The sequence below is a fragment of the Rhinopithecus roxellana genome, chromosome 10, assembly GCF_007565055.1.
Source record: "Rhinopithecus roxellana isolate Shanxi Qingling chromosome 10, ASM756505v1, whole genome shotgun sequence".
In the NCBI taxonomy this organism is placed as follows: domain Eukaryota; kingdom Metazoa; phylum Chordata; class Mammalia; order Primates; family Cercopithecidae; genus Rhinopithecus; species Rhinopithecus roxellana.
In genome coordinates this window covers 103,403,217-103,546,061 of record NC_044558.1, presented here as the reverse complement: position 1 = coordinate 103,546,061, position 142,845 = coordinate 103,403,217, and the positions used below count along the sequence as shown (strand labels likewise).

Below are 142,845 nucleotides of genomic sequence, written 5' to 3'. Positions count from 1 at the left end.
TCCTCTCCTGCGCTCCTGGGGAACAAGGCGGTAGCGGACCCTGCTCTTTTCCTGCCTGGGCCACCTTCTTCACCAGGTGAATGCATCTCTTTAAAGCCTGTGATGGAGGATGGAGGCTGGGGAATGGGAATGGGAAGAGGACTCCAGGGAAGGAGAAGGAGGAGGAGAAGGCCCTGGCCTTTGGAGCCCAGTGAGGTCCCATCCCCTGTGAAGGCTGCACTCACCCTGAAGTGTGCCTGTGCCCGAGAGATTTGTTTCCACGTCGGGGTCTCACCTGGCCGACTTCAGGAGCCTCCAGGTGAGCCAGGAAAAGGAACCTGTCATGTAGGGGATTCCCCATCCCAGTTAAATACTTCCCTCCCCCATATCCCGAGCTGGCACTGGGGCCTCCTGTCTACGTGGTGGGTGTTCTCAAGAGGGGAACCTCCTCCACTTCCTGCCAATCATATACTTTTTAAAAACAAATCCACAAATTAAAACATTTTGACAAGCTGAGGAGCGGTGCGTGTAATGCCCGATGAATGAGAAAAGAAACGTGAAAAATTCATGCCTTATTTCACTCTGTGTCACAAAAAAGAATGTGTTGCTCAGGCTCATAAATTTTAGAAAGGAGTTTTTGCTAAAAAACAAAAATTGCAACCTTCAGAAATGTTGTCTGCTCCCACGGCTCTGAAACAAAAGCACGCTCTCCTCCAAGCAGGAGAGAGCCCAGCTCTGCTCCCGGGATCACCCAGGGCTTTCACCCCAAGTAGTGGATCCTGTGGGACCCTTAGCACTGGGGCCCTGGGGCACTGGGTGCTGGGCCTGCGTGGATTTCCCAGACTTGCTAGAATTCCGTGCTTTGGAGCAAACTCCCTCATGCAGGGGAAGCCGGAGGAGAAGGCCCAGGGAGAATGGGGTGTAGAGAAACGACAGGTGCCCCGTCCTGGGGGAATCAGGAAGGGGTACTGCAGCCCCTGGTGTGACCTTCCCCCATGCACAGTCCAGGCCCCCCACGGCTTCTGCAGGGCCCACCTCAGCTCCGGGTCCGGGCTGAGCCAGCGCTCTCAGTTTCTTCAGCTGTGAAATGGGTTGCTCAACCCACTTGCAGGGTTGTTGAAGCTCAGGCCATATCCTCCGGGACAGTCAGTTCTGGAAGCCACAGTCTGTTGCCTGCAAATGTGCCCCTCAGATCGCCTTCCCGCCCACAGCCCCTCAGCCCACTGTGGTACCAAGTGGCCAAAGTCTAAGGCCATACCACCCTGAACACCTACAATCTGTCTGATTTCGGAAGCTAAGCAGGGTGGGACCTGGTTACAACTTCCATGGGAGACCAAATGGCGAAGGCGCTGGGCTTTCTTCCTCAAACCCCACGACCACAGCGCGATCCACAGGGACACTGTTGGAGGCCACGGGGCTCAAGGCCTGTCCCGGACCCAGCACTTTGGCGAAGGCAGTGGGGATCCCGGTTGGCCGCCCAGGGCCACAGTCCCTCCCAGAGCCGGACGCGGACGGGGAGGGAGCTCTCCCAGGAGCCTCACGCGGGACACTGCGCACAGCCCCTCCCCGCACACGCGGCTACTGATAAATGGAGACTTGACACATTCGTGGGTTCTGTTTTCCCGGGAGGGTCGCTGGGACCGGTGTGAATTCTCCCGTCTCACCCCACAAATCCTACTAACAGGCGTCCGCGAGCTTTCCCGTCTCGACTTCGGACAAGTCAATTGTGCTTTCTCTTTAAAATGACAAACAGCGCGAGCTTCTGGCGCCCGTGTCAGACTGGAGTAGAGACGCTGTCCCGCGGGGAGAGACGCTGACGGTTGCGAATTCTCTGGAACCCCCAGCGGCGCTGACAGCCCAGCGCGAGCCCGCCCTGCGCCTCCCTCCCCGGCTTCAGGTCCCGCCTCGGCCCTGCCCACCCGGGGCTGCGCTCCTCGCGAGTCTGCGGCCCCCACGCGGCCCTGGGACCCAGCGCGGGTCCTCTGCGGGCGCCTCCAGCCAGCGCCGGGTCCCCGCCCGGAGGACGCGAATTCGTGTCCTTAAGCAGGTGAAGCAGGTGCAGACAGAGATGCTTCCTGCCCTCCCCACCCGCTGCCCGCGCAGCAGCCACCGAGCCTGGACCTGCGGCTCCCGAATGCACGAAGTCCACGCTCCTGCCCGGGACCCTGAGTCAGGGCCTGTCCCACCCGCCGCCCCCTCTACGGCCCTGACCCCTCCTGGGCACACCGGGCCCTCCCCGGAGGCGCCTCAGGCTCTGCCCAGCGGTTCCCCATCCCGCGCTGCTTCCTGCCCTCCGTGGGGGCCGCTCCTCACCCCGCAGGCCCCGCTCAGAGGAGCCCCGCGGCTGCAGAGGCCCCCGCGGCTGGAGAGGCCCTCGCTGGTGCCCCCCAGATGCCCACGAGGTGCTGCCCGGTTCTTCCCTTCCCACCCTCCACGCCTCTGGCTTCATCTCATCCCTTCTTTAACGGATATACTTATTTCAGGAGAGCTCCAGGAGGGCAGGGATTTTCTTTCGCCTTTGGATCTGCAGAGCCCAGAACAGCACCTGGCACCTAGTAGGTGCCGCAAGAAACACCTGTTAAAGGAAGGAAGGAACGAACCAACGAGCATTGCAGAAGGATTAAATGAAAGATCAATTCATCCCATGTCATGGTAATAGGCACCCTGTTTCCTCCCAGCCCCGAGACTGGAGAGTTTGTTTTCATCCTCCTGTTGTCTGACACAGCACAGAGCAATCCTGAGACACAAAGCAGTCAGCCTTTCAAATTTTTTAATAAACATGGAGTCTTGCTATTCTGGCCAGGCTGGTCTTGAACTCCTAGCCTCAAGCGATCCTCCCTCCTTGGCCTCTCAAAATGTTGGGATCATAGGCATGAACCACTGTAACCCGCCTCAAGGCAGGCTTTCTAAGACACAAGATTCCATGTGTCAACTGTAACCATGGAAACCATTCCTTAGTTTATTGTCACCGCCATTCCTAACTCTGATGTGAAAATCCCTGCTTTCCTCAACATAACCCAGTTAGGGTCGCACTCATCACGGGGCCCCCATTGCCTCTGGCGCACCCCACGACTGACATCTGCGGGGCCCTTCCTGATGGGCTTCGAGTTTCAGCTTCTGCGCCAGGCCTGCCTTTCTGCAGGGGCCGAGGTGAGGGTCCTGTGTGGATTGGACTTTCTGACCCCCCGCTGCTGCAGAGGGGCTGTTTCTTCCGTTAAATCCCTTGTGCCCGAATCCACCCTGTGTGTTCCCTTTTCTCAGCAGGACGTTTTAAAAGCCCAGACCCCCTCCCTGCAGAGCAAATGTCCAGGCTTCAGTGGTCACTGTCACATCCCAAGATCCCGCTTCATCAGGGGCCACTCTTGAGACTGGGCTGAAGCCCCCTGTAGAGATGAGCTTGGTGGGCTCAGGTTTAGGGAACTTTGAGGTTCACTACCCTTAGGAGGGGAGCCCTCTCCAGTTCTCCGCAGTCCCTACCACTCCCTATCGTCACCCCCGGGAACCTGCACTCCCACGTTCTGCCTGGGCCCTGGGGGCATTTGAGCCCTGGGCCCGTCCTGAGTCGGTTTTGAGGCTGGGCTGTGTGGAGCCATGGAAGGCTGTGGGCATGGGGCCAGCTCACTGCTGGGGGCCTGGTTTTCTCACTGTACAGCTGTGTGACTCAGGACCCCCTCCCCCCGTCTCTGTGTCTCAGTGATGACAACGCTGGCCGTGTGGGTCCTGGTGGGCCTTGAGTTAGTTCCTCTGCTCAGACCTGAGTGCTTAGACCTTGCCCCAGCTCTGCCCTGTGACCTTGGCAGGTCACCCGGGGCCAGCTTTCCCATTGGAGTGTGGGGACTGGAACCAGCCACTCCCAGGTCCCTCCTCTGAGGTCTCTCTTGGCACTGGTCCTGGGGATAGGGCTGCAAGGGACTCTGGCCTCTCTCTCCCCTCTCGGTCCCACTTGCCGTTGTCCTGCCCCCTGAGATGAGGGCATGGACGGCCGGGTACAAGACGGGGCAGGCAACCTTGCAGTGGTGGTAACCCTGTGCATTAAAGCTGGGCCTGGCACGTGGACCTCCTGTGACCTTCCCCACAGGCCCGTGAAGCCGAGCTCAGCACTGCCCAAGACCACACTGTCCACGTGCAGTGGAGCTGGGGTCCAGGCTGCCCACCAGGGCAGTGACTGCAATGGTGGCAGCAGGGGACAGTCAGTTGTAAGCTCAAGCCAGGCGCTGCACTGATGTTGAGGGAAGGCTCCATGCTTCCCCTTCCCACAGCTGCAGCGAGGCCTAGGAGAGCGGGGTTGAGTCCTGGGGTGCCCCTGGGCTGACAGGCCCTGCCTAACCTGCTCCCCCAGTTCCCCAGTCCTGCTCCAGCTACCTCCCCTCCTCTCACTGCCCCCTGGCCCACTCCACTGCAGTCTCAGTGCCTTCCCAGCCTGGGCATCATCTAGTGGGTGGAAAGTGAGGGCCCCAGACTCTGTGTCATCCTGGGAGGACCCCACCCCTCCCATGGCTTTGAGCCCATGAGATGGCCTTGGACAAAGTGCAATGGGCCCTTCCTCAGACACAGTGTGGCCATCTGCTAGAAACTGCCCAGTGTGACTCTGATGACTGTGATGTGAATCCTACAGTGGGAGTACAGCAGTGCACAACCTGGGCTCCTGCACCTGGCAGCCGTGGCTCCTCCTCCTCTGCCTCTTCCTGCTCCTTCATTCTTCCTCAGAGCTCTAATTGTCACTGAGATTTTATGTTTCATTTAACAAATGTCTGTCTCCCTGCTTGAACAGAACCTCCATGAAGGGGGAAGGGAAGAGTGTCTGTTGTATAAAAAGTTGTATTTCAGTGCATAAAACAGTGCCTGCCTCAAAGGGAGGGCTCAATAAATATCTGTTGAATGAATAATTGCCTGGGTCAGCAAATGAATGACTGAATGAATGATTTCCCCTTCCCCTTGGCACTATCTGGAGTCCCCAGGACAGGCGTGGGCAGCAGTCCCTGGTCTGTGGCCTGTCCCACTAGACTCGGGGTCTGATGCTTGGTCTGGGTGGAGATCACCCACCAGGCTCCCAGATTGATCCTCTGCTCACAGGAAGCTGCGTCCAGCCCAGCTGCCAGGAGCTCACTGCAGGGTGGAGAGAAGAGCAGGGACGATCTGTGAGTGCCTGAACAGTACACAGGAGCCGAGAAGCTGCTGCTTAAAATGCAGGTGTTGAGGCCAGGCACGGTGGCTCACGCCTGTAATCCCAGCACTTTGGGAGGCCGAGATGGGCGGATCACGAGGTCAGGAGATCGAGACCATCCTGGCCAATATGGTGAAACCCCCATATCTACTAAAAATCGAAAAACAAATTAGCCGGGCGTAGTGGCGGGCACCTATAGTCCCAGCTACTCGGGAGGCTGAGGCAGGAGAATGGTGTGAACCCAGGAGGTGGAGATTGCAGTGAGCTGAGATCACGCCTCTGCACTCCAGCCTGGGCAACTGAGTGAGACTCCGTCTCAAAAAAAAAAAAAAAAATGCAGGCATTGAGAGGAGTTTCACCTCCTTTTTTGAGTTGAATATGAGATTTCCGAGCAGCTGTGACAACTTGGGGCAGTGGAGACGGGGAGTCCACTCCTCAGTCAGATGGAGGAGGGGGTCCCCCTGGATCTCCTCTCGGGGCTCGAATCCTGATACTTCATCTCTTCCCACCTGCCCTGGGTGTATCTGGAAAGCTCCTGGGAACAGGGTGGGTCCTTGTTTTAAAGGTTATAAGTCGAGAGCACTCACATAACTGCCCCGGGACGGCTCTGACGGGCCTCAGTCTGCTTGTGATGTCACACAGGAAGCCCCTGGGGACCAGATCACTGGGCGCCACAGGCTCCTTTGTGAGTCCAGCGTCGTTTCCTGCGCAGTGACCCAGGCCGGGTCCCGGTGGGTTCTGACTAGGGGACAGTGGGACTCGGGGTTGGGGGGCCTGTGTGAGTCATGGCTTCACTGTCCACTGTGACTGGGACCCCCAGGGGGATTTCTGGGGCACGTATTCACCTACTGCACTGGGGTTTCTCTTTCAGAATCACAACACCCTGGAAGGCAAGAAATGGGGAGCTGCATCCACATCCACAGGGTCCCGCCAGCCCGGAACATCCCCGCTGGCCTGGAATTCCACCCCACGCGCCCCGCTGATCCTGGGCCCGTCCCTATGACCAGGAGATGGAGTCCGGGGACTCCCCAGGCCTGGGTCACGCGACTGCCCTAGGAACCTGGTATCAGGGAGCAGTGCTGTATGCACCCCCAGGTCCACTGAGAGTAGGGAGGGGGCTTCCCCACAGGTAGGTGTGGATGGAGGGTGGTCCGAAGATCAGGAGACGGAGCCCCACCCCTCTTCTCAGGTGAGCAAAAAAAGCTCTGAACAGTCAACTGAACTACTTAGGGCGGTTGGCGGGAATCTAACCAGGTCTGCCTGACTGTGTGTCTGCCTGTGTGTCTCTGCTGTCTCTCCATCTATCTGTCTGTCTGTCTGTCTGCCTGTCCATGTGTGCCTGTCTGTCATCTGTCCACTCATCTGCCTGTCTGTGTGTCTGTCAGCCTGTCCATCTATCTGTCTGTTGTCCATCTCTCCATCTGTCTGTCTGCCTGTCTGTTCTGTCTGCATAGCCCCTGACCTCACACTCAGGCTGCGTTTGCAGCAGCCATTTCCCATCTGAGTATCTGTGTCCTCGCTGAGTTGGAGGTAGGAAGTCACATTGACGTTCTGTGTGTGTGTGAAAGTAAATAAAATTACAGACACAGGAGGAGCAGACCGTCTGCTTCTTAGAGATAATGAAATGACTTCTGGCCATGAGCAAAGTGGACACACTGTCTCCGGGGTCAGCAACCCCCTGCTGGGCCCCAGTCCCTTCTGTGTCCTGGGGTGTGAGGTTCCCAGGAGGCCGTGGTCAGTAGAAAAGGGTCCTGTGAGTGAGCCGGGGCAGACAGGAAGCCAGAGCTACCCAGGGAGTCCCAGGGGGGCCACTTAATCATGGAACTCATCACAGAGGGGCTGGAGGAGCTGCAGAAGAAACGGGGTGGGGCAGTGACCCCGAGTTAGGCATCAGCAGGAAGCCACTGCCATCCAGGGCTGCAGGGGCCGGGAAGGGGTGAGCACAGCCAGGGGCTGGGCGGCCAAGTCCAGGGCACCAGGCACAAACGTCCCTGTCCTCTCCCTGTGGAGCCATACCGGGTGTGCTTAGTTCCTCCAGCAACGTGACATGATGGCACAGTGAGACGTCGCCCACCAGGGAAGCCCACGGAGACTCAGCGCCCAGAGACTATGGGACTGGTCACGGGGGCACGTCTGCTTGGCGCGCACAGACATTCCAGATCCCCAGAAGGCAACGGGCTCAGGATAGACCACATGGTTTCCATAGGAGTTTAGACACAGGAGCTCCTCACTATTGAGGGAGGCTGTGTGTCGGCGCAGGGAACTGCTGCAGTCAGATTCCCAGACACCAGCCAAGGGCACCCTCACCAGCAGGCCTGTCCCAGGACCATAGGCTCAGGCCTGCCAGGTCGCTCTTTCTGGGCACTTTCTCAGGAGGTTGCTCCAGGGCAGGATGGAAGCACAGAGCATCCGGGGCTGTCACATGATCCTGGCTGAGCATTTAGACCTCCAGAGAGGAGAGCACAAAGGTGGAACAGGAAACCCGGAACTCCCTCCCAACAGACACACTGACTCCCAACAGCAAGGCCCAGAAGCGTTTCTGAGGCAGCTACAAAGCCCTGTGAATTGATACCAAGTGTAAGAAGGTGTCATCTGTGACACCAATGACATAAAGCTGGGGGTTGTATAAAGGAGTAGAGGTGTTGCATGCAGTTAGAGTTGTTACCAGCTTAAGATAGATTGTTACGAGATGTTTATGCAGTCCCGATAGTAACCACAAAGAAAATACCAACAGAAGAGCTGCTTCAAGATGAAGCTGAACATATATCTCCAGCCGCTGGATGCCAGAAGCTTATTGACGTGGTCGATGAACACAAACTTCACACTTTGTATGAGATGCCTGCGCCACAGAAGTTGCTGCTGATGCTCTCGTGAAGCATGGAAGGGCTCTGAGGTCCGGATCAGTGGTGGAAATGACAAACAAGGGCTTCCCATGAAGCAGGTGACTCTACCCATGGCCATGTCCACCTGCTACTGAGTAAGCAGCATTCCTGCCATAGACCAAGGAGAACGGGAGACAGACAATGAAAATTTGTTCACCGTTGCATTGTGGATGCCAATCTCAGCATTCTCAACTTGGTTATTGTTAAAAAAAAAAAAAAAAAAAAAAAAAAGGAGAGAAGGACATTCCTGGACTGACTGATACTGTGGTGCCTCACTGCCTGGGGCCCAAAAGAGCTAGCAGAATCCACAGATTTTTCAATATCTCTAAAGAAGACGATGTCCAGGAATATGTTGAAAGCCCTTAAATGAAGAATGTAAGAAACCTAGGACCAAAGCACCCGAGATTCAGTGTCTTGTTACTCCATGTGTCCTGCAACACGAATGCTGGCATCTTGCTCTGAAGAAAACAATGTACTACGAAAAACAAGACAGAAGCTGCAGAGTAGGCTACACGCTGGCCATGAGAATGAAGAGGCCAAAGAAAAATATCAGGAACAGACTGCCAGGAAATGCAGACCCTCCAGTGGTGAGCTTCTATTTCTAAGTCTGCATCCAGACAAAAATAAGATTTTTTGAGTGGCAAGTAAGATCATACCCTTCCAAAAGAAAATACTTACAGAAGAAGCACAAAAGAAAATGAGAAAGAAATCAAAGCAGCTCAGTACAAAAAAAAAAGAAAAGAAAAGAAAAAAGAAACACCAAGAAAGGCAGCAAGAGAGGAAAACAGGAAAAAATAACTATAAGACAAACAAAACAACCAAATAGCAACAGTAAGTCCTTCCCATCTGTCATTAATGTAGACATAAATGGGTCAAACTCCCCAATCAAAAGACATAGAGTGACTGAATGGATAATAAGATGCAGCTACATCCTGTCTACAAGACACTTTATTTTTTTTTATTTGTACAAATTCATGGGGCACATGTGAAATTTTATTTCACGTATATAATGCATAGTGGTCAAGTCAGGGTATAGGGTGTCCATCACCTAAGTGCAATATACTTTTGTTAACTATATTCACTCTACTCTGCTATCAAACCTTGAATTTATTTTTTGTCTTACTGTTTTCTATACCCTTCAACCAACTTTTCTTCATCTTCCTCCTCTCCCTACTCACCCTTCCCAGTCACTGTTATCTGTCTTTCCACTCTCTACCTCCATACCACTTTAGATATAAGGACATACACAGGCTCAAAGTGAGAGGATGGGAAAAGATACTCCATGCAAATGGTAAACAAAAGAGAGCAGAGGTGGCCACACTCACGGCAGACAAAATAGACATCAAGTCAAAAACTGTCACAAGAGACAAAAAGGACTTTATACAATGATGAAAAGGTAAATTTACTGGGAAGATATAGCAATTATAAATACATATGGACCTATTAACAAAGCACACTAACATGTAAAACAAACTGACAGAACTGAAGGGAGAAATACACATCAATGCAGCAGAAGGCTCAATACCCCATTTCCAACAATGGATAGATCAGCCAGACAGAAGAACAGGGAAGGAGAAGACCTGAGCAACAGTATAGACCAATTAGGTCTGACAGACACACACAGAACACTCTCCAGCAACAGCAGAACACACATTCTTCCCAAGCACACATCGAACATTCCCTAGGAAAGATCATATGTTAGGCCACAAAACAAATCATAATAAATTTAAGAAGACTGAAATTAGGCTGAGTATCTTTTCCAACAACAGGATGAAACTAGAAGTCAACAACAAAAGGAAAATTGGAAAATCCTACAAATATGTGGAAAATAAACAGCACACTCTTAAATAATCAATGAGTAAAAGAAGAAACACAAGGGAACTAGAAAATATCTTGAGGTAAATGAAAATAAAAACACAACATACCAAAGTTATACATTAGGTACAAATATACAGTACTGAGCAAAAGCAGTACTAAGAGGCATGCTTACCATGGTGAATGCCAACCTTAAAAAGAGAAAAAGGCCGGGCGCGGTGGCTCAAGCCTGTAATCCCAGCACTTTGGGAGGCCAAGACGGGCGGATCACGAGGTCAGGAGATCGAAAACCATCCTGGCTAACACGGTGAAACCCCGTCTCTACTAAAAATACAAAAAAATTAGCTGGGCGAGGTGGCGGGCGCCTGTAGTCCCAGCTACTGGGAGGCTGAGGCAGGAGAATGGCGTGAACCCGGGAGGCGGAGCTTGCAGTGAGCTGAGATCCGGCCACTGCACTCCAGCCTGGGGGCAGAGCGATACTCTGTCTCAAAAAAAAAAAAAAAAAGAGAAAAAAATACCTCAAATCAACAACCTAACTTTACACCTCACAGAACTAGACAAAGAACAAATTGAATCCAAAGTTAACATAAAAAAGAGATAATAGAGATTAATGCCAAAATAAAATAGAGAATAGAAAAACAATAGAAAAAATCAGTAAGACTACGAGCTGTTTTTTGAAAAGATCAATAAAGTCAAAAACACTTTATTACACTAAAAAAAAGGAAAACTATTCAAATAACAAAAGTCAAGAATAAAAGAGGAGACATTACAACTGATGCCACAGAAATAAAAAGGATCATAAGAAACTAGCATGAACAATTATATGCCAACAAATTGGATAACCTGGAAAAATAAATAAATTTCCAGAAACATCCAACCTACCAAGACAGAACCATGAAGAAATAAAAAATCTGAACCAACCTGTAACTAGTAAGGAAATTGAATTAATAATCAAAAACATCACAAAGAAGAAAAGCCCAGGACCGGATGACTTCATGGAGAATTCCACCAAACATTTAAAGAAGAACCAACGCCAATCCTTCTCAAACCCTTCCAAAAATTGAAGAAGAGGGAACACTTCCAAACTCATTCTATGAGGCCAGTATTACCCTGATACAAAAATCAAAGATACTACAAAAAGAGAAAATTACAACACCAAATATCTGATGAATATTCATGCAAAAATCCTAAACAAAATGCTAACAAACAAAATTTAATAACAGATTAAAAGGATTACACATCAGCCAGGCATGGTGGCTCACACCTGTAATCCCAGCACTTTGGGAGGCCGAGGCGGACGGATCACAAGGTCAGGAGATGGAGACCATCCTGGCTACCACGGTGAAACCCTGTCTCTACCGAAAATACAAAACTTAGCCGAGTGTGGTGGCGGGCACCTGCAGTCCCAGCTACTCGGGAGGCTGAGGCAGGATAATCGCTTGAACTCAGAAGGCAGAAGTTGCAGTGAGCTGGGATCATGGGGCCACTGCACTCCAGCCTGGATAGCAGAGCGAGACACCACCTCGAAAAAAAAGAACTAATAAACCAATTCAACAAAGTTGCAAGATACAAAATCAACATGTAAAACTCAGTGTCATCTCAATACGCTAACAATGAACAATCTCCAAAGGAAATTAAGAAAACAATCCCATTACAACTCCATCAAAAGAAAAAAATTCTCAGGAACAAACTTAACCAGAGGCAAAATACTTGTACCCTGAAAACTACAAAACGCTGTTGAAAAAAGTTAAAGAAAACACAAATCAATGGAAAGATATGCTGTGTTCATGGATTGGAAGACTTAGCAGCGTTAAAATGTCCATACTACCCAACGCGATCCACAGATTCGATGCAATCCCTATAAACGTCCTAACGGGACCTCTTGCAGAAATAGAAAAACTAGAAAGCATCCTAAAATTCATATGGAATCTTGAAGAACCCTGAATAGCTAAAACAATCTGGTAAAAGAAAACCAAAGATGTGTTACGAAGCTACAGTAATCAAAACAGTATGACATAGGCATAAAGACAGACATACAGACCAAGGGAACAGAATAGAGAACCCAGAAATAAGCCCTCACAGGTGTGGGCAAATGAACAGTGTGGTGTTCTTCAAAAAATCCCTATGATCCAGCAATCCCACTTCTGGTTATTTATCCAAAAGAACTGATCACAGGATCTCAGAGAGATATCTGCATACCCTCGTTCACTGCAACCTTGCTCACCATAACTAAGAGGTGGAAGCGGCCTAAACATCCTTTGAAGAGTGAGTGGACAGAGAAAGTTTGGGATTATACACAGCAGAATCCTCTTCAGTCTTCAGAAGGAAGAAAATCCTGCCATGCGCTACAACATGGATGAATCCTGAGGATATGATGCTAAGTCAATAAGCCAGTCACAAAAAGATGAACACAACATGATTCCACTCACGTGAGATTCCTAAAGCAGTCAAACTCTTAGAGACAGAAAGAATGGCTGTTGCCAGGGACAGAGGGGTAGGGGGAGGGGGGGATTGCATCAGAAATGGCGAGAATGGCAGTGGAAACCCTGCCCCGACTCTGCCTGGACCCACGGGTGCTGGGCGTGACGTGGAAAGTGGGGGGCGGGAGGGTGAGCGTCCCAAACGCCTTGTTCCTTCCCTGCTCAAAGCCTCCGAGGTTTCCCTACATATTCAGAACAAAACCTGGGTCTGAGCCTGGGACACAGAGGTATACACAGGCCCTGCAAGTTCAGCTGCTCTGACATCCTGAATTGATGTTCCATGCCCTCCTCCAGCAGGTGCCCCTGCTGTGCCTGGAACACATCAAGTTCCCCTGACCTCAGGGCCTTTGTACCCCGTTCCCACTGCTGGGAAGGCCGTGTTCCGAGTGCTCACACAGCTCCCCGTCTTCATCGGGCATCTGTCCAAATGTCACATCCACGTCCCTACTCTGAGCGAGAGGTCACTTTACAGAGGGGCCACGGAGCGTGGAGGGTGGGCACCTAGCTCCTCGCCTCGGCCTCTCCTCCTCGCTGGCTTCAGGCCACAGCCCGGTCTGAGCTGTCAGCATCCCCGCACCACATGCCGGCCCTCGGATCCTGGGCCTCAGTGAGTCACAGATGCTGTCCTTGCTTTAGATGTAGGGGTCACTTGTGGGGAAAGACTGATTTTAATTATGAGGATCGTGTGGGGAGAGGCTCACAGCGTGCAGCGTGTGGACACCAGGATGGAGGAGGAGGAGGGGCAGACCCAGGGCCTGTCTCAAGTTCACTCCTGTCAGGGGCTCCCAGGCCAGAGAGGGGGCAGTGGGTGCTGGGGCTGACCAGTCATGAAACACAGCTGTTGTCATAAATTAAATCCTGTAAACTTACAATGGAATAAATTGTGTGAAAACGAATGGAATAAACTCTCACAGTGTCCCTGTGATGACTTCACTACATTCCACCGTGGTCTCCGCCCTCAGGGTTCCTGGCGTCTGTGGTGTCTGCATGGTGGAAACGGTGGTGCTGGGCTGCACGCCTCTCCCCAGCTCTGTTCAGAGACCTCCGGTGACAGCTTGAACCAGTCATGGCGAGAATACTTAAACAGTGGCAGTCATCAAATGGTGCAAATGAGGGCCTAATTTATTCTTTTGTTGAATTTCTAGATTTAAGAAAGTACAGAAGAAACATGTTAATCGTGCAGATTCAGATTAAACATGTGTTGTGTCAGTAGCCAACACACTGTGAGTGGCACAAAAAAATGAGGAAATGTTCTTCCAGTACAGGAAAACCATGAACCATTTCCTTTTTTTTCTTTTCTTTTCTTTTTTTTTTTTTTTTTTTTTTTTTTTGGAAACAGGGTCTCACTCTGTTGCCCAGGCTCAAGTGTGCAGTGGTGCAATCTTAGCTCACTGTAGCCTCAACCTCCAGGGCTCAAGCAGTCGTCTCACCTCGGCCTCCTGAGTAGCTGGGACTACAGGCACACGCCACCACATCCAGCTAAATTTTAAAAAATTTTTTTGTGGAGACAGATGGGATTTTCCCTCTGTCTGAGGCCTCAAACTCCTGGAATCAAGCGATTCTCCCACTACAGCCTCCTGAAGTGCTGGGAATACTGGCGTGAGCCACACACCTGGCCTAAAAGTGATTTTCTGACTAAGTGAGGAAGCTGCTCACTTCATTGATGACAAGTGGGGCTCCAGCGTCAACTTCCGTCTGACCTGAGCTGATGCATGTGACATCATCTCACTTAGGTCAGTGTAATGAAATTACAGCCCACACGCATGTCAGAACTGCACCCATTTGCCAGTTCTGCGAGTCTCTTGCTGAATCTGACAGTGAAAACATTTACTCATTGTCTATCTTGGCCAAATCTTGCTTGATTTGCAGCCACAGTGTGTCAGCCTGGGTTCCATCAGGAGAGAGAAACCCCACAGTGATTTGAACCAGGCAGGTATTATTTAATGGTTTGTTCAATTTAACAGAGGACTGCAGAAAGGAGGAGTTGAGGATTAAGGAGTACAGAGAACTCCAAAGAACATGAGAAAGCTCACACAGGTGCGGGCACTGAAGAAGCCCCAGCCCAGCACCACCCTGCAAGGGAGCCCAGCCCGGACCTGCCAGTCCAGCCACTGGAGCTGGTTTAGGGACCGGAGAGCAGCACCTTTCCTCCTGCCAGGCCTCCTCGGCGCCCTCTGCTGACTGTGCTCAACACTGCACCGGCTGACACAGGAGAGATGCTGCGGGGCCCAGACGCATTTCCACCCAGCAGACAACACAGGACAACTTTGGAACCCAGAGGCAATAAATCAATAGCCAGCACCCAGAAGTCAACTAGGAATAGAATAGTTCAGTAAGAATCAGTGAGAACATCCTGCAACAACCACTTGCAATTTGGAATTCACAATAAGGGCGTGGTGTATTTCACTATTCAAAATCTGGGTGCTGCAGAGCCTTTGTGTCAGTAAAAATGAAAATCTGTGCACACGTGTGTGAGCATCCACACATGCCAAGAGATCCCGTTGTTCAGCCTCTGCCAGCACACCACTGGTCATGGGGGGAGGTATCCACACATTTCTGCCATCTTCCTTCTCCCCTCTCCTCCAGCCCCTTCTTTTCTCCCTATGATTTATTTGCAGAAGGACAGGGCTGTGCCATTTGTCCTGTGAGTCCCCTGTCCAGATGGTGCTGATCACATCCCCAGGCATCCTTGGTGATGCTCCTCCCTTCCCTGCATTTCATGTAAGTTCCGGGGTTAGAACCAGCAGCTTGATTTGATGGCATTTCCCTGTAGTTTGCTAGGAAGGAAGGTGAGTCATTCCTCAGGGACACACAGCACCCGGAACCCTCACTCCCAGGGTCGATGAAGCAGTCTGGTTCTGTGTGAAGAGCCCGTTGTTGGTCCTCGTCCCCAGGCCTGGGCACGTCCCACAGAGGAGAGAGGACGGGGCCTCCCCTGGGCTCAGACGTCAGAGGAGAGAGGACGGGGCCTCCCCTGGGCTCAGACGTCCAGGACGGGCTCCCACCCCCAGCTGCCTCTGATCCCTTCCGGAGGGAGAGGTGAGTAGATGCGGAATAACAGGGCCTGGGCTCTGTTTCCCCTTTGAGTTCCTGACGAAGGGTCCCTGCATCCCCTAAGCTCTAACTTACCTGGTGCCTCCTAACTTTCCCTCAGGGTGGCCCAAGTAAGTCAGAGGCCCAAGCACATTCTGTTTCCAGTGCTGAATGGAGGGTCCTGTGAGGTGCTGATCAGTCCCTCAGCAAGGCAGGCATGGGCTGGCTTTGCAGGGCGAGAGCTTTTCCCTCACAGTCCACGGAGGCTGAGTCCACAGTGGCCATCCAGCCCCTTCCCCCTGCAGGGAGCCGGGGCCCTAGGCTGATTCCTGCTGACCCCTGACTTGGAGACTCCCAGCCTGTGGTCTCCATCTGATCCTTCTGGGGGAGACCCTGGAGCTCTGGTTTCCAGCTCCAGCACCTCGTCCTCACCCCACATGCATCGTTTCCCACAGCCATCCCACAGGGGATTTCGATGCCTCTCCTCTCTAATGCTACCGGCCTCAGTGACCAATTGTCCAACCCCATGGGTGCAGGGGACACTGGATCCCAGGGTGTCAGGGGAGCTTCTCATCATCCCCCACTGCCTTCCTTTCCCGCAGCAGATTCGGGCTCTGCATGGCCCTGCAGAGGGGTTGAGTGTAGTCATGGATTTGGGAACCCTGAAGGGGGAATGTCATTGTCCTAAGGCTGGGAGACAGGCTGGGTATGCAGGTGTGCATGTGGCATGTGTGTGTACAGGTGTGCATGTGGCATGTGTGTGTAGAGGTGTTCACATAGATGTGATGTGAGCATATGTATGCAGGTGTGTGTGCAGGTGTGTGTGTGCGGGTGCATACATGCATGTGTGTGGAGTAGTGTGGATGTTAGTGTGCATGTGTATCTGTGTATCCATGTGGGTGTGTGGATGTGTGCATCTAGTACACATGAATGTGCAGACGTGTTTTCATGTGCATGCGTGTGTATGTGTGTGCATGGATTGATTTTGGTTGTGTGGATCTGAGAGGGTGTATGTGTGTGTACATGGGTTATGTGCAGGTGTGTATTTGAGCATGTGTGTACACACAGGTATATGGGATGTATGGATGTGAGTGTACATGTGTGCATATGTGTGTACATGTATGTGTTATGAGTATTTGAGCATGCATGTGCACACAGGTACCTGGGATGTAGAGATATGAGTGTGTATATGTGTACACATGTGCTATGTGCAGGTGTATACTTAAGCATGGAAGTGCACACGTACATGGGGTGTGTGAATATGAGTGTATGCATATGAGCAAACGTGTTCTGTGCAGGTGTGTACTTGAGCATGCGTGCATAAGTGTGCACACGTGTTTGTTGTGTGTGAGTATGAATGCACATGTGTGTTTATGTGTGTGCATGGCATGTGTGTGCTGTGCATCCATGTGGGTGTGTAGCTGTGTGCAGGTGTGTGCAGATGTGTGTTTTAGTGTGTGCGTGTGTGCACATGTGCATTTTGTTTAAACTCAGGGGGAACCTGTGGTGAGAGGCGTCCCCACACAGGCTGCTCCCTGCTGAGCTTACTCCAGACGCCCTAGGCCTCTCGCTGGGGGAGGGGGGCTCAGGGCCTCAGGGGCAAAGGCCCAGGTCACATCAGGGTCACAGCACCAATGCCCAGGGCTGGGTGGACGTGACTGCCAGTCCAGCTGAGCTGGTGGGAGCTGGGTCACTGGGGAGCGGCCCCCAGCCTTGACTCTGACAGCCAACTGTGGCCGGGTGCGCCTGGGGCTGCCCGGACTTCTGGTTCTCCAGGAGGAGGTGGAAATCCAGGTTTTACCTGGAACATCCCGACTTTGATCTACTGGCAACAGACTCAGAATTTCACAGGACGACATATGGACCACATGGAATGTCCCAGGCTGGGTGGAGCCCCCGCCCCACTGGCTTTCTCAGGACTAATGGTGGCAGCAGCTCACAGCCCTGAGGCAGGAGCCATCCATGCTCAGAGTTTTAAGCACTTTTTCTCATTTTGTGCTCCCTGGGAAGTGCAATTTAGAGGTGTTGGAACCCAACAGAAGGACTGACTTGGGGGATTGGCCCAAGGTCACCTGGGCTCAGGGGCGGGGCCGGGATGGACTCTCCTGGACTCTGTGCTGCAGCTCCCCCAGCCCCTGCACTTCACTGGCTCCCTGCCTATTGATTCATAATGCTAATAATTATTAGCGTAGTCATCATCGTTATCAGACGCCAGTCCAGCGCTGCTTCTGGCTGGAAGGTCTGAGGCTGTGCAGGGAGGAGGGAGAGGCCTCTGTCTTCCTCCCTTCCCCACCCGCCTCCCCTGGAGAGCAGGGAATGGAACAAAGTGTCCCTGGAACTGACTTGCACCTGCTCAGAAGCTGGGGATGAGCTTAAAACTTTCCTTGAGGAGCTTGAACACGAACTTGTCCTGCCACGGTCAGCATGGGGACCCTGCTGTCCACACCTCTGGGGACCCGTCCACACAGGCATCTTTCTCTCTGTTCCAGGGGGACCGACACCCTGGGCCTCTCCTCTGGGGTCTCTCGCCACTTGGAGGAGAGGTGGGCTCGCCGCGAGCTCCCATCAGCTGCTGCTTTTGTTGGGCTGCCTGTGCCTTCCCTTTTAAGTTACAATTCACATTCATGGTGTCTGTGCACATTCCTGGTTCCAATGTCTTCTGCAGAAACTCCTTACCCTGTAGTCTCCCTGCCTTGCTATGCTGTGTTAGTGATCACCCACAATGACGGTGACAGGTTACATTAAAGTCATGGAGAGCAGAGCTCCTTGTGAGTGAGTCCAGGATGCTCCACTTGGCCGGTGGATGGAGCAGCCACAGTGTAGGACTTCTGGGGACAGCTGTCTCTTCTCTCAAGGTCCTGGCTCAGTCTGGCTGCTGGATGCCCCATTTTCCCGTGTGTGTCCCCAAGGGGCCTCTTCCAGGACTGTCCCAGATGAGAAGGCCTCCTGGGCCCCTCCTCCCTGCTCCCCAGGGCGACTGCGAGCTCTATGGGGCCCAGGACGGCCCCACAGGTTTCCCCGCAGAGAACTGGGCAGAGACTGACCTCCACAGGCACCCTGGGCCCCTGACCATTTGACGCTGCTCACTCTTCTCCAGACACTCATCCGACCTGAAGTCACTGGGTGCTGGTGCCATGGCGACTGGTGCATAGCAACCCACACATTCTCCATGCCAGGGCAGGTGGCTTTATTGCTCTTAGGCTGGGTTAGTGACGGCAGCACCCGGGACAGTCACTGTCGAAGCCGCCTGGAACACAGGGTCTGACCGTCCAGGAGCAGCCATGAGAGGACAGCCCCGAGCTCTGCACAGAGGACATGAGGTCACACATTGAGACACGATGGCACCAGTGTCCCAGCTCTGCACAGAGGACATGAGGTCACACATGGAGACAAGATGGCACCAGTGTCCCAGCTCTGCACAGAGGACATGAGGTCACACGTGGAGACACGATGGCACCAGTGTCCCAGCTCTGCACAGAGGACATGAGGCCACACGTGGAGACACGATGGCACCAGTGTCCCAGCTCTGCACAGAGGACATGAGGTCACACGTGGAGACACGATGGCACCAGTGTCCCAGCTCTGCACAGAGGACATGAGGTCACACGTGGAGACACGATGGCACCAGTGTCCCAGCTCTGCACAGAGGACATGAGGTCACACGTGGAGACACGATGGCACCAGTGTCCCAGCTCTGCACAGAGGACATGAGGTCACACGTGGAGACACGATGGCACCAGTGTCCCAGCTCTGCACAGAGGACATGAGGTCACACGTGGAGACACGATGGCACCAGTGTCCCAGCTCTGCACAGAGGACATGAGGTCACACGTGGAGACACGATGGCACCAGTGTCCCAGCTCTGCACAGAGGACATGAGGTCACGCGTGGAGACACGATGGCACCAGTGTCCCAGCTCTGCACAGAGGACATGAGGTCACACGTGGGGACATGATGGCACCAGTGTCCCAGCTCTGCACAGAGGACATACAGTTACATGAGGGGACACGATGGCACCCACACCCCGAACTCTGTACAGAGGACACACGCGTCACACATGGGAATACAATGCCACACATGCCCCATCTGTGATCACTGTCACCTCCCAGGCATGGCCTCCCTGAGGACAACAGAGTGGCCTGGGAGGAACATGCAGTCACGTCTGCACAGCCCGTGTGGCTGGTGGCCGGCACGTGGGGTGGGTCAGGTGAGAGTCACCCTGGGACCCAAACCCCCACAGGCCCCCCAGACCCAATCCCCAATCACATAGAACAAGCCAGTAAGCATGTGTCCCGGATGAGCCAACCGTGCTCTCCCCACTCGAGATGTGGCTGCCCCGCAGGGGTGGGTCCCAGGGGCTGACTTGAGTTGACCAGATGGACTCTGGAGCAGGGCAGCAGCTCCGCGCTGGATGGAGTTCAGGGTTTGGTTGGAAGAAGCTGGAGCCAAGAGATGACACTGGGAAGGGGGCTCCCGGGAGGGCCTATGAGAAGGAGAGAAGCGGGAGGACACGTATTGCTGGGGTCCAGGAGCAGGGTCCTCACGGGATGTAGGTGGCCAGCTGGGTCAGGAGCAGGAGGTGGGGCGGCAGCTGAGGGGCGTCTGCTGTGGATGACGGGGGCCAAGGGAAGAAGAAGGGAAACGTGGAGGGAAGCAGAGGTCAGTGTTGAACCCTGAGCAGGGGGTGGAGGCCAGGGAGGGGCAGGAGAGGTGGGTCTCATGGGAGGAAAAGGAAAGGGGAGGGGAGGTGCGGGGTCTGGACTGTGGGACGTGGGCTGAGGGGCGGGAGCGTAGGGAGGGGACGCAGGGGTGCCTGACCTGGAGCTCCGTCCCTCCAGCTGGCCGGGCAACGGGGCTCCAGAACCCACCTCCTGCGTGTGTCTCAGGGAGGCTTTGCAGCAGCGGGAGAGATTTAGGATCGGGAAAAAGGGAAGATTCACAGCGGAGCTTCAACGCAATCAACAGAAGCGTCCTGGGTGGGGTGAACAGCAGCTCCCAACCCCGCGTGGCTGAATCACAGTAGCACTGCCCATCATGACCGAGAGCTGTGATGCGTCCACGCCGCCTTCACAGGACTGCGTCGTCCCCCTCACGAGGCAATCATGTCAATACGACAGTCATCTGCATTTTACAGGTGGGTAAACTGAGGCCAGAGCCGCACGGCTGTGGGGTGGCCTCCAGGCGCAGGCCCGCCTGACCTGGAGCTGAGCTCTTGCCTCTGAGGCTCACCTGGGCTCAGTCCCCGAGACACGGGTCGCGCGGCACCTGCCAGGGCTTCGGGGTTGAGACGGCTGCAGTGGACACCAGGTCGGGGAGTCCTGCCCGCCTCTCCCAGGAAGCGCCGGCCCCTTTCCCGAATCCCAGCCTGCAGGGCTCGTCTTCCAGACGCAGGCGCCCCGTCCGCGAGGCTGGGAGCGGAGCCGCCCTGGCCCCGTCCGTCTTGGTCCCCGCAGGCTGCCAATCACACGCAGGAAAACGGCCTCAGCCTCAACCCGGCAACGCGCTGCGGTGCGCGCACTGCAGGAGACAGCGGGGCTGCCCCGCCTCAGCGCTGGGGCTGGGTCCTGAGTGCCGGGGCGGACGGAAGCCCCTCGGGAGTCCAGCGGCCTGGGTCGTTGCGACTGAAGTCCTCACGGTGAAAAGACTGAATTTTTCACTCAGGTGTGAAACAGACCAGGGCTTTCAGCCCTTCGTCGGCTGCGTGTGCCTGACGCACGCGGCCAAGGGCGCAGCACACACGCTCCTGGGCGCGGACGCGGACTCTGACCGGCCCAGAAAGGGTCCCTGGGGAGTGAACAGAGACGGCAGCCCCTGAACGCCGGGACGGAGGCTCTGCTGGGAAGGACCCGCCCCGCGGACACGAGGCCCCGCCCCAGCCCCCCTCCCTCCCACGACGCTCTTGGCTCTCCCTGCGGGGCTGCCCCCCCCACATCCAGTCCCTGTGGGCCGGGTGGGGCCCTCGCCTTGCCATACACGTGAATCACGCGATCGGGGCCGCATAGTAAGGGCACAGCCTCCCTAGGACAGCACCCTGTGGGGCAGGGGCCACATGACCCCATCAGGGCCAAGCAGAGCAAGATCAGGACCACTGCAGAAGCTATTGGGGAAGGCGTGTGCTGCTTCCTAAGCACAGGTGAGCTGGGAGGTGCTGCAGCATTGATGGGGTCACAGTCAGAGGGGATTCTGGAGCTCCCAGGGGACAGCATGTGGGGCCTGAGATGGAAACAACACAGGAGGGAAGAGCTAAGGGCCAGAGAGAGTGCAGAAGAGAGCAGGGGGGAGAGAAAGAGAGCGAGAGCAAGAGAGAGAGCAGGAGAGAGGAGAGAGCAGGAGAGAAAGAGAAAAAAAGAGGCCGGGCGCGGTGGCTCATGCCTGTAATCCCAGCACTTTGGGAGGCCGAGGTGGGAGGATCACGAGGTCAGGAGATCGAGACCATCCTGGCTAACACGGTGAAACCCCGTCTCTACTAAAAATACAAAAAAAAAAAAAAAAAAAAAAAAAAAAAATTAGCTGGGCGCGGTGGCAGGCGCCTATAGTCCCAGCTACTTGAGAGGCTGAGGCAGGAGAATGGTGTGAACCCAGGAGGCGGAGCTTGCAGTGAGCAGAGAACGCACCACTGCACTCCAGCCTGGGAGAGAGAGCAAGACTGTCTCAAAAAAAAAAAAAAAAAAAAAAGAGAGAGAGAGAGCAGAGAGCAGGGAAGAGAGAGAGAAAGAGTGAGACCAGGAGAGAGAGAGAGAGAGAGAGCAAGGAAGAGCAGGGGAGAGACAGAGACAGAAACAGAGATGGAGCGATAGAGAAAGAGATGTCTCTAGAGGCCAGAATGCAGCCAAACCTGAAACCAGCTAGAATAACCTAGATTTCCTCACTATGTAAGCCAACACATTCCCAGGCATCTGCTGATTGGCATCAGGGTTTCTGATGCTTCGCAGAGAACTGCCCCCAGCTATTCACCCTCTCCTGACTGTGGACGGCCAAGCCAGGCATTTGTCCTGCCAGCTGTGACCCCGGCCCTCCTCTCTGGTGACACAGCGAGTTTGAATGCAGCAAAGGTGAAGTCATCCACCATCAATTACTCTAATGACCTTTCATTTATTAAAAAGTAAAACATTCCCAATCTGTGGCACTTGGGTATTTAGAAAAACATTACTTGTCACACCAAGAAAACCGCGGTGACACAATGGTGTGCTTCAGCGCTGTGGTGAAGAGCGGAGTGAACCCAGCTCTAGTGCTGGGCTCTGGTGCTGCCTGAGTGTGTTCTCACCACACGTCCTTGTCTTATTCTCCGGGGAGAGCCCTGACTTCTCCAAGGGAGCCACGTGCCCCTCTATCCTGCTAGTTAGGACATAAATGTCCCTGCTGCACCCGGGGCTGCCTCCATGGTAATGCTGACGCCGGAACCTCGGGTGAGGGAGGGAGGCTCGGAAGGGCCTGTGTCCCGAAGCCTGGACCTCGCGGCGCCCTGCCTGTGGGTTAGTTTCTGCATCAGTTGCTGATGTCCGTCTCTGGCACTTCCCACCAAGGGCCTGAACCTGCACACCTGGGCTCAGTCCCCAAGACACGGGTCACCCGGCACCTGCCAGGGCTTCTGGGTTGAGATGGTTGCAGTGGACACCAGGAGAGTCACGGGTGATGGTCGAGAACTGCCCAAGAACAATCTTAATCACACACCAAGAGCCTTGTCATTGAAAGAGGGTGACATCAGGTGGGGGTTCCCCTTCCCTCCCTGGGAAGGGCACGCAGAGCTCACTTGTGGGTGCTGGATCCTCGTGGCCTCCTCTGCTTCTAAAGGACGGGGGAGGCAGGAGAACAGGTGGGGCCTAGGCTGGGGCAGAAGGAAGGTGGAACAGACCCCATGACCTCCAGTGGGGATGGGGCAAGGGAAGAGGTGGGGCCCAGACTGGAGGAGGAGGAAGGTGGAGCAGACCCCATGGCTACCAGGGGATGGGGCAGGTGGCTCTGGGATTCCCCACTCCCCCAGGCAGCCCCTGGACTAACACAGTCGAGGGGGTAGGGAGGGAAGGTGAGAAGGGGAAGGGGAGGGGAGAAGGGGGAGGGGAGGGGAGAAGGGGGAGGGGAGAGAGGAGAGGAGAGCAGAGGAGAGGAGAGGAGAGGAGAGGAGAGGAGAGGAGAGGAGAGGAGAGGAGGCCAGGCTCTGCAATCACTCACCCTCTTGTTTTCCACCCTTCCACCACAGGATGACCACACCAGAGGCCAGTGCCATGTGCATGGAGCCTCCAGAAACGTAAGCAGAAGAAATGTCTCGTCTTTATAAATTACCATTTGTGATATTCTGTTACAGCAGCAGAGAACAGCCTAAGACACTCCATTTCTACTAACGGGCATTTGATGCAACAGTCATCCTGAAAATTCATGGAGAAAGTCTGCTCCAAAACCAAATTTCTGCTCCATAACATCTGCCTTTGGAGAATCTCATATAAATAAGGAATGAGGTGCAGATGTCGAAAGACAGTGGGTTCTGACAGTGTCATTCCAAATGGAGAGGGGTGATAAACGCCCATTAGAATTCAAATAAAATATGAACTTCAGAGAAAGGGAAAATGTGATGTGACCCTGCACGCTCAGCTGAACATGGTAGAAACTGTCCTGTAGAGAAATGGAACAGGGATTAAAAAAAGTCACTTTCATTCGTTTGCATGTATATATACTATAATTCATTTCCAGACATGAAAGTAAGACTGAGATTTCAGCTGCTGAATGATACATCTTGATTCTTGCATACAGAGGACTCAGAAACTTTCCCCCAAAGGCCTAAATAATGATGTCCAGCCTTATTTTACCTTCGACATACCTCACACACAAACGAGGATGGGCCATCCTTTCTGGAACTCTGTCCCCAGGACATGCGGTGAAAGCCACAGATAAAGAACCAGGCTGAATAACCAAGGGTGTGCAAAAGTGTAGGCTTGTGATTCAATCGTGCAGCCATGGAGAAGAGCCAGGGCAGCCGACAGCACCGTTCCCTCTGGGCAGCACCACCAGCAGGGACCACTCTCACCATCTTTACTAGAGACAGGGATCGAGGCTCTGCATGGCGACTTCAAGGAGCACAGAATGGAAAAAGGAGCAGTCACTTTAGAGTGGAGAAACCCGGCAACCAGGCTCAGCCAGGAATCAAGGTCAATGTCAGCCATGATGTCCGATCCATGACAGGGGCCCTCAATACACCGTGAGAGACAGCCACCTTAGCTCTGTACACCCCAGGCGAATCAGGAGCAAAGCACTGGACAAATCCCAACGGAGCGACCATGCACGGAACACCTGGCCAGTCCTCCTCACAACTGTCAAGGTCATCAAAGCAAGGAAAGTCTGAGAAACGGTCACAGCCAAGAGCAGCCCAAGGAGACACAATGACTGAATGTCACATGGGATCCTGGGTGGGAGCCTGGGATAGTAAAAGGACATTGGGGAAACTAATAAAGTGTGACTGAAGTGTGGGCATGGGTTAAGAGTGATGTATCCATGCAAACTCATTAACTGTGACGAATGTACCGTGGTAATGAAAGAGGTTAGTGACGGGGAAACGGGACAGGAGCTGCAAGGACTCGGTACAGTCTTCACACCTTCTCAGAAAACCTAAAGAAAGCCATGCTAAACTAGGAAAAGTTTCTTTTAAAACATAGGAAACAGTGGGTGCTGAGGCTGCAGAATCAGAGATGAAGAGCTGTAACCCTAAAACCTTACTCCCCAGCTGAAATCGAACGTTTTACAAAAGAGGACGCTGAGGCTGGTAGGGCTGACATTTTCCCACGACGGCCAAAGTGCTTTCACCAGAGGACAATGTCTGCGTGCACTGGGCTCTAGGGCCTTTTCAGTTTTTTTAGTTTTTTGCTTTTATGTCCCCAAAATAAGACATGCCTGTAGTTTAAAAGCGTAGAGTATAAAATACACAGTGGGGAGGAAAAGAAGTTTCTTCTTTGTCATTTTGGCCACAGTGTCTCCATGTTAGCCCTCAAAGGCTGCCACAGTCACCTGCTCTAAAAGGTCTTTCCAAAGATAGTTTCCGCCGGGCATGGTGGTGTGTGCCTGTAACCCCTGCGTCTTGGAAGGCCAAGGTAGGAGGATCGCTTGAGCCCGGGAGGTCAAGGCTGCAGTGAGCCATGATCATACCACTGCACTCCAGCCTGGGAGACAGAGCTAGACTGTCCCCCCCAAAAAAAAAAAAATTCAAAGATAGTCTATACAGGAACAAGTGCACGGGACCTTACAGAACCCTCATTATTTTTAATGGCTTCAGCCATTAAAAATGTGCTACTGTATAGGGGCCTCATAATTTGTTTAAGCAATTCGCTATCAACAGACATTTATCTTAGTCTTTTATTACAAATCACGCCATAATGATATCTTCGTTCAAACATCCTTGCACACATTACAGCATTATCTTTAATGCCTGCTTGATATGCAATGAGAATGATGTACAATAACTTACATAAGGCATCCTCTATTTTAAACGTCTAGATTGTCTCCAATGTTTTCCACCATTACAAACAATGCTGTTACAATATAAATCTTCACACACACCTCTGATTGCTTTTCTTGGATGAATTTCTAGAAGGAAGTGCTGAGTGAAAACATTTTCACTTTAAGGTTGCTTCCAGTCCTTTTAAGAGGGCTGAGTTTGGGCTGTTCGCATGGTGGGGTGGGCAGGCGCCCAAGAAAGGGCAGGAGAAGAGTCTTGCAAAAGAAGAGAACACCAAGCCGCTCTCCAGGGTCGGGGAGGGGAGGGTGGGTGCCCAGGACCCTGCTGGTTGTCCTCTCACAGTCCAGCTGAGCCCCATTTGGGGTCTTTTCCCTCACTTTTCAGGGTGGTGCCAGACACCAGAATTCCTAGAGCTTTGGCTGTTGTCAAGGAAGAAATGTCCGCAGAGGCTTCTTCTTTTTTTTTTTTTTTTTAGACGGAGTCTCGCTCTGTCGCCCAGGCTGGAGTGTAGTGGCCGGATCTCCGCTCACTGCAAGCTCCGCCTCCCGGGTTCCTGCCATTCTCCTGCCTCAGCTTCCCGAGTAGCTGGGACTACAGGCGCCCGCCACCTTGCCGGGCTAGTTTTTTGTATTTTTAGTAGAGACGGGGTTTCACCATGTTAGCCAGGATGGTCTCGATCTCCTGACCTCGGGATCCGCCCGCCTCGGCCTCCCAAAGTGCTGGGTGCAGAGGCTTCTTTAAAGTGAACCCCCATATACTTGGGAGGTGCAGTGACGCATCTGACCCCGCCGAGGAGGGGGAACCAACCTGCATCACTGAAGGTCGGCCTGAGGTGAGTTGGACCCAACACCTGCAGCTCAGGCCCTTGGGAGTGTCCTCCAGCTCTGGTGTGTGCGAAGCAGCACTGGCTGCACGATCCCACCAATGGCTTTCATCTCCACCTGCCCCCGTGGCACACACTGGATCTCAGCTCCCCCAGGCACGGCAGCTGAATCCCAGGGTCTATGATGTGCTGCAGAGGCGGGGAGGCGGACAGGAGGCCAGCAGATCCCTGACGTCACCTGCCCATCCAGGACAGGAAAGGACATCATCGTGCAGGGGGCCTCCGTGGGGTGTGCTGGAGTTGCCCTGTGAGCTTGCAGAGCCAGTCATTAGAGCTCTGGGAGTGCACGAGCCGGGCGTTCAATGCTGCCTTTATCAGAATTGCATCAGATAAACTTACCATGAAGTAAACTCTATTAAAGCAAGGGTAATAGTTACAAGCCCTCAGCTCCCAGTTATTTTACTACTGTTGCAGTTAGCTGTTGAGTCTGTGGTGGCAGCGCCATGCAGTAGAGACCACCAGCATCTCCCCCAGCTCCACCCTCAGGGGCATTAGAGTGCAGTGGGAGGTCAGCCCTGAGCAGTGTTTACACCACAGAAATTGGCAGATGCCACATATCCAGGCTGCTTTCTTTACCTGAAGAGCTGGCTGTTACACACCTGCCCACGTCCACAGAGCCTCCGTCATCCGTTGGGGTGGGGGCTCTGTGGGGTCACTTCTGCCCATCTCCCCGGGGCTCCTTCCCTCCAGAGAATCACTTGGCCTCCCTCTGCCACTCTTGGGGCATAGAATGACTTGCACTTGAGCCTGGGGGGCTCAGCCAGACCCTCTCTGCCTGCACACTCAGCCTTCAGCTCCTTCCGGGTCTCGCTCCCTCCCTGGCCTTCCCCAGGGCTGACTCCAGGTCCTCGCTGCTCTGATGCCCCTTGAGCCTCGCGGGGTATCCCCTTCCTCCTGCCTCCTGCAGGGCTCACACCAGGCAGCCAAGGCAGCCTCCGTCATGTGTCTTCCAGGGGCCCCTCACTCTGCAATACCGCACTCCCCACCACGCACACCTCCACACTTGGAGAATCTCCTGGGTCCCAGCTGGGGCTGATTTCCCAGGAGCTGGAAGAGGGACCCCATGGGGCTAAGACCCAGACTCTGAGGGCCCCACACAGGAGGATGATGCAGTGAGGCTGGCCAGGGGTGGGCTGGGCTGAGCAGGCAGGAGTCCGGAGCTGCCTGCACTGTTGGTAGAAGTGTGCTCTGTCATTCCACCGTAGGCAGGTGTGTGCAAGTCTACCCCAAAGTCTGAGGAAGCTGGCTGAAGAAAGAGGCAGACATGTTCAGTTTCTTTAAAAGAAACATCTAATAGTGACTTACGAACAGAAGCCAGGTCTGTGTCTCAGACGACAGCGAGACGAGATGGTGGATCCCTGCCCCATTACTCCCAGACCCAGGGCTCATAGACCATAGAGAGGGGTGACTCAGAAGAGACAACTGAAGGATGGTAACCTTAAGACTGTTTGATCCAGTGGCAGGATTTAGAGTAAGTACCTGCTCCTATACAAGGAACAATCAATAAACTGGAAATGTTAGAGGCCTTCCCAGAACAGGGGTTAATCAGAAGCCAACATGGCAGATTCATGTCCAACATGGAGCTGCTTTGACCTCCACAGCCCTCCAGTCTCACTGCCTCCCCCTACGGCCCCTAAGGCAGGGTCCAAGAGGGGTTTGCAGAGACCATGCCCCATGGTCACAGGCCAGCAGAGGACAGTCCCCAGCTGAGACACCACAGCCCAAAAACACACATGCCTACCTTATGGTCCTACATCCAGGGGAGAGACCAGGGGCCCACCGACCTGCCCGCCCTGCAGCAGACACACCCCCTTGAGGTTTCTGATCCCAGGACTGGGAAGTGAGGAGGGGGCACCTGCTGAAACCCTTTGACAATGACAGTAGGTGAGGCAGAACAGGACAGAGCAGGGCAGAAAGGATGCTGTAAAAAGGCCGTGCAGAGAGTCCACGGCCTGCACAAGGGAGCCCGTGCACAGAGGCTGCACACGGGCTGCAAACACGGGCTGCATACAGGCTGCAAACAGAGGCTGCACAATGGAAGCTGCACAGAGAGGCTGCACACAAAAGCTGCACACAAAGACTTCTCACAGAAGCCGCACAGAAGCTGCACATAGAGGCTGCATACACAGGCTTTACACGGAAGCTGCACACAGCTGCCCGTGCCTGGGGAGAGCCAGTGAAGCCTCCACTGTGAGGGTGAGTGAAATAGCCCCTTCCCCGTGGAAGTCGTTCCTACAAAGAGTGCCCGCTCCCTGCACGCAGACGGGACCATCGGAAGGGGCTGTGGGGCTTTTCCCAGTCTAAGTGCTGAGCTCTCCGTGGTCTCCTTGCCAGAGCTGGTTGCTTTAAACACAATTCTGTTGGTTCAAATCACGTTTTAAAATAATTGGAACAGAGATTGCGAAGTAGTGGCCTAGCAGGAAGGTGTGTTTTCTTTGGGCTGCTATTCCAACCTTTTTCTTAATGGGGGATTTCACATAAAAATCCATACTCTGAGCTTCTCCTCAGGCATCCCCAGCTGGTGCTCCTGCAGGGTGCAACTGGTGCACCCACCCTGACTCTCACCACCTCCACCTCTGCAGCAGCCTCACCTACAGGCCTGGCCCCTGGCGGCACTTGAGCTTAACACTTCTGGTGTACGGAATACACTGCGCTGGGACTCTTGAAGAATCAGGCTGTCTTCAGAAAGATGCAAACATTTTGAGGTTCAGAAAAGTGGAGGTTGAATGCAGAGCAGGCTGAATCGGGAACTCGGTTGCCAAGACCACCTGTTCCTCGTGGAAGGAAATCATGACGGAGTCGGGCTTGATGTCTTAGGGAAAGAAAACCCTTTCCCCCTTCGCTTCTGCCTCTGACATGGAAAAACATCTTGGGTGTGGGAAAGGATGTCCCTGAGTAACAAGGGCAGTTAGATGCCACCTTCCCAACATGGTCCTTTCACTCTGTTCAACCCACCACAAAGATATAACTTGGCAACAGCAGTAAATACTGCACAGCCTCACACCAATTCCACAAGTCACCAGGGTGCCCGCATACACGTGATTACACGTGTGCCTAAGTTAAATCCCCCCCAATAGAGACTCCGAATGCTTTTGCAATGGTGTCGGCCACAGAGCTAGCACTAAACACCTTGGCTCACTTGTCCTGTGGTCACTACTCCCTACCCCTGGTGTCCCTCCCTGGCCCTTGCCCCTTCCCTGGTCCTGGTTTCCAATCTTGACACTCACCTCTTCCTCCATCCTTTCTCGTTTCACTAGCCTAAAGACGACAACGTTGGCCACACTGATTAGCAACAGGGTCCCTCGGTGTGGCCCCCACGTGTGAAAATGCCCATGGTGCAGGTGCCTGTAATCCCAGCTACTTAGGAGGCAGAGACAGAAAAATCACTTGAACCCAGGAGATGGAGGCTGAAGTGAGCCAAGATCGCACCACTGCTCTCCAGCCTGGACCAAAAGCAAATCTCCGTCTTAAAAAAAAAAAAAAAAAAAAAAAAGACATGTGCACACAAGCTCACAGCAGCGCTATTTACAATTGCCCTAAAGTAAAATTACTCAAATGCCCACAGACTACTAAATAAACGATGGTACTATCATAATGGGCCATTATTCAGCAATGAGAATGAATAAACTAGAAATAACTGTTAACCCAACAGGAAGAAACTGAGGCAAAATTAATACAAGTAGAGAGTTTATTTGGGCCAGACTTGAGGATTGTGGCCCAGGAGCACACATTCAAGTTGCCCTGAATATACACTCTGATTAGCAACCATTACAAGTGGATTTTTAAAGGCAAAAGGGAACAAGGAGTGGGCTGATAAAAAGTTATATCAAGAATTATCTGGCCAGGCGCAGTGGCTCATACCTGTAATCCCAACACTTTGGGAGGCCGAGGCAGGTGGATCACCTGAGCTCAGGAGTTCAAGACAAGCCTGGGCAACATGGCGAAATCCTGCCTCTACAAAAAACTAGCTGGGCGTGGTGGCCCATGCCTATAATCCCAGCTACTCGGGAGGCTGAGGAAGGAGAATCGCTTGAACCTAGTAGGTGGAGGTTGCAGTAAGCCGAGATCGCACCACTGCACTCCAGCCTGGTGACAGCGAGACTCTGTCTCAAAAAAAAGGAAAAAAGAATTCTCATTAGTCTACAGAAATAACATTGATTAGTGATTGGCTGTACCATGTCACAAGGTAGGGTGTGGGTCACAGTGTCCAGTGTGACGTTACTAGGTTAATTTACAGCTACTTGTGGCAACAGCCCACAGTTTGAAGAGTCGAGTACACAGTTCAAAGCAGGGAGGAGCATGTGGCTGCCACTCATTCTACGGTCTCTCTGGGCCTGATCATTAGAGGGACTTGCATTCCTCAGCCTAAAGTTCTTTACTTTTCTCATAACATACCATGATTTGGGAAAATCTCACAAATGTAAGTAAAAGACAACAGATTTAGAAGCATGCATACTATGTAATTCCATTTACATAAAATATAAAAACAGGCAAAATCAACTGACCATGGTAAAAGTCAGGGTAATAGTTACCTTTAAGAAAAAAAGTAATCAGCATATCAGGTAATCAGCATATCAGGTAATCAGCATATCAGGTAATCAGCATATCAGGATATATGAAAAGTCCATAACTTTGTTGTTGTTGTTTGTTTGTTTTGGAGACAGGGTCTTGCTCTGTCACCCAGGCTGGAGTGCAGTGGTGTGATCTTGGCTCACTGCAACCTCCAACTCCCAGGTTCAAGCAATTCTCCTGCCTCAGCCTCTCGAGTAGCCAGGATTATAGGCATGCGCCATTCGGATAATTTTTTGTATTTTTAGCAGAGACGGGGTTTTGCCATGTTGCCCAGGCTGGTCTCGAACTTCTGATCTCAGGTGATCTGCCCGCCTCAGCCTCCCAAAGTGCTGCGATTACAGGTGTCAGCCATCTCTCCCACAAGTCCATAGCTTTTAAATGGGTAAAAGATTTTAATAGACACTGCTGCAGAATATATCTGGATATCCGGCTAATGACCACAGGACAAGATGCTCAACATCATCAGTCATTAGAGAAACGCAAACTAACACCACAGAGAGACACATAGCCACCAGAATGGCTACAGACCAAAGGACTGCCCACACCAAGTGGTGGTGGAGATGGAACGTGTTACAGACAGCTGGAAAACAGTTTGGCAGTGCCTCAGAAGCTTCAGCATGGAGCTGCCGTACACATGGATTTCCCATCGCTGCTGTAACAACTGAAAATGATACAGCTTTGCTTTCTTCCCATTCGGAAGGTCAGAAGTTCACAATGAAGACTCAGGTGCTGGCAGGGCTGGTTCCATCCAGAAGCTCTAGGGCAGGGGTCCCCGACCCCCGGGCCACAGACCGGTACCAGGCCTTTTAGGAACCAGGCTGCACAGAAGGAGGTGAGTGGTGGGCAAGCAAAGCTTCGTCTGTATTTACAGCCGCTCCCTGTCAATCACATTACCGTCTGAGCTCTGCCTCCTGTCGGATCAGCGGCATTAGATTGTCACAGGAGGCCGGGCACGGTGTCTCACGCCTCTAATCCCAGCACTTAGAGAGGCTGAGGCAGGCGGATCACCTGAGGTCAGGAGTTCAAGACCAGCCTGGCCAACATGGTGAAACCCCGTCTCTACTAAAAATACAAAAATTAGGCAGGTGTGGTGGCCCATGCCTGTAATCCCAGCTACTCAGGAGGCTGAGGCAGGAGAATCGCTGGAACCCGGAAGGCGGAGGGTGCAGTGAGCCGAGATCGCGCCATTGCACTACAGCCTGTGCAACAGCGTGAGACTCTGTCTCAAAAAAATTAAAAAAAAAAAAAAAAGACGATCACAGGAGCATGAACCCTACTGCGAACTGCACACACAAGGGATCTGGGTTGTGAGCTCCCTATGGGACTCTAATGTCTGGCGATCCGTCACTGCTGCCATCACTCCCAGATAGGACCATCCACCTGCAGGGAAACAAGCTCAGCCCCCACTGATTCTACATTGTGGTGAGTTGTATCATTATTCCATTACACATGACCATATAATCATAGAAATAAAGTACACAATAAATGTAACGCACTTGAATCATCCCGAAACCATCCCTACCCCCATCCGTGGAAGAAAAGTCTTCCACAAAACCAGTTCCTGGTCCCAGAAAGGTTGGGACCACTGGTCTAGGGGAGAGTGCATTTCTGGCCTCTTCCAGCTCCCAGAGGTCACCCCGCAGCACTCCAACCTCCACTTCTGTATTCGCATCATTTTCTCCCGACACAGACACTCCTGCCTCCCTCTCATTAGCACCCATGTGATGATATTGGACACATACGAAGAATCCAGAATCATCTCCCATCTCAAGACCCTCAGCCACATCCGCAAGGTCCCTTCTGAGTGAATTCAGAGTGAATGTGTGTATTCTGGTTCACTAACGAGGCTAACAAGGAAAAGATGAAATGAGAATTCAAGACAGTAGAAGACGAAAGACAGTCCGTGATCAACTGCCGATGGATTGTACAAATAGAACCGCATTCCTTCTTCTTAGTCCCACAGAGCACATCAGGCTCGAATGTTTCCAACCCCAAATGTATCATCATGACTCAACTGAGATTAAATAGTTCATGAATGGTGCTGCAGAGTTAAACTGGAATATAATGCCAATTAGTGAGAGAAATGATGACTGGGGACAATGTGGTGAGGAGTGAAATAGACACAGCTGCATTTTTAAAGGGCAAACTTGTGTAGTCAGTAAGGGAAGGGAGTGAGAACAGAGCCTCTGGTACAACTGGCTTGAGTTAAACATCAAGGCCAATCGATTGATCTAGCCAGGGTACTGTTATCAGGAGTAAAAATTGCCAGTTATACATCTGAGTCAAGCCTTGGCCCAAGTGGGAAAGAAATATAAAGCTGTTTTCAAAAAGGCTTCATCATAACTGTTTACAAGCTTTCACTCTGAACACTGGATTTCAAAGAAACCTAGAAGAAAGGCTATAGGTGAAGAAACACGCTAGCTGTGAAACAGCCCAGGAAAACGGGAAAACTGGAGATGGTGCTACTCATTTTGTCATCACGAAAGCAATAATCCCAAGAAACTTAAATACATAGGTTTTGGGGTTTACTATGGGGCTTGACATCCATGGGGGGATGGACCCTGCAGGCCACTTTGCTATGCAGCTGTGACATGATTCCAAGCACATCGTGTGCTACATGAGTGGAACATGCTTTGCTGTGATGAGAAAATGGAGAATAAGCCCCAGCCCCATGAAGGTCTTACATCACACCTTGTCAGACCACGTATGTGACTACTGGACCCAAAAACACATACACATCCATAATTTCAACAGACACATTGACAGCTCAGGCTGTGGCCGGGCTACTCTGTCAGCCTCTGATCTGTGCTTTGAAGCCTCGTCCACAAGCAACACCACTCACTAGTGTCAAGGGACCTGGAGAGTCACCCCAGATCTCTGCTGTGCTGGTCAAACCATCTCTTCCAAGAACTTCTCATAGAAAGGTACACCTCAGTTAGACTCTACATCCCCAGCAGCCTGCTTCCACCCTAAGCAACTGGACTTTAATAACTGAACCCTAACAAAATGTACCTCATCTGTTGAGTGTATTCCCTGAGAGATTTGTTCTCACCATCCTCCCCATCTTTGAGCATTGTGAAAAAAGGAGTCTCTTTGTATAGCAATCACACCACGTGATTTGTGAAATCACACTTTGATCATGGCCTTCTTTTAACCACACAAAACACATACACATGGGTCAGAAGATGGTTGACTAGAAGCCCCTCGTGCTTGGCCCCTCGTGGAGAGAGCCAGAACAATGAACACACAACGGCATCGGAATGAAAGTAACTGAGAGAGAGCAAGCGGTAGAGTGCACCAGAAGAGTCCCAGAAACGCTGGTGAGCACAGAAACTCAGGATGGCCACATCAGGAAGGAAATGCTGGGCCTCCGCCACCCTACCCCCAACTGGGACCAGCTGGGACCCACGAGGAGCTCCTCCCTGGGGTGGGGAGGAAAGCAAGAGGACCCCAGCAGCCCCCACCACCACCATGGACACCCACAGCCCTCACCACTGGGGTCGCTATAGTCCCCACAGGCACCAAGCTCAGCAGAGGGAGCTGCCTGGAGTCTACGTGGCTGTGATCCCCCAGAGAAGGAAGCAACACAGTGCCCACCCCCATGGCCCACATGGCTACGGTGCTCCACCTTCTTGGAACTGGAAGCATGGCTGGAGTGTGTCATGGTCTGGAACAATAAGGGTGGCTCCTGTGGAACCACCCCAGCCCAATGGCCCAACATCCCCAAGCAGAACTGGAGCAGCTGTTATAGCCTTCCCGTGGGGCCACGCAGATGTGAAGCCACTCTGCCTACCCCTCCCTCTACCCCTTTGGGCCGGAGCTGAGAAGTGCCCTACATCCCAGGAAACAGGGCCTGGGCTGCCCAGAGCAGCCACACTCCCCAGGCCTGAGGCGAAACAGCACAATGCTTCCTGAGGAGTCAGTGCCCTGGCCAAGCTGAACAGCTTCACATCCCAGAGCAGAGCTGAGATGGTGTTCCACAATCCAAGGAAACAGCAGTGGCTGAGCTGGAGACACCCACCCTACAGACCAAACAACTTTAGTACCTGCTTCCCTGGAGCTAGACTAGCACTCTAGAGTCTCAGCAGCTGAGACAGCCCTCTACCTGGGAAGTGGAGGCATTGCTGTGTTATTCCCTACCCCTCAAGGGCCCAAATGACAACCTTATACCACCATTCTGGGGTCCTTGCCACCTCTGCACCTGGCCTCCCAGAGTCTGGGGTACTGCCAAGCCTCACCATCCCAGAGTCTAGAGTCACTACCACCTGGTGCCTCATCCCCTGGGACCCAAGTTGCCACTGAGCCCTATTGGCTGAGGTTATCGAATTGCAGTCATGCCCTGATCCTGAGGCCCAAACCCCAGGACAACCCTTCTTCCCTAGAGTTGGGCTAGTGCTGTGTCCTGTCCCCCAGGGGTAGAATCACAGCTACAACCCAGGCCCCAGGCCGGAGCTGCTAGGGAGTGTCTCAGAGTCACAGATCTATGGGCAACCAACATCGAACCCTGCCACAAAGAATGAACCTAGACACCAAAACCCAGGTGCCATAATAGGCTTATGAGACCCTGAGCCTAGGACCCTGGATTCATAGCTGCTGCAAGCATCTGCACCTGGAACCCAGCACCACTGGAGCTGCTTATAGGCCATGTCAGACTGACATCAAGAGAGATGCCCTGACCTGAGTCCCCTACTGTGGGGAAAACAGGAATAGGAGGACTCCAAAAGCCTTTGATACCAAGCACATTAACAACCTATGCTGGCACCACTGCTACCACAAACTTCTACAGCCTAGACAACTGAGGCACCTACAGTTACTGCTGACATTCAACACACCTGAAGAAGCTGAGTGGGGACTATATCACTGCACTTATCTGGAAACAGAGTCACCACATCCTTTTTAACCAGCACGTTAAAACCAACCCAACTACATGTGAAAGTCTTTCTCTATGCGAGGCACTCTCAAAATCTGGAGGAGGTGGTTTTTCCACCAGATGCACAGACATCAATGCAGGGGCATGAGAAACACGAAAAAGCAAGGAAATACGACACAACCAAAGGGATCTAACAACTCTCCAGCAGCAGACCGAAATGAAAAGAAGATCAACAAATTGCTAAAAAAGGAATTCAAAATAATGATCTGAAGGAAACTCAACAATATACAAGAAAATACAGATAGACAATCCACCAAAATCAGGAAAACAATTCAGGATATGAACAAGAAATTCCAGAAAGTGATAGAAATCATAGAAAAAAAACCCAACTGAACAGAAATCCAGCAGCTGATGAATCCAATGAATAAAATAAAAACACAATAGAAAGCTTCAACAGCAGACCTGATCAAGCAGAAGAAAGAATTTCTGACTATGAAGATAGGTCATTTGAAATTACCTAGCAGAGGGAAAAAAAGAAGAATGAAAAATATTTAAAAACCTGTAAGACATGGGATACTATTACACAGTGCCTCACGCCTGTAATCCTATCACTTTGGGAGGACAAGGCAGGTGGATCACATGAGCCCAGAAGTTCAAGACCAGCCTGGGCAACATGGTGAATCCTCATCTCTACCAAATAATAATAATAATAATAATAATAATAATAATAATACACATACACACACACACACACACACACACACACACACACACAGAATTAGCGGGGCACTGTGGCATGTGCCTGCAATCCCAGCTACTCAGGAAGCTGAGGTCAGAGGATCACCTGAGCCTGGGAGGTCGAGGCTGCAGTAAGCTGAGATCGCCTCCAGCCTGGGTGACAGAGTAAAACCCTGTCTCAAAAGAATAAATAAAATAAAATGAATAAATAAAAATAAAAACATCAAGAGAAAAGCATCAAGTCACATATAAGGGAATCCCCACTAGACTAACAGCAGATTTCTCTGCAGAAATCTTACAGGCCAGATCCAGAGAACAGGATGATATATTTAAAGTGCTGAAAGAAAAAAAAAAAACTTGTCAACCAATAATACTATATCCAGCAAAGCTATCCTTCAGGAATGAGAGAGAAATAAAGTATTTTGCAGACAAGCAAAAACTGAGGAAATGCATGACCACTAGAACAGCTTTATAAGAAATGATTGAGGGAGTCCTACATCTGGAAGTGAAAAGATAATCGTCACTATTGTGAAAACATGCAAAAGTATAAAACTCGCTGGTAGACCAGATACACAAAGGAGAAATACAAAAGAAGAAAAACTTGGTTGGGCAGGGTGGTTCACACCTGTAGTCCCAGCACTTTGGGAGGCCGAGGAAGGCAAATTGCTTGAGCCCAGTAGTTTGAGAGCATCCTGGGCAACATGGTGAAATCCCATCTCTACAAAAAAATACAAAATTAACCGGGTGTGGTGGTGCATGCCTGTGGTCCCAGCTACCCAGGAGGCTGAGACAGGAGATTCGCTTGAGCCTGAGAAGTTGAGGCTGCAGTGAGCCATGGGCATGACACTGTACTCAGCCTGGGCAACAGAGTGAGACCCTGTCTCAAAAAAAAAGAAAGAATAAAAACTTGCTACTATAGAAATACACCAAACCAAAATAATAAAAAATAAGCAAGGAAGACAGGCACAAAGGATATATAAAACAACCAGAAAACAGTCAAAAAATGATAGAAATAAGTCCTTGCATATTAATAATAACCTTGAATTAAAACAGGTTAAATTCTCCCACTAAAAAGGCATAGACTGGCTGAAAGGATTATTTTTTTTAAATGACAAAACTATACGCTACGAACGAGAAATTCACTACACCCATAAAGACACATATAGACTGAAAGTGAAGGGATAGAAGATATTCCATGCAAACGAAAATCAAAAGCAAGCAGGATTAGCTGTATTGATATCAGATAAAACAGACTCTAAAGCAAAAATTGTAAAAAGAGAAAAGGTCATTATGTTACAATAAAAGGATCAATTCAGCAAGAGGATATAATAAATATATATGCACGCAACACTAAAGCATCCAGATACATAAATACCAAGTATTATCAGATCTAAAGGGAGAGATGGACTACAATACAGTAACAGTTGGGGACTTTAACACCCCACTCATAGCACTGGACAAGTCATTTAGACAGAAAATAACAAAGAAACATTAGATTTAAACTGTGCTTTATGCCAAATGGACCTAACAGACATTTATAGAATCTTTTATCTAACAGCTGAGGATTACATTTTCTTTTCATCAGTACATGGAACATTCTCCAGGATAAAATTCTCCATCAACAAGTGAATGGATAAAGAACGTGTGGTGTATATATACACAACGGAATTCCATTTAGCCACAAAAAAGGAATAAAGTTCTGGGCTGGGTACGGTGGCTCACACCTGTAATCCCAGCACTTTGGGAGGCTGAGGCAGGTGGATCACCTGAGGTCGGGAGTTCAAGACCAGCCTGACCAACCTGGAGAAACCCCGTCTCTACTAAAAATACAAAATTAGCCAGGTGTGGTGGCTTATGCCTATAATCTCAGCTCCTCGGGAGGCTGAGGCAGGAGAATCACTTGAACCCGGGAAGCGGAGGTTGCCGGGAGGCAGAGGTTGCCGTGAGCCGATATCATGTCACTGCACTCCAGCCTGGGCAACAAGAGTAAAACTCTATGTAAAAAAAAAAGAAGAAAGAAAGAAAGTTCTGTCATACCAGCAACATGGATGACCTTGGAGGTTATCAAGAGAAATAAGTCAGGCACAGAAAGATAAATTTTGTATGTTCTCACTCATATGTGGAGGCTAAAAAAGTTGATCTTATAAAAGTAGAGAGTAAAATAGTGGTTACTAGTGGCTGGGAAGTGTCAGGAGTAGGGGGCATAGCCAAAGGTTGATTAACAAATACAACAGTAGTCAGCCAGGCGTGGTGGCTCACACCTGTAATCTCAGCACTTTGGGAGGCTGAGGCAGGCAGATCACAAGGTCAAGAGAACAAGACCATCCTGGCCAACATGGTGAAACCCCACCTCTACTAAAAATACAATAATTAGCTGGGCATGGTGGCATGCGCCTGTAGCCCCAGCTACTCGGGAGGTTGAGGCGGAAGAATCGCTTGAAGCCGGGAGGCAGAGGTTGCAGTGAGACAAGATGGTGCCACTGCACGCCAGCCTGGGCGACAGAGCGAGACTCTGTCTCAAGTAAATAAATAAATAAATAAATAAAAACAAATAAAAAACAAATACAAAAGTACATCTAGTTAGGAGGGATGATCTAGTGTTCCATAGCATTGCAGGGTGACTATAATTAACAATTTATAGTATATTTCAAATAGCTAAACGAGCAGATTTTGAATATTCTCAGCACAAAGAAATGATAAATGTTTGAGGCAACAGATAAGCTAACTATCCTGATTTGATCATTACACATTGTATACACACAATGGAAATATCACACTGTATTCATAAATATGTACAATTATTATGTGGCAACTTAAAATAATTTTACAAAACACACATTTGCATGTTGATTCTTAGGTTTTTACAGTTCTTTAATCTTACTTATTTACCTGGTTTTTTTTGAGACAAGGTCTTCACAGGGTCTTGCTTTGTCGCCCAGGCTAGAGTGCAGTGGCACAATCACAGCTCACTGCAGCCTCGACCTTCCAGGCTGAAACAATCCTAAATTTCACCTTTTGACGTACACAGCCTAATTTTATTAGATTTTAATGTAAAGTCTCCACCCCGAAGTGAACGTGGGACCATGTAACATAAATGCTCGTTTGCCACACATCCTCACAAGCCCCTTTCATGAATATTCATACTTCCTCCTATAACCTGTGAAATATGTATGTTCAGCCAACCTGTTTATCATAAAAGTTCCGTCCCACCCTTCTTCCTTCAAAGTGCCTCTTTTCTGTCTCAGCCAGAGGTTCCCAGGCTGTGGGTTGCAACCCTTCTCAAAAATAAAGTTCTCCTTTCCAAATTTAAGATATTGTGATCTCTTTACTTTGACATAGGAGATTTCCCTAGCCATTTTTTAGTCCATCCCTGAAAGACTGAACGGTTAGATCTTTGATATCTTTTTCAAGTACCTCCCATTTGGCCTCAGCCATCCATTTACAAGTATCACCAGTCCCGGTATCACATGAATAAATTGGGAAAGACCAAGGGATCATGGATCATATACTCCATGAGAATTTTTTACCTCTGAGAAAATTTCTGGGGGCTTTCCTTTGAAACCTTTCACTATTGCTCTGAACTCAAAAGATTTTTGAACAAGGCATAACAGTAATTAAAGAAGCAGACTTACTGATCTGAGAGCCTAACTATATAAGGCATTTGTTTAGCTTTCTTTTTGTCTTTGGGGTAGGAAGGTAACTGAGGTAAGAAGTTAGGAGATTCTGAGTAGGCAGGGAAGGATAGAAAGACAAAATGTACAGTGAGTTCAATCCACCAAAATACAAGTTTTTTCTCATAAACTAGCTGCTTAAGTTTTTCATTTGCTTTTTGTAAGAAGTCATTTAGAAAGGCAATTTTTGGTTCATTTAACCTTTTAGAAGTCTCTGCATGTCAATCAAAATACATCCTGTTGTTTCTGAGCTGTTTTTTATCCTTTCTTAATATTTTATTTTATTCCTTTCAGACTTAGTCCTGCAAAGATCCTTCCTTTTCTAATGCCTTGCAAGTGAACAATTTTATCTAGGTTAAAACTTCCTCCCTTTGACCACGGCTAACTCTTAGATAACCTTTGGTAGGGTCACCCACTTCTCTGCAAAAGTGCAGACTCTGGGTTGATAGGTTCTTACATATGAAATTGGCTGGAGTTCCAGGTGGAGGAGTTTCAGACTCCTTGGATCCAAATGAAGGCATCATTCCGTGTATTCTCATACCCTTTCCAACCATAAGCCTCCTACTGGACTCAGTCCTGTTCCCATAGGCCTTGTACTGGATCCAGTCCCAGTTTCTGTCATAACTTCTGGACCCAGCTCAGATAAAAAATGCTCAAATAAACTTTAAGAATTTGACACAAGTTGTAGAGTTTGTATCCAAGCAGGGCCTACAAGTGGCAGCCTCCAAATGTGCAGTGAGAAGCCGTGAGCACTAACGGCTCCGTGTATGAAGCAGACCCACTGGGCACTGGTTACCAGCCTGTTCTGAATTATCATAAGCAACAATTTACATGCAGTGCATTTCGTACCTATAGACAAGTGGTAGGGACGAAGGCTAGGACTCACTGTGAGGCAATCCCCCCAAAGCTCAGAAAGTTACCCAGGTGGATAAAGTCTCCACTGCACATTCCTCACTTACACCACAGATAAGAGATCGCAAAGAGCGGCCCACCCAGATTACACACCGCGTGTCACATGAATCACTGGGCTAAAGTGCTGAAGGACCTTCTATTTCCAGGGGAGAACTGGAACAGAGCCTGGGCTACTTCGGCCAGTCCCTCCCTATCTCAGGATGTTGCATCCCAGCATGTTATGCAGTTACTTTTGAAAACTACAAAGCAAAAGGAGGGAGAACTGGGTAGGCCCAAGGCTATCCAGAAAACCGTCCTGCGCAATGAAGCACCTACATCCGTTTAGTCACTGTTCCCAGAGGCCATCACTGAGGGGATGGGGGGCCTTCAGACCCCATTTCTGACACCAGAACTGTTAAAAGAAAAACTTTACACAAAACCAATTCAAGTTTATTTGAACAAAAAAACAATTCACAAACCAGGCAGCATGCAGAAACAGAAGAGGTTCAGAGAGTTCCACTCAGCAGCATCAGCAGCAAGCTTTTATAGACCCAACATGGAAAGAGAGAAATTACTTGATTGGGTTTTGGTTTGCTTGCACAGGAGCTGGTGCTACAGAGTTGATTTCAAGCTAATGGCCTCCTTATTTGCTTTAGCACCCCACACCTAAACCCAAGGGAAAGCTTGAAGGGAGCCCAGCACCCCAACAAACGAGTATATGCCTGGGGGCAACCAACAGTGTTTTTACCAAGTAACCATGACACGTACATCATCCTCAGCAGTGGCAGAGCAGTCTTGTAGAGTCAGATAGAAGACGATGGCCTGGCCATGCATGCTTAGCTGCTGGCAAAGCTCATTCTACAGGTATTAAACGGTATTTGGCTCACAGTGTGCCAAGCACCATTCTAGGCACTGAGGATGCTAAGGTGACCCCCAACAATGTTCCTGATCTCTTAAAGCTAATTCTAGTGGGATGCTGAACACAGGATGTAACCTACGGTGGTGATGAGTGGTACACACATAAATCGGAAGGCACAAGTTAGCCACCAGGGAGGGGAAACTCCAGACAACGTAGACACATAAGGCCAGGTGGAGAAATGGATGACTGAGTTAAACTCGGGTGCGAAGCCTGACAAATGAAAACACAGAAGCATGACCCAGTCAGGGGAAACCACAACAGAAGACTTTTGGTGGGAACGGCCTGTTTGTTAATTTCCAAAAGTCAGTTAAGGTTCATACACATTATCTCATTTCAACACCACTTGTAGAAAGATGCCATTTTTATGGAAAGGGGATCTGAGGCCCAGAAAGGAGATTATCTGTCATCGTTTTCCAGTCAAGGGCAAACATGGGGATATCCCATCCTAAGATTTTGCACTCCAGCCCCTTTGACCTGAAATTACTGAGCTAAAAGGGACCGAAAGATCCTAAAGGAACCACCGATGGAAAAACTGCGGCCCAGGAGGAAACACACCAAGCAAAATCGCACCGCATCCGGGTGACCAGTCTCCAGACCCGCCAGACCACCTCCCCGCGACACGGGTCTCAGGTCTCCGAAATCTCGCCACCCGCGTGGCATCTGCGGTGCAGGGGCCTCTGCTGCCTCGGAAACCTTCAAAGGTGGGCGGGTGGGGGCCCAAGTCCCCCTAGGGATGAAGAAGGAAACGGGGCCAAGAAAAAGGACATCGCCGCCCTGGGCAGAGCACGCATGGCCCCAGGGACCCGGACATGGTGAGGGGCGCGGCAGCCCGGGCTGGACCCGAGGCCTCCGCACGCGCGGCAGGCGGCAGCCACCCACAAGGACTCGCCCGAGGCCTAGGGCGCGCGAGGCCCCTCCCTCCGACTCCGTCGCCGCCAGACTGGCCGCAGCGGAAGTCTGCGCCGCGGCCAGCGGAATCCCACGCCGCGCTTTCGTCACGTTCCTGACGGCTGCCCGATAAAACGAACATTAAAATTGCACTTTGCACTGAATACAGCAGCACCTATTGTGGCGGCGCATCTGAATGCGAAAATTAACACCAAAATATTTCCTAGCGGCCAAAAGAGCTTTGAGCCATGGCGAATCTGCCTGTCCGCTCGCCGGAAATGCGGGCCCTCCTGCCGGAAGCTGTCCCTCCACCATTTTGTGGCCCGCTATGGCGGCGGTGTTGAGGTTGGGTTCGGGTTGCGGGGCATTTGACTGAAGGGGTAGGCCAAGTGGAGGTATCAGGGACGTCGCGCGGCACAGAAGAGGACCAGCCTGGACGCCGGGGACGCTGTCATGTACGGCGCGGGCGGGGGCCGCGCCAAACCCGAGAGGAAAAGTGGCGCGAAGGAGGAGGCCGGGCCAGGCGGTGCCGGCGGTGGGGGCAGCCGAGTGGAGCTCTTGGTTTTCGGCTATGCCTGCAAGCTGTTCCGGGACGACGAGCGGGCCCTGGCTCAGGAACAGGGACAGCACCTCATCCCCTGGATGGGGGACCACAAGATCCTCATCGACAGGTCGGTTCCTCCCCCCACCCGTCGATCCTCCCCTTCCCTCACCCGCTTGATCTTGTCTGATGTTGACTTGACTGCAAGGACTGCAGAGAGTTTTCTGGAGCCAGCGGGGATCTGGGGGACACCCCCTCCCCTGTCCCCACCTCCTGCTGGTGTTCTGGTGGGGAGGGGGACGGTGAAACCTGCCCTAAGGCACTGGCTGGAATTGCGTGCCGCGTCCGTCTCCGGAGGGATCGTCTTTGGTCCCGCAGCCCCCTCGACCCCTCACCCTGTCGCTGGGCTGCAGTTGGCGATTCCGCGCGGTGAAAGCTGCCAGTGCCGGGGGTCTCTTTCTGAGCGCACCTGGGCCAGCCGCCCGGCGATGCCATAGGGTCGTGCGCTGCTTTTCTACTCGCCGCGCTCCCACTGCTCGGTGTACTGGGAGGGTAGCCTGGGAGGCGTGCCTTTATTCTTCCGAACCGCCGCTCACTGAGACCGTGGCTAGAAGTCTCTTTTGGACCCTGTGACTTAGCCTTAACCTGTGACGACCCCAGCGCCCTCAGTGGAGCGCCGGTCCTTTAACGGCATGACGTTTGACTTCCTGGTGATAATCCGACGAGTTCGACAGATTGAGGTAGTGAGCGAAGTTGCCCGTCAGTTGGCGGCCAGTTGACTTCGTGCGGACCCTGGCCTTGCCCTTGGAAGAGATAGTGTTCTTAGGGCTGGTTTCACTGTCTCTTAAAACCGAAGGGTGGAGCTGGGATAGAGATGCGTTGTTTCTTTTCAAATCAAACCTGCTTTAGGTCGTCACTCGAGGGTGTCTAGCCATTATGGGCAGTGGGGCCTGGGATTAGGGATTTCTAAAGGCGTTTGATTTGAAAAGGATAACATTACATGATGTAGGTGGTTTGCTCCCCTCTTTTTTCCCATTTTTTCAATCCCCCTTCCCCTCGTCTCTGGGTTTTGGGGTTGTTGTGGGGTGGTTTTTTTTCTTTTTTGCCTGTTCGGCTACTTCTGGGGCCCGGACTGAAAAGCTAACCATGACCAACCATTAAACTGTGGAATAGTCTCTCCACGTGAAGAAAGCCCATCGTTTGAGACCATTAAAACTGGATTCTTCAAAGCCCTGGAACATGACCGTAGGGATGACCTCTGAGCTGGCCAGAATGGACACATTAATGACCAAATAGGCCTTTTTCCATTCCTGACATTTCCACTTGGAATTAGAGCTAGAAAACAAGAACTGGTGAAGGGAGGGCCGCGGAATCAGATCATGTCTGGATCTGATTGCTCCGTGCTCTGCTCAAGCCTGCTGTGCCTTCACACCATGGTTTATATTGAATGTGTCACCGGAGTTATCAGGCTTGCTTTTCCAAAGTGTCACTTGTGATATTTATCATTAAAGTTTGGTAAGCAATGAAGTCTGAGCTCTTTGTACAGTTTTCCTGTCATTCTGTACATGATTTGAGTTAGGTCTTCCAAAACTGGTGGGGAGCAAACGCCGCACATGTACATGTGTAATATTTTTAATAATAATCTACATTTGTAAGTTAAGGAGGTTTACATCAAAGTCCAATTAATTTTGAAATTTAATAAAATGCAGTAACTTGACTACCCTGGAATTTTGGGCCTTTTTCTTGTAAATGTCTTTTTTGGTCTACATTAATATTTTTGGTTCCCATTACAAAAGTCAGCATTTAAAAAGTAAGCAGACTTTTGTTTGTTTCTCTACGTTTGTTTTTGAAACCCTAAATCTGAGTGTTTTAGGTAAAATTCACTGACTCACTCATGTATTATCTGACAGTTTTACACGTTGACAGCATCCTCATTGGATCCTTTATGTAACAAGCATAGCAGAAAGTGCTCCCATTGTTTGTTTGGCTAAATTACTGATCGGTCCATGCAAGAGAAACATGGAAGTGTCTTCATGTATGTTTCTTCCTGCGGGTATAAAGTTCAGAAAGAAATATTGATACCGTATCTTCTAATAGTTTTGCTCTGTTGCCAGTGAACCTCCTTAAACTGCATGTATATGTCACTGTTCCGATGTATGTGTGTCTCTCTATCACGTAACCCAGCACTTATTTCCTCAGCCAAGTGGCTAGGGGGCGAGCCTAGCCAAGATTTTACCTCCCATGGACGCAAGTTTCTTTGGTGAAGATCTCTCCTGAGAGTTCGGGACTAGCAGAAAGAAGCGAGGAAATTTCCGCCGTTTGGTTCTTACGGATAGGTATTTATGTATCTGGTTTGTGTGAATGTAAGCTATGATATTTAACTTTCCAGAAAAAAATAATAATTTTTTGCAAGTGGCATTGAATGGTTGACCAAACCATAATGGTAAGAACTGCCAGTGAAGTGGATACCATTTTTCCTAATAATGGATTGTTTGCCTTTAGTTATAAATGTTATCTTACTGTGGAAAGGAATTTAGACTTTGTTAAGATAACTTGAGTTTAAAAGTAGGTGAGATATGACTATCCAAATTAAATATAAACCTGGGAAGAGTTTTTATACTTGTTTTAATATTTTTATCTATTTTAATCGGTAAGTATGTGTGTATATATATATAAAAAACACACACACACACGCCAGTCTAGACGTTAATTTCCTTTTATTGACCAGCTTGTTCACATTACAGATATGATGGACGTGGTCACCTGCATGACCTTTCTGAGTACGATGCTGAGTATTCCACGTGGAACAGAGATTATCAGCTGTCTGAAGAGGAGGCGCGAATAGAGGCCCTGTGTGATGAAGAGAGGTATTTAGCCTTGCATACGGACTTGCTTGAGGAGGAGGCAAGGCAAGGTACTGCTCAAGACAAACTTACTTCAGCAACAAACTTTTTAAAATTTTTAAGTATTTAAAAATTTACTCCCATTCATTTTTTTATACTCACTCTTTCTGATATTATCTTGACAGTACCCAGTGGATTGGAAAAACAGGAGTCTTTGCGTTCTGAGAGGACCTCAGGATAGTTTATAAATAGAGCCACAAAGAATTTTCCCAGCTTTTGAGGGCAGACTGGGATTTGAAAAAAACAAAAACCAAACTCTTTAACTGTTCTTCTTTAACAGTATCGTATAAATAAAATTGATGTTCTTGTCTTTGCCGTAACAATCTTTAATACAGTTCTTAATCCCAAGATTTTCTCAGCAGGAAGAAATTTTCCACAAAAGACGTGTATTCAGCTGTCTGTGGGTAAACATGTACTGATAAAAGTACATATTGATAGATATAAAGTGTGAATTTTAAAAAATATTTTACCTCAAAAGGAGGTTGTAAAAAGTATGTTGTATGCTTTACTGATAGCTACAACTTTAGAAATAAAAGTTTTTCTCAGTAATTTTCTATTTTTGTTGATAAAATTCTCATTTTTATTCAAGAGGAAGAATACAAGCGATTGAGTGAAGCACTAGCAGAGGATGGGAGCTACAATGCCGTGGGGTTCACTTACGGTAGCGACTATTATGACCCGTCAGAGCCAACGGAGGAGGAGGAGCCTTCCAAACAGAGAGGTGAGTGGGAAGCTGCCTGGATTGCTGGTGTGGGGCTCCATGTGTACACACAGGCTGCATGCACCATGGTCAAGTCTGCAGAACACATCTCTGGCACTCATGATAACACCACTATGACCACAGGAGAAAACGGGAGTAAGTGGTATTCCTTCTTTTGGTAAAGCAAAGTTAAAAACTAGAACAGGAATGATTATTGGAGGTGGAAAGTGAATGCATTGGATCATTTATTTCTCATTGATTCGGGTAACAGAATTACTCACTCCAGATTATTTGTTTCTAGATTGTTAACGTGTTCATTAACGTCCTCAGGGACTCATTCTTCAGGCAGTGAAAGAATAGGTGTGAGCTGGGATACATTAACCTCACCGCCCTCTCACTAATCTGCTTCTCCATATCTCTCCACAACTGAGACAGTGACACATGCCCAGTGGAAGGACACAGTAAGTGAGTTACTACTCCCCAGAAAACAACACAGCTCTCTGGTAGCCTTGGTGCCACCTAGGACATATACTTATCACAATATTTTAAATTAAAGATTTGGAATTTATGCTTTTGTGGATTAACATGGGAAACTTTGAATACAAAAAATAGTGCTGCTGAAAAACCTGGGCTCATGTGGTGTAGACACAAATATCCTTAATCACTTCAGTAAGCGTTGAGGGCTCCACTACCACAGCACTGCATCATGGTCAGTCATTAGTTACCAATAATGGTAACATGAACCTGACACATTAAAGACGGATCACTATATTCAGGATGTTCTGTTTAAAAAGAAGGAGAACGTTAACTTAGAAACTGATTCAAACGTTTAGTTAAGTGGAATTACATCAAATGGAGATTTAGTTTTAGAGCTAATTTAATCTGTTATTCGGAACTTCATTGGTTTCTCCTTAAGTAACACTTTTTTGTTATCTTTTTAAATTTTTTTATTATAAAATACACAATAATTTAAAAAAGAGATGGGGTCTCACTGTGTTGCCCAAGCTAGTCTCAAACTCCTGAGCTCAAGTGATCCTACTGCCTTGGCCTCCAAAGCACTGGGATTACAGGCGTGAGCCACCACATCCAGCCAAGTAACACATCTTTTAACAAGTGTGAAGCAATTATAGCATTTTAGTATTAAAGCAAAATGAGGTCTGCCACTCCGTGCTGTGACTGCACTAGGGTTCTACCCATCGGCACTCTGGAATGATAGAATGTGGGGCAAACACACACACAGGCTTTCCTTTTGCCCTGCCTTTAGTCCTGCTCCTTACTTTGTGGGCACAAGAATTACTGTTGCACAGCTCTATTTTATGAGCTTTTAGAGAAACTTTCAAGTGTAATTGTAATTATACCGAGTTAAAGGCTAGTTAAGGTACTTAAGATTTTTTGCATTAACTTTCAAACCTACCCATCCCTCAGAAGTTACGATGCACTGGAAATGTTCTATCAGGTCTAAAAAGTAAACACCCATTTATTTATCCAGCATGAGCTCTCCTTCCTAGGGCTCTGGGTAGTTGTGCTTTCGCTGTCCTATCTCTAAGCCACACACATGAGTCCGACTTTCTATCTGTGGTGTTTTTATCCGAAGGAGGGAATAGATACTATAACCGCTTCACAAATAAAGAGTTGAAATACAGTCAGCTTATCGGGTCCACATCTGTGGATTCAACCAACCACAGATCTAAAATACTGGAAAGAAAATAACAAGTAAAGTTTTATTGGAACACAGCAATGCTCATTTGTTTACATATTGTCTGTTTCCACTTTCGCACTTCAACAGCAGAGTTGAAGAAATGAAACAGACCATATGGCCCACAAAACCAAAAATATTTATTGATACTGGCCGGGCGCAGTGGCTCAAGCCTGTAATCCCAGCACTTTGGGAGGCCGAGACGGGCGGATCACGAGGTCAGGAGTTCAAGACCATCCTGGCTAACACGGTGAAACCCTGTCTCTACTAAAAAATACAAAAAAACTAGCCGGGCGAGGTGGCTGGCGCCTGTAGTCCCAGCTACTTGGGAGGCTGAGGCAGGAGAATGGCGTAAACCCGGGAGGCGGAGCTTGCAGTGAGCTGAGATCTGGCCACTGCACTCCAGCTCGGGCGACAAAGCGAGACTCCGTCTCAAAAAAAAAAAAAATATATATATATATATATATATATATTATTTATTTATTGATACCGTCTGGCATTTTATAGAGTTTGTCAGCCCCGGTTCTCGCTGGTGGACCGTTGTCTCGGTGTAATTATTGGGCTAAATAGTGTTCAGTTTGTTACGATTACTGAATTCTGAGAACTTCAGCATGACTTAATTTATCTTCTGAGTATTAGTTTGCTTTCCCCTTAAGATAAAATTCTCTTTAGTATTTTACAATGTTACTTCTTTTCTTTTTGTAATCATGTTCTCAGAACATTACCTTATATGCTGATTAATTTCCTTAGTGGAAATTGGGCCCACATAAAACTTAGAGCTTGACGTTTTATGTTTAACTTGCATTAATGTAAGTGAAACACCTAACACACACACACACACACACACACACACACACACACACACACGTGCATATTGTGATAGAATCCAATACCACTAACAGCCACATTGAGTGTCACATTCTGTTAAAATAATTTTTTTTTTCCTGAGCCGTCAGTATGTCTACATATGTCTTGATTTTCAAAATTACTCTATTGTATTGTTTGTTAGTATTTTAAAGCCTTGTGATACTAGCCAAAAGCATTTGATGGTGCCTCCATCTCTGCCATCTTTACTATTTTCAGTCAAGTTTCTATCCTTTAGATGTTCATAATTTTTCATCATCATTCTATATCCATTTTTTTCCTCTTTTTTAGGGGAATAATGGGGCGGGGACAGGCCCTCACTGCTATATATCCATTTTTTAAACAAAAGATTATTTGAATTTATTTAAATCTGAGTTTTTATTGCAATGGTTGGTTTTTATTTTGTGCTACTAAAGCTGGGTTTTTTTGTAAATAAAGGTATATATAAGAATAGAACAAATCTGTTTAATCCATCCATCCCAAAAGGCTATTTCAATTAAAATGCCTTTATTTTTGTGAATAACTTAACATTAAGGAAAGCCTTTTTGCCTAGACAATGTTTTAATCATTTTTTCCATTTTAGGAAAATGTAGTAAAAGTTGTATTTTTAAATTTATTTTATTTTATATTTTTGAGACAGAGTCTCACTCTGTCACCCAGGCTGGAGTGCAGTGGTGCGATCTCAGCTCACTGCAACCTCTGCCTCCTGAGTTCAGGCAATTCTTATGCCTTAGCCTCCCGAATAGCTGGGATTGCAGGCGCCCGCCACCACACCTGGCTAAGTTTTCTATTTTTAGTAGAGAGAGTGTTTCACCATGTTGGCCAGACTGGTCTCAAACTCCTGACCTCAAGTGATCCACCTGCCTCGGCCTCCCAAAGTTCTGGGATTACAGGCATGAGCCACCGTGCCCAGCCTTACTTATTTTTTTTAAGGCAGTCTACCTTGGAATATAAAAAGTTGCATTTTTAAACACACACTCCTGCCTCATTCCCAAAGAGATTTTGAGAAAAAGGAAACATCTGCTGCTTGGCATTTTACCAATAGAAAATCGCTGCAGACCAGTGTTTCTGGTATTTTCTAATCTTACTGTGTCATTTGGTTACTGAAGCTGAACGACAGGGTTACTAATTACAGGGAGCTTTTTAAAAAGCAGTAGTAAATCTCTGCCCTCTCATTCATCTCTGATTCATTGATTGATCGATCGATTGAGTTTTGAGACAGAGTCTCGCTCTGTGGCCCAGGCTGGAGTGCAAGTGGTACAATCTCAGCTCGCTGCAACCTCTACCTCCTGGGTTCAAGCAGTTCTCCTGCCTCAGCCTCCCAAGTAGCTAGGATTACAGGTATGTGCCACCATGCCGGGCTAATTTTTTGTATTTTTAGTAGAGACAGGGTTTCACCATGTTGGCCAGGCTGGTTTCGAACTCCTGACCTCAGGTGATCCACCTGTCTCGGCCTCCCAGAGTGCTGGGTTACAGGTGTGAGCCACCGCACCCGGCTTTGTCTCTGATTTTTGAAAGAACAGGGGACTCACACAGAAATGGGTGGGACAGTGTTAAATAACTGTAACTTCATAGGGGCTGTAATCAACAGTGTAGCTGATCAGACTGGAATACCCACGTTTTTATATACCAGGAAACCTGCTTAAAATTCCTCCTTGGTTTCACAGAATGAGGCTTGACAGGAGATCTTTGCAAATTATTGATCGCTTCAAGAGCCTTTACTGTGTATGATAGAAACATTTATTTTGATGAAGATTTAAGGTTTGTTTCTTTAATATCATCTGTTTTGAAATAAGAACCTCAGTAGATCATTGAAATCCTTAAAAAAGTTAGCTTTTTAAAGTTTGCTGTGATATTTTTGTACATTTCAGTGTGTCTTTTTAAACTGGTAATCATCTGAGTTATTGAGATGTACTTAGGTACCTTAGAAGACAAAAGGATAATGTGTAGTACCTTGTCTACCACGTAGTAGACAAATATTTGTTAAGTGAATGGTTAATGAATAAACAGAAATGGAAAAATAATTGATTATTTGTGAAAGAGGTAATTTGCTTGGGTGGAGGAATCTTGACAGTTATACCCAGGTAGTGCACAATTCAGAGATGAAAATCAGTTATCTAGGAATTGATTACCTTGTGTTGTGTCATGCTGCCAGGAATCCACAGAAATAATTGGAGAAAAATCTTAGCGATACCAATTAAATACTTACGTACATACCTGAAAGAGATGTGGAGGGGAAAAGGAACATGGACTGAGCATCTGCTAAGTGCGGGGGATTATGGTAGAGATGTTCAGGTGGGCTATCTCACCTGAGCCCCACTTGGCCCTGAGAGTAGATGCGATGACTTCACAGCCTGTGAGGAAATAGAGAACAGCAGAATCCTGGAGCTAACAAGTGGCAGGGCAGGAGTTTAACTACAGTTACCCTTGACCACAGGTTTGAATTGCATAGGTCTGCTTATATGAGGATTTTTTTCAGCCATACAGGGATCAGATTGAGGGATGTGAGACTCGCATATATGGAGGGTCAGCTTCTTTGTATATGTGGGTTCAAATGGACCAAAAGCGGAATTCGAGCACGTGTGGATTTTGGCGTCCGCAGGGGTCCTAGAACCCTGTGTGTACCAAGGGAATGCCGTGCAGTCTGACCCTAGACACACTCCTTCTGTTGCACCATACCTCCCTGCCGCAACTGCCCCCACCACCCCCCGCCCCGCCTCATTTGGAATTTTGTAAAGTGAGTTGCACTTGCGTTGTAAGTAGAAGAGAAAGCTGAAAATGACTTCTAGAAGTAAAACAGAAGGTAAAGAAGCAGGGACAGCCAGTCACATGCTTCCGTCTTGCTGCAGGTGCCTTCCTCCCTGCATTGTTCTGAATTTTTAAATTTTCTTTTTATGCAGAAAAAAATGAGGCTGAAAATTTAGAGGAAAATGAAGAGCCCTTCGTTGCCCCCTTAGGATTGAGCGTTCCGTCTGACGTGGAGCTGGTATGTGTCCTTCACGAGCACTAGTTGTCGTCATTATTAATTATCCTGATTCAGTCCTGCTTGTGGGAAAGCTCAATGATGATTACAGCTGCTTTTGAGGCATGTAATGCTTTAAAATGCTTTGTGAGTTAATGGGTAAAAAGATCACACCCTACTTATTTTCCTCAAAGAAAAAGGGAAGACTTATAGCAAAATTTGAACTAGACTGGAGCATTAGGGACTTGAGGACTTGGGTGTGTTTCAGCGGCCATATAGTTGAATCCCCAAGTCAGAATCAGTGGCAAGTGGGCTGTTACCCACACATAGATCCAAAAGCACTCTTGCTCAGGACAGCGTTGATTTCAGTAACGTTGCTTTGTTCTGGCTTTTTAAAGTGTGATTTTTGGGGGCACTTCACGTTACATTTTCTTGGCAATTTTCTGTGTTGTGATTAGGTCCCTGTGGCATCTCCAGGCCCAGGCTGCCCTTCCACTGATGAAGGGGAATTCTACCCTGGTTTTCCTCATCTGAGGGCTTAGCAGCTGGTTACTGTCTGTTCAGCATTGACCTTTCCTGCTATTTCAGTTATGTCACATTAAATTAAGTTATAACAGGTGTTAAAGCCCAAACCAGGATTTTTCCTTTTTTTCTGAATATCCATTGAGGGAGTTCCACATTCTAGTCACATACTAAGCTGCTTTTTGCATATTAATCTTATTTAATGCTAACAGTCCTGTAAGTGAGCTGCTGTTTACTCTCCCTCTTGTGCCGATAAAGAAACAGAGACTTAGGAACGTCAAGAATTTAGCTAATAAATGGCAACTGGGAACCGTGGTCTTAACTATGATGCCATCTTCAGTCACCATGCTTTATGGGATTTTTATACGTTTACTAGGGAAGTTGAAAATCTTTTCTGTTGCGTGTGTATACTTGGGAAGGACTCTTAAGTGTTCGTGCCTAGCAGGAAGTTTTTTCTTGGACATTTTCGTAACTGGATTGCAAGTGGCATAGACGCAGGTATTCTCGATTCTTTTGTGTCCCACATCCTGAATCACCTGCACGGCAGATGCCGGGAAAGCTCGGCACAGAAAGAGCATCTCTCACCTCCCACTGCGATCACTTGCTGCCAGTCTCATTGAGTTCAGCGTGAATTTGATGGTTCTTACCCTTCATTATGTGATGAAGGGCAATATAAAAATAGCCCTTTTAATTCCTGCCTCCAGCACTTTCCTTCTCTTCCCTTATTCATTTACATATCCTCTTTCTCTCTTTTATTCCTGCAAATATGGGTAAAATAACTTTTTGGATTTTGCCTAGTGTAATTACTACTTGTATTGGTAGTAATTTCTCGCATGGCTATAAAAAAATACCTGAGACTGGGTAATTTATAAAGAAGAGGGTTAATTGGCTCACGGTTCTGCAGACTGTACAGGAAGCCGGGCAGCATCTGCTTCTGGGGAGGCCTCAGGAAGCTTTAACTCATGGCGGAAGGTGAGGAGGGAGCAGGCATGTCTTAGCATGTCCAGAGCAGCAGGGAGGCAGGGAGGTGCTACACGCTTTCAAATGACCAGATTTCACAACAGCTCATTCGCTGTCTATCACGGGAGCAGCACTGAGGAGATGGTGTGAAACTACTCATGAAGGATCCACCCCATGATCCATTCATCTCCCACCAGGCCCCGCCTCCAACATTGGGCATGACAATTCGACAGGAGATTTGGGTGGGGACATAGATCCAAACTCTATTACTACATCTGTTTCTTTCTCCATTTCTAGTATTGATGATTTTGCTATAGTTAAAGCTGAAATTACCCAAAGAGTTGATATCCTGAGACTTGTATTAATATATTTTCCATGTATTAGTATATGTCGTATTCCTGTTTGTTCTGAAATATGTTTATTATGCATGACACATTAACATGAAGCTTTAAAAATCAGTTACTCCATTTTTATTAAATGCTAAGTGCTGCATCTGATATTTAATGCTAAAAAGTTTATGTGAAGTTGACTATATGAAATGTTGTTTTTAGTGTTAAAGATTTTTTAAATTTTTATTCAAATTTAAATATAGAGGTACAAGAGAATTTTGTTGCCTTAATTCTTATTAAAATATTTAATAGCTTTGTGTTCTCAGCCAAACTAAGCATCACTAAGCTCTTGATAGTCTGCCAGATCAAACACACTTGTCACTCATTGGAGAGCAAAGTAAGTCTTAGCGTGTAGCGACTTGCTATCTTATCATTAGAGTTTCTTCTAATGCTATTATTAAAAGGCCTCTTGAATGTTGTTTTGACTGTGTGGAAACTGAGTGCTTGATTGAGTCTCTCATTTGCATCTTTCATTTACTTTGTGGTAGTGTCAGTAATTCATTCTCATAATTATTATGATTTTTTGGCAGTAATTCATTGTGTAAATTATACACTATGGTGTCCATGTTAGTGGAGAAAATGTAGAAAACAGAAGTGTCTGAATTATAAGGTGTTTTGGTGACTAGGCCTCAGAATTGTTGAATTGTGGTTAAGTAGAGTATTGCTGCCTCAGGGGCAGGACATGGTTTGACTCACTGACGAGGTTGGAGTGATTGGGAAAAACAGCAGGTACTTTAGGAGGTTCTTGGTTTTTAAACTAACTTGATTTAGAACCTAATGATGACAGGATCCTTGAGGCTTTTGGATGAAGAGTAAGAAGTAGTTAGAAATTATAGCACCCGCCAGGCGCGGTGGCTCAAGCCTGTAATCCCAGCACTTTGGGAGGCCGAGACGGGCGGATCACGAGGTCAGGAGATCGAGACCATCCTGGCTAACACGGTGAAACCCCGTCTCTACTAAAAATACAAAAAAACTAGCCGGGCGAAGTGGCCGGCGCCTGTAGTCCCAGCTACTCGGGAGGCTGAGGCAGGAGAATGGCGTAAAACCCGGGAGGCGGAGCTTGCAGTGAGCTGAGATCCGGCCACTGCACTCCAGCCCCGGCGACAGAGTGAGACTCTGCCTCAAAAAAAAAAAAAAAAAAAAAAAAAAGAAATTATAGCACCCCAGGCTGGGAACAGTCGCTCATACCTGTAATCCCAGCCCTTTGGGAGGCTAAGGTGGGAGGATCACTTGAGGCCAGGAGTTCGAGACTAGCATGGGCAACATAGTGAGATCCCATCTCTACAAACAAGTAAAAATAACAGGCCAGTGTGGTGGCGCATGCCTGTAGTCCCAGACCTGTTAGGGCATGGTTCCAAGGGAAATGTGCTTGCTCCAACACGTTATGGACAGAAGAAAAGCAGGGAAGATTTGATAGTTGCTGTTATGTGCAACATTTACTCTGTTGATGAATAATAACATAGAACCAGCCTTTATGGAGCACTTACTGTGTACCAGACACTGTACTAAGTGCTTCTTCAGGCGTATCTCTCAGTTAATACTCAAAGTAACTCTACAGGCCGGGTGCAGTGGCTCACGTCTGTGATCCCAGCACTTTGGGAGGCTGACGTGGGAGAATCGCTTGAGCCCAGGAGTTCAAGACCAGTCTGGGCAACAGGGTGAAACTCCGCCTCTACAAAAAATAAAAAAAGTTAGTCAGGCATGGTGGCACATGCCTGTAGTCCCAGCTACTCAGGAGGCCAAGGTGGGAGGATGGTTTGAGCCCTGGAGGTGGAGGTTGTAGTGAGCTGATACGGTACTGCTGCACTCCAGCCTAGACAACAGAGCCAGATCCTGTCTCAAAAAAATAAAAATACAAAAATAACTCTATGAAGCAGATACAGTTGTTTCCAGATGTTAAGGTTTAGAACGTTAAGAGTAACTGCCCTAAGTTAGATATGTGAGAGTAAGGCCTGGGGTTCCAGCCAAGGGACCGACTGCAGAGCGCTGAACCACTGAAGTTAAGCTTTATCAAATCTGTGCAGATTAGAGTGTTATTTCATCATAATTTAGGTACTGTATTGTCACGGAAGGTGGGTGGGGAGGGAAAAAATGTTGATTTATTCTTGAATTGCTGTGGAGTGATTGGCCTTTTGTTTGGATTCGTAAGGACTCTTGACGTCTGATGAGCAGTAACTCTTGGTCCCCAGTGTGTCTTCCAGGTGTTTTCTCCCCACGCTTTGTCTTGTAAGTGATTGTATGACTCTCTGTGCAGAATTTAAGTATAGAGTGATATATGTTCCTCTATTCCTTATGGCTTCAGAATTTTAAAGCTTATTTTGGAAGACTTTTCCCACTCGCAAGAGTTTGAAAATATTTTCCTATATTTACTGCTAGTACTTCTGTATTTGTTTTTGTTTTGTTTTTGTTTTTGTTTTTGTTTTTCTGAGATGGAGTCTTGCTGTGTTGCCCAGGCTGCAGGGCAGTGGCGTGATCCCGGCTCACTGCAAGCTCCGCCTCCCGGGTTCACACCATTCTCCTGCCTCAGCCTCCTGAGTAGCTGGGACTACAGGCGCCTGCCACCTCGCCTGGCTAATTTTTTGTGTTTTTAGTAGAGACAGGGTTTCACCATGTTAGCCAGGATGGTCTTCATCTCTTGACCTCGTGATCCGCCCGCCTCAGCCTCCCAAAGTACTGGGATTACAGTTGTGAGCCACCGGGCCTGGCCGTACTTCTGTATTTGTATTTTTGCCTTTGAATTTTGACTCAATCTGATACTTATTTAGGGCTCTGGGCAAAGCAGATATTTGATTTTTTTTCTCCCCTAATCCCGTGAGGAGAGGGCTGGCCCTGCTGCCCATGGGGTTCCTTGCTAATTTCCCTGTCTTCGTGTCATGCCACCTCCTTCCTGGTTCCCCGATGGGTCTGAGCTCAAACCTTTTCCAAAGCTGTTAGGAAACCGTACATTTGTGTGGGTTTTCTGACCTGTAGATACCTCTCTCCCGTTTCCCATGCATCCTCTGGAGTTTAAATTCACATTAATGGAATTTCCAGGGAGGGGGAGAGGAGGTGTTAGACCCTTTCTGGAGCTCCGTCAGCTTCCTTAAACAGAAGGCTTCCCCACTGGATTTAAATTCGAAAAACAGTTTTCCTTTTCTCAGGCCATTGTAACATATGCATATTTATATGTTGACTGTATTTTTTAAATCTCATTGTGTAGTAGGAATGATCATGATATTCTTAAATGGAAAATGATTTACCCAAAGTCTGCATAATAAAGAAAGTAAAGAATTGCTTTTTCCAAACCAGGTACTTTTTAATCTCATTCAGTGTTGGTAGCCAACCTTGAAATATGTTCATAAGATGCTTTGTTTTTTTGTAAAATTACCTACACGTTGCTTTTTAACCATGGTAGTAGTAATATTATATAACAAATAGGCCAACTTTTAAGAAATTTTAGATCAACAAGTTGGTTTGGTCAATAAAGCCTCAACTGGGAACATCATATTTTCCTTTAAGGGTGGTTATTAGGAAGGGATCGTTAATTATTGATGTGTTTATGGAATATTTTGTTTTAACAATGAGTAGCCAAAGCTACTGAAAATCCAAGTCATGATCCACATGCACACAATGGGCCTTTAACATGGAATTTAATTATTTGGGGATTGATGAATAACTCTAATTGTAGACATTTATCCTTTTTAAGTGTGAAGGATGTTATTAGTTCAAAAATTAAATTAGAGAACTAAGCCATTTATATTTTATGAAGGATGAAGCCCTGAATTCTTAACCATCCATTTTTTATGAGAATAATTGCCAGTTTTATTTGCAAGTAATTTCCTAGTGTTAATCTCTTTGTTGATATGAAAAGTATTTTAGATGTGTGGCTTTCAGCCTTTGGTCTAACAAGATCCTTTTGGGGGCAGGAAATGCTCAGAGCACAAGGGTCGTCGAAGTGACTCCTTAGCAGCACATGAAAGGATGAGGGAGGGCTTTGATGCTGGGAAGAAAGTCACCTGGAGTGTCTGGAGTGTCCTATCTGCTCTGGCCAGACAACACCTAGGTGGTCTTCAGCTTGGGATACTGCTTTTAAGTGGGAATGGCAGTGAGCCAGGAACTGTGCAGAGGCTGAGGAGAAGGGCTCAGGTGCAGAAGACAAGACATGGTGTATGTACTCTTGTGGCTTTTGTTGGATGTCCAGAGGGCTGTTTTTTAAGAGGGAGCCTCCAAGCTGTGAGAACTAGTCCCCTGCTAAGAAAAAGGAAAGAGCAGTGATTCTGATTATTGAGAACCATGGAATGTGTATCGTCTCACTAGAAAAATGGTTGTTTGTAAAATTTGCATACACAAAGGATTCACAAACCCCCTGAATTCCATCATAGAACCAAACTTAAAGACCCCTGATATATAGAAAAATGTTGACTTGGTGCAAAAAGAGGTTGCCTCCCATGGGTCTGTACCACGGTGGAGTGGCCTGCCTCAGCTGGCGAGTTTTCTCCCCTGCAAAATCCTGATGAGATTTGGAGATGAGGAGTCTGAACAGCCTTGGCTCTTCCAGCATCAAGTCTCGTATCTCTTAAAGTTGACAGTAAAGCTAGAGTCATTTCTTTGTTTTAATGAAATCGTGTGGCCGGTGGACAAGAGCACAAATGGGTGATGTGAATATGTGTGTTTTCCCGTAGCCACCAACTGCTAAAATGCACGCCATCATCGAGCGCACGGCCAGCTTCGTGTGCAGGCAGGGAGCGCAGTTTGAGATCATGCTGAAGGCCAAGCAGGCCCGGAACTCCCAGTTCGACTTCCTGCGCTTCGACCACTACCTCAACCCCTACTATAAGTTCATCCAGAAAGCCATGAAAGAGGGACGTTACACCGTCCTGGCGGAAAACAAAAGTGATGAGAAAAAAAGTAGGTCCCACTGCGTCTGTTCCATCCAGACTTTGGGCCTGTGTTGTGGGGGTGGCAGGCAGGGAGTGGTTCTGGGAAAAGTTTGAAGACATACGTTCTTACAGATGCATGGTTGAAAGCCAGACTTGAATTTCTAGAATGTGTCTGAAATCCTGCAGCGAAGGCGTGGTCGTTACCCCTGCTGGTGGACCTTTATTAAATCCTTGGTTAATAGTTTATAGATAAATGAAATATAATGAAATATTGATGCTCTCAGAACATAATCATCTGGGTGGGAAATTTTTGCCCTCATTTTGCCCACTTAACATTTCAGAGAGAAAACAGTTATACCCTCTCTTGGATTATTCATGTACCACAGTGTTCAGGGCTGTATAGCTCAATTATATATGGCCACAAAAGTGAACATTTTACTTGGATTATCTATTTTAAGCTATTATTTTTATAACAGTGTCTCTATTTTGGAGTTCTTACTACAAAAGCCAGTTAGCTGTATTTTGAATAAAGATGGTATTTTGACAAGTCTATTCACATATGTGTGTGTATACACACACACACACACACATATCTTCCATTGTTTTTTTTTTTTTTTTATTAGAGACAGAGTCTTACTCTTGTTGCCCAGGCTGGAGTGCAGTGGCACGAGCACGATCTTTGCTCACTACAACCTCTGCCTCCTGGGTTCAAGCAATTCTCATGCCTCAGCCTCCCGAGTAGCTGGGATCATGGGCACGTGCCACCACGCCCGGCTAATTTTTGTATTTTTAGTGGAGACAGGGTTTCACCATGTTGGCCAGGCTGGTCTCGAACTCCTGACCTCAGGTGGTCCGTCCGCCTCAGCCTCCCAAAGTGCTGGGATTACAGGCGTAAGCCACTGTGCCTGGCCCTTCCACTGAATTTTGTTCTCTTCAGCCAAAATACGTTTCAAATCAGTTGTGTAAATCTTAATGCAGATCTCATCTTCAGGTTTGTTGTAGTTTATTTCTGTTGCTGTTATTTTACTTTTCATAAATTAGTACAATTTTTGCTCTTTTTTAAAAAAGAAAAAGAAAGAAAGAAAAAAGCATACAGAGCCCCAGACCAGCTGGTGTTCAGTGTTGGCAGGAGTCACCAAATGGCCAAAGGTCGCAGTCCTTTCTAGCTGGCCTTCGTCTCAACAACTTGGGTGACTCTAGGGAAAAGTTACGAATAGCGTTTTTTGGACAGATAACCAAGAAGCTCTACCTTTGGCTGCTTCTAATTTTTTGCATAATTAATTTGTACTTCTTTTCTCACCAAACACCAAAATCTTGAAATGTGATTTTGATTTCAGAATCAGGAGTCAGCTCTGACAATGAAGATGATGATGATGAAGAAGATGGGAATTACCTGCATCCGTCTCTCTTTGCCTCCAAGAAGTGTAACCGCCTTGAAGAGCTGATGAAGGTTTTTATCTCATTGTTGAACTATATTTTTTATGCCACCACAAAACTGCTAACGTAATTTTGGAAAATTTGAAGCATGTCATTCTTGTGTGTTACAGTTGTATCTCATTTTATCATCATTGAGGTGTGTTTGCATTTTTGTTTTTAGCTGGGTGACAAAGCATCTGCTTCTTTGGTTTCTTACCTATCTAATAAAATTCATGAGCATTTGCTCATGATAATTTTATCATTTCATTACAGTTTTACTCTCTGAGATACTTAGAATAAGTAGAGTGTTGGTTAAGACTTGGAAATTGTTCTGTTGTCCGGGTGCGGTGGCTCACACACGTAATCCCAGCACTTTGGGAGGCTGAGGCGGGTGGATCACCTGAGGTCAGGAGTTCAAGACCAGCCTAGCCAGCATGGCAAAACCCCATCGCTACTAAAAATACAAAAATTAGCCAGGCATGGTGGGTGCACTTGTAATCCCAGCTACTCAGGAGGCTGAGGCATGAGAATTGCTTGAACCTGGGAGGTGGAGGTTGCAATGAGCCAAGATCACACTACTGCACTCAAACCTGGGAGACAGAGTGAGACTGTGTCTCAAAAAGAAAAAAAGAAAATTGTTTAGTTGTGATTTCATCGTAGGATTAGATTTTATAGGATTAGAATATATGCATCTTCAAGTCCTCTGTTACCGTCATAGATTGTTTTTAAATAAATGTTTCCACTTCTAATTCTCCTTTCATCTGTGTGAAGAAACCACTCAGCAGTATCTTGTGGTTAATTCACACCACTCTGCCATTTGCGACATAAAAAACAGGAGTCTACTAGATTTAAGCGTCTAGTTTTCAGCAGTTAAGCGTCTAGTTTCAGCAGTTGTGCAGTGTGGGTGACCTGTTGTGGGAATGATTGCTGATTGATTTGACTGGAAAAGCTGTTGGTGATTAAAAATCAGAAACTCCTATAAGGAAAAACAGTTTGAAGTTTTGCATGGGGTTTAATTGGTGTCAAACTGGACTTAGTTGTTCATCTGTCCTTTTCTTGATAGTTATTTTGGAAATTGAAACCCTGTGTTTACTCAGTTCCTCTGAGACAGCCAGCTGGGGCATTTGGCCACAACTAGTTAGGACCTACATGGGTGCGTGTGTGTGTGTATGTTTTTTCTGAGGCATGTACACTGTGTCCTAGAGGTGAGCGTTTTGTAGCAGAAGAGTTCCGTGTGGTTCGGAATACTGAATGCTAAGGCTGTGTCTTCTCTGTTTTCAGCCCTTGAAGGTGGTGGACCCAGATCATCCCCTTGCAGCGCTTGTTCGTAAGGCGCAGGCTGACAGCTCCACTCCCACCCCACACAACGCAGATGGTGTGCCTGTGCAGCCCTCCCAGGTGGAGTACACGGCAGACTGTGAGTACTCACTGTGTGTATCCTGACCTGTGTTCAGCTGCCTGTGACAGAGCCAGCTGCAGGGCTCTAAACCCCAAGTGTTCTGTCCTCCAAGTGTAGCAAGTTTGGAAGCAGGCAGCCCAGAGCCAGCGCGTGCCCCAAGGGGGAGTGCCATGAGGCTTTCCTTTGCTTGGCCCCGTGTCAGCAAGATGGCCGCCCTGTTCCAGCATTAGTTCTGCATTCCAGGAAGGACTGGCAAATGTAGTTGGCTGCCTCTTCTTTCTTTTATTATTTTTTTTTTGAGACAGAGTTTCACTCTGTTGCCCAGGCTGGAGTGCAGGGATGCAAGCATGATTCACTGCATCCTTACCTCCCAGACTCAAACGATCTTCCCACCTCACTCTCCCTATTAGGTGGGACTACAGGCACTATAACTCTGGGCTAATTTTGATTTTTTGATAGGGATGGGGTCTCACTGTGTTGCCCAGGCTGGTCTCGAGCTCCTAGGCTTAAGCAGTCCTCCTGCCTTGGCCTCCAAAAGTGCTAGGATTACAGGCGCAAGTCGCTGCTCCTGGTTCTGGCTCTGCCCTTCTTTAAATATCTCCCCCCAAGCCATACCTAGTGGCTTTCCTTACCTCTCAGTGGCTAGCGTGGTGTTCCGTGGTCTCCCCACCTGCAGCAGAGGCTGGGCAGTGGGGCCTCCGTTAAACACATTGCTGCCCTAAACAAAGTCAAATGCTGTTAAGAACAGGGAGAATGGGAGACACATAGTTTTGTCTAACACAGTTGCTTTCTTTAAAAAGGCCACGGCAGGCCAGGCATGGTGGCTGGTGCCTGTAATCCCAACACTTTGGGAGGCTGAGGTGGGAGGATCACTTAAGCGCAGGAGTTTGAGACCAGCCTGGACAACATACTAAAACCCCATCTCGACAACAAATAAAAAAAGTAGCTGGGCATGGTGGTCTGATCTGCTTGGGAGGCTGACGCAAGAGGATGGCTTGGCCCCAGGAGGTCAAGGCCGCAGGGAGCTGTGATGACACTGCCGCAGATAGATAGAGCAGTACCCTGTCTCCAAAAAAAAAAGCCTTCCAGTGTAAGGCAGCATATTATGTGCATATGTAAAGGAATTACATTTCTTTTTCTCGGTGATTGCAATTATTTTATGGTATTGATCGAAGGTAAGTCTTGAAGGTCCATGCAGGAGATCGTTTGAGAGTGTTTGGCCTTGGTTCCAGCACCATGTCTTTTTGTAATTGTTTTGTTCAGAGGTTAAATACAGAATGAGGAAGCTTTAGCAGAACCGAGGAACCACCTGCTGAGTCTGCTTCCCAGGCGCATCTGGTGCCCTGACTCCATTTGTAAAGCTTAGATTCTTCGGTTCAGCCAGAGATGAGCTGTTAAAACATGAGCTCCTCTTTATTTGGGACAATCTTTTGTAAACATCACAGCTGTGTTCTTCGCTTTTCCCTTTTAGCACTGGCATATACTAAACGTTTTTAGACTTTAAAAAATTAGTTATTTGAGTGAACTTTCTGCATGTGTCCCCCCAAAAAACTTTTAAAGCTGAGATTATCTTTAAATGATTAAATCAAGTCATATCAAATTTCATTGAATATTTAAATCAAAGATCATCTCTACTGCTACAGAGGTGCGTGTTGAATGGTGTAGGCAGCCAGCTAACTGAGGTGCTCTGTAGATCACTCCTAACGCCCAGTCCTCACTGCATGGATTTTTGGATGGACGACCGCACACCTTTAAGTCCTCAGCCCCACTTGGCAGCCTATGAAGCTCCTGCCCTGGCATCATGGGGTGCTGTGCTCTGCCTGGGATGCCTGCCCACTGAGGGACTATCCCTCTGCTTCCTCCTTTCCTTTTGCCAAGCCTGTCGTTGAGTTTGCTTGAGCCACATGCATTGTCCGTGCACGTCCACTAGATCCCTGAAGCTGTTGCAAAGCAGAGGACTAGAAATTCAGGGCGGGCTGACCCTGATTATTTGCCGTGTTAATCACTAGTAGAAGAACAGCTATGTGCAGACCCCGCAGGGCCAGGCAGGATGGTGGAGCTGGCTGATAGTGGCCGTTCTGTGCCACACAGCCTCCCTTGGTCTAGTGGGAACGTGATCTGAACCGAGGCATGCTGGGGCCGCATTGTGAGCTGTCTGGGTCAGAAGGCTGGGCACATTCCCAAGGGTTCACCGCAGGGTGACCAGAGCCCACACACCTTGGTTTCTCCCCACCTGCTGTTGGCTCCCAAGACCACTGAGGAGCCATGACAGCCTCTGCAGGAGCCCCAGACTTACTCTGTTCAGGCCCCCGACTACCACCACCCTGGGTACTGACGGCACCCCACCCCATCCTCCCAACTGCAAGTGCTCCAGTAGGGGGCGCCCTCTCCTGCCCCTCAATACAGTACAGTTGTTTTGAAACATTATCTCCCCTCAACACAGCGAGAGTAGTGGACACACACATGTGAGAGTAAGGCGGCTGGGTGCCTGGAGGCTGGGGAAAGCATGCGTGTCTGATGTTAGGGTCTGTGGGTTTTAGACACATGCTCCTGCATCAGCCATACAGGTCAGAGCCCTTAGCACAGCGCCTACAGCCTCCTCCATGAGCACTCGGGACCACTACCACAGCCCCACCCATCTTGGATCTGAGGGCTCAGAAGGTGGGGGAGGTATCCTCATTCAGTTTCCAAGAAGAGCCAAGAGCTAGAACTTTGGCTCTAAATCACTGTAAAACCCAGCAGAAATCAGTATAAACCTGTACTCAGGCACTCAGCCTTACGGGATGAGTGGCTGTGGCGTGGCAGTAGTAGGGTCCTCCAGCACCATGCAAGCCCGGGCTGTGCAGCTGCTGCGGAATCTGCAGAGGTTCCAGGGTGCCTCACTGACACATGCCTCCCTGCCCGCCATCTTCCTCTGCCACCCTTTGAGTATCTTGTTCTGCCTGCCTCATGCTTCTGTGTGCTGTTGAAGTTTCGTGGATGAAAGTCCCTCATGACTTTGTCTTCACCTTCCTGGGTTTTCAGTGAAGTTGTTGTGGAATTTGGGGTCCTGTGTGGCGGGTTGTTGGCAGTTGCAGGTGGAGACAGCAGTCATTGCTTTACCCAGGTTTGTCATGATTAGGGAACTACCTGTAATTCATGGACTGACTACTCTGTGGTTATTGGTTTGTAATCAGTCATTGGTAACAGCATTTATTTACAAATACAGTTCAAATAGAGGGAACACTGGTCATAGTTTTTGGGTTGAGTTCCGTCATGCTAAAGTTCAAGATAATATTTTTACATTCATTATATGTAGTTAGTTTCCAAAAGTATTAATGCATTGGGATCTCAACTATGCTTAAAATAATAAACTGAAGAGAGCTGTGCAAAAAATACTATGAGGCTCAGAGCTACCTCTCAGATTGGCATTTGGTTGATTTTTTTTCTCTGCATACTTTTTTCATTTTCCTAATGTTTTTGGGTATGCATTGTTATTTTACTTTTTTTTTTTTTTTTTTTTTTTTGAGATGGAGTCTCTGTCACCCAGGCTGGAGTGCAGTGGTGCAATCTCGGCTCGCTGCAACCTCCACCTCCTGGGTTCAAGCAAGTCTCCTGCCTCAGCCTCCCAAGTAGCTGGGATCACAGGCACTCGTCACTACACCCTGCTAATTTTTGTGCTTTTAGTAGAGACAGGGTTTCACCATGTTGTCCAGGCGGGTCTCAAACTCCTGACCTTAGGGGATCCGCCGGCCTCAGCCTCCCAAAGTGCTGGGATTACAAGCTGAGCCACTGCACCCAGCCATGTGGCCATTATACTTAAGAAACAAGGTAAAATACAAAGTTCATAGAATAACCATAGTGTTTGAAATGCCGTGACAGTGAGGACAAGAGCAGCCTGTGCCTTGACCTGAGTTTGTGGCAAGCCCAGGCCTGTACAGATCTCCCGAAGTTCCTTCTCAGGCCTCTGAGCTGCTTGAAGAAAAGACCTTAACTCATGGGCTGTGTCTGACGAGCCTTTGTGAATGTAGTGTATGAAGTTGGTGGACTGTTTTGAAATTCCTGCTTCAGCCAGCACAGGGGAAGGTTTGAGGGGCCCCTTTCTGTCTTGGGCCCACCCAGCCCTGCTCAGGAGAGCTTGAGAAGCAGGTCTACGGGTTATGCTGCCCTTGGCTGCTCTCGGCTTGCTCCTCGTCTCCCCCTGATGTACCCAGTGTGTTCATAGAAGTGCTGTCCCACGGGGTTTCGTATACAGCCTGTTATTCCTGTATCTCTAGTGTGTGATTTTCCATGTTCTGGGCATGCATGGGTTTGTTTATTAAACAGCCAGCTTTCTACAGAGAAGGCACAACCGTCAGAGGCATTAAAGTAATTTTCAGAAGAGGACTTAAACTGTGGGCTTTGCACTTGGGGAAATAGTAGGATACTGGAGAGAAAGCTATCTGGAAAATTGCTAACATTACTGATAACATTTTGGGAGACTCGCAGCTGGGGCAAACCTGGGGCCCCGTGGGGTCTGGAAAGGGGTGGGGCTAGTGTCCGTCGAGCACGTCAGCTTCCACAGCACCCAGTTACTTTTCCCGAGGACAGAGGAACTGCGTGTGAGGGAGGAGGCGTGGTTTAAAGCCTGCAGAGACTCATGCCCCACGATGAAAGCAGAGCTCTGTGACCCGCGTTTCAAACCACTGCCAACTGTGGACACCAAAGACAAGACAAAGGACGTTTTGGCCGTAGACTTGAAACGTCAGCTCTATGAGAGCGGGCTGGGGATGGCGCGGTCTCCCTGGGACTTACTGGGAAGGTGCGTATCGTCGGGAGCTCCTCACCCTGCCCTGCGAGAACTTTCTTGTGTGCATCTCTGCCATCTCCTCCTCCCATTCCTGAGCTGTGGAGCCAGGAGTGGACTGGCAGGCCTATAAGGTGCCTTTCACATTGAGGGTCTTAGGATTTGCAGTCCAGCTTTGCAGGGAGCGGCAGTTTGTCGTTTGTAGGAGAAAATTTCACGATCATAAAGCACAGCATGCATCCTGAGATCCAGGCCGGGCCCCGCCTGCCCTGCCCCAGTGCTCAGAGGGCCACAGGAGCAGGGCTTTCCCCTCGCCTCTGAGCGGCGGAGCCGAGGCTGGAGGTGGCGCAACTCCGTGTTCTCGGGGCATTTCTTCCCCGTGTTTCTTGGGGGCTCACAGGCTGCAGCCGTATTGGAGAGAGGAGGAGGCCTGTGACAGCCCAGAAGGAAACAGCAGTCCATACAGTCTCCTCATGACAGGGACAGAGGACCCCGCCCTGGGGTCACAGGCTTGGTGAGGTAGGGGGACGGGCAGGGGTGGGCCCTGAGGTGTGCAGAATGTGTGTTCGGGCTTGTCTTCCTGCCACAGCGCAGTAGCCCTCCCAGGCCTTGATCCTGGCACCTGCCCCTCCACTCCCCACGCAGCTTCATCCTCCAGGGCATGGTCTCCAGATGACTTACCTCCTAGATACAAACAAGACCCTAAACACACACATGGGAGCAGCTCAGCGCCCTGTGCATGGCTTGCCACCACCATTCAGGAACTTTGCTCCTGTCTTAGGTGAGTGCCCACCATGTGGCACTGAGGCCCGACAGCTCAGGTGACAGTGACACCTGCAGCAGAGGCTGGGGAAGCTCAGAGCCTCTGCCATAGTGGACGCCAGGTGGCCCCTGGCACAGAGAGCATGTTCATCGCTGGCTTCTGCCGCCCTTGAGGACTTGAAGGCTGATGTTGGGCTGGGTGTGGCTCGTACATAGGACAGGCCACACACTGGGTTCCTGTTTTTCCCACCACTTAGAATACAAAGTTACAGACTTTGGGTTCTTAGGAAGACAAGAATGAGTGTCTGGGCTAGCCATGATCTAAGCCAAGAGGACTTTAAAATGAATGTGCAGGGGAAATGAGAAGAGGACTTATGATCAAACAGAGACTGACTAGGAGGTCAGAGAGGCAGCCACCCCGCCCCACGCACTCCCCGCTTATAAGCTGGGGTCCCGTTGTTGTGTTACCACACTTCTGTTGTAGAGCCTATTACGGTTTTGAGTTACACAGTCGTGTGTGCTTGTGCATGTGTGAATGCCCTGTGGACCTGGAGGTCTGTGAGGCAAAGGCTGGGACTGTCTTACTGGCCAGCATGCTCCCTACACCTCGATCCAAGGGGCCACGGGGATCCCAGGAACATTCACCGAGTAACTTCAGAAAAGTGAAGAGCAGAAGTTCCAAAAGCACCTGGTGCTTCCTGGGAGAAATCACCTGCACAGGTACCTTGGATCCAACTGACATGTGAGATGAACAAGCTCTCTGTCCGTGCGCACGTGTATGCACACATGTATGCTGAGGAGCAGGCATTCAGACATGACGAAGCTGCTGCCGCAGCCGCAGATACCACCTCAGCTGGCATGGCGCATGGGGGCGGGGTGGGGCAGTGAGGGGGGCCTGCTCTGAGAGACGGACAGGTCAGGCCGGAAGCGACTGTCCATGAAGGTGACGCTCATACCATAACCTTAGCAGCGAGCTGTTGCCACACAGTCACAAAAGTGGGAGGCAGCAGTGGAGCCGCGTGGCCACAGGCACTCGGACTCTCCAGAGAGCTGGCGAGAGGCTTTCCTGGCTGGAAGCAGTGACAAGTATTTGGGTTTGAGGGACAAAGGAAACTTGAAAATGACAAAACTGAAAAATCAAGTCCCCACAACCTCCCCGAGCAAAGAAAGCCGTCGTAGCCATGGGCTGTGCCTCATTCCTGCACGCCCGCGACGGAATATTTGTGCGCGTTTTCCCAGGACAGCCTTTGCAGTTGGGCTTTGCTGTGGCTGGATGACGCTGAGCCCTTTGCTTTGCTTCTCTAGGCCTCAGTTTTCCCATTTGTACCATGAGGGTATTAATTTAAATAGCAGAAGCACTCTATCGTATTCTGAATGGGACAGCAGTTAATTCTGGAACGTTTGGGAGGTTTCCCATTGCTCCTGTGAGCCCCGGGGAGAGTTTGAGAAACAAATGATAGAGCGTCGACATGATCATAAAGTGTTACGCGGCCACCGAAGGTCTCTCGGGCCTCGTAGTTGGCACTTTAAGCAAAATAGGCGGTTAAAACAGGTCTACACATGCTGTGTGTGGACCCAAACCATGAACATATGCTGGGCCTCAGCTCGTGCTGTTCCCTTGGTCTTGGCGTCCTGTGGTCCTCACATGAGCTGCACCCAGCCAGCAGAGCCCTGACCTCCAGGCTGAGTTTCTGTAAAGTGATGCTGGACTTACAGTAGTTCAAGGACTTGATGGTTACTTCTCCCTCCTCAAGTTGCACTATGGCTTTTTATTAAAGCAGGTGACTTTTTGTCCATCTTCTCAAAGTATTCAGCTTCATTTTCACAGAAATGATCATTCTCATCTCTCACTCAAGTTTTACGTTTGCATAAATTTTCTTTTTTTTTTTTTTTTTTTTTTTTTTTTTTTTTTTTTTTTTTTTTTTTTGAGACGGAGTCTTGCTCTGTCGCCCAGGCTGGAGTGCAGTGGCCGGTTCTCAGCTCACTGCAAGCTCCGCCTCCCGGGTTTATGCCATTCTCCTGCCTCAGCCTCCGAGTAGCTGGGACTACAGGCGCCCGCCACCTCGCCCGGCTAGTTTTTTGTATTTTTTAGTAGAGACGGGGTTTCACCGTGTTAGCCAGGATGGTCTCGATCTCCTGACCTCGTGATCCGCCCATCTCGGCCTCCCAAAGTGCTGGGATTACAGGCTTGAGCCACCGCGCCCGGCCCTCGTTTGCATAAATTTTCATCAAACGTAATTACAGTAAGTTTAACTGGAAAAAATAAGAGAAAGACTCGAATGTTAAAAGCAAAAAGGCCCAGGCTTCTGAAGAGACGCCCCTTCTACCCTGGTGTTTGTCATGGCACCGGCCAACCCAGCAAGATGGAGCTGTCAGTCCAGCCAGGAAGCTTCTGCATGCGTCTCAAACAAGGCGGCACCAGCACAGAAATCCACAGGCCCTGCAGTGGGAAGGGATGAATGAGTCCCCAGAAACAGATCCAAATAAAAATAAGGACGGAGAAAAGGAAACACCAAGCTAACAGGAAGGGATGTTCTAAGACATGAAGAGCTATCTGGAAAACATCACATTAAAGCCTCACTTTTACCCGGTATCAGAGTCACTTCCAGATGTAAATGCCAGTTGTGGAAATTCTTAGGAAAGGAAGGATGCTTCAGCAGAATGAAGAATCATCTATTTTCAGTCCGCAGTTATGTTCAACTAATTTTAAAAACTTTGAGGGAAAAAAAAAAGCCTGTATGTCTAAACAGCTTTTACAATCAAATAGGAAAAAATTGTGATAGTCCAGTAGAAGAATGATCTTCAGTGTGAATAAATCACAGAGGTAAAAATGCCCATACGGTTTTACAGGCTAACCCTCACTGCCTCTCACAGACATTGTGTCTGTTGACCGCAGAGCCTGAAATCCGTAGTGACCACCACTCCAGCGCTTTGGTTCAGCTCAGCTGCAGCGAATGTGTTACGATGGGAGGCTTCGTATTACAGTAGAAAGGAGCGCGCTCACAGGCACACAGAACACTCTGCAGGTCTAAGACTTAGGAGAAGACGAAGATTTCTAGGCTGTTAGAATGTTATTTTGTATATGCAAGTTTGGGTACCTTAATAATAGAGATTAAGTAAATGCAGAGGAAACCTACAATGACGTGCCATTTTTCAGCTGTCACTTAAGCAGAGAAAGAAAAGATGACAGACATTTATTCTTGGTGGGGGTGTAGATTTGTACCAGCGATGTGGTACATGTGGAGGGCCAGCAGGCAATCGGTCTAAAACACACAGGCCTCCAACCCCGGATGTCTGCTCTCATTTACTAACGTGTAGGTGAACATGGCTATGTAGCCACTAGATATTCATCAGAGTACGATTTTAGTAGTAGCAAAAGCCTGAGACGACCACGTCCTCGGTGGAGGACTAATGGAGTCCCTCTGGTGCGCTCTCGCAGTGGGCTGCAGGGCTCTGGGGGTGAGCCAGGACCCGAGTATTGCAGGGCTGCCCGCCGGAATGCCTCTTCCTGAGGATGGAGACGAGGTGACTCAAGGGGAGGGCAGCACGAGGTGGTCTGTTCACGTCAGAAGGGGAGGGAAGTGTCTGTACGTGCTTCTGTATCAGCACCTAAAAGGACAGGTAAGAAGGACCAGTGACCAGCACAGAGAGGGGAACTGGAAGGATGAGGTTGCAGTCTCACCTGCCCGTTTGTGCTGCTTGATTATTTTCAGCGTGACTCATCACCTCAAAACATGCAGATTGACATGCTGCTTATTTTGAGACTAAACTAGTATCCTGAATTAATTCCTTACAATTCTGTATTTTAATAATACGTGCTTTTATAATTTTGAGGTGTTTCATCTGCTCATTGTATTTAGTTTAGGCGGAAGCGGTCCCTGTAACATCCTTTTCCCCGTGAAGACTTGCATGCCCAGTACTGCTGTGTCTCGCGCGGGCTGTTCTGGCTTTCATATGGCCTGGTGTTTAATAATTACCTTAGGATATACTTGGTCATTCTTTCTTATTTACTTCCTACTGATAGAGATTTTCCTACATTTTGGCAGCCTGGAAAGAAAAGCATCTATTTTTTTCCTTAAAGTCCAGCAGAATTTTACATATATGTATGTATATAAAATGGTTTTTCTAGAAGCTCATTAAATATGGATGTGTAAAACTAACAATTTATTTCATGTGTTAATTCGCCTGACAATGAACCACTTTTCATGCTCTTTGTTTTTCATTACTTAGTTGTCTCCTGCTATTTACCTATAAATCCTTACAGAAGAGTATAAATAATAAAATTAATTATGCAGGCGGCAGTAATAGTGAAATACTGCCCACTGTGATAGCCTATGGTTTTTTAAATAAAATGCCAACTCAGTTTTTCTTAATATTTATTCTATAAATATCCGCAGTGAAATTAAACCATTGCACTTGGCTACTATAGATATTTTCTAGCTTGGTCCTGGTTTTTTAAATGTGTCTTTGCTGTTTATGGTATATTTTTTCTGCAAATCATGACCTTGAAGTTCTTACTTTCCAAACTCATTTTTAAAAATGGTTTTATTGTATGTCAAGAGAAGAAGAAAGAAAGCAAAAATATTACCCAAGATTCCACCATCCAGAAATAGCCATTAGTGAACATCATTAGCAAAGTGGAAAAGACTGAGGTCATCGTGCTAAATAAAAAGGAAAGAAAGAAGCTTGTTATCTGTGGAACACAAAGATCATCTTTATGCACGAATATCAATTAAAATGTTGGCTGTGTCTCTAGAAATACTTACGTTAAAGTGAAAATAAACTGAATTTTACTTAAACAGAAGAGCCTGCTACTGCTATCTAAAAGTGAAGTAGCTGTGGAACTTTGGATGAAAATTTCCTTTATGCCTAAAGAATTCAGTTCTGAAAAAAGGTCAGGAGAACATTGAGAGGTTGTCATTGTAGATGTTTTTTAAAGCTGTATATTTTTCCCGATTTTTGTTAGAGTTTTTCAACTTTTTCTTTGCATTTAATATCTATCGAACATCTTTGTATAACAGTGCATTAGATCTCTCTCTCCTCGCTGTAGCAGCTGCCTAGTATCCTGTCGTATAGATTTATTATGAAATAGCCCTCCATTAATTGGTAATTTGATAATTTATGATTTCCAATTATTTCTGCTTTTTGAATACTGTAATGAACACTTCGTTTTTTGGGGTTTTTTTTTGTTTTTGGGGTTTTTTTTTTTTTTTTTTTTTGAAACAGAGTCTCATTCTTTCGCCTAGGCTGGAGTGCAGTAGCGTGATCTTGACTCACTGCAGCCTCAACCTCCCAGGCTCAAGCTATCCTCCCACCTCAGTCTCCTGAGCGGCTGGGACCACAGGCATGTGCCACCACACCTGGCTGATTTTTTAGATGAATTTTCTAGAGGGTTTTGCTATGTTGCCCAGGCTGATCTTAAACTCCTGGGCTTAAGTGATCTACCCACCTTGGCCTCCCAAAGTGCTGGGATTACAGGCATGAGCCACTGTGCCCTGCCAATTACTTACTGCTTTTAAGCACTAACACGGTATAATCCTATATGCAAGATAAAAATCTTAGAAAATAAACAGCTAGTTCAAAAAGTATATGCATTTGTTCAAAGGATTACCAGTGACCGAGCAGTTGCCTTCTGAAACATTGTGCCGTGTGCATTGCTGCATTGTCACCGCGGGGATATGAGAGCTGCTTAGTTGTGTAGCCATTTAAAATGTAAGATTGATTTGAATATGCTGATACAGAAATATATTGAAGAGTGAATAGGACAGTTAATATGTTATATATATGACTTTGACTTTGGTTCTTTTATAGAAATATTTTTATATTATGAGAGTTTATAAATAGTATTTGCGTTCTGTTATTCCCCAGTTGCTTTTTTTTTTTGAGACGGAGTCTCGCTCTGTCGCCCAGGCTGGAGTGCAATGGCACGATCTAGGCTCACTGCAAGCTCCGCCTCCTGGGTTCACACCATTCTCCTGCCTCAGCCTCCCAAGCAGCTGGGACTACAGGCTCCCAGCACCACGCCCAGCTAATTTTTTGTATTTTTATTAGAGACGAGGTTTCACTGTGTTAGCCAGGATGGTCTTGATCTCCTGACCTCGTGATCTGCCCGCCTTGGCCTCCCAAAGTGCTGGGATTACAGGCGTGAGCCACCATGCCTGGCCCCCAGTTGCTTAATTTTAGTTTTATGGTTGACTGGATTTGTTTTTTCCCCATAGCTTCTCCTTTTGAGTTATTTATTCAATTCATCTTTTCTTGGTCATTTGAATTTCATAAACAAGTACGTTTTTACAAGGGCTATAGTTCATGAATTTCTGCCTCTTGAAAAATGCCTGCGTTTGACCTTTATGTGAACAGGACAGCTTGTCTGGGTATAAAACTCTCAGGTAATGCTGTGGGCCTCTCAGGTCTCTGGGAACTGGCATCTGATGCCATTTCCACGGCACGGCAGGGTGGCCCAGGGCGGCTGGGTGGGTCATGACTGCTTATTTGGGTTTGTTCATTGGTTGGTTTGCATTCATTGCTCCTGTGCTGCTCTCTGAGTTTTTTCGTGCTTGAACATCTTTCTTGGCTGCCTTGTAACATAAAGAGCAATTTGCAGGGAATGATGCACCGAGTCACTTGCCTGGGATTCAGAAGTGGAACTGAACGCTGCTGTGGAAAGGGCGAGGCCAGCCCTGTCTTCCGTACCCTGCTCTGGGAGGCAGATGCTCTTTCTGACCCAACATCTGAGGAAGTCTCGCTTTGCCCTTAAATTTTATTAACTTGATTTCCCATTTTTCAGGGACTATATTGTACACCTTTCAGTCAAAGATTCAGTTCTCATTTCCGGGAAGCTCCTTTCTGTTGTGCCTCGAGCACCTTTCCTGTCCCATGCATTGGTGCCTCTGCTTGAAGGACGCAGCCTCTTGGTTCGAGTCACCTTTCTTCTGTGTTTCTCTTTGGCACTCAGCAGGACTGTGTCCGTCTTCCCTGTCAGCGACTTTTTTCAGCCATGTCTATTTATTCCTTGTAGTTTAAATTCCATTGGTTCTGCAGTGGTATTGTTTGGATGCTTGGCTGGTTTTCTAAGCTTTACAGCAAAGCTCCATAGCCTTTCTATATAAAGGTGCATGTCTTCAGCCCTGCAGCTGCCCAGCCTGTATGCAACCCCTGCTCTGTCCCTGGGGTGTGGAGGCAGCTGCAGATGGTCGTAGACCCGTGTGTGCGGCAGGGCTTCACTGAAGCTTAATTGAGGGATACGAGGGTTTTCACTTTTTTTTGTTGTTTTTTCTTTTTTTTTTTTTTTTTTTTTTTTGAGATGGAGTCTCTGTCTCCCAAGCTGAAGTGCAGTGGCACGATCTCAGCTCACTGCAACCTCCGCCTCCCGGGTTCAAGCAGGTCTCTGCCTCAGCCTCTCGAGTAGCTGGGATTACAGGCGCCTGCCACCACACCCAGCTAATTTTTGTATTTTTATAGTAGAGATGGGGTTTCACTGTCTTGGCCAGGCTGGGAACTCCTGACCTCATGACCCACCCGCCTTAGCCCCTCAGAGTGCTGGGATTACAGGCGTGAGCTACCGTGCCTCACCTAGCGTTTTAATTTCATGTAATTTTGACATCATAAAATATTATTGTTTTGTTTGTATTTTTTTTCAACCATTTAAATATGTAAAAACCAGGCCAGCCATGGTGACTCACATCTATAGTCCCAGCACTTTGGGAGGCCAAGGTGAGTGGATCTCTTGAGCTCAGGAGGTCAAGACCAGGCTGGGCAACACAGTGAGACTGTCTGTACAAAAAAATTTAAGGCCGGGCGCGGTGGCTCAAGCCTGTAATCCCAGCACTTTGGGAGGCCGAGACGGGCGGATCACGAGGTCAGGAGATCGAGACCATCCTGGCTAACATGGTGAAACCCCGTCTCTACTAAAAAATACAAAAAACTAGCCGGGCGACGTGACGGGCGCCTGTAGTCCCAGCTGCTTGGGAGGCTGAGGCAGGAGAATGGCGTAAACCCAGGAGGCGGAGCTTGCAGTGAGCTGAGATCCGGCCACTGCACTCCAGCCTGGGCGGCAGAGCGAGACTCCGTCTCAAAAAAAATAAATAAATAAATAAATAAATGAATTTAAAAATTAGGTGACCATAATGGCGCACACCTCTGGTCCCGGCTGCTGGGGAAAGTGAGGTGTAAGGGTTGGCAGCAGGGAGGGCATCGAGGAGTTCCAGGCTGCAGGGAGCAATGGTTGTGCCACTGTGCTCCAGCCTGGGTGACAGAGCGAGACCCTGTCTGTCTCAAAAGAGAAAAAAGCCAGTAAATACCATTCTGCTGATGGCTGTACAGGAACAGGGAGAGCGCCTGCTGGACCCTGCCTCACAGCCTCCCCCTCTATTGCATGTGGTTGTGTTACCTTATTTTTGTGCTTTGTTGAATTCCTGTTTTCCCAGATTCATCTGTGGCTCAGAGAGCTCAGAGGTTCCTCGGGTTACATGCTTCTTCAGTCTGAGTTGCCATTCACATGCCATGCTGTTTCCCTCTGCTGCTTTTCCTGGGGGTGTGTGCGGGGTCTCATGCCATCTGGCGCTCCTCCTTCCCTGGTGTGGGAGCCTGTGTGTTCTTGGTATGGGTGGATTCTCCTTGATGCTCTCTCACCTTCTCTTAGCTCCTTTGTCTTCCCTTCCAACAGCCTTCTTGGGAAGACCTGTCCTCTGCTGTCTTCTGTGAGATTCTAAAAATGTCCTAGAGTGGATTTCCTTCCCCCAGTGAGGGACCCGCAGGGAGAGGCGTTCCTGAATATCACAGCATGTCTGTCAGGCAGGGCCCCCAGTCCACAAGCCCCCTTCTCCTCACCGGCAGGATCCCCACTGCAGGTCAATGGCATTTCTGCCTGCTTCTCTCCGTGGTGGGGCCCAGGTCCCACTTCAGCCACTTGCTGTCTGTACCCACAACTATTTTTATGTAAGAAGTCTTCAAAACCTCAATATAGCATTAAAAATTGAAAACTTTTTACTTTGAGGGTCACTGATGAAAATGGTAAGTAATGTTTAGAGACAGGCCTTTTTTTTTTTCTAGAGGAAAGTTTTATTTGCCAAAAAGAGGTGACTTTTAAGCACAGGGGGCTAAAATTCCAACTAACTGGTTAAATGCCCAAGACAGATTCATTTTGGTAGTTTCCCAACTTGACAAATGGAATAATCTTGCATCACTACAGAATTCATTCGGGTTTCCCAAATCCAATTCAGTGATGTCAAAACGAGTCTTCTCTTGTTGGGGGACTTTTTTTTTTTTTTAAGATACTAGGTCGTCTGAAAGTTGCAACAGAATACAGTGTGGTTGTGATGGACTGCATGTTAAGTGTTGATTTTCTCAAGTAGGTCTTGGCATATAAGAACCCATTAACAGATCATTGGCAACCATTCTGTGTTGTGATACGGATAGCCTTATGGTTTATATTAGTCTGTTTTCACACTGCTGATAAAGACATACCCGAGACTGAGAAGAAGAGGTTTAATGGACTTACAGTTCCCCACGGCTGGGGAGGCCTCACAATGATGACAGAAGGCAAGGAGGAGCAAGTCATGTCTTAACATGGATGGTGGCTGGCAAAGAGTTTGCACAGAGAAACTCATGTTTTTAAAACTATCAGATGTCATAAAACTCTATGACGAGAATAACGCAGGAAAGACCTGCCCCCATAATTCACTCACTTCCCACCAGTTTCCTCCCACAGTATGTGGGAATAGTGGGTATTTAAATTCAGATTGAGATTTGGGTGGGGACACAGCCAAGCCATATCATTACCCCCTCCCTGACCCCTCCGAAGTCTCACACCCTCACATTTCAAAGGCAGTCATGCCCTCCCAGCAGCCCCCTAAAGTCTTCACTCATTTCAGCATTAACTCAGAAGTCCACAGTCCAGCATCTCACCTGAAACAAGACAAGTCCCTTCTGCCTATCAGCCTATACAATCAAAAGCAAGTTCGTTGTTTCCTAAATACAATGGGGGTACAGGCATTGAGTAAATACAACCATCCATATGGGAGAAATTGGCCAAAACAAAGGGGCTGCACAGCCCCTGTACAAGTCCAAAATCTAACAAGGCCATCAAATCGTAAAACTCCAAAATGACCTTTGACCCCATGTCTCACATCCAGGTCACGCTGATGCAAGAGGTGGGTTCCCATGGTCTTGGGCAGCTCCACCCCTGTGGTTCTGCAGGGTACAGCCTCCCTCCCAGCTGCTTTCACAGGCTGGTGTTGAGTGTCTGTGGCTTTTCCAGGCACATGGTGCAAGCTGTTGGTGGATCTACCATTCTAGGGTCTGGAGGATGGTGGCACTCTTCTCACAGCTGCACTAGGCAGTACCCCAATAGGAACTCTCCTTGGGGGCTCCAACCCCACATTTCCCCTCCACACTGCCCTAGCGGAGGTTCTCCATGAGGGCCCTGCCCCTGCAGCAAACTTCTGCCTAGGCATCCAGGCATTTCCATACGTCCTTTGAAATCTAGACAGAGGTTCCCAAACCTCAGTTCTTGACTTCTGTGCACTCGCAGGCTCACCACATGGAAGCTGCCAAAGCTTAGGGCTTCCACACTCTGAAGCCACAGTCCGAGCTATGCATTGGCCCCTTTTAGTCATAGCTAGAGCAGCTGGGACACAGGGCACCAAGTCCCTTGGCTGCACACAGCACAGGGACCCTGGGCCTGGACCACGAAATCATTTTTTCCTCCTAGGCCTCCAGGCCTATGATGGGAGGGGCTGCCATGAAGACCTCTGACGTGTCCTAGAGACATTTTCCGCGTTGTCTTGGGGATTCACATTTGGCTCCTGGTTACTTATGCAAATTCCTGCAGCCAGCCTGAATTTCTCCCCGGAAAATGGGATTTTCTTTTCTATTGTCAGACTACAAATTTTCTAGACCTTTATGCTCTGTTTCCTTATAAAACTGAATGCCTTTAACAGCACCCAAGTCACCTCTCGAGTGCTTTGCTGCTTAGAAATTTCTTTCACCAGATACCCTAAATTATCTCTCTCAAGTTTAAAGTTCCACAAATCTCTAGGGCAGGGGCAGAATGCCACCAATGTCTTTGCCAAAACATAACAAGTCACCTTTGCCCTAGTTCCCAACAAGTTCCACATCTCCATCTCAGACCACCTCAGCCTGGACCTTATTGTTCCTATCACTGTCAGCATTTTGGGCAAAGCCATTCAACAAATATCTGGGAAGTTCCAAACTTTCCCGTTTTCTTCTGAGCCCTCCAAACTGTTCCAACCTCTGCCTCTTACCCAGTTTCAAAGTCACTTCCACATTTTGGGGTTATCTTTTCAGCAGCCCCCCACTTCTGGTACCAAATTACTGTATTAGTCCATTTTCACACTGCTGATAAAGACATACCTGAGACTGTAGAGAAAAAGAGGTTTGGGCCGGGTGCGGTGGTTCAAGCCTGTCATCCCAGCACTTTGGGAGGCCGAGACGGGCAGATCACGAGGTCAGGAGATCGAGACCATCCTGGCTAACATGGTGAAACCCCGTCTCTACTAAAAAATACAAAAACCTAGCCAGGCGAGGTGGCGGGCGCCTGTAGTCCCAGCTACTCGGGAGGCTGAGGCAGGAGAATGGCGTAAGCCCAGGAGGCGGAGCTTGCGGTGAGCTGAGATCCGGCCACTGCACTCCAGCCTGGGTGACAGAGCCAGACTCCGTCTCAAAAAAAAAAAAAGAAGAAGAAAAAAGAAAAAGAGGTTTAATGGACTTAACAGTTCCACATGGCTGGGGAGGCCTCACAATCATGGCAGAAGGCAAGGAGGAACAAGTTATGTCTTCCGTGGATGGCGGCAAGCAAAGAGAGCCTGTACAGGGAAACTCCTGTTTTTGAAACCGTCAGATCTTGTGGGACTCATTCATTAACACGACAACAGCGCAGGAAAGACCCACCCCCATAATTCTGTCACATCCCATCAGGCTCCTCCCACGACACATGGGAATTGTGCTAGTTACAAATCAAGATGAGATCTGGGTGGAGGCACGGCCAAACCATATCACTGTTTTATCTCAGTTGGAAAATATTTGGACACAATGTGTGATGAGCCAAATAGTAAATGCTTTTAAGTATTTGGGAATATGGGAAGGAAGTCATATTTTCTTAAAAACTCTGGGCTTACATCTTAAGGAGTTTTTGGTTTGTTTTACTATTTTTATTCTTGCAATATGAGATTTATGTTATAGAGAGCTAATAGGTAACCACCCTGCCTAAAACAAACAATTGCCAGAAGGGGTCTTTTAGGAATTCTTGAAAATTATCTGACTTCAGGAGATGAAGTCAGAAGTCTTGAGAATGGAGATAACTGAGTAGAAAAGAGAAACTTGCAGGAGAAAGAGTTTCTCAGCCCTGTTTTCTCTCATTCACTTCTAGAAGACCTTGAAGGTTTCTAACATCCCCCGGGTGTATTAGGCACTTTCCTCACTCTTGAGAATGCAGAATTCAGTAATAAGAACAATTATTCTTGAATTGTGTTGTCAATGCCTGACATTTCCATGCACAGAATTTGAACCTCTCCTGGGGTGCAGGTATTCACTGTGAATAAGGCAGCACTCGAACCGCAAGCAGAGTAAGAGTCTCAAATCAAGTAGGCTGCCACAGTCTGAAGGGACTAAAAATACCTCTTTCAGGGGTCTGCATCTTCAGATGGTAATAAAACTTTTAGTAAGGCCTTTTTTTTTTTTTTTTGTCAAAAAAAAAAAAAAAAGAAGTATTGTAGAATTTTACATTAAATAGTGGAATTGCCATGAAAACAATGTATGCTGACATTGATCCAGCAGCCGAATAAGCCTGCAGGGAACAGTGGCTCTTGGCAGTGGGTCAGGCTTTGGGCTTCAGAGCAAGCGGCTACCTGGCTCACCAGCATTGCTAGGGTTAATCCCCTCTCAGTGGCGTCCTCCTAGAATCCAGCTTGAAAATTAAATGGAAATAAACATCGGTTATGGTCTGGGAAATTTGCTGCATATTGCATGTTCTGTATGACACACTAATACATGTACATGCATAGTATTACAGATGACTGCATATATTGCTGAACCATTAGCCTGAATTGGAGAGATCTCAGGTGAGTATTGGGAATGTGCACATCATCTTCGCAATGCAGCCCACTCTGTATATCTGAGAAGTGTGCGTGTGGACAAAGAACGGAAGGGAATGCAGGCAAGTCCAGATCACCCTTGAGAGGCAGTTCTCAGATGGAGCTGTGCTGACTTCCTTGCTGAGGACCTACAGCGCTGTTGTAGTGTAGACTCATGTAATGGTGCCATCTTTTAGGCAGGTCTTGACTTTTGATGCCTCATTTGCTGCTGCTAGATCCAGGTGCAGCCAGCTTCTCTGGTGTGTGGGTTGTTTGTTTGCAGTGTGCATTTGGTGAAATTGACAGCTGGGTTTCTGTGTCCCCCCCGGACCATCGGTGTTCTGTGCCTGTAGCCAGTACTTTTCTGTGACTTGTCTTTCTTTCCTGTGTTCGTTCCTGTTACTGTTGTTAGTATGTTTACTTCTGTATTTTGCTGGAGCACATCCTGCAGTAGTTTGCCAAGGAAGGGTACATAGGAACACAAAGTTTTTTAAATTCTTGGATATCTGAAAATGCCTTAATGTTGCCCTCCCATTTGACAGGTAAAGTTTGGAAGGACCTTGAATTGCTGGATGGGTATGTCTTTCCCTAGGAATGTGGGTGCTGGGTGCCACCATCTGCAGGAGCCTTTACTGCCATGGAGAAGCTCATGCCGGCCAGACGCGGTGGCTCACGCCTGTAATCCCAGCACTTTGGGAAGCTGAGGCTGGCGGATCACGAGGTCAGGGGATTGAGACCATCCTGGCTAACACGGTGAAACCCCGTCTCTACTAAAAATATAAAAAATTAGCCAGGTATGGTGGCAGGCGCCTGTAGTCCCAGCTGCTGGGGAGGCTGAGGCAGGAGAATGGCATCAGCCTGGGAGGCGGAGCTTGCAGTGAGCCGAGATTGCACCGCTGCACTCCAGCCTGGGCAACAGAGCGAGGCTCCATCTCAAAAAAAAAAAAACAAAAAGCTCGTGCCATGCTCATTCCCGTTCTCTGCTGTGTAACTTGTACAGGCATTGAGGGATTTGCATCATGCTCTGCCATGCCAGGAACACAGGGGACAAAGCTGCTTCTGCCGTGGAGCCTGTGTTCTGGAGGCAGAGCCAGACAGTGACAGTGGGCACGTGACCAAGAGCGATGGAGAAAGTGGCCATGACAAGGGGACCAGGGTTCTGGGGAGGCTAGCAGTGCTGGCATCATGGGTCAGGGAGGCCTCCCGTGACCAGAGACCAGAGGAAGTGCAGGTGAGCCCAGCAATGACCATGTGCAGGGTCGGGGATGGGACAGCAACGGGACATGAGGTGGGAGAAGCGGGCAAGTAGGTTTGCAGGAGGGCTTCCCAGACAAGGGACTTAGCTTGACCCTGGTTGAGAGAGGTCACCGTGGGAGGGATTCAGGCAGAAACTGTGGAGGCAAGGGCAGAAAACCCCAGGGCAGGCAGCAGCCAAGAGGCTGTGCACGTGGAGGGCAGGAGGTGCTGGAGCTGGAGGGCAGGACGCAGAGCTGAATCGTGGGGCATCAGCCGTGGGGTCTGACAGATGAACTGGATGGATGAGGAGTGTGGCCACCTCCTGTGTTGAGGGACTGCAGAAGAGAGGCATGGGAGAAATCAGGGGCTCTGTTCTGGACACATTCAACTTGAAATATGGATGAGATGTCCTAGTGGGAACATTGAGTAGGTGGTTAACGCACAAGCTCAAGTTCAGCTCAGGGCTGGAGATGTGAATTCTGCCGCCATCAAGTATAAATAGAATTTAAAGCCATTGAACTTAGAAGAGTCCCTGTCAACAGGATTTAGAGATCCAGGAAAGGAGATAGAGGCATGGCCAGTGCTGAGGAAGAGCCTGGGGCTGTGGGAGCAGCGAGGCCACCATCTGGCTCTGGATGCCTGGAGAGCCGGGAGACAGGAAGGCTGGCTTGTTGCTGCCTCTCAGATATGCTCAGCTAGTGACATTTGCCTGGCTAAAACACAGGGGCTTACTCAGGTGTGTTTTTTCAGAATATCTATACTTATCTCCATAGAACTCTTAACTATTTTAATTCTTTTTTTTTTTTTTTTTTTTTGGAGGCAGTTTGTCTCTGATCTCAGCTGACTGCAGCCTCCATCTCCCGGGTTTAAGTGATTCTCCTGCCACAGCCTCCCAAGTAGCTAATTGTTTTGTGTCTTTTAGTAGAGATGGGGTTTCACCACGTTGGCCAGGCTGGTCTGGAACTCCTGGCCTCAAGTGATCCCTGCACCTTGGCCTCCCCAAGTGCTGGGATTTCAGGCGTGAGCCACCCTGGCCAGCCTATTTTCATTCTTCTTCTTTTTTTTTTTTTTTTTTTTTTTTGAGACGGAGTCTCGCTCTGTCTCCGGAGCTGGAGTGCAGTGGTCAGATCTCAGCTCACTGCAAGCTCCGCCTCCCAGGTTTACGCCATTCTCCTGCCTCAGCCTCCCGAGTAGCTGGGACTACAGGTGCCCGCCACCTCGCCCGGCTAGTTTTTTGTATTTTTTAGTAGAGACGGGGTTTCACCATGTTAGCCAGGATGGTCTCCATCTCCTGACCTCGTGATCCGCCCATCTCGGCCTCGGCCTCCCAAAGTGCTGGGATGACAGGCTTGAGCCACCACGCCCGGCCCTGTTTTCATTCTTAATACACACATTGTTCATCCTCCCCGACTTAGTTCTTCCAGAAAGGTGGTTGCTCACCAGTCTCCTCCTCTCTAAGAACCTTCTCAGCACAGGAGTTCTGTTCTGTCTGTTGAATTTACACGAGATTAAGATCATGCAGAGATACCAGGAAACTGGCTCTGGTTTTTGCAAGAAGCCAGTTGAATAGAGGGGCCTTGGGAGATAATTAGGCAGATTTCTCTGACCTGTGTTAAGTAGCGCTGCTCGTTTCAGAGGAGGCAGCATTGGGGAAGAAGGACTTACAAATGTGCTTCCTGCTTTTAAGCAGCTTGGTTCTCATCATACAACTACACTTGCCTTTAGGGACTGTGTAGGTACCTGTTGGAATTTCTTTCTTGGATTTATTTGGAGTAGGCTTTCGTAGTACTCATAGTGTTTATTAGAGTAACATTACATCAGCATTTAACTTACTTTAAAACCTAGTCCTCTTTTGGGAAGTTCAATAGAAAATCCTGAGAACAGCAACAAACCTAACAAGATATATGTGGTCCCAGCTTACTGAGGGTTCAACTTGATGATGGGGCAAATGCAGTTTGCATTCAGTAGAGCATCAGTAAATTACTTGAGATGCTAAAAACTTTATTATAAAATAGGCTTCGTGTTAGATGATTTCATCCAGCCATCAGCTACTGTAGGTGCCCTGAGCACATTTAAGGCAGGTGAGGCTGTGCCATGATGTTTGGTAGGTTACAGGTGGCTTCAGTGCATTTTCCATTTCACGGTGTTGTCAGTGTGTGGTGAGGTTGTTGGGAAGTAGCCTCATGATAAGCCCAGGAGATTCCCTGCATGTCGTGGCAGCCTGAGGACAGCAGGAGCCCCTTGGCACGCTGTGCCCGCCCCCATTTATGACTAGTGATGGCACAGTTATTGTAAAACTGATGTGACTTTTGCCAGCCCAGACTGCAGTTTGTAGACTACAGCCCAGCTTGTAGATTCTAATTCTGTTCTCACCCTATTCTAGTCCAGAAATTCTTAAAGTTTAGTGTTCATGAGAATTGCTGTATACAACATACAAGGGGCTGTGTACAAAATCCCCATGTCCTGTAGTTGCTAGTCAGTTTAAAGGGCTTCAGTCCAGTTAAAGGGTTCTGTGAGCTGTGTGGTGCTGCCACTGTGTGGGGCATGTGTCAAGCAGCTTCATGGTCACTGCAGGATATTTTAGCACTGAGGCATTTTAGAAGCAGCCCAGGCCGTGCCAACAGCTGGCATGAACTCACTCATTAAACACTTACTGAGGGCCTGCTCATGCCAGGAGCTGTACGAGCTGCTGAGGTTTTGTGGTCACTATTTGGAGATGAGGAGTCCTTGGGGCCATAGCTGCACCCCAGTCCTGGTGGCGCAGGAGTCGCCTTAGGGCATTGTGCATGGGGTCCCACGTGAGGTCCCACGTGAGCCCAGAGCAAAGGCCCCCTGCGTCTGCCAAGGAGGTGGCACTGGAGATAAGCTGAAAAGGGGCCTCTCGTGGCAGGCAGAGACCCTGTGAGGCTGTGCCAAGGACAGAGACCTGGGGACCAGAAACCAGGGCAAGGGGCGGGCTGGGCAAGCGGCAGAAGCCCTTCAGGAGACTGGCCTTGGGCTGCTCCAGATGCCTTGTGCCCGTCCTGCCTCCCACCAGGGCCACAGCATCTGGGGAAGGATGCATCTGATGTCCTCCCTCAGATCTTCACATCCCTGACACCCTACGAAATGGGAATCTGGGAGAGGCAACCAAAGAGCAGTGTAGCGGAATTCATGAACCCCTGCGGCGTTGGTTCCCGGGCCGCCTCGGAGCATGGCAGTGCCACAGGACACGCCCCGCGTTCCACCGTCTGCCAACAGATGAGTGTTTTCATCTCATTGAACAGCACATACTTTATTTCTCTTGGAGTCCTTTTGAGAAACAGGACGATTTTCCAATTTGATTAAAACTTTGGAGAGAACCACAGGGAAGAGGTCACAGCAGCAGTGGCTAGTAGCAGCCTGGCTCACAGAGGCTGCGCGTATCTCGGCTTCACAGCTCTGCTTCGTGAGAATCTCCTGGGTCTGGGTCAAGAGTGTGCCCAGAGCATGGTCAGCCTGGGTGGTTTTTGCGTGGAGCCTCTGAAGCAAGTTGTGGACCCAGACGAGGATGTCCCTGGAGGTGTTTTCAGATTTGGGGGTTTGTTTCATTTTTACACCTAGAGACAGCCGTTTTTTCTTTTTGTGAGCTCAGCTCAGGGCTTCACTCCATCACCCAGGCTGGAGCGTAGTGGTGCCATCACACCTCACTGCAGCCCCGAACTTGGGCTCCAGCCATTCTCCTGCCACAGCGTCCCAAGTAGCTGGGACGATAGGTGTGTACCATGCCCAGCTAGTTTATTTTATTTTTTGGAGTTGGGGTCTGACGATATTGCCCAGGCCTGAAGCATCTTCCCACCTCAGCCTCCCAAAGTGCCAGGATTATAAATGTGAACCACTGCACCCAGCCTAAATTTTTCATTATGTTTTAGCCAACGTTTTTGGCTTTGTTTTGTAGTGGATGAGTCTCTGAGTAGTCTGCCATTTTGCCAGCACTGCTATTTTTTTTTAACACTTTGTTTTTATTTAACAAGATGGAATGCTCAGGAAGGTCATACAGTCTAACAGTCTGCAGGTTCTTTCAAAGAAATGGCGCTTAGCTTTGAAAATAATTTCTTCATCTCTGTCGTGTTCCAGGGTGATTGCACTTTACACAGTTACGTAGAGAATGCAGGTATCAGGTTGGAGTTGCATAATATGTACTACTAATTGAAATAATTATAAACTTTTGTTTTGTTTGTTTTTATGAATTCAGATCCCTTCCTTTGTAGCCCCAGTTTAAAACATATTTGGGCTTCTTTTTAGGGATGAGACTGACTGTCCAGGGCAGAACATGGGGTTTCCGTCCTTCCTGCTGAAGTGGGAGGCTTGAGACCTGACAGTAGCCAGTCAGTAGTAGGGTCAGTTCCACCCAGCCCTCCCCAGAGCCAAGCACACAGTGGGCTGCGCTGTCTCCCCTCGAGTGCTGGCTTCACCCTGGCCCATACAGAGTAGCCTGATGGCTCCAGCAGGGAGTGGATAGAAGCAGCAGCTCCCCTCTTCCAGGGATGACGTTGTCTCTTACAGAAGCATGTGCCTATATTTGGATTCCTGATTTTGATAGGAAAGCCTGTGTTGGACTATCAGGTCAGTTCGTCGGTCCAGCACATAATCTGTGCTCAGTGCAGAGACTACAGAGACAGTGAAGACAGGACCTGCCCCTACAGGAGCCTCAGAGACAGTGCCTGCCCTGCTGTCAGCCTCCTCCCATTGACCTCCAAGGGTTTCATCCCTGCCCCTGGCCTTTTCTCAGAGATGGTACTCAGATATTTCTGTGTAGACAATAACGTGGAGTACATTGAGCCCACTTATCTTGTTTTGAAAATTTGGAGTATTGCTGTTTCTGTGTCCTGGTGGTTGGTATGTAACATGGAGCTAGAGAGCGACGGTTTAGGAGTTCATCATGTATAATTAATTTAAATAAGTCATTAGCAGCTGGAGAATATGCCTACAGATTGGAATTATGCTGCCTTGCCAATCTAAGACGGAAAGGTCAAGAGAGTCTAAGTTGTACTTCTGAAATGTTTCTCTGCATAGCATACATTACTGGAAACCATGGTTAAGCTTTCACTGTTTTTCAGTGTTATCGTTTTAAGGTGAATTAATTGAAAATGAAGATAAAAGTTCTTAATTAGAAAAATATTTTTGCCATCTCCTAATAAAGAGGAAATTAAATCTGTGTGTAGTCAGAACTACTTGCTTATCTACAATAGGACTGGAAATTAAATTTCATAAGTAATCGTTGAATCTTGTGTGATTCATGGTTCTGAACATTTAGCCCCAAAAAGGATAAATGTACAGGATTTTTAATTGTTAAGACAGCGTGCCATTGCCCTACAGATACCTGCATGTGTGCACAGAATAGGTGGGAAGATGGCGTCCACCACTGTCTGTGATGGAAAGGTCCAGACACAGCCTCAGTAAGCCTGGGAACTTTTATTTACTGAATAAATTCCCACACAGCATGTGTTGCTGGGGCCGGGGGCTGACGCCGGGGTTGCCAGGAGCACCTGCCTTACCGAGGGGGTAGTTTCCGGATTAACGTGTGAACGGAGGGAGCAGCGTGCCTGGAGAATGAAAGCCGATGTCAGTGCAGGGAGCTAGCCAGAGGCATTTTCTCACATGTGCATATAGGAGCATAGGTGGCCTTGGTGGGCCATGTGAACAAAGGGATGACTGGTTGCCGCTAGAGAGGAGACTGTTCCAAACCTGCACATTTTGAAGTTAAGGAGAACATTAATTTGTCTAGAGAATATTCACGTCTGGTGGCTTTGAATGTCCTCATGCCGTTCCCTTTCCATCTGTCTTTGGATGTGTGTTGTGGCTTTGCCTGGTTCTTTTAAATTGCGTATTGCACAGACATTTTTGTATCAGAAAAATCTAGAAAACGGCATGGTTGGAAGTGAGCAGAAGCAAGGCTGCATCTTGCCGGGGGACAGGCTCTTGTGACTGTGTTGTGGACTCACGGACCAGTCTGTCGCTGGCCACGCTCACTCCCGGGCAATGTGTCTCCACAGCGACCGTGGCAGCCATGTATTACAGCTACTACATGCTACCGGATGGCACTTACTGCCTGGCGCCGCCCCCTCCCGGAATCGACGTGGCCACTTACTACAGCACCCTTCCTGCTGGTGTGACCGTGTCTAACTCCCCTGGAGTGACGACCACTGCCCCACCGCCTCCCGGGACCACGCCACCGCCGCCCCCAACCACGGCAGAGACAAGCAGCGGGGCCACTTCCACAACCACCACCACAAGGTAGGCATAGCGTCCGCCGGCGCCTGCTGTGTGGGTCACTTAGCACTGCAGTCACTGGAGCCGTCTGTGTCTCCATGGGGGGCTTGTAATCTGGATCACATACAGGGGTCCCCATTATCTGAGTAGTTATTATTCCAAATCCCCAAGTTACAAAGTTGACAGGAAAACAGAAATGGTCGTAGCACAAACTTTTTAGCGTTGAAGTTAAATCTCTTACAAAGTTGAGTTCATTTCACGTCGCACGCTGATCCCAGATCTCCAGCATCTGTTCTTCCGCTTTGTGTCAGAGTCTCAGTTGAGCTGTGCTAGGCAAAATCAGTATACAGTGAAACTGCAGTTGTTTGCAAAACATGCAGGTTCGTAAAGTTGAGGAAGGTGATGTTGGGGTGCTTCATGAGTCTCTCCCAAGCTGTTGGCCATTGCGGGGGCCTGGCAGCTACTTAAGTTAACCTGTGAAGCCATCGGCAGAGCCCTAGCTTCTCCAACAGCGAGTGCCCCCCGTGTTCGTGGGACAAGTAGGAGACAGGCGCTTTACCAGAGGGCCTGGAATGCCCCACCTTGAAAGGAGGCTCTTGGGAAATGTAATGAAACACGGGAGTTTCTGTAAAAACGACTCTTTCTGGTCACGCTGAGCAGGTCAAACAGGAAATGAAGGAAGCTGAATCATGCTTGCTGACTTTTTTTTTTTAATATAACAGCAACAACAAAAAAACTTACTCTTGGTTATTTCTAAGAATTAGCTTGTGATTGGGGAGAAATGTTAATTAGTAGGAAAAATGCACCTTTTATCACTAAAATCCCCATTTTCACTCTTGACAATAATCCTGTCTAGTTGACTTTAGTTTCTGTCGTATGCATCATCTTCAACAAGAGCCTCCCCTATACACTGTTTGTAACTCACATGTCTCTGTGGACATCTGAGGCGGTGAGGACCTCCGAGCAGCCAGGACTGAGCTTGGTGAGCCCCTGAGGCCCAGGGCCCTCACAGACTCTTCTCCCACAGTGCACTTGCCCCCGTGGCCGCCATCATCCCCCCGCCCCCCGACGTCCAGCCTGTGATTGACAAGCTAGCCGAGTATGTCGCCAGGAACGGCCTGAAGTTCGAGACCAGTGTTCGTGCCAAGAATGATCAAAGGTCAGAAGAAGAATTTGATATGTTAGGTATATGGCATTTGGGGATTTCGTTTAGCCTTTTTTAAAAAATGTAGGTACAGGCTGGGCGCGGTGGCTCAAGCCTGTAATCCCAGCACTTTGGGAGGCCGAGATGGGCGGATCACAAGGTCAGGAGATCGAGACCATCCTGGCTAACACGGTGAAACCCCGTCTCTACTAAAAAACACAAAAAACTAGCCGGGCGAGGTGGTGGGCGCCTGTAGTCCCAGCTACTCGGGAGGCTGAGGCAGGAGAATGGCGTAAACCCAGGAGGCGGAGCTTGCAGTGAGCTGAGATCCGGCCACTGCACTCCAGCCTGGGCAACAGAGCGAGACTCCATCTCAAAAAAAACAAAACAAAACAAAAAAAAATGTAGGTACAGAATGAATTTTTTTTTTTTTTTATGTATTTTTAATCCTTTTCTTGGCTCAAATGTCTTTTTTGAGATGGAATCTCACTGTGTCACCCAGGCTGGAGTGCAGTGGCGTGATCTCGGCTCACTGCAACCTTTACCTCCTGGGCCTAAACAATTCTCCTATCTCAGCCTCCCGAGTAGCTGGGACTACAGGCGCGCACCACCACGCCTGGCTAATTTTTGTATTTTAGTAGAGACGGGGTTTCACTGTGTTGGCCAGGCTGGTCTCAAACTCCTGACCTCAAGTGATCCACTTGCCTCGGCCTTCCAAAGTGCTGGGATTACAGGCATGAGCCACCACACCCAACCAATGTCTTTAGATAAATACATTTTTTAACTGGCTTGTTAAATCGCTTAGACTTGGGGTTTTTAAATTATGTTACCTGTTTTTTGTTTGTTTCATTTTGTAAGTAAGAATTTTGAAGCTACTTAAAATAAAAGCCTTTAATTCATGGTTTTCAAGAATCTGCCTTAAAAATCTAGACACAAACCCTTCTTTTTAAAAACCAAGTAATGTCCCATGCCTCAGTGCTAGTAAAGCCTAAAAATATGTTGTCAGTTTGCAGTGTGACCTGTGTGACCCCGGGCAAGCGATTTCGACCCCTCATGTGCCGTCCGTCTCCCTCGTCTCTGAGTAGCTGTAATAGTAACCACCTTGTAGAGTTGCGGAGATCAGTAAAGAGCTAGGAGAACAGGGCCTGCTGTTGCTTCCGTGTGCTTATCTTGGCAAATGACCCATTTTCTTTCTCTTTCTGCTCAGATTTGAATTCCTGCAGCCATGGCACCAGTATAATGCCTATTATGAGTTTAAGAAGCAGTTCTTTCTCCAGAAGGAAGGGGGCGATAGCACGCAGGTACGTGTCTGAACACAGGGAGGCTGTGAAGCTGTTACAAGTGGCTCTGCCTTCCGGATCAGAAGTCACTTTCTGTTTATTCTCCTACAGGTGAAAGGGCTAGGTGATTCTTCACCTTTCTTTAATGTATGTCTGGCATACTCCATCTTTCACGTCCCCCTTAGCTCTGGAACTTGATCTGTTGATAGCATCTGCCCACATTCACAGTATTGATGATTGTTTGTCCAGCACATTCTTTTTTTTTTTTTGAGACGGAGTCTCGTTCTGTCGCCCAGGCTGGAGTGCAGTGGCCGGATCTCAGCTCACTGCAAGCTCCGCCTCCCGGGTTCACACCATTCTCCTGCCTCAGCCTCCCGAGTAGCTGGGACTACAGGCGCCCGCCACCTTGCCCGGCTAGTTTTTTGTATTTTTTAGTAGAGATGGGGTTTCACCGTGTTAGCCAGGATGGTCTCGATCTCCTGACCTCGTGATCCACCCGTCTCGGCCTCCCAAAGTGCTGGGATTACAGGCTTGAGCCACCGCGCCCGGCCTGTCCAGCACATTCTAAACAAACAAAAAAAATCCTGTTCCTTCAGCTGTTCGATGTTTTGGCTGTCTACAGTTTTTAGCTACATTTCCTGACAGCCGGGTACCCTGCTTCTGTGTGTTAGCATGTATGAAATATATAAAATATGGCCGGGTGTGGTGGCTCATGCCCGTAATCCTAGCACTTTGGGAGGCTGAGGCGAGCGGATCATGAGGTCAGGAGATCGAGACCATCCTGGCTAACATGGTGAAACCCTGTCTCTGCTAAAAATACAAAAAATTAGCCAGGCATGGCAGCGGATGCCTGCAGTTCCAGCTACTCTGGAGGCTGAGGCAGGAGAATGGCATGGACCCCGGGGGGTGGAGCTTGCAGTGAGCAGAGATCACGCCACTGCACTCCAGCCTGGGCAACAGAGTGAGACTCTGTCTCAAAAAAATAAAAATTTAAAAAAAAATTAAAATTAAAAAAAATATATATATGTATATATATATGTGGGCGCCTCATACCTGGCCAGCTGGTGCTGGGGGTGTCCTGCAGCACAGCCTCTGCCTCCTCCTGCACGCCCTTTCCCTCAGCAGGTCCCTGGTGTGGTGCTGGTGCCCTTGGAAGTGCTTTTTGTCCCACAGCCCCATCGTCTGCCTTGCTCTGCTCTTCTCAGCTATACAGACGCCCTGGCATTTTTGTAAAGCCAGTTTTGGTGAAGAGACCACATGGACCTTGCTTCTCAGGAGATTCCTTCAGACCTTTGTCCCCGATGGCACGGCCCACACTGAAGGAAACTGACTCCTTTAGGGGATGGGGAGAATGTGGTATTTCTAAAGAATTCTCAGTAATCAGCGTCCAAAGAAAAGGTACCGAAGATTGGTCCCCAAGGCAGTATTAGGGCTGCAAAGAGTATAGTGTTTTTCAGACAGGAGGAAATCTGTTCCTCTTTGATACATTCTGTTGTAAGAAAAAATAGCAGATCTGGATTTGGAAGTCTGTTCCCAGTGCTGCTTGGGCAGTAATGTACAATTGCCATCGTCCAGTGAAGCATACATACTGTATACATCTCTCTTTTTTGAAAATGTCTGTATAATTTCTTGCTGACAGTTTATAGTGACATTTCATCTCTAGGCTGTGTCCGCACCAGAAGAGGCTCCCACAGACTCTGCTCCTGAGAAGCCGAGTGACACTGGGGATGACGGCGCGCCTGAAGACACGACCGAGGTGGGAGCACGGGCAGGCTCAGGCGGGAAGAAGGAGGCGTCGTCCAGTAAGACCGTCCCGGACGGGAAGCTGGTGAAAGGTATGCCGCCACTTGCATGTTGGCCTTGCACGTTCCACCGTAAGTCGGCAAGCGCAGGATCCTCGGCGACCTCACCTGCAGGCTGGGTTGGGGTTGGAGGCCCCTGCGGGTTCTGCGCTAAACCTCCGCCTTCTGCGCTGTGGCGTGCTTGCCTAGCGTGGCACTGGAGGTAACGTGGGTGTGAGCAGCCCTTAGGTATGTGTCTAACAGTCTGTTCAGTGTACTGGACGTTTGCAGAAAGTTTCAAATAATCCTTCGTACTCCCTGGGACTTCTGAAGCTGTTTATTTGCAAACTGTTGTACCAGTGAAATTCATTTATTTATTTGTCAAAGCAGGTTCCTTGAGAATCTCTGCCAGGCGATACTTCGCTCACTCGATTTCAGTTACTTTATTATGTTCTTGGAGGGAGACTTTCATGTCGCAGGACACACATGCACGTAAAAATAAAAAGCCAGTGCAATTAAAAAGCAGACAGAAGCAAAGGCCAGAGCAGGCCCCGTAGCCAGGAACCTCATGGAAGCCCGTGTGGAGCAGCAGTGGGCTCCCCCCGCGGGAGGGAGGTTCTGTGGAGGAGAGGCGTTCACCTGGTGTTGCGAGAGGAACGGGAGGCACCGAGGCAGGGGTGCAGCCCTAGGCAGGAGCCCCGTGGTGCGAGCTGCCCGGCCCTGTGCTGAGATGTGGTAGGTAGTCAGCAGTGACTGGGGGGGTAGCTGGTGAAGGAGCCTTCGCCATCTTGTCCAGGCGTGCCCTGTGGGGGAGGGGCCAGCACATCTGACAGGTTTTAGGTCAGCAGGATAACTTTATCCAGTCTGGTGACTTTGTGATGCAATTAAGCTACTGGAGCGACTTCAGAGATTTCTGGTCGCACTGGTGGCCTGGAATGGAGTGTGACAGGTGTGGCAGTGAGGCGAGGTGACAGCTGTTGGGTCAGAAGGAAAGGCAGAGTGGAGACGAGAGATTGAGGAAGTAGGCTGGGGTGGTAAGAGGACCATCCTTTGCATAAAGATGCCTTGCTGTATGAGAATGGTGATCATTCAGCAAAATCAAATCCGTGCGGATGAACTGCTAACTAGGCAATTCACTATGTGTGTCTTTGGGCCTCTCATTCCGGGAGGTTACCTGAACACAAATGATCCATCTCTCACCCTTCCCGGCCACCCGCAGACTCTCATTGGAATAACAAAGGATTGTAATAAGTAGAGGATGAAAATGGTTATTGCTCTAGAAAGCAGGGGTAGGTACTGTCTGTATGTCAGGGTAAGGCAGCACACCTGGAGCTCGCAGAGAAGTGCCCTTGAGACTCAGGGCAGTGACCCCAGGGGAGTCGACCGTCAGCCACAGAGGGGCGGTCAGGAGGCTGGAACAAGCTGGGAGCATCCCAGAGGCAGCAGTACCTCATCGCTTCTCACACCCCAGAAAGAAACCACAGCCCGAACCTGCCTCCTGCCCCAGGGTTTGTAAGCACAGGGAAGGCGCCTGACACAGCCAGCTATGGAGCGTGGAGAGGGGTTGTGAGCCCAGGGAAGGCGCCTGACCCCTGCCAGCTGTGGGGCTCGCAGAGGAGCAGCCCTGCGCACAAGGCTGCTGCCAACCAGCATGGCCTTCTCCACACCTCCCTGATTGTCCTGGCACCTGGCAGACAAAACAGCACACCCAGAAGTTTCCCGTCTCCATCCACCCAAGCCTGAGACACTTGAACAGAGATCTACTCAGTATCTGACAAAACTCATGCTAACTCTCAGTTCTCAAAAGCACAGGCCAGCCTCTCTTTGAATAGATGCGGAGACAGAAATGGCATTGCGCCCACAGAGATTCCGAAGTTCGGGAGACACAGCTGAGCCTCCAGGCATATGGGCATCTCTGAAACAGACTTCTGTGTAACAGGAGAAAAATCTTTAAGTCTCTAATTTGTATTCTACAAAACTGAAAATATTATAAAACTTGCGCTACTTATAATCAGACGTGGAAAAGATTGCTTAGAAATAAATTGCTGTGGAGTGTGGTGGCTCACGCCCATAATCCCAGCACACTGAGAGGCCAGGGCAGGCAGATCGCTTGAGTCCAAGAGTTCGAGACCAGCCTGGGCAACATGACAAAACCCCGTCTCTGCTAAAATTACAAAAATGTAGCCAGGCATGGTGGCGCATGCCTGTAGCCCCAGCTCCTCACAGAGGCTGTGAAGTGGGAGAATCACTTAAGCCTGGGAGGTAGAAACCAGCCTGGACGATATCATGAGGCCATGTCTCTACAAAAAAATTAAATTAGCCAGGCTTGGTGGCACACATCTGTGCTCCCAGCTACTTGGAGGCTAAGGTGGGAGGATTGTTTGAGCCTGGGAGACGGAGGTTGCAGTGAGCCAAGACCACGCTACTGCGTTCCAGCGTGTGTGACAGAGGAAAAAAATTATAGGTATCTTTAAAGTATATGAAGAACATATATTCAAATTTGAATGAACTTGAAAATCAGTGAAAAATACTGTTTTCTAAGAAAACATGAGTTGCGGAAATTATTTCATAAATAAGGAACCGACATAGATCTATAGACCTGAAAGAATTTTGAAAATAATTGGTTAGTGAAATACCTCTAAACCCAGGCAGTCAGCCAAGACAAATTAAAGGTCAAGTTAATTCACCCTTAAGAAATAGAATGCCTACATCATTATAGCCACTCCAGAGCATTAAGAAAGATGGAAAAGAATGAAGCTCTCAAAGCTTGGCAATCTGTAGACCATGATCACTTACAAGTATAGATGTTAAGATATGAAACTGAATTCAGCTATGTATGAAAATAGTAATAAGTTATGAGCAAGTAGGATTGTTCCGGGAATCCCAGTATGTCACAAAATGAGAAGATCTTCTAGTATAGTTTATCATATTAACAGATGAATGGCTTTCTCAGATGCTGAGAAAGCAGCAACATTCTCTCATGTTTTTATGATGAAACTTCTTTAGTATAACAGTAATTGATGTGGAAAAACAGGCTCTCCGTTTTGAAAAATAATAAGACATCACATATTTGACAACCATAATTCCATATAAATCCAGTATTTAAATGTAAAAAATAAAACTAGAAAAGTAGAAAAATATAAAGGTAATTTTTTGAAATAATTTTGGAGCTGGAAAGAAGTGTCTAAGAACTGAAGCCGTAAATCATGGGGATAGATTAGTAGGTCTAATGGGGGCTTGGCCTGAATAAAGTTAAAAGAGAAATACAGAAATGGCAGTAATTGCTAACACATAAAAATAAAGGTTAACATCCTTACTATAGAAAGAGCTTTTATAAATCAATAAGAAAAGAGAGTCACTGACCTAGAGAAATAGACAAAGGACATGAAAAGATGGTTCCAAAAAGAAGAAAAATCGATGGCCAGTAAATATATTTTTTCAATGTATCCTCATTAATAGGTTTTTATTTTTTGCCTCTCAAATTGATAAAGTTTAAAAAAAGTAACAGTGATAGGCTGTGGGCAGTGGGAGTACTGATTTTGAAGTGTAAGTTGATACAACCCAGTAATATGGACTGAATTTTAAATGAAAATGACCTTCTACTCCTAGAAACGTGTTTTACCAAGATGTCTATACGTGGATATTCATTGTAGGGCATGTTTGTTTTTAAAAAAAAAAAAAAAAAAAACTTGGAAGCAGTTATGGTAAATTGTGAATTGGCATGTCCATACTACTTTTTGCTAAGTGGTCTGAGTTGACACAGAAACATGTCTACACAGTAAAGAAAGGAGTTGCTGGGGCCAGATGCAGTGGCTCATCCCTGTAATCCCAGCACTTTGGGAGGCCGAAGGGGGCAGATCACGAAGTCAGGAGTTTGAGACCAGCCTGGCCAACATGGTGAAACCCTGTCTCTGCTAAAAATACAAAAATCAGCCAGGTGTGGTGGCAGCCACCTGTAATCCCAGCTAATTGGGAGGCTGAGGCAGGAGAATCGCTTGAAACTGTAGGGTGGAGGTTGCAGTGAGCCTAGATCGCGCCACTGCACTCCAGCCTGGGTGGAAGAGCGAAACTCCATCTCAAATAAAAAAAAAAAAAGGAGTTGCTTATTAAGTGAAAGTAGCAGGTTATGAAACGAGGAGCTGTGCCCCTGTTTTTCACCCGTGCACCATTGTACACTTCGGCCGAGGATCCACCGATGACGTTCAGATGATTTTTTCCATATTGGGATTGCAGTTGATCTTTTCGCTCATATGTTTTCAAAATTTCCCATGGAAAATGTATATTACTTTTGAAGTCAGAAGTTAGCAGTAAGAGTTGTTAGCTAAAAAGCAGAAACCCATTTGCTGCGGAAGATGGAGGGTCACTCGGGTGCCCAATGCCATGTCAGCCGTGCGTCTGTCCCCGCTGGGTCCCGTCCTCCACCGCCTGGGAGATAGTGGACTGTCATCGCCTGAATGCAAATCATAGTGAGTGGTGTGCAGGAAAGAGGTTGGGCAGGCCTGTCTGAGGAGGCATCGAAGGGGCTGATCCTTGAAGGATGTGAAAGGGACAGGAGAAGAGCAGGCAGCTCTCAGGCAGAGGGCAGGCCAGCAGCAGAGGTGAGGGGCAGTGCAAACGTGGATCTATGGCCCCGGTCTCGCAGGGACATGGGGCCTTGGGAAGGAACTGGGTTTATTTGGAATGCAGTGTGAGACCACTCGCTGAAGCAGTAGGACATGCTTTCCATGTGCTGTCATGTGATCTGCAAGGAAGATGCTAGGCAGAAGCAACAATTTTGTGATTGAAAAATTGCACATAAAGAAGTAATTCCTGATTCCCTGCCCTGACCTGAGGTACCATGAGAAACTTACTTCATCTTTTCACCCTCTGTTTTCCCATCTGTAAAATGGCAAGCCTCTCAGTGTCCGTCCTGTAGAGCTGTAAAGGCTGAGTAAGGGAAGCCTGTGGGCCGTGTGCCATAGGCCACTCCTAGTGTGAGTAGCTGTGGTTTTGGCTTTGTGTTTGGTGTGTATATATACTAGCTTTAAAATGTCTACTTGAGAGGCCAGACAAGGTGGATCACCTGAGGTCAGGAGTTGGAGACCAGCCTGGCCAACATGGTGAAACCCATCTCTACTAAAAATACAAAAAATTAGCTGGGCATGGTGGCGAGCTCCTGTAATGCCAGCTACTCGGAAGGCTGAGGCAGGAGGATCGCTTGGAACCTGGGAGGCAGAGGTTGCAATGAGCTGAGATCGTGCCTTTGCACTTCAGCCTGGGTGACAGAGTGAGACTCCGTCTCAAAAAAGCAAAAAAATGTCTACTTGAGGCTGGGCACAGTTGCTCATGCTTGTAATCCCAGGACTTCAGGAGGCTCAGGCAGGAGGATTGCTTGAGACCAGGAAGTCAAGACTGCAATAAGCTATGATTGCACCACTGCACTGCAGGCTGGGCAATACAGTGAAACCCTGTCTCAAAAAAAATTAAGAAAATAAAATGTAAAATGAAATAAGCATCACTAGAAAGTGTTCCAGAAGCTTTCATCTTAATACTCTTATTTGTTGATTGCATATTTTTCTAATTTGGGGAGATGGTTTGGAAATAATTGTTATTAAATCATTTTGTGATATGTTTTAGTCTAGCCCCTTGTTTGTTTTGTTCTGTCTTTTGTTTTTCAAGACAGAATCTCACTCTGTCGCCTAGGCTGGAGTAGTGCAGTGGTGTGATCTCAGCCCACTGTAACCTCTGCCTCCCAGGTTCAAGTGATTCTCCTGTCTCAGCCTCCCAAGTAGCTGGGATTACAGGCACCCGCCACCGCACCCAGCTAATTTGTATATTTTTAGTAGAGACAGGATTTCACAATGTTGACCAGGCTGGTCTTGAACTCCTAACCTTGTGATCCACCCGCCTCAGCCTCCCAAAGTGCTGGGATTACAGGCATGAGCCACTGTGCCCGGCCAGTTTTTTTCTTTCTTATGGAAAATCTCAAACGTGTGAAAACAGAATATCACATAATGACCGCTCATGCCCCACACACGTGCTCATCATCTGGCTTCAGCTGCCGGCCCTGCTCCTTTTTATTTTGACGTTATAAAATACTGCTCTCCCGGTATTAGTATCTTGGTGTGTGCCCTGTCCCTTGAGGCAGTTGCTGATGAAAAGTGGTTATATTTCAGAGGGTCCGGGCTATCACATACATAACTGTCTACTTCACATCACACACGGGTTTGAAGCTGTAAAATGCTAAAGCAAGAGGACCTCCTCCAGGGGCCAGCCAGGTGGCCCACCGTGTGCCGAAGAGGCGGCATCACAAACAGAAGTTGCAGCCCTTCTACAAGCTGCCTCTCAGTCACCTGGTTTGTGGTGCACTTAGCATCCCCTTCATTGTGGGTTACTTGAATATTCTTCATAAATAACAACTAATGGTTTTTTAAAATACTGTATCTTACTGCAACCAGTTAGCTCCTGTCAAGAGCTAACTTTATCACAGCATCTGAAAGAGAAAGGGACTCTGTGTTCATTGAGTGGTGGGGCAGGGAAGATGATTTTTTTCTTCAGGGCCTCCATATTTCCCTTAAATTAAACTGTCTGGATATTCTAGGAGGAGGGATTGCTTCTAAATTTTTGTTACGCTGGGTTTGAAATTTTCTTACAGGTGTGGAAAATGGTCTAACATAATGCCTGTCACAAAGTAGGTAAAAATGTTTGCTGAATAAAGGCATGGATTCTGTAATTTTTGCTTTGTAAGAAAAGGCTATTTTATGTCATGGGGAATTTTTGAAAGAGACCTGTTGATAGTGGAGTCACATCATATGCCTCCTGAAGCAAATTTAGATATATGCTGAGCCGTGAGCTTTTTTTTTTTTTTTTTTTTTAAAGAAAAATGAGGCCGGGCACAGTGGCTCACGCCTGTAATCCCAGCGCTTTGGGAGGCCGAGGCGGGTGGATCACAAGGCCAGGATATCAAGACCATCCTGGCTAACATGGTGAAACCCCGTCTCTACTAAAAATACAAAAATTTAGCCAGGCGTGGTGGCGGGCGCCTGTAGTCCCAGCTACTCGGGAGGCTGAGGCAGGAGAATCGCTTGAACCTGGGGGGTAGAGGTTGCAGTGAGCCAAGATGGTGCCACTGCACTCCAGCCTGGGCAACAGAGTGAGACTCCATCTCAAAAAAAAAAAGAGAGAGAGAGCGAAATGACAAGAATTGGCCATTTAAAATTGCAGGTGACTGGCCCTGGCATCAGCAAGTGTGCCCTTGCCATGCAGTCCCCAGTCAGTGCCGTTCTCACAGCACAGTTCAGGGGCTTGCCCGAGCCCCGCGCCGTGCAGTGCACGTCTGTCCAGGTCTGCTCTGATGGCACGGCATCCCCACTAGAGACCCTGTGTATGATGTGGCTCCATGCTGGTCATCCCCTTCCCAGCAGCCTATGCTCAGGTGGGTAGCAGGGCCTGCAAAGATTTCCACTCTGTAACATGTATCGTAATTCTCACCTTTCCTCAATAGCTTCCTTTGCTCCAATAAGCTTTGCAATCAAGGCCAAAGAAAATGATCTGCTTCCCCTGGAAAAAAATCGTGTTAAGCTAGATGATGACAGTGATGATGATGAAGAAAGCAAAGAAGGCCAAGAAAGTTCTAGTAGTGCTGCAAACACTAACCCAGCAGTTGCCCCACCCTGTGTAGTTGTTGAGGAGAAGAAGCCTCAACTTACCCAGGAGGAGCTAGAAGCAAAGCAAGGTTTGTTGATAGCTTTTAAACTTCTTGAAAGAAAGGAAATACATAAATATAAGATTTATCTGCTAAGCCAAAAAATCTCGAGGCTGCCAACTAGAATCTGAAGCCTTTGGAAATCAGACCCATTTGGGAGTTGTGTAACATGTCTGAGGTTTTGAAACGTTCTCTGTTAGAGGAATGAGCTCTGCTCTTCACTGAACCTCAAATGCAGTGCCGTTGGCAGTTTGTTTTCGAAGAAACTGAGTTGGCCGTCTTAGCCCTCATGCGCCACAGTGGAATGCATTAATGGAGGCTCACTTTGCGCTTGGCTGGCAGCCCCAGGGTCAAAGGCTCAGCCTTGCTTCCCAGCTCAGGAACCAAACTAGGAGATGCCCTTTCGTGAGGCTGCCTCCCGACAGAACCATTGGGCCCTTGAAGGTGGTGTGTACCCAGCTGGTTTTCGGGCTGCAGCTCATCTTCATGGGCCACAGCCAGCAGCATGGGGACAGCATATAGTCTTCCCATCCTGACTCCAAAATAAATTCTGTTCTGCATTAAAGCAGTCAAATAATGGTTGCTGCATTGTGGTTGTTATCTATTCTAACTGATTTTCTTAAATTGCTTTTCCTATGCACACACATTCAGATCAAGCAACATTTAAAAGAGGCCAATTTTCAGGCCGGGCGTGGTGGCTCCTGCCTGTCATCCCAGCACTTTGGGAGGCTGAGGTGGGTGGATCACCTGAGGTCAGGAGTTAGAGACCAGCCTGGCCAACATGGTGAGACCCCGTCTCTACTAAAAACACAAAATTAGCCAGGCATGGTGGTGCACGCCTATAATCCCAGCTACTTGGGAGGCTGAGGCAGGAGAATCGCTTGAACCCAGGAGGCAGAAGTTGCAATGAGCCGAGATCGCGCCATTGCACTCCAGCCTGGGCAGCAAGAGCAAAACTCTGTCTCCAAAAAAAAAAAAAAAAAAAAAGGCCATTTTTCAACCACAATCCACCATCAAGAACTTCCATTGTGCTGTGGTGTTCTCCCTAAGCAAACTTGTACTCATGCCTGTACATCTGAATCTGTACTTCCTGTGTGTAAACTAACCAACTGTCGGACCATTTGGAATAAAACACTTCTCATAGAGTATTCATTGCCTGGTGTGAATATTTTGGATATATGTTGAGAGCCATTCTGAGGTTTTCATTATTCCAGCTTTCATTAGTATAGAGTCTCTCTCATCAGCCTTCTAACTCTAAAAGTAAAATATCCGGAAAAAGGCACGTTATAAACTAATTCTTTCAAAATTTGATTTGTCTGATGTATGTACCTACTCAGAAACTTTAACTGACTGCATCGTATGACGCTTTTGCAACCTGTGAAAATTAAGATCAGATAAAATACTGCTTGCTCTAAACTTCTCTTTTTTCTTTGTTTATTCCTTAAGCAAAGCAAAAGCTGGAAGATCGCCTCGCAGCTGCTGCCCGGGAAAAGCTGGCCCAGGCGTCTAAGGAGTCAAAAGAGAAACAGCTTCAAGCAGAACGTAAAAGGAAAGCGGCATTATTTTTACAGACCCTCAAAAATCCTCTGCCGGAAGCAGAAGCTGGGAAAATTGAGGAGAGTCCTTTCAGTGTTGAGGTATAGTAAAGAAATCCCACACTGGTATTTGCAGGGCTGCGTGGTACGTAGAAGCAGGGAGGATGTGTCTCCCTCCGGCTGCCCTAGTCTCTGGCCTGAGTGAAGGATGTGAGCCCCCAGCTCTTCCTTCCTATGTGGGTTGGCTGGCTTTTGCTTTATAGCTGTGAATCTAAGAATTTGACAAGAGTTTCCCCCATAAGTGCACGTTCACATAAACAGCAAATACTGCCTGCGATTTCGGGGGGGCCTCTGCTTCACGGCTGCCCTTAGGGGCACGCAGGAGGGCCTGGGGAGTCACTCCCATGGGTCCTGCTGGGGAAATGTGGTGGACACACTTCCCTGGAGCCCCGCCTCTGCGGCAGCACCAGTACTGAGCTCACACTTAGGGCAGAAATCCTTTTGCCATCGTCTGTATCAATGTCAGCACTTTAATTAAAGAGAAAAAGGAAGAGGGAGTTAAGAGAACAGACTCCGGGAGTACGTGGCTCCTTCCTCAGTGGTGTGAGCAGGGATATGGCCTTACGTGGGGGTTGTCACATGGCTGCCTTACAAGCCTCCTGCGCCAAGGGAAGGTGCTCAGAACAGAGGCCTTCAGTAGGCACTGGCTCCTGTGCCAGGGGGATTGCTCACATGGGTGTCTGAGACCAGAGGCCTTCAGGAAACACTGATGCCTTCAGCAGCAGCAGTACAATAATTAATCATATTCAGCAAAAACGCTGCTTTTTTTTTTTAGTCACATCAATTTAGAATCTTTTAAGTTTAATTTTATATTTTTTATAGCAGTTCTGTCTCTGAATTTCATTTTGTATTTAAACTACAGGAATATCCAGAAATTCTTTGGGGAGTTTAGGAGCATTTTGGAGACATAACTCTTTTAAAGTAAGAAAGATAATAAAGTAGGACACATCCTTTGAGGATTAAAGGAGGATTGTCTTTGTGTCGATAAACTGTGACAAAACTGGGCATTTTAATAATTAGTCCTATAATTGTAGATGAATTAAAAGCTGACTTAACATTTGAACTATAATATTAGAATAGGTTTAGATCTACAATTAGACAACAGCTAAAAGTTGTGGTTTTATGTTATTTCAAGAGCACTTAAAAAATCTTTTTATAAAATCTTTCTCAACCTAATCTCTCTCCTAAAAAAAATGAATGAACACAGGAACAGAAAATCAAACACCACATGTTCTCACTTATAAGTGGTAGCTAAACATTGAGGGCACATGGACACAGAGAAGAGAACAGCAGACATGAGGGCCTCATTGAGTGGGGAGGGAGGGAGTGAGGAAGGTGAAGATGAAAAACCTCCCTATTAGCTACTGTGCTCACTGCCTGGCTGATGAAATAAATAAAAGTTGGAAAGAATAAAAAAGGTAGTAACTCCGGGAATTTTACTTTTTGAAAAGTTTTCAAACCTTCAAAAAATTGGAAAGAATGGAAAGATGCCCCCAGTGCCCAGGCAATTGCATGCGCATGCTCACTCATCTGTACGTGGGCACGTTGACCCACGCATGCTCGCCCTCTCTGAGAGTCGTCTGCAGATGTGGTGACCGCTCTACCCTGATACTCATGAAGGGCTTCTCCCGGGAAACAGCGCCGCACGCAGAGTGCCCGCCGATGGCACAGCACTTCCTTTGCAGGCCGCAGTCACATTGCTCAGAGTGCCCGCCGATGGCACATCACTTCCTTGCAGGCCGCAGTCACATTGCTCCAAGTGGCCCCACATGGCTTTTGTAGCTCTTTTTTTCCCATAGTATAGAATGAGCCTTTCACTTTAATTATGCTGACATTTCTAAGAGTCCAGGACCATTATTCAAAACTGATTCTCTGCTTGAAGTCACTCTGCTTGTTGTCACTCTGCTTTTTTTTCTGTGGCAACAACATTCTGGGCTCAGACGTTTGAAATGATGCGGAAGGCTGAATCAGCTTTCCTGTTTTGGGAATCAGTCTGAAATCCCCTCACATCTGGCGGGAGGCCTCAGAAATAATATGATGAGCAGGGAGGGGAGAGTTAGATAAGAGGAGCAGAGAAGATGAGTCTGTGTGACCCTGTCAAGTCCCCGAGTGCCACAGGGTGGGCTCCTGCCCCTGATTCCTGAGTGCTCGGGCCACCCACTGTAGCCTCAGCTCCACAGGTCGGTGGTGCCCAGTCTTCTGAGCTGTTCGACTTGCCAGTCCCAGAAATGAACATTTTCAGGGAAGATGGGAACCCCCAGCAGCCCCGCAGGACACCATCTCACAGCCTTTCCACAGCTCTTCAGAGTCGGGGCTGCCTCCTGGCTCCTCACTTCAGCCAGTTATGGCAAAAGGATCTGTGGTCATTCCTTAGCTTTAATAGGATTTCTTGGCTGGGTGTAGTGACTCACACCTGTAATCCCAGCTCTTTGAGAGGCCAAGGCAGGTGGATCGCCTGAAGGCCAGCAGTTCGAGCTTAGCCTGGCCAACATGGTGAAACCTCGTCTCTACTAAAAATACAAAAAATTAGCTGGGCATAGTGGCAGCATGCCTGTAACCCCGGCTACTCGGGAGGCTGAGGCAGGAGAATCTCTTGAACCTGGCAGGCAGAGGTTGCAGCGAGCCATGATCGGCCACTGTACTCCAGCCTGGGCAACAGAGCGAGACTCCATCTCAAAAAAAAAGGATGGCCAGGCATGGTGGCTCACGCCTGTAATCCCAGCACTTTGGGAGGCCAAGGCTGGTGAATCACAAGGTCAGGAGATTGAGACCATCCTGTCCTACATGTTAAAACTCCGTCCCTACTAAAATACAAAAAATTAGCCAGGCATGGTGTTGCGCGCCTGTAGTCCCAGCTACTCCAGATACTGAGGCAGGGGAATCGCTTGAACCCGGGAGATGGAGGTTGCAGTGAGCTGAGATCACGCCACTGTGCTCCAGCCTGGTGACAGAGTAAGACTTTGTCTCAAAAAAAAAAAAAAAGAAGATATTCTGCAGCAATAAGGGGATGAAATACACAACAACAAAAATGATCATGAGGACGCTTGTAGCCACACAGAAAACGCTTCTGATGTGATAAGCAAGAGAAGCACAATATAAAATACATCCACTTCTGGGATTACAGCCATGAAAATATGCATGTGGCAAGAAGGGAAGGGAATTTAAGAAAGTAAGGGACCTGTTGCAGTGGCGTACGGGTTATCATGTTTTGATGTCATTTGTGCAGTAGATAAAGGGGTTCATCGAAAGACATTCGTGAGAATACTTTAACCAATTATGTTACATGACTGTATCTGTATGTTGTAATAAAATTTCCAGTGAAATTCAGTCACAACTGTAATTTATCACTAACCCAGTTTTTCCCAGTCTGCTGTAGTTCCACATCACAGCAACCAGAATTACTTCCTTATTAACACAAGATACGTTACAGCTTAGGCCTTTGTCCTATTTATTTATTTTATTTTATTTATTTGTTTTTTTGAGACGGAGTCTCACTCTGTCACCCAGGCTGGAGTGCAGTGGTACAGTCTCAGCTCACTGCAACCTCTGCCTCCTGGGTTCACGCCATTCTTCTGCCTCAGCCTCCTGAGTGGCTGGGACTACAGGTGCCCGCCACCCCGCCCGGCTAATTTTTTTGTATTTTTAGTAGAGACGAGGTTTCATCATGTTAGCCAAGAAGGTCTCGATCTGTCCTATTTATTTTTATACGTACATTTCTCTCACCTCTCCTGTTTGCAAGCATTGGTTTTTGAATCTATAGAACATAGAAACGAGTGTTTAAATCACTAGAATGCTCTCCCTGGATATGTGTGTGTGTGTGTGTGCGCGCAGATTACAGCTACCAAGCCATTTCAACAAAAGTGTAATGGTTGTAGCAAATGATGATAAATGTCTTTAATTGCTTCTGAAACAAAAATACCTGTAATTAAATTGGCAATTGTCACAAATAAAATTCAAACTCAAAAATATTTTTAGCCTAAAACAACTTCTGGGACAGGTTACCCTTGACTTTACTAAGTATTCTAGCATCTACTTTGCTCACTGATGTTGAGACATTTGACCCAGCTATGTAGTTGTGAAATTCTCGGAGTCCAGGAGGACTTGAGACAAAACCATGTTTGGCCACCGCACACCCTGGGTGAGGGAGCCAGCGTGGCTGAGGGCGCATCAGCACCAGGAGGCTCATGGCACCCCCAGGTCTGTTGGAGCCATGGCTAGCTCAGGCTGACTCTGCAGGGTGGCATGAGGACACTCCCTTATACAAGGCCTGGCGTAACATGGCAGGAATTTTACTGTCACCTTAAAGTTAACTAAAAACAGCCACAGTGCAGCTGTGTGCCTGAAGGACAGTCACTTCCCTGTCTTTACTTTGCTTTTTATAAAAGTGATGTATACATATGATTTTTAAAGTTCAAATGCTACAGAAAGGTATAAAAGAGAAAAAGGTCCTTTCCTTCTTGTGTATTTTTTTTAATTCCTGTGGAAATGGCACTTTTTAAAATTCAACTCTCTCCCTTCTGTAGTTTGAGTTTTTAACATAAAGGTTACCATTTTACCTTTTTTAACTGTGCCGTTTATGCTGGCATTAAGTGTATTCACACTGTGCAACCGTTAACCACCCATCCATTCCCAGAATGTCCACCTTCTAAAACCAAAACTCTTTAGCCATTAAATAGTAACTCCCCGCTCTCCCCTCCCCCAGCCCTGACACCCACCTGCTTTCAGCCTCTGAAGGGGACTCCTGCGGACCGCGTGTGAGCGGGATTCTGCGGTGTCTGTGCTTCTGTGCCTGGCTGACTTCACCTAGCGTGGTGTCCTCCGGTCCAGCCATGCGGCAGCCGCATTGGACCCCCTTCCTTTTGACGGTTGAATGATGCTCCGTCGTGTGTATGCCCCCCCGTTGTTTCCTGTGAATCCTTGAGGGGAGAAGCTCAATTCGATTCATGTATGTAGAGATGTAAACCTCACAGTTACGGGATCGTGCCCTACGTATTTTTCTGACATCGCCTTTCACTTACAGTAGAGGTCCTTCTGTTATCAGTGCTCACAGTATGTTTGGTGTGTGACAGGCACTTGGTAGATATTTATTGACCGAATGACTGTAAGTAGTTTAATCACCCGCTCTGTGTGTGCCCCTCCCCTGCTGTGGGAAATGTGAGCCACGTCTCAGGTCTGTCTTTGTGAACAATGCCGATCACCCGATCTGTGTTCTGTGTCTTGTGTACTCCAGTGAGTGCACTCATGGGGGAAATCCTCACCATGGAATTCCTTTTTTAACTTAAGATACTGCTCAATTGACCTCTGAAGGGATTGTAGCAGTTTTATTTGCCCCCATGGAGTATGAGAACTGTTTCTTCATGCCCCTGTCGGCATTGGTTACCATCAGCCTTTTGGTGGGAAAGCAGCATCTGCTTTAACTTACATATTTAATGATAAGTAATAGTGAGTCACTTTGCTAATGTCTTCTTTTTTTTTTTTTTTTTTGAGACGGAGTCTCACTCTGTCGCCCAGGCTAGAGTGCGGTGGCGCGATCTCGGCTCAGTTGGCTCACTGCAACCTCTGCCTGCCGGATTCAAGTTATTCTCCTGCCTCAGCCTCCCAAGTAGCTGGGGCTACAGGCGCATGCCACCACGCCCAGCTAGTTTTTGTATTTTTAGTAGAGACAGGGTTTTACCATGTTGGCCAGGATGGTCTCGATCTCTTGACCTTGTGATCTGCCCGCCTCAGCTTCTCAAAGTGCTGGGATTACAGGCCTGAGCCACTGCGCCCGGCCACTTTGCTGATGTTTCTTGGCATTGTCTGCTGCCTTTTGAACTGACTTTCCCTTAGCCTGGGCCTGTGTTTCTTCCGGGCCCAGGAAGGGCCCTTTCTTTGTCTATGCTGCTTCATGTTAGCTGTTTACCATCAGTGTCACAAACTTTTTTTGCTCTGGTATGCTTTTGACCTGCCACACTTGGAATTAATTTCAGTTTGAGGAGCATGTCACTAGATGCAACACATTCACTAAGTCATACATCTTTTCCTCAGTGACTCACAGAGCCTTCTTTACGACGTGCTGAATTCCCATTTGTACTCAATCTTTCTGCGTATGTGTTCCTGTTCAGTCCCCTTGATCGTTAGGAGAGGTGATTTTACGTATTCAGATACAGTTGTAAATGATGTCCTAAAGTGTGCCTATTGGCATGGAAAGATATTGGCAGTACTCTAAATTTTTCCAGTGGAGTATAAAATTTATAAAAGCATATGCAAAAATAGTGCCTATAAACCTGCATATGAGACTGGAGAGTTCCCTCGACCCCTTCCCAGGACTCACAAAGGGGGTGGCTCGTTTACTCGGCCGCCACTCAATCTCTTACAGGAGGGACCACATGAACGGACAGGTGCGGGAACCAGAGCAAAGGAACGCTCCTGTCTAGCGGGAGCAGGCTCGGCGCTGGCCTCACGGCATCCTCCAAGCACATTACAATGCTCTTAGCTTTGCCGTCCAGGAGGGGGTGTCTGTGACCCCTGGAGCCCCAGAAAGCGTGTGTTACAGTCAGCGTTGAGTGTTAATCAGCTCTGGAGGGCCAGGGTGACAGCCTTTACACCCTGCCCTCTTGGTACCTGAGTTCTTGTCCAGCGTCCAGGAAGAATCAGGTCACACGAACAAATTAAAGGATGATGAATGTGGAGGACTTTACTGAGCTGTGGAAGTGGTCTCAGCAGAAAGGGAAGCTGACAAGGGGTTACAGCAGGAAGATAACTTTCCCCTGGAGTCTGGCCATCCTCAGCCAAACTCCTCTCCGACATCCAGCTGCTTTGTATCCTCTCTTCGCTCAGACGCATCCCTCTTCTGTGTGTGTCCCCTGAGTCTGGAGTCTGGAGTTCTTATGGGCACAGGATAGGGGGCAGAACAGGCCAAAAGGCAACATTCAGGCAGGAAAACAGGGATAGTTCTCACTTTGGGCCATGGGTCCAGGCTTGAGTGTGAAGCCCTCGCCAGTATTTCCCTGCCTCCTGTCCATATCACATATATTCTCTTTTCATTCCTAGTGTGTGTTCTTAATCCAGGATGAAGAGAAGGCAGAAGTCTTCATTGAACCCCTTTTGTCATGCAGTCATTTACATAGTAGCAACAGATTACAGGATGATTTCTTGGATTCCACAAATTTTTTTCTTTTTCTTTTTTGAGAGAGTCTCACTGTGTCGCCCAAGCTAGAATGCAGTGGTACCATCACAGCTCACTGCAGCCTTGACCTCCCGGCCTGAAGCAGTCCTCCTACCTCAGCCTTCAAAGTAGCTGGGACTTACATGCACTTGCCACCACGCCCAGCTAAATGTTTTTTGTATTTTTGGTAGAGATGGGATTTTGCTATGTTGCCCAGACTGGTCTTGAACTCCTGGCCTCAAGCAATTCTCCCACCTTGGCCTCTCAAGATGCTAGGATGACAGGCATGAGCCACTGCGCCCAGCCCATAGATGTCTTCAAGTTACAGATCCTGCCAAGTTTATGATTCCAGTAAGAGTTTGACAAGGAAATAGGAACTGAAACCTGCCTGTGTTTGCTGAATCTGCTGTGTGCTAGGTGCTGAGGCACTTTGGGATATGCATTAGAAGCTTGCTTGTTCACCAGTGACCGTGACAGCATTTGAGCTGTTGCTGTTCACACATGGGCATTTCCATCAGGACAGCACAGCCAGGAGGAGAGTGGCAGCTCCGGGACCTAGGGCTCAGGCAAGGCCTTGAGGAGCTTACAGAATACTGAGGACCCACGAGGACCAAAGACCCACAAGTGGTAAAGGACAGGTGGCCCCACTCGGGAAGACACGTTCTCAGGCAGAACGGGTATGACAATGGGAGGCCAGTTGTGGAGAGCCTGGGACGCCAGAATAAGTGAGCATGAGCCTGAGAGCTGCATTTCCGCTGAAAGAGTGTGGCTGCGGGGCGGGGGGCGCTGGAGCAGAGTGGGGGCAGGGGTGGGAGGACGCACCTGGCCAGGAGACGGTAGGGCAGTGGGGCTGGGTGGAGGGATGGAGAGGACGCTTTAGTGTTCGCCATCCGTCCGTGGGATTGGCCCATTTCATAGTTAATGTAACGCCCTTCAGAAATAAGATTTCTTTTATTTTCCAATACAATCAGATACACAGTCGGTCTGCTTTTGAGCAATTGGTTTTGCCACAGTAGGAAATAATAGTTGCTAGTTCGTGTGCTAGTTTGTTGCCAAATACTTCATTGTGATAAAGGGGGACTAATCAATGTTGTTTTCCAATGTTACAAAAGTGGCAGGCAGTCAGCTTTTAATGCTCTCATAAATGACCATTTTTCAGAAGTTCTTTGCTTTGTCCTCGACTCTACCTGAACCAATGTATGTCTGCCCCCCTACACTCAAACATGACTTCGCTTTTGATCATTTTTGCTGGAATATTAAAATTGCATCTCAAAGGCAGCTGTGGTTTCTGGGAAGCTGTGTTTGGCATCAGTCCTTGTGCACTTTTAGCACTTGAAGCTGGAAAAAGTGGCAATCCAGTCAATACTTTTTGTAATTATTATAAGAAAGAGGAGTGGATGTGGTAGCTCACACTTGTAAACCCAGCACTTTGGGAGGCTGAGGCAGGAGGATTGCTTGAACCTGGGAGTTTGAGACCAGCCTGGGCAACATAGTGAGACTCCATCTCTACAAAACATAAACAAAAAATTAGCCAGGTGCGGTGATGCACAGCTACTTGGGAGGCTGAGATGGGAGGATCACTTTAGCCCAGGAGGTGGAGGTTGCAGTGAGCTGAGATTGCAGCACTACATTCTAGCCTGAGCAACAACAGATTGAGACCCTGTCTCGAAAAAAATGAATAAAAATAAATAAAGGTTACATCCATGTAACCTTTTCTTTTTCTTTTTCTTTTTTTTTTTTTTTTTTTTTTTTGAGACAGAGTCTTGCTCTGTCGCCCAGGCTGGAGTGCAGTGGCCAGATCTCAGCTCACTGCAAGCTCCGCCTCCCGGGTTTAGGCCATTCTCCTGCCTCAGCCTCCTGAGTAGCTGGGACTACAGGTGCCCGCCACCTCACCCGGCTAGTTTTTTGTATTTTTTTAGTAGAGACGGGGTTTCACCGTGTTAGCCAGGATGGTCTCGATCTCCTGACCTCGTGATCCGCCCGTCTCGGCCTCCCAAAGTGCTGGAATTACAGGCTTGAGCCACCGCGCCCGGCCAAGTATTATTAAAGACAGGCATCAGTTAGGATAAAGGAAAAAAAAAAAGTTTAGAGGTTCAAATCATTGGCAGTAAAAATAGGAGTAGAAACTCAGCTGGAGAGTTGACTCCTCGCACTCCTGTTTGTCTTGACTAGGCCTCAGATGGCGTCTCGCGCCCGTTTGGTTTTGTCTTTCACAGACGTTTGCCCGGGACCGGGTTTTTCCATCTCCCCTCTGTTTTAACGCCGTGTGTTATCAGTCACACGCCAAAATAGTGCAGTGATTTTGTGAGAGAGAGTAAATGAGGAGAGTTCTTCACCAGAAAAAGACAGCAAAGACATGTTTCCCTTCCTTCTCGCCACATAACAGACTCCTCACTCGAGGGTGGAGTGTGTGTCTCGACTCTCCTCTGCAGCTTTCTCTTTGTTTTCCTGGGGAAATCCCAGGCCTTATTAAAAGGACCTGCAGCAGCTCTGACGTCCCCAAACACTCACAGGTGCCCGTGCTGAGGTTCCCAGTGGCGTCTTTCATCCCTGGGGCTGGCTTGCTTTCTCCTGGTTTAGAGTCCATGGATATTGGGATTTTTTTAGTGCCTCAGCTGATTTCTCTGGTCCCACCCAGGGCTCACCTCAGAGGATGTGCTCAGCTCACAAACCTTTGTTCTTTGCTGTTTGCAGAATGGAAGCCCTGTCGGTGTGTATGGGAGAGGCCACAGCTGGGATATTGAGCCTCTGAAGTTGTAAAGCTTAGTGGCTTTTGTTTACTGTCTTTTTAATTTAAAGGATCATTTAGCATTGCTTATGGGCAAATCCTGACTAATGCCAGAGTGGAGTGGGTGTTCTTGGATATAGAGCTTGGTTTCTCATTGGACGTTTGTGTGTTAGAATTATGTAAGCAATAAAATATTTTAGCTGAGTGCGGTGGTTCACGCCTGTAATCTCTGCACTTTGGGAGGCTGAGGCGTGCAGATCACTTGAGGTCAGGAGTTTGAGACCAGCCTGGCCAAAATAGCAAAATCCTTTCTCTACTAAAAATACAAACAAAAAAAAAATTAGCTGGACATGATGGCATATGCCTGTAATCCCACCTACTCAGGAGGCTGGGGCACAAGAATCACTTGAGGCCAGGAGGCGGAGGTTGTGGTGAGCTGAGATCACGCCACTGCACTCCACCCCGGTGACAGAGCAAGACTCTGCCTCAAAACAAACCAAAAAACAATAAAATATTTGAAAGTTAGACCTGAAAAATATTGTTACACTTACAGAATTTCAAATGAGAAAGACCTTTTTGATAAGAACTCTCCCACAGTAAAATGGACTTTTTTTACCAAAGTGTCCCTGGAGATAATTTAGGCAGAGCCGTAAAGATGAACTTGGTAGTGGTGAACTTGGTAGCAGCCAAATAGGAGGGCCATCAGATCCCGAATTCATCCCTGCCCTCCTGCCTGCAGCACGCCCACAACCAGGGAGGGGCATTAGAGAGCATGGTGTAAAAGGAAACAGCAAGGAGGCTGAACAGAGGACTGGGAAATCACAGTGCCATCATAAAGCAGCCAGCTCGAGTGGAATCTCATCTTAAATTGGGGCCTGCCCCACCAGGGCTCCGCTGAATTGCTTTTGATCTAAAAACCAAAGTAAGAAGCATAACTGTAGAAGAATCATTTCTGTAGTGTTTGTTTTCCCTCAGCCAGTTGGCCTTGCCACGGCAGACCGAGGGAGAGGAAAGAAGGAAGGGAAGCCCCCTTAGCACTTTGCCTTTCACAGACGCCGTCCTGCACACACTGTGCCATCCCGCACACTGTGCCATAGGCTGGGCTGGAGCTCTCTCCCTGGGGAGCAGCTGGGGGCAGCCTGGGAGACTAGGTCCCACCCCAGCACCTAACCTGAATTTCTTTGAGGCACTAAATGATGAATTGCAGATTTTTTCACTGTGTCTAAAGGTGTGAAATATTTAATGGCTGTAGTTTAAAATTCACTTAATGTGAATTGAGGAGAGAGTGAGCTTTCTGGGGAAGAGGGCCAGGCTGCAGGCCCACACTGTTGAAGGGTGCTGTCTCCTGACCTGGTTCCGATGCGCTGTGGTGGAAATGTGTCAGGATGCATTGAAGATTCGTATGGTCTTCTGCATGTATGTGACACTCAGATGGAGAGGTTTTAAAACATCAAAGGGGAACCTAGACCTTCTTTAAGAATTATTGTCAGAGTAGTGCAGAGATTCATATAAAAACCTAATTTTGGAGGTTTGAGGAATCTCTCCTCTGGTAGTTAAAACTATTAAAAAGAAACATATTTTTTCCAGCATGGCATCTCTAATACTCTGCTCCTCTTATTGGCTCCTGCTGTCCACAGCCTGGGGGCTGGGAAGGGAGTGCTGCCTGTGGAAAGGCTCGGGAACCAGAGGGGGTTTCCCTTTCTCCCTTTGCATCCTGGTAGGTGAAAAGGAGGTCACTCTGGATAGCTACAGGAGGAGACGGGTCTTTGGAAGGGATGGTTGCTGTGTTTGTTGGTGTGAGGGGCCCAAAGTTGAAATTTTATAAATATACATCTTCAGTGTTCTGTTTTCCCTGTTAACACCCAGATTTTCCTTTTATTCTTAGGAATCCAACACTACGCCCTGCCCTCTACTGACTGGAGGCAGATCTCTGCCTACTTTAGAAGTTAAACCACCCGATAGGCCTTCGAGCAAAAGCAAAGATCCACCGAGAGAAGAAGAGAAAGAAAAGAAAAAGAAAAAGCACAAAAAAAGATCTCGAACAAGATCGCGTTCTCCCAAGTACCATTCGTCATCCAAGTCCAGGTCTAGATCACACTCAAAAGCAAAGCATTCTCTTCCCAGTGCCTATCGGACAGTGCGGCGGTCGAGGTGGGTGTGCAGGGGGCAGCACCTCTGGTGCCTTCGTGACCCCCGTGTCCTTCACAGGATACCCAGTAGAGCTAGGTAGAAAGTTTAAAATCAGTGCCACTCTCATTGAGCAGACGTGTGTATGCGTATGCTTGTGTGCCCTACAAGTCCAAATAAGATCTTTTTCGGTTTTTTGTTTATTTTGTACTTAACTTTTGTTTGTTTGTTTTTTGAGACAGAGTTTTGTTCTTGTTGCCCAGGCTGGAGTGCAGCGGTGCAATCTTGGCTCACTGCAACCTCCGCCTCCTGGGTTCAAGTGATTCTCTTGCCTCAGCCTCCTGAGTAGCTGGTATTGCAGGCGCCCACCACGACGCCAGGCTGATTTTTATATTTTTAGTAGAGATGGAGTTTCACCATGTTGGCCAGGCTGGTCTTAAACTCCTGACCTCAGGTTACCCACCCACCTTGGCCTCCCAGAGTGCTGGGATTACAGGCCTGAGCCACTGCGCAGGCCTATACTTAACTACTGCCAGGTTTTTAAAAATTGGTTTGTTTAAATTCTAATGGGTCCTTGAAGTAAGCCTACCAGGACCTTTTCACAGGGTGGTGTGCTGATTGTGTGAAAGATTCACGGGTTGGTGTGCTGGGGGGTCTTTTGTTTTATTTGTGTAAGTGAAGTTTCCCATGCTAATTTCTCTCAAATGTGTAAAGTTGCAAGACAGGAGAACTCTTTAACACTGGTTTGGATTCCCTGCTCTGCACATACACTCACCGGTGCCACACTCTGCACGTACTTCATGTGGCACCGGTGAGCGTGTGTGCAGAGTGGGTGTGAAGAGGGCGGCGCGGGTGAGCGCGTGTGAAGAGGGCCGGCGGGTGAGCGTGTGTGAAGAGGGCGGCGCGGGTGTGTGTGTGAAGAGGGCGGCGCGGGTGTGTGTGAAGAGGGCAGCACGGGTGAGCATGTGTGAAGAGGGCAGCACGGGTGAGCATGTGTGAAGAGGGCAGCACGGGTGAGCGTGTGTGAAGAGGGCAGCATGGGTGAGCATGTGTGAAGAGGGCCGGCGGGTGTGTGAAGAGGGTGGCGCAGGTGTGTGTGAAGAGGGCGGCGCGGGTGAGCGTGTGTGAAGAGGGCCGGTGGGTGTGTGTGAAGAGGGCGGCGCAGGTGCGTGTGTGTGAAGAGGGCGGTGCGGGTGAGCGTGTGTGAAGAGGGCCGGTGGGTATGTGTCAAGAGGGCGGTGTGGGGGTGTGTGTGAAGAGGGCGGCGCAGGTGTGTGTGAAGAGGGCAGCACGGGTGAGCATGTGTGAAGAGGGCAGCACGGGTGAGCGTGTGTGAAGAGGGCAGCGTGGGTGTGTGTGAAGAGGGCAGCACGGGTGAACGTGTGTGAAGAGGGCAGCACGGGTGAGCGTGTGTGAAGAGGGCCGGCGGGTGTGTGAAGAGGGTGGCGCAGGTGTGTGTGAAGAGGGCGGCGCGGGTGAGCGTGTGTGAAGAGGGCCGGCAGGTGTGTGAAGAGGGCCGGTGGGTGTGTGTGAAGAGGGCGGCGCAGGTGCGTGTGTGTGAAGAGAGCGGTGTGGGTGAGCGTGTGTGAAGAGGGCCGGTGGGTGTGTGTGAAGAGGGCGGCGCGGGTGTGTGTGTGAAGAGGGCCGGCAGGTGTGTGTGAAGAGGGCGGCGCAGGTGAGTATGTGTGAAGAGGGCCGGCGGGTGTGTGTGAAGAGGGCGGCGCGGGTGTGTGTGTGAAGAGGGCCGGCAGGTGTGTGTGAAGAGGGCGGCGCAGGTGAGTGTGTGTGAAGAGGGCGGCGCGGGTGAGGGTGAAGAAGGGCGGCGCGGGTGAGCGTGTGTGAAGAGGGCCGGCGGGTGTGTGTGAAGAGGGCGGCGCGGGTGAGCGTGTGTGAAGAGGGCGGCACGGGTGAGCGTGTGTGAAGAGGGCGGCACGGGTGAGCGTGTGTGAAGAGGGCGGCACGGGTGAGCGTGTGTGAAGAGGGCGGCGCGGGTGAGCGTGTGTGAAGAGGGCGGCACGGGTGAGTGTGTGTGAAGAGGGCGGCGCGGGTGAGTGTGTGTGAAGAGGGCCGGCGGGTGTGTGTGAGGAGGACGGCACGGGTGAGCGTGTGTGAAGAGGGCCGGCAGGTGTGTGTGAGGAGGGCGGCGCGGGTGAGTGTGTGTGAAGAGGGCAGCGCGGGTGAGTGTGTGTGAAGAGGGCGGCGCGGGTGAGTGTGAAGAAGGGCGGCGCGGGTGAGTGTGTGTGAAGAGGGCCGGCGGGTGTGTGTGAGGAGGACGGCGCGGGTGAGTGTGTGTGAAGAGGGCCGGCGGGTGTGTGTGAGGAGGGCGGCGCGGGTGAGTGTGTGTGAAGAGGGCGGCGCGGGTGTGTGTGAAGAGGGCGGCACGGGTGAGTGTGTGTGAAGAGGGCAGCATGGGTGAGTGTGTGTGAAGAGGGCCGGTGGGTATGTGTCAAGAGGGCGGTGTGGGGGTGTGAAGAGGGCGGCGCGGGTGTGTGTGAAGAGGGCAGCACGGGTGAGCATGTGTGAAGAGGGCAGCATGGGTGAGCGTGTGTGAAGAGGGCCGGCGGGTGTGTGTGAAGAGGGCGGCGCGGGTGAGTGTGTGTGAAGAGGGCGGCGCGGGTGAGTGTGAAGAAGGGTGGCGCGGGTGAGTGTGTGTGAAGAGGGCGGCGCGGGTGTGTGTGAAGAGGGCAGCACGAGTGAGCATGTGTGAAGAGGGCAGCATGGGTGAGCGTGTGTGAAGAGGGCAGCGTGGGTGTGTGTGAAGAGGGCAGCACGGGTGAGCATGTGTGAAGAGGGCAGCGTGGGTGAGCGTGTGTGAAGAGGGCCGGCGGGTGTGTGAAGAGGGTGGCGCAGGTGTGTGTGAAGAGGGCAGCACGGGTGAGCGTGTGTGAAGAGGGCAGCGTGGGTGTGTGTGAAGAGGGCAGCACGGGTGAGCATGTGTGAAGAGGGCAGCGTGGGTGAGCATGTGTGAAGAGGGCCGGCGGGTGTGTGAAGAGGGTGGCGCAGGTGTGTGTGAAGAGGGTGGCACGGGTGAGCGTGTGTGAAGAGGGCCGGTGGGTATGTGTCAAGAGGGCGGTGCGGGGGTGTGTGTGAAGAGGGCGGCGCGGGTGTGTGAAGAGGGCCGGCGGGTGTGTGTGAAGAGGGCAGCATGGGTGAGCGTGTGTGAAGAGGGCCGGTGGGTATGTGTCAAGAGGGCGGTGCGGGGGTGTGTGTGAAGAGGGCGGCGCGGGTGTGTGAAGAGGGCCGGCGGGTGTGTGTGAAGAGGGCAGCGCGGCTGTGTCAAGAGGGCCGGCGGGTGTGTGTCAAGAGGGCGGTGCGGGGGTGTGTGTGAAGAGGGCGGCGCGGGTGTGTGAAGAGGGCCGGCGGGTGTGTGTGAAGAGGGCAGCATGGGTGAGCGTGTGTGAAGAGGGCCAGTGGGTATGTGTGAAGAGGGCGGTGCAGGTGAGCGTGTGTGAAGAGGGCCGGCGGGTGTGTGTGAAGAGGGCGGCATGGGTGAGCGTGTGTGAAGAGGGCAGCGCGGGTGCGGGTGTGTGTGAAGAGGGCCGGCGGGTGTGTGTGAAGAGGGCAGCGTGGGTGAGCGTGTGTGAAGAGGGCCGGCGGGTGTGTGTGAAGAGGGCAGCGTGGGTGAGCGTGTGTGAAGAGGGCCGGCGGGTGTGTGTGAAGAGGGCGGCATGGGTGAGCGTGTGTGAAGAGGGCAGTGCGGGTGCGGGTGTGTGTGAAGAGGGCCGGCGGGTGTGTGTGAAGAGGGCAGCGTGGGTGAGCGTGTGTGAAGAGGGCCGGCGGGTGTGTGTGAAGAGGGCAGCGTGGGTGAGCGTGTGTGAAGAGGGCCGGCGGGTGTGTGTGAAGAGGGCGGCACGGGTGAGCGTGTGTGAAGAGGGCGGTGCGGGTGTGTGAAGAGGGCCGGCGGGTGTGTGTGAAGAGGGCGGCGCGGGTGTGGGTGTGTGAAGAGGGCGGTGCGGGTGTGTGAAGAGGGCGGTGCGGGTGAGCGTGTGTGAAGAGGGCCGGCGGGTGTGTGTGAAGAGGGCGGCATGGGTGAGCGTGTGTGAAGAGGGCAGCGCGGGTGCGGGTGTGTGAAGAGGGCCGGCGGGTGTGTGTGAAGAGGGCGGCGCGGGTGAGTGTGTGTGAAGAGGGCCGGCGGGTGTGTGTGAAGAGGGCGGCACGGGTGAGTGTGAAGAGGGCGGCGCCGGTGCAGACTGTTTCCTCTCCACCCTCCTTCCAGAAGTCACTATTAAACCAAAGGCCTTCCTGATGAGGAGCCAATTTTTCAGAAAGCAGGTTAACATTTCTGGGAGCAGAAATTAAAAATAAAAACATTTAAGAGTCACAGAATTTACATCTTGGTGAAAACCATTTTTTAAAAACAAAACAGTGGCCAGCCTATGGGAGGCTGGCACAGCTTGCCCTGTTTTCAGGGCCCTGTTACACCTCGGGTTGTTGCTGAGCACTGACTGGCTCTCTCGGTTTCTGTAACGCGGCACTGACTGTGCTGGTCTAGTTTTTCTTCTGGAATTGCTGTTAGCTCTTAACGTTTCCATGGGAAAAATACAGATGCCTTGGGCGCTCTATGGGCTTTTTAAGTATAATTTTACACATTTGCGTCTCTGAATATATCCTAAAAACAATATGCTTTATTTATTTATTTGTTTGTTTGTTAGTTTATTTATTTAGAGACGGAGTTTTTGCTCTTGTTTCCCAGGCTGGTCTGCAATGGCGTGATCTCGGCTCACTGCAACCTCTGCCTCCTGGGGTTCAAGCGATTCTCCTGCCTCAGCCTCACAAGTAGCTGGAATTACAGGCGTGCGCCACCACGCCCGGCTAATTTTGTTTTTTTAGTAGAGATGGGGTTTTACCATGTTGTCCAGGCTGGTCTCTCTCTCCTGACCTCAGGTGATCCACCCATCTCGGCCTCCCACAGTGCTGGGGTTACAGATGTAAGCCACCACGCCCAGCCTGCTTTCCTTATTTTTACCCCAGCCAACACTTAAAGTTTGACAGGCATTTACACTGACTTCTCTGCAGTGAAATTGGATTTGACTCTATGACAAATCAGTTTGATCTTGCACTCTGCATTTTTGCGAGTGGTTTAAATGTTTCATCACTTCATACCCTTACACACACAAAAAAGAAACCTTGCTATTTTCTAATCAAATGAACAGTTTTGCTAACATACCTTCAATTTCTGAAGGCTCCCAGGAACTTATATATCAAAGCTTTTTAAAAATTTCTCATTTGAGGCCGGGCGCGGTGGCTCACGCCTGTAATCCCAGCACTTTGGGAGGCCGAGACGGGCGGATCACAAGGTCAGGAGATCGAGACCACAGTGAAACCCCGTCTCTACTAAAAATACAAAACATTAGCCGGGCGCGGTGGCGGGCGCCTGTAGTCCCAGCTACTCAGGAGGCTGAGGCAGGAGAATGGCGTGAACCCGGGAGGCGGAGCTTGCAGTGAGCTGAGATCCAGCCACTGCACTCCAGCCTGGGTGACAGAGCGAGACTCCGTCTCAAAAAAAAAAAAATTCTCATTTGAGGCTAGGCACAATGGCTCACACCTATAATTCCAGTGCTTTAGGAAGCCGAGATGAGAGGATTACTTTGAGGCCTGGAGTTCGAGACAAGCTTTGGCAACAGAGTGAAGGCCTATCTCTACAAAATTTTTTTTTTTTTTTTTTTTTTTTTTAAGACGGAGTCTCGCTCTGTCACCCAGGCTGGAGTGCAGTGGCCAGATCTCAGCTCACTGCAAGCTCCGCCTCCCGGGTTTAAGCCATTCTCCTGCCTCAGCCTCCTGAGTATACAAAATATTTTTTAAAATTAGGCAGGCGTGGCAGTGCATGCTTCGAACTCCTGAGCTCAAGCGTAGAGTCTGATGTGGGGGGATTGCTTGCGCTGAGCTCAGGAGTTTGAGGCTGCAGTGAGCTACGATCACACCGCTGCACTCCAGCCTGGATGACAGAGCGAGACCCTGCCTCTAAATGCAATTAAGTGAAGATTAAAATAAAAAATTTCCCACTTGAAAATGTTTCTTATGACATTACATAGCTGAAGACAGGCATAAACAAGCCCTCCTAGTAACCATATTCAGTAAAATTCTTCCCAGTTTTCCTTTTCTACAGGCTCAAAAGAAAGCATAATTCCTTCCTAAATCCCAAGCCTTGGGGACCGATCATTGTAAGAGCTGTTCACAGCGTTTCTTTAGTGTAAGAAATTAGCTCAGCTTTCATGTGGGGAGTTTTTGCAAACACAGCGGATGCGGCATCTGATATTTCCGGGGCTCCTACCATTCACTTCCAAGGACAGATGATGCCATGGCCTCCAGCTCTTCCCACATTGGTATATTCAGAGCTGAAAGGCTTCACCTCACACTTGGAATTTCAGGTTTCTAGGCTGTGTATCCTTTTTGTTCACTCAACTATAGGAGAAAAGGTCATTTTACATATTACTTGAGTGATTTGTTTTAGAATAGATTTAGAGTTACATATTTTTTAATAATTTACTTTAGAGAGTTACATATTTTTGAATAATTTACTTTAGAATAGCTTTAGTTGCATATTACTTTATATAAAAATATATCTTTATATTATTTTTATGTATTCATTGCTGACAAGTCCAAGAAACCAAACCCTACTCATTTGTTTGTAACTTTCAGTTAAAAGAAAAAATTAAGGTAAAAATTACCTGAGTATGGTTTCTACTGTGATGGTAGGCTACCAATTTTAATTCGACCTACATTTAAAATATTTTACAGTGTCAACAGAGCAAAGTGTTTTCAGAACACCCAAATTTTTAATTAATCTCCATGGCTGAGGAGGTAATATCTACATACTTTTAGTTAATTTTAGTTAAATAACTGATTAAAAAGCATTCGATTTTGCAACTGAGACAAAATATGAAGGCAAAGTGCAAGTTTATTATAAAATGAAAATAACAGTATTATAAAACAAAACCTTCCAGATGTTGGATTGTTGAGCAAGTTCTACCGTGGGTCCTGGCCCCTGGCAGTTGTTCCCCTCCACAGGGCCAAGGGCATGGCTGGGTGCAGAGACCAGTAGTGCCGTGGGTTCTGGAGTCCGAGGACATGAGTTAAACAAGCTAGTCAAGCCCCAGATGCTTGGGAGGCAGAGGCAGGAGGATCCCTTGAGCCCAGGAGTTTGAATCTAGCCTGATCGACATGTTCTCTATGACAAAAGAAGAAGAAGAAGCAGTTGATGGTTTCTCACCATAACCTTTTCTTGTGGAATTCTGCCTCAGTTCTTCTGGGAACAGGGAGTGTGTGTTTTTTTGAGTAGGATTGCATTTTTCTAAACTGGCTACAAACCTGCGTCCTCCATCCAAGCTCTGCCAGCAATAATCATTTCCAGGGATCCAAGTGGCCTTAAAAATGCAAGTTAGAAATCGGAGGGGTGAGGCCGGGCGCGGTGGCTCAAGCCTGTAATCCCAGCACTTTGGGAGGCCGAGACGGGCGGATCACGAGGTCAGGAGATCGAGACCATCCTGGCTAACATGGTGAAACCCCGTCTCTACTAAACATACAAAAAACTAGCTGGGCGAAGTGGCGGGCGCCTGTAGTCCCAGCTACTGGGGAGGCTGAGGCAGGAGAATGGCGGGAACCCGGGAGGCGGAACTTGCAGTGAGCTGAGATCCGGCCACTGCACTCCAGCCCGGGCGACAGAGCAAAGAAATGGGAGGGGTGGCCGGGCGTGGTGGCTCAAGCCTATAATCCCAACACTTTGGGAGGCGGAGGCGGGCGGATCACGAGGTCAGGAGATCGAGACCATCTTGGCTAACACGGTGAAACCCCGTCTCTACTAAAAATGCAAAAAAAAAATTAGCCGAGCGTGGTGGCGGGCGCCTGTAGTCCCAGCTACTCGGAGGCTGAGGCGGGAGAATGGCATGAACCCGGGAGGCAGAGCTTGCAGTGAGCCCAGATCGTGCCACTGCACTCCAGCCTGGGCGACACAGCCAGACTCCGCCTCAAAAAAAAAAAAAAAGAAAAGAAATGGGAGGGGTGGTGGTCTCCTCAGTCATATGAATTATTGGAGTATAAAAGATAACTAAATTTTAACCAAAGTATTGAAAGTGTTAATGCTGCTGTTATCAGATAGAATAAACTGTTAACAGACACAGCCTCCACTCAGAATGATGAGACTTGTCACCTGGGCCTGAACAGACCTAATTGATCATTTTTAATGACTGCTGCCAGCCCACAGTAGAATACCACAGTTGTTAATATTTCTAATTGTAGTAGGATGCTATATGGAATATATTTTTTCTATATATTAAATTACTAAAGTTCTATGTAAAATACAGAAAGTTAAGATTAGAAAGCCTTCTTTTTTTTTTTTTTTTTTTTTGAGACGGAGTCTAGCTCTGTCGCCCAGGCTGGAGTGCAGTGGCCGGATCTCAGCTCACTGCAAGCTCCGCCTCCCGGGTTTACGCCATTCTCCTGCCTCAGCCTCCCGAGTAGCTGGGACTACAGGCGCCCGCCACCTCGCCCGGCTAGTTTTTTTGTATTTTTTTTTAGTAGAGACGGGGTTTCACCGTGTTAGCCAGGATGGTCTCGATCTCCTGACCTCGTGATCCTCCCGTCTCGGCCTCCCAAAGTGCTGGGATTACAGGCTTGAGCCACCGCGCCCGGCCTAGAAAGCCTTCTTACAGCACAGTGAATATTTATTTAATGGCTATACTGTTCCTGTTTTTTAGTATTTATTTAGTATGTCTAAGTTATAGGTAACTTTGGATCTCCAAAGGCAAATTAGTCATGTAAAAATCTTTAGTTTTGGGAAATCACTATGTTACTTCTCAAAAAGTATACTAGTTATGACCAGGTAGTATTTAGTGTCTTTTATGTCAACATTGAGGTTGGCACAGTGACGCACGCCTATAATCCCATCTCTGTGGGAGGCCGATGCAGGTGGATCACCTGAGGTCAAGAGTTTAAGACCCCCTGGCCAACATGGTAAAACCCCACCACTACTAAAAATACAAAAAAAACAGGTGTGGTGGTGGGCGCCTGTAATCCCAGCTACTCGGGAGGCTGAGGCAGGAGAATCGCTTGAACCCAGGAGGTGGAGGTTGCAGTGAGCCAAGATCGTGTCATTGCACTCCAGCCTGGGCAACAGAGCAAGACTCCGTCTTAAAAAAAAGATTAAAATACTTTTGTTGTCTTGTTTTCTGTTTTCATTTATATTTTGATATCGTATCTGGTTCTCTATCTTAATGGAATGAAGAAGTACTCATGCAGTTCATTTACAACCTAAAATTAAATTTTAATAAGTATCAGCTTGAAACTAAGTTTATTTTTAAAACTTTTGCTAAGATGGTCTCTTGTGTTCATTTACTTATCTGAATACACCTTCAGAGTTAGCCTAGGCTTCTGGGAGTTCTAGATAGATCTCTGCATGTTATCATTTTAAGATATCGTCTAGTGTAGAGACCTATATGATAAAAATATATTTCTGGCTGGGTACGGTGGCTCACGCCTGTAATCCCAGCACTTTGGGAGGCTGAGGCGAGCAGTTCACAAGGTCAAGAGATCGAGACCATCCTGGCGAACACTGTGAAACCCTGCCTCTACTAAAAATACAAAAAATTAGCCAGGTGTGGCAGCGTGTGCCTGTAGTCCCAGCTACTCAGGAGGCTGAGGCAGGAGAATGGCATGAACCCGGGAGGTGGAGCTTATAGTGAGCCGAGATTGCGCCACTGCACTCCAGCCTGGGTGACAGAGCGAGACTCTGTCTCAAAAAAAAAAAAAAAAAAAAAAAAAAATAAAAATATATATATATATTTCTTTGTAGAAATTAGCTCCCTAAGTACTTGGGGTTGGTGAAGGAGACTGGGGATAGATTTGGAAGACTTTTCTTAGGAGTCTTGTTTAGCATTCAGAAGGGACTCAGGCGACATTGGGTTTCCACTTTAGGTTGAAAGTTGTGGCTCCTCATTGCCCTTTTTACCCACGATAAACTGCATAGCAAATCAGTCAACGTGATGACTCATCTCCTAATCCTGCTCCTTAAAGGAGGAAACCAGATGCTTGCAGTTTCGCGAGTGGTAGTGTTGATCATGCTGAGGTGAGGACCGTCTTCCCATCACTTGCAAAGTGAATCAAAGTGAATCATAGCCAGACACAGATAAGACCAGAGGGTGTCTGCACTGCGCAGTCCAGGAAGGAGGGGAGCTGCAGCGGCTGTCACTGGGCTGGGGACATGAGGAGGAATTGCATGTGAAATCAGATCCAGTTTCAACTTGAGAAAAATTAAGCCCCGGGAGCTGCTGGTAGAGCCCAGACCTTGCTGCTGAGTCATCTGCAGAGATGATTCCAGGAGCTGCTGGACGTTCCAGCTGTGGCAGAGCCAGACCCTTGCTGCTAAGTCATCTGCACAGTTTATTCCGTGACTGAAATGCCGTGGGTAAGGACGCGAATGGAGGAAGTGGAGTAGATGAAATGGTTGCATGTTGGAGAAAAGAGGCTACTTATAAATATGACCACTGTCATTCAGATAAAATTTCTGGAGTTTTATCATTGAAAAAAGTCTCATTATGTTTCTATTTGAAAGCAAACCATTATGCTTTTTTAAGAAAAAAAAACAAAACTGAGTCACGTTATGCTTGAAAGTGTTTAATTCAGACCATTTCATCTTTAAGAAGGCCTCTGGTCACATTATATGGATGATTTGCTTATAAAATGGAATTCCTGTTTCTTGCACTATGTTGTAGTGTCAATGTGAGAAGCCTAATTAGCAGAATAAAAAGCATTAAAGCTTCTTTAGCTGAAGTCAAACCTAGAGAATTGTCTAATGGTATGTAACCCCTCGTCCTGAGATGGGCGTTTTCCCCGGTAACTTGAAAATCCACTGGTCACAGCCACTTCCCTTTAAAGAAGTCTATTACTAATAGCCACTACAAAATGGTATTGTATTTCAAACTTATGAATTTGCAGGCCTTACAAACTAACTTATTTTTCCTGATTATTGAGTTTATTGTAGAATTCCACGTGTAAGCATTCCCTAGCCACTATAGCTTTGAATGAGCAGAGGTTTTTTCAGAGTTCTGGTAGCGCCCAGCCCAGCACCTTTTATTCCGAATGTGAAGTGTGTGCCTCCGTGTCCCAGAGCCTCAGCCTCCCCAGGGGTGCTGCGCGTGGAGCCCTGTCAGAACAGCGTGTCGGTGACAGCAGCAGCCCAGCCAGGAAGTTAACAGGCAGCCTCAGCCACCAGCAGATTTGACTCCGCAAGTTCTTTTGAGGGAAAACCTGGTAAAATGTCAGGGTGTCTAACTAACCTCATCTTTATCATCTGTTCTGTAAATCTTAGGAAAGGTCTGGGAAAAAAATCAAAACCATTCTGTCAGTTAAAGGATAGCCAGTCCTGGCTCTCCAGGATGCCAGGGGCTGAGTGATCCCGAGCTGATCTGCGGAAGCATAGCATAGCCTGTGGCGTGTGCGGTTTATTGTCATGAAAATGATTCAATGTAGAACTTCTTCAGATGACAAAATCAGACCACTCTTCTTTATATTGTTTTGAATGAGTTGTCATGGAAACAAAATGGAAATAAATGGAGTTTTTTTTCCAGATTTGTGCTCATTGCAGGTCTTCCCAAAATAGTAGCTTTCCTGAGTGAACAAAGAACTGAAACGAAGGTCCCAACTCATCGCTACGGGGCCTCCACTAAGGAGCGTCACCCCGGAGGGGCGCGGGTCTCAGGGTCCTCGTGGCCATGTGTGCGTTGTGTCACCACAGGAGAGGAATGAGTCCTTTCCAGGCACATGAGGAGAAGGAGGAGTCAGTGTTCATAGGTGGCTTTGCATCTGTGAAATCTCATAAACTTGAGTTAGCCGAAACTGTCGTGAGACTGGCATTTCCGAATTGGATCGAAAGTTTCAGGCTTCATGCCAGTGCCCCACAGCCTGTTCCTGAGTGTCTGTGCCGAGAGGCTGTAAGATGAGTGTGAACAGGAGAAATGTCCAGGTAGGCCTCTAGCTTCGTTACCGTTGAGTTTCTTCTTGCCAGTTCAGACAGGTAGACCCGAGTCGCTAGAGTCTGATTTGCCTTTTCTTGCCTCATGCTGGTGGAAACGTCAGTGAGCTGAAATGTATAGGGAGATAAAATGGGCATAGGCAGGAGGAAGGAAGAGAAAGCGGCAGCCTGAGGTGGTCGTAAATTGCATACTCAGACCGTGGCTTGTGAGGAATTGGTTGCCACTGACCATTCGAAGCAGCTCCAGCCTCCACGCCAGTTGTATATTGGTTAAAAGTTTATCCTTGGTGTGGTAAGTGTGTGGAACGGGAGAGAGACCATCTCTGCCTCTGAGATGGGATTCGAGGTTTCAGTTCGTTGTCGGTAGAGTGGTGGAGCTTGGCAGGGGTTCTCTGAAGCCTCAGGGTCTACACGGGCACCATCCTGAGGAACAGCCTCTGCAGACGGGGCCTGATCTCTGCCAAGGCAGTCGGAAGCATGACACGTCCCGCCAGCCAGGCCGCAGAACTGAACGCTGCCTCCTCCTCTGTCCAGGTCCCGCTCCCGGTCCCCTCGGAGGAGAGCCCACTCCCCTGAGAGACGGAGAGAAGAGAGGAGTGTGCCCACTGCCTACCGCGTGAGCAGTAGCCCTGGGGCCAGCAGGAAGCGGACCCGCTCCAGGTAGGCCACTGGGTGTGCGCACAGGTGCCACATACGGGCCAGGTTTCCCTGGGCGGAAAGGGCGTCTGAAGGTCGGGTATCTGTGAGCAGAGCTGTGGGTGACCAGAGGGAGGTGCTGAGTCCCTTCCCGTGGCGTGGCCGTCCCTGCTGACACTTGATCACACTGAGCTCCTGTGTCTGGTGGGTGGGGCTCACTTACCCCCCGGGGCTCTGCACGGCCTGGCTTCGTGTCCAGCTTTCCACTGTGCTGGTACCTTGACTGGGTCCACATGCAGCTGCTGCCCCTCTACCTGCTGGTGGAGAGGACAGGAAGGCACAAACATAAGGAAAATGCAAGCTTCCAGTCCCAAAGCCTCCTGGTCTCAAAGACAGTCACCGTAGTTGCCTGGGTGCTGTGTGACTGTGACCACAGCCCAGGCTGGAGCTCCCAGGAGAGGCCACAGAGTCCTGTTGGGGCCTAGAGGGCAAGGAGCATCCATCCCTTACCTCTTGACCACTAAGGAGAACCTATCTTGGTTGGAGCAGGAGATGGAGGGAGGTTGGCATTCATGTTTATCAAGCAGAAGCCCCAGCCGTGGTACCTGGCAGGGCCTCTGACAGCCCAGGGTGCCACGGGCTCACCTCTCACTCAGTGCCTGGCACTCAGTAGAGGTTCCACCTTTCACTTCAGGAAATACATCCACCATCTGTCCTCTCGCCCCGGCTTCCAGTAGCTGTGGACGGCCACCTCCATTGGTGCCGCCAGTGAGCACTACCCTCTCGACCGTGAGGGTGCCATCTCACAAGCGCCTCCTCTGGTTCTCACCCACTATCACCACCCAGTGCCTTGCATGGGCCAGCCCTGCATTTCCATTCTTTCCAAGCACAAGGAGCTTGTTTTGTGTCCCCACGTGGAGTTGGTGCAGCCTCCTGGCTGTGTGGGTGGAGCATGTCTGCGTCTGGAGCCACACAGAGAAGGATGGAGCGTTGCACATCGTAGCCTTGAGTTTCTTAACACGGTTCTGCTGAGTGCATGGGGGTCAAGACACTCAGGGTCCCAGAGCCTTCCAGAGGACGAGCCTTACATTGCCAGGATCACTCACACACTGGGACCCTCCTGCTCCTGGGACAGATGGCCCCAGCCATCACCCACACTGCCCAGCCACAAGGCACACACTAGGCAGAGAGCCGCAGCAGGTCCTCCCCACAGCACCCTGGGCAAGAAGACGCTGCTGCAGTTGGCCTAGTACCACAGTTCCCTCCGTTGACAAGATATGATTTTTTCTTAAAACAGAAAAATTAGCAAAAGAACTGTAAAGCAGATAGATACTAGCAAATGTTTCATGTACAACTGGCTCTGTTTATAAATTACATTTTGTTCCTTAGTAATCCTACACTGAGCATTCATGTCTACTCTCATACAATCTGATGAAAATTAAAATGTTAGAATCCATCCCTTAAACAAGTAATTTCACATCAGAAATTCACCATCACCTTTGGTATATGTGAAGGGCATGGTTAGAAATTAAGTCCTTCTGTCTCAACAGAAGAGGCCTTTCACATTAACCTTTGCTTTAAGAGAGATCTTGTGGGAGCAAGTAGTGATCGTATCTGTAAGTAGCAGCGTCCTGACGGCCAGCCAGCACACTCAGACGCCAGACTCGCGTGAGCTGCTCACATTCTCACCGAGCGCTAACAGGTCACACAAGAGAAGCGAAGGGTTAGACTCAGTGCAGAGCTGAGCCCTGAGCTGCACTGCCCAGATGGACGGAATTAAACCTGCAAACCTAACTCTGTGGAGTGTTAAACTGTGATTCACTAGGAACTCAATAGAGGTGAATACGTGGATAATGACTGGTCAGTTTTGTAGTCTTAATTAGAAGCCCCCAGTTAGTCTATAAATCCAGAATATGGATTTGGTTTTGTTTTCTTTGGGGGGTGTTTTTTTTTTTTTTTTGAGACAGGGTTTCACTCTGTTTTCCAGGCTGGAGTGCAGTGGTGTAATCACAGCTTCTGCTTCTGCTTCCTGGGCTCAAGCCATCCTCCCACCTCAGCCTCCTGAGTTGCTGGGACCACAGGCTCTCACCACCGTGCCTGGCTGGCTGCTCTCAAGCTCCTGGCCTCAAGTGATCAACCTGCCTCAACCTTCAGAAGTGTTGGGATTGCAGGCATGAGCCACCGTGCCTGGTACAGAATATGTTTTATTAGCAATCATATTAATGCTGCAGCCAGGCTGTGTCCCTGTCTCAGAGTGGACATCCACTTCCTTGCCGTGGTGCAGTGCACATAATCAGCTACCGAGCTGCTGTCACTTTAATTGCTGGGACAGCACCAGACCAGACCCGGGGACATGCCCACTACCCAGATTTGAATTTTTTTCTTTTTATTTGAGATAGGATCTCACTCCCATTGCCCAGGCTGGAGATTGCCCAGGCTAGAGTGCAGTGGCACGATCTCAGCTCACTGCGACCTCAACCTCCTGGGTTCAGCTGATCCTCCCACCTCAGCCTCCTGTGTAGCTGGGACTACAGGCACATGGAACCATGCCCAGCTAATTTTTTGTATTTTTGGTAGAGACAGGGTTTTGCCATGTTGCCCAGGATGGTCTCAAAATCCTGAGCTCAAACAGTCTGCCTGCCTCAGCCTCCCAAAGTGCTGGCATAAACCGCTGTGCCTGGCCCTGATGGGTCATTTCTGTAAACTGATGATAGGCTGATTCTTTCACTGACTTTTTGAAAATGTTTTTAACTTACAGGAAAGTGTTTAAAATAGTACAATGGGGCCAGGCTCAGTAGCTCACACCTATAATCCCAGCACTTCAAGGCCAAGATAGGAGGATCACTTGAGCTCAGGAGCTGGAGGCTGTAGTATGCACTGTGATCGTGCCTGTGAATAGCCAGCCACTGCACCCCCTACCTGACCAACAGAGTGAAACCCTCTCTTTCAAAAACAGTTGTACAATAAACACCCATATGCATAAAATCTGTAGCTCAGTTCCTCAAGAGCTGACATTTTGCCACATTTGCTTTCTCTCTCTCACCCCTTCCCATCGCACCCGTCCCATCCACTCCCATCCCTCCCTCCTTTGTTCGTGTGTGTATTTCATGACCTTCACATTCTTGAAAATTCCAGGCCAGCTCTTCTATAGATGGTCCCACAATCGGGCTTCGTCTTGCTGTGCCCCGTGGCTGGGTTCAGGGCGAATGTTTTGGCTGCGCAGGCGACATTGCGTAGCTTCCCATTGCACCACCAATCAGGAGACACAGGAGTGTCCACTCGTCCCATCATTCATGATGCTGAGTTTGATCACTTGATTAAGGCTGCATCTGCCCCTTCGTCTCCCCACCAGCGAGGAATCCAGGAGGTGACACTGTGAAGCAGCACGGCTCTGCTGCTCCCAGCAGCTCTCTCCTCATTTGTCTCAGCACACATCAGGCAGGGTGGCCTCTGCCTGAATCAGCTCTTACACTGCTGACTACAAAATAGTGACTTTCTCCCTCTGTTCTTCCTTCTGTGTTTATTAGCTGAAGACCCTGCCCCTTTGTTTAAATCTCACCATGGACTCAGGAGCGTTTTTGGTTTTGATTTTTGATTTGTTGTGTGATAATCCCATTGCTATTATTATTCTATTAGATGGTGACATTGTCTCCAATTTGGCCAGTGGCAACCCTTTCAAGTCAGTTCTGTTCTTTTGACACCTCCCATAGTTCTTTGTGTTCTTGCTTTTGGTACAGGATATTCCAGGTTTACTGGGCGTTTTCCCTGTTCCAGCCCTGGAATCTGCCATTTCTTCAAGGACCTCTGGTTCCTTTTAGTGAATATTTGGAAAACCAGATGTGGACGTATTGAGGAGTTTTTAGGAGTAAAGTTTGGTGCTGTGTGGATATATATAAAACAACATTCGTGAAAGTTACTTTGAGGACGTCACAGAAGTGTTTCCAGCCAGGCACAGTGGCAGCACCCACAGCCGCAGCTGCTTGGAGGGCTGAGTGGGTTGCTTGAGCCTGGGAGGTCACACCCAGGGCTTTTCACGAGAATATTGACCAAATCTTACAGCAGCACACTTCAACAAGATGTCCCAGTTATCTTACTGTAGCAAATACAATGAATGATTAGTTACAGGTTTTCCCATTGAGTTTCTAGTACTTAGCACTGCACGAGGCACGTGGGCAGCTCTTTGCTGAGTGAGTGAATGGGCGTTTACTGCTGCAGCAAAGATCTTTCTCTATACGTGAGATGTTAATTCAAGGTAGACTTTGCTAACTGAAGGACGCATAACTTAATTCCCTAGAGCAACCACTAGAAACAAAAATGTAGCTAAAAAGCCAATAGAAGATATAAAGTAGGATTCTAGATGCTTTCTTAAATTCATGAAACAGCAGAAAAGGGCAGGTGGGGGAAAGAACAAATGGGACACAAAGAAAAGATTGTAGGCTTAAAACCATTGTAAAATAATTACATTATATGTAAGAAGACTAAAGACTAGTTAAAAGGCAGTGATTGTAGAGTGGATTACAGAGCAAGACCTGGCCTGGCGCAGTGGCTCACACCTGTAATCCCAGCACTTTGGGAGGCTGAGTGCACCTTGACCAGCCTGGCCAACATGGCAAAACCCCGTCTCTACTAAAAATATAAAAATTAGCCAGATGTGGTGGCACATACCTGCAGTCCCAGCTACTTGGGAGGCTGAGGCAGGAGAATCGCTTGAACCTGGGAGGCAGAGGCTGCAGTGAGCCGAGATGGCGCCACTGCACTTCAGCCTGGGTGACAAAGTGAGACTCTTACCTAAAAAAAAAGCTTTTCCACCAAACTCCAAGCCCAGATGGCTTCACCAGTGAATTCTAACGTTCAAGAAAGGAGGGGCCGGGCATGGCGTTTCATGCCTGTAATCCCAGCACTTCGGGAAGCTGAGGCGGGCCTCCCGCCTCACAAAGTCAGGAGTTTGAGACCAGTCTGGCCAACATAGTGAAACTCCATCTCTACTAAAAGTACAAAAAATTAGCTGGGTGTGGTAGTGTGCGTCTGTAATCGTAGCTACTCGGGAGGCTGAAGCAGGAGAATCACTTGAACTTGGGAGGTGGAGGTTGCAGTGAGCCAAGATTGCGCTCCAGCCCAGGTGATAGTGCAAGACTCCGTCTCAGAAAAAAAAAAAAGAAAGAAGGGGTACTCTATTTAAAAAAATAGATGAGGGAACACTTCCCATCTCATCTCTTGAGTCCATCATGTCTCATACCTAAGACAGATAAAGATTCTGTGTTTGGGGAAAGGTGTGCACATGCACCCGTTTCTGTTCACGACCAGTACTGTGTGTGCCCCCGTGTGTGTTCACAGACCAATACTGCGTGTGCGCATGTGTGTATTCAGACCAGTACTGTCTGTGCACATCTGTATTCACAGACCAGTACTGTGTGTGCATGCATGTGTGTTCACAGACCAGTGCTGTGTGTGCGCGCGTGTGTGTTCACAGAAAGGTACTGTGTGCACGCATTTGTGTGTTGACAGAACAGTGCTGTGTGCACGTGTGTATTCACACATCAGTACTGGTGCACATGCATGTGTGTTTACAGACCAGTGCTCTGTGTGTGCACACATGTTCACAGATCGGTACTGTGTGTGTTCACAGATCAGTACTGGTGCGCATGCATGCATGTCCACAGACCAGTGCTGTGGGCACGTGTGTGTTCACAGATCAGTACTGTGTATGTGCACGTGTGTTCATAGACCAGTGCTGCGTGTGCATGTGTGTGTTCACAGATCAGTACTGGTGCGCATGCATGCATGTCCACAGACCAGTGCTGTGTGCACATGTGTGTTCACAGACCAGTGCTGTGTGTGCATGTGTGTGTGTTCACAGACCAGTATTGGGTGTGCACACGTGTGTGTTCACAGACCAGTGCTGTGTGTGTGCACGTGTGTGTTCACAGACCAGTGCTGTGTGTGCGTGCGTGTGTGTTCACAGACCAGTGCTGTGTGTGTGTTCTGAGACCAGTGCTGTGTGTACACACACACGTATATGTTTCCAGACCAGGACTCTCAAGAACATAGATGCAAAAATACTTCATAAAATATTAGCCAACTAAGTATTACTGAGATGCCTGTTCTCCACAAGTTGATGCAGAGATGCAGTGCAGTCCCACTCAGAGCTCCCATGGCTTTTCTAGAAATTGGCACAAACTCCAAAGCATGTGTGGAAATGCAGATGACCTGGGAGAGCCAAAACAGCCTCCTTGACAAAGAGCAGGATTTCAAGACTTACCAGAAAGCTACAGTAACCACGGCAGTGTGGCCTCAGCATGAGGATACAGCAGAACAGTGGGATGGAATAGAAAGTGCAGAAAAAATTCATCACCCAAAGGGCAGGGGTCTGGGGCCACAGCCACAGTGATTCATTGATGGCAAAAAGAAAGGAAAGTCTTTTTTTTTTTTTTTTTTAAGAGACAGGGTCTCACTCGGTTGCCCAAGCTGGAGTGCAGCAGTGGTGGGATCTTGGCTCAGCTCGGCTGACTGCAGCCTCCTGGGCTCAAGGAATCCTTCTGCCTCTGCTGGGACCACAGGCACACGCCACCATGCCTGGCTAATTTTTTTTTATTTTAGAGACGGGGTCTCGCTATGTTGCCCAGGCTGATGTTGAACCCCTAGGCTCAAGCAGTCCTCCTACCTTGGCCTCCCAAAATACTGTGACTGCAGGCGTGAGCCACAGCACCCAGCCAGGAAAGTCTTTCCAACAAAACTTGCATGAACAGCTAGATATTGGAATGGGAAAAGGTGCAGCGCACATCATCTGCAAAATTTAATTCAGGTCGGGATCAGACTATTAACGCTTTTTGAAGAAAACACAGAGTATGTTCATGAATTTGAGGGTGGCAAAGATTCCTTAAGATGTGGAAAACCCTCTTGATAAGAGGAAAAAATCAATTAGACTTCATTGAAGTTTAAAAACTTCTCTCAAAAGGCACAGTTAAGAAGATAAATAGGCAGGCCGCAGGTTTTGCGGCATGTATCTCTTGACAAAAGCCTGTGTCAGTACCAAAGAGACAAAGGACCCAATTAAGAAAGGGGCAGATGACGCCAGCCGACTTCACAAAAGGATCTACTTAAATAGCCAGTAAGCACATGGAAAGATGTGGAACGGCATGAGTCACCAGTCAGGGCCGTGCTGATGAAGCCAGTGAAACAGGACTGGATGGGAATTGCCCATCCCAGAAAACCAGGACGGGCTCTGGGGAGAGTGGTCACAGGCCCAGCGGCTGCACTCTCAGACACTGGGTTGGGAAATATGTGCAGTTTCTTGTAAAGTTAAGTATACACCTACTCCCTGACCCAGCTGTCCTGTTCCTTGCTGTGAACTCCTCTATAGTCAACATTTGACCAAAAACACTTTGATTGATAACTGCCGAAAACTGGAAACAACCAAATCTCTATTAACAGGAGAATGAATCAACAGATGATGGTAGCGTCCTGTCATGTAATACTATTCATAGGTGAAAGAAACAAATTGAGGATCACCCTGCTTCATGGAGGACTCTCAGACATGCTTTGCTAAGCAAAAGAAGCCAGACACAGGCCAGGTGTGGTGGTTCACACCTGTAATCTCAGCACTTTGGGAGGCCAAGGCAGGAGGATTGCTTGAGCCCAGGATTTCCAGGCTTTTTTTTTTTTTTTTTTTTTTTTTTTTTTTAAGTAGAGACCCCCATCTCTACTTAAAAAAAAACGTTTGTGGTGGCGTCTGCCTGTCATCGCAGCTACTTGGGAGGCTGAGGCAAGAGGAGCGCTGGCGCCTGGGAGGTCAGGGCTACAGTGAGCAGGGACTGTGCCCTGCACTCCAGCTTGAGCAACAGGGAAACTGAGAAACAACAGAGAACCAAGAAGCCAAACCAACAAACAGATACATCGTGTGGGGCTCATTTCCATAGAGCTCTAAGCTGTGCCCTAGAAATCAGAGAAGGGGACCGCTCAGGGTGGAGAAGGGGTATAGACGAACTTGAAGTGGCATTGAGGAACTTTCTGGAAGGAAGGGACACCCCGTGTGGATAGGGCCCAGGTGTCAGGGTGTGCACACTTGCCAGCACCGAGGACATCGTTTCACCCAATGGCACCTCACTGCTTTAAAAAAATGAATGAGTTACTCCATTCCTTCAGCAAGGACTTAGATCAGATTGTAGCAGAATTGAACCAGTTTACAGTTAAGGATTAGTAACCTGCCCTTTGTTCATTATGCAGCCACATAAACTCAGCTGGATTTCGAGAGTAAGTCATTTCGGACACATGTCACATGCTGGTATATATTTTATTTATTTGCTGCTTCCTTTGAAATCCTGGCATGTGTTCATAGACAAAAATTTCACAAAACATTTTGCAGTTTAGAAAAATGACTTGTGTGCAGATCCCACATGGGTGTATTGAACAGTAAGAGCAGCATCTCCATTTACAACATTTTGTCCTCACTGGGCACGTCAGGCAGGCTTCCAGAAGATGCCAGGTCATCTGTCCGGGCCCAGCTCACCAGGGACAGCCCCTCCAGCAACTGGATTTAAGCTGCCAGCCAGCACCGCCTCTGGCAGGTCCTTCCTTGTTTGAATGGAGCTGGGTGGGAGTGCCCCAGGCCTGGCGCTGCTGCTTTAGGTCACTTCATTGGCACCAACACAGTCTGCTCATGCCCAGAACCACACAAGGGAGCCCGGACAGAAATGCTCAGTCCCCCTCTGCATATCGGGGCTGTCCCTACCAGGGCATGTTGTGGCCTCTGGCTCCCACAGCTGTCTGAGCTCTGCAGGGCCATGCACTAGTGGGGTCCGAGAGATGGGTAGAGGGCATGGCCCCTTGATGGGGTCTGCACCCCAGACTGTGAGCACAGCCCCAACCATTAAGCAAGAATGTTCCAGATCTTGGGGGTTGGCACAAAAGAAATACATGAAGTCAGGAGACCCTGATGAGGGGCAGGGCTTGGGGTGACTGGGCCTGTGCACAGGCCCTGGGGGTCTCCCTGGAAGACAGAAGAGGCCAGGCTGGGAAGGGGCTTCGTGGCACGCAGAATCATAAGGGAGGCCAGACGCTTGCAAGCTGTGCAGATAGCAACCCCAGGAGAGTCAGACACCAGCAGAGAACCACGGTTCCAACTTCAGGTTGGCGGATTGAGCAGTTTGGGTCCACCTGGATAGCGAGGGTGAGGCTGAGCCAGGGAGGCCTCTGGCAGCTTCTGCAGCAGAGGACCCCGCAGCCCTATTCCTAGGATCTGCTCCTGTCCAGGCCCCAGCAAGCAGGACGGGAGGGAGGGAGGGAAAGAAGGAAGGAAATCCTGTCCAGGCCCCAGCAAGCAGGACGGGAGGGAGGGAGGGAGGGAGGTGGAGGAAAGATAGGGGAGGGAAGGAAGGAAGGAAGGAAGGAAGGAAGAAAGGAGTGAGGGAGGGAAGGGAGGGAGGGAGGGAGGAAGGAGGGAGGGAGGGAGGGAAGGAGGGAGGGAGGGAGGGAAGGAAGGAAGGAAGGAAGGAAGGAAATCCTGTCCAGGCCCCAGCAAGCAGGACAGGAGGGAGGGAGGGAGGGGAAGGATGGGGAGGGAAGGAAGGAAGGAAGGAAATCAGTGATACAAATGACCCATGCAAAGACTCTCCAAGAAACTCTGTACTCAGGGCCAGAAACGCAGGCTGCAGCGTCTGTTACAGATGAATTCGGAAAGAAGATGCCAGGTAGGGCACCTCAGGGCTTGGAGGGCCTCGTGGGAAGGGCTCAGGCGGAACGACAGCAGTCAGAGCTGAGCTGCTGCCACAGAGCAGGCTCCAGTGCCCAGAGGCTAAGCAGCATCACCAAGCGGCGGGCAACTGGCAGGTCAGAAAGAAGCACCACTCCGGCCTGGACAACAGAGTGAGACCCCATCTCTTCAGAAAAAGGAAGTAGCAGCACCAGAAGCTGCGCCCCCCTAGTCTCCACTGTCTGAGAGGCTGAGGCAGGAGGTTGCGTGAGGTCAGGAGGTGAAGGCTACAGTGAGCTGTGATGGCAGCACTCTCGCCAGCCTGGATAGCAGCGTGAAACCCTGTCTGTTTTTTTAAAAAAAAGGAACGCTAAACTTTGATGTATTCATACTTTAATAATTTCCTGTATCATTTTGGAAATTTTTATTGATGAAACATAGTGGCAAAGCGCTGTGAACTACCTATGGTTGCTTATCTTACGTATTTTGCATGTGAATAAAATGCTGGTTGCATCTTAAATACCACAAGTATTTTAATTGAGGTCCTAAACTGGGACAAAGCTGCTTCCAGGGAGACCATACCGTCTTCAGTGTGCTGGGTGGCTTTTGTTAAACCCATGGATCGATTTGCCGCGTTGTCAGTTATCAGTTCAGTGAAATAAGTTGCTTTAAGAAAACTTCACGTGTTTGGAATGGTTCCATCCCTGAATTGTGCCTTGACGAACTCTTACCCAAAACCTGGCTCAGGTCCGAGCTTCTCCCTTTGTGCGCTGCCTTTAAACCAAAGGTGCATCTCTCACAGAAACACTTGCCTTTCAGAAGTCCCCACGAGAAGAAAAAGAAGAGGCGGTCCCGGTCACGGACCAAGTCCAAGGCCAGGTCTCAGTCGGTGTCACCCAGCAAGCAGGCAGCTCCCCGGCCCACGGCCCCCACAGCCCACTCGGCCAGCGTCTCCCCTGTGGAGAGTCGGGGCTCCAGCCAGGAGCGCTCCAGGTAACCCCTGTCCTCGAGCGGCTGTCTTTGGGGAAGGGCAAGGGGTGGTCAGCAGGACTCTCCCTCCCTCCCTGAGTCCCTGCCTGTGTCCTGGGGGGCACCAGCCACGAAGCCAAACCACACCCCCTGTAGCAAGGAAGTCCCCCAGATGTGGCTTCTCACAATCCATGAGCGCTCAGGAGTAGGTCCTGTACTGGGGAGACCCTCCTGCAGAGCCCAGGAGTGGAGCAGTCCACTTCAAGCAGCCCGGGTGTCGCACACGTCCCTGATGCTCACCAGGCACACTGGGCTCTGCAGTGACCAGTAGACCTGGAACTGTCAGCAGCTCCTCAGGCTGCAACGGCCGGGGCCAGATGATGCCAACCTGTTGCCGGGCATCACACCTGGGCAGCAGCACAGATGTGGCGTCCCAGTCCCGGGCTAGGTGATAATGCCTTCAAGTCAGACACCCTCTACTGCCCAGGCACCCACACCCTGGAGGGACCAGAGAGGGCGGCATCTGGGAACAGCTGCTCCCTTTAAACTGATTACTTCCATAAATGGGAATCATGGGATGCACGACTGTTCCATTCAGGTGGCAGAGGCCTCAGCTTATTTGAGATGGATCCGAATCTCTAAGAGGTGGCACCTTTAGAGCTACAATGTCAATCGGGCCGGGCACCGTGGCTCACACCTGTGATCCCAGCACTTTGGGAGGCCAGGGTGGGAATTCGAGACCAGTCTGGACAACATGGCAGGACCTTGTCTCTACTAAAAATAGGTGGCATGCATCTGTAATCCCAGCTACTCAGGAGGCTAAGGCGAGAGGATTGCTTGAGCCCAGGAGGTGGAGGCTGCAGTGAGCCGTGATGGCTCCACTGCACGTCAGCCTGGGCGACAGAGAGAGACCCTATCTCTGAAAATGTAATAATGGCCAAATGCACATCAGTGCGGGAGGCTGAGCATCGCTGGGGGACAGGGATGTTGGCTCCCCCACACAGACGCCTCATGCACAGGCCGAGGGCACCCACTCAAGGCCGTGGTTCTGGGAGGGCTCCACTGTTCTGCTGCATCTTTCCTTTGTTTGTTTCTTTTTTCCTTTGTGTTGAAGGTAATTTTATATGAAAATTGTTTTTCGTTAGATTGCAGTTTGTACACAGTTCAGATGCGTGTAACACAGCATGTTTATGATGCCTGTTTTTATTGAAGGATATGCTCACGCCTATAATCCCAGCACTTTGGGAGGCCGAGGTGGGTGGATCACCTGAGGTCAGGAGCTGGAGACCAGCCTGGCCAATATGGTGAAACCCTGTCTCTACTAAAAATACAAAAATTAGCCGGGTGTGGTGGCGCACACCTGCAATCCCAGCTACTCGGGAGGCTGAGGCAGGAAAATGACTTGAATCCTGGAGGCAGAGGTTGCAGTGAGCTGAGAACGTACCATTGCACTCCAGCCTGGGCGACAGAGTGAAACTCTGGGGGAAGAAAAAAAGGATACTGGAAGCAGATGCAGTAGGCCCTTCACAATTCTCGAGCTGGGGTTCGGAGGTGGAGATGCTGTTCGCTGGCCTTGGCTCAGCGTCTTCACACGGCTGTAAGCTCTGCTCTCTCTCTCTCTCTCTGCATCAGGGGGGTCTCTCAGGAAAAAGAAGCCCAGATCTCTTCAGCAATCGTTTCTTCCGTGCAGAGCAAAATCACTCAGGTCAGTGGGCGTGCCCCCTTCCCACTCCCAGCCTTTCATCAAGGGGCCTCGTGGTTTTTCTTTTGCTAATTTTCATTCCCTATCCCTCCTGTCATCGACGCTGGCACGGGACAGGGATCTCAGGCAAAATGCCACAGGCCCTGGGTGAGGCCGAGGGCAAAGCCGTGTGGCCTGCACCATGCGCAGCCAGGCTCCTCCGCCACCCCCACGGTGCTAGAAGCACTGTCTTTGGTCTTGACCACCAGCTCCTTGATGAATTTCTTCACCACGTGGATTGTCTGGCCAGGTCTTCACAGGTTCTCCTCTGTGTCTCGCCCTGCACAGGATCTCATGGCCAAAGTCAGAGCAATGCTTGCAGCTTCCAAAAACCTGCAAACCAGCGCCTCCTGAGACAGGGCCAGCGGAGGCAGAGCTGGGAGGCTGCGTGGGCTTCTGGGCAGGCTCACGCAGACGTGGCTGCACATCCACCTGGCCGCCTCCGTGGACCCTCGGTGGCTTTTGTAAATTAATTTTTGATGACATTTTCAGTTTTAAGATTTCTGACCAGCAGTCTCTTACCTGTATATTTGTAAATATATCATGTTTCTGTGAAAATGTATTCTGAAATAAAATGGGAGGAAACGCCTTTTCTAGCTAGACCCTGGTGTGGTTTCTTCCTTCTCTCCTTGGTTGGCTTCTGGGTCTGTTTGACTGTTTGTCATCTATTATACGTGTGGTCATGGAGGTGTGGCGGGGACAGATGGGCAGCGCTGGGCTTCCCTGTCCTGGGCCCCCAGCCCTCTGACAGCAGCCGCTGGACTCCCCTTCCCCATCCCATGCCTCCTGCGATCACCGCACGCTCTTTCCCAGGCCGTCAGCTCGCCGTGGGCGTGTGTCCCTGCTGGCACCCACGCTGCAGCTGCTGGACAGACCCTCCCTGCAGCAGTGGCACACAGCAGGGGAGCAGCCCGGCCCCGCGTCACCGCGCTGAGCACCGCGTGTTGCTTAAGCGCTGGCTGCTTGCTCCTGGTGCCTCTCCTGACGTGCGGATGCCTGGGACTCCACTGCAGCCTTTGGCCGCCCCAGTGGAAACGCAATTTGTGTGTAGCTGAGGGTCCGGCCACCTGGAGTTGGGGCTCATAGGGTCCTTACACCAGAAATGAGGATTTGCTGCTTGTCTGCTGCAGTCGGGTCACAGTGACAGTTTCGTCCCCACAGGAAGGAAACGCCCTGGCGTTCACTTAACCCCTGCTGTGCCGAGGTCGTTCCATTTTCAGTTCTGCCAATTTACCAAAACCCAGAAAGGGAATTACACCTTTTCCTCCTTATGGCACTTGGGGTCCAGACACTGCCTGCCACAAAGGCCAGAGTGGGTGAGGTGAGGCAGGTGGGCAAGCTGGAGCAGGTGGGTGGGTGGGGCCAGGCACACACAGGCACAGGCCCCACAGCTGCCCACGACGACGCGGAAATGCCACAGGCCCTGGACGAGGCAGAGAGCAAAGCCATGTGGCCTACACCCTGCACAGCCAGGCTCCTCTGCCACCCCCACCCCCACGGTACCATATACCTGGTTCCTTTCACAAGCGGTGGCTGAATTTATGTAGCACTCGATGCATCTCCTGATGTGTTGGTTTCTGAGATGACGTCCCTCGGGGCCCCCCGCCCCCGCCCACGGCTTGCAGTGGCCGTCCATCCCACAAATGCTCATCGGCCCCTCTGCACCTGGACAGACGCCGCAGACGCTGGCTTCCTCCCACTGCGGCGCACTGCGGTTCAGTTCAGGCTCCCCAGTGGCTGCTCGGGGTCTCAGGTGGCCTTTGCTGCCGGGGCAGAGCTGTGGTGACCGTCCTCAGGCAGATGTTACCCACATCCTCCTGGTGCAGCGTCTGCAAACATTTTTATCTTTGCTAAATCAGAAAGATGGAAAGGGCTTGATTTTACTTGCATTTCTTTAGTGATGAGTCAAATGGCACAGTTTCTCTTCTGTTTAAAAATGCGTTTATGTTGCTTTATGAACTCCACCACATCCATGCCTGTGTGTTGCTGTGGAGTGTTCTTTTTCAGTCATAACCACTCTCTATATATTAAGGGACTTAGCCTTCTGGTATTATTTATTTTGTAAATGTTTGCCCCAATTTGTCATTGCTGTTTTGACTTTTTTCTTAAGGTTTTTTTACATGGAAAAATTTTTGTATGTAGTGGGTTTTTTTGTTTTTTTTTGTTTTTTTTGTTTTTTTTTTCCAAAAGCCTCCAGCACCTGGTATTCCCAGTTGGTCTCCCATCCAAGTACTAACCAGGCTCAACCCTGCTTAGCTTCCTCGATCAGACGCAACCAGGTGTGTTCAGGCGTGGCTGTTTGTGTTTGCCGTGGCTTCCGGGCGCTGCTCCTGAGATGAGCCCTCTGTGTGCAGAGGTAACCTTGCTTTGCCTCGGGTTTGCACCTCCACGTTTTACACACACCCTCCTTGTTTTGCTGGGCCATTTTCCACTGTAAAGGGTCAGGGATCATGAGCCAGAAATCGGTGTCTTGATGCAGGGAGATCGTTACGTGGGAGCAGACGTCAGCAGGACCGTGGTTTTACCCATGCACTGTCCAGTCGACGTTTATGCCGGCAGCAGCTAGGATCGTCGGCGAGGGCAACACAGGTTTGGCCAGCGTCTGTAACATCGGGGAATCCTGAGGGGCCTGCCACATCCTCATACAGTGATGTTTTTGTTTGGTGCGTTGGTGCTGGAAGGGTTGAGGCACTTCCCTGATAGATGGGAGCAGGCATCAGTGCCTGGAGCAAGGAAGGCCACCCACCCGGCCCTCCAACCACTCCAGTCTCCAGAGTCGCCATTCATGATGGCCAGTGTCCCCCGGAAATGAGTGCAATGGTGTCGCACTCTGCATAGACCCCCCGGTAAACTCAACAGCACACGTGCACTCTAAATACTGGAGCCAGGCGTGGTGCACGCAGTTGAAGTCCCAGCTACTTGAGAGACGGAGGCAGGAGGATCACTTCAGCCCAGCAGGTCGAGACTAGCGAGCTGCGATCGCACCACTGTACTGCCGCTTGGGTGACAGGGAGACCCCATGTGTTTTTTGTTTTTTGGTTTTTTTTGAGATGGAGTCTCCCTCTGTCACCCAGGCTGGAGTGCAGTAGCAGAATCTCAGGTCACTACAACCTCTGCCTCCTGGGTTCAGGAGGTTTTCCTGCCTCAGTCCCCTGAGTAGCTGAGACTACAGGCATGCACCACCACGCCCAGCTGACCCCATCTTTAAAGACAAAATACTGGGTCAGGCACAAGTGATTCGATCCCAGCACCTTGGGAGGCCAAGGCAGGAGGATCACGTGAGGCCAGGAGTTCAAGACCAGCCTGGGCAACAGAGCAAGACTCCGTATCTACAAAAAACACAAAAATTCGCCAGACGTGGTGACGCCTGTAGTCCCACCTACTCAGGAGGCTGAGGTGGGAAGATAGCTTCAGCCTGGGAGGTCGAGGCTGCAGTGAGCCATGAATGAACCACTGCACTCCAGCCTGGACAACAAAGTGAGACCCTGTCTCAAAAAAAAAAAAAAAAAAAAAAACCTGTAAAATTAGACTTTGCATAGTGTATACAAGACACATTGTGTATGACAGTAATTCCGTACCATGGGCCAGGCACACAGTGGTTCACACCTATAATCCCAGCACTTTGGGAGGCCAAGGCAGGAGGATCACTTGAAGCCAGGAGTTCAAGACCAGCCTGGGCAACATGGTGAAATTCTGTCTCTACTAAAATTACAAAAATTAGCCAGGCGTGGTGGTGGGCACCTGTAGTCCCACCTACTCAGGAGGCTGAGACAGGAGAATTGCTTGAACCCAGGAGGCAGAGGTTGCAGTGAGCCGAGATCACGCCACTGCACTCCAGCCT

At 48.8% G+C, this 142,845-nt stretch overlaps 2 protein-coding genes across 4 annotated transcripts; one reads left to right on the top strand and one right to left on the bottom strand.

The window, feature by feature from the left end:
- Positions 1-3,780: 3,780 nt before the first annotated feature.
- LOC104662507 lies at positions 3,781-4,542 on the bottom strand. The gene is given in 3 exon segments (XM_010363522.1): positions 3,781-4,171; positions 4,173-4,509; positions 4,512-4,542. Coding segments are annotated over 3 exon segments (759 nt in total).
- A 38,996-nt stretch (positions 4,543-43,538) lies between these two features.
- Positions 43,539-139,606, top strand: SFSWAP (splicing factor SWAP). 3 transcript variants are annotated; one of them, XM_010378563.2, is made up of 18 exons: positions 43,539-43,897; positions 46,512-46,681; positions 47,260-47,391; positions 52,831-52,916; positions 59,425-59,650; positions 60,960-61,072; positions 62,320-62,455; positions 88,303-88,543; positions 89,547-89,678; positions 90,871-90,964; positions 92,607-92,778; positions 100,208-100,438; positions 101,855-102,045; positions 113,764-114,029; positions 126,505-126,630; positions 137,114-137,287; positions 138,896-138,968; positions 139,293-139,606. In XM_010378563.2, exons 1-18 carry the CDS (start codon positions 43,680-43,682, stop codon positions 139,356-139,358), a joined length of 2,847 nt encoding a protein of 948 aa, XP_010376865.1. In that variant the 5' UTR covers positions 43,539-43,679; the 3' UTR covers positions 139,359-139,606. The 3 variants fall into 3 exon arrangements, with proteins under 3 accessions (XP_010376865.1, XP_010376867.1, XP_010376866.1); XM_010378565.1 differs by having other exon boundaries at positions 43,545-43,897; positions 46,512-46,634; XM_010378564.2 differs by lacking the exon at positions 100,208-100,438 and having other exon boundaries at positions 43,545-43,897.
- Positions 139,607-142,845: the final 3,239 nt, after the last annotated feature.

What these genes read in the sequence shown, in the direction of transcription:
- SFSWAP (XM_010378563.2), top strand. Translation starts at nt 43,680, where the DNA reads ATGTACGGCGCGGGCGGGGGCCGCGCCAAACCCGAGAGGAAAAGTGGC. An exon ending in GCCTTGAAGAGCTGATGAAG is followed by an intron (nt 61,073 to 62,319) that starts GTTTTTATCTCA and finishes CTCTGTTTTCAG; the next exon opens with CCCTTGAAGGTGGTGGACCC. An exon ending in AAGGGGGCGATAGCACGCAG is followed by an intron (nt 90,965 to 92,606) that starts GTACGTGTCTGA and finishes TTTCATCTCTAG; the next exon opens with GCTGTGTCCGCACCAGAAGA.